This window comes from Sceloporus undulatus, chromosome 5 (assembly GCF_019175285.1).
Source record: "Sceloporus undulatus isolate JIND9_A2432 ecotype Alabama chromosome 5, SceUnd_v1.1, whole genome shotgun sequence".
Lineage (NCBI taxonomy): Eukaryota > Metazoa > Chordata > Lepidosauria > Squamata > Phrynosomatidae > Sceloporus > Sceloporus undulatus.
The window spans coordinates 27,417,866-27,562,044 of record NC_056526.1 but is presented as its reverse complement, the minus strand read 5'-3'; the positions used below and the strand labels follow the sequence as shown (position 1 = coordinate 27,562,044).

Sequence of the window (144,179 nt, the reverse complement as noted above, 5' to 3'; positions counted from 1 at the left end):
GATGATAGGAGTTGTAATCAAATGCATGAAGAGGGTTTCGGGCTGTTTGGAGCTTCAGCTGGTGATTCACACATCCTAAATCCTGAAAGCAAAATGTAATACAATTTTGCCCACTTTCTGCACAGGTTAATGTTGTGTTAATGCTCAACTAGCCTGATGTGTCTGAATACAATTCCTGTGTGATAAGGTCCATAGTGGCTGGGCATGATATAATCCAATACATCTGGACAGTATATAATAATAATAATAAATAATAATAAAATTTTATTTGTGTTTCCCCACCTCTCCCAATGGACTGAAGCGGGTTTACAGACTGCTAACTACAGACTACAGACTACAGTATATGATTGGAAAGGTTCAGAGGGCACAAGACACTTGCAGTCAGTGAGGATTTTTAAAAGTAATTTAGGCGGGATACAGACTTCCCAAAAAGGATGGTCTCCTGCCGCCCCGGTTTGCTCCGCGAGGGAGCTGGAGCAGACAAACCGCGCAGCTCTGTCGCGGAACAAAAAGAACCCACAAAAAGCGGGTTCTTCTTGTGGTGCCTTTGTGATGACGCAAGGCACCAATAGCGCACTTGCGGCATCACAAAGGCGCCGGGACGTGTGGACGCTATGCATCCGTTGCGTCAAAACGGCAGCACCCGTGTGTACAGGGCGCCACCATTTTTATGCCCCCATCACGTGATATGGGTGAGGCCGGTATGGACGCTACATCCTCGGCCAACCCCTAGCACATGACGAGGGCGGCGCAAAGGCCCATTTAAATCAGGCCTTAGTTTTTCTTTATGACAAGAGCATAATAAAATCAAAGAAAAAATCAAGTAATAAGGAAGAATAACATAATTTAATTCTGTTCTTTGTAATATCCTCTAGTTACTTTTTGAAGACATTTTGAGGAATGGTTAGAGGAATTTTAAGGGTTTATGTCATCCTCTTATCAGTGCTAAACTGTTTTCCAAAGCAGCAGAAAGTGATTGTATTGCAACATGTTACTTTTCCAACAGTATAATGAGTAATGACAATAAATTCCACTTAAAACACTGTAAATGGAAAAGAGAAAAAATATTTTTAAAGTAAACTTTCCAAGCCCTGGAATGACCTTACCATAGGTCTTTGTATATTTAGAGAGTGTGTCCTAGAGCAATATGCCACTGCACCTGTGTATTGCAAAGGAAGGCAGAGAGAGAGAAAGACATTGGAAAGCTGTCTTCCAGATATGTTTGTCTGCCATAATGAAGGCACCCAAGGGTTTTCTGGAGACAAACAGCCACCAAAGCCACTTTTTATTTTTGGGAAGTAGATGACTAGCAAGTCCCTCCCAGATTTAATCCAAGCAAATGGAGCATTAATATTTCATCTGCATATATGTTCATAATCCCTATTTCTCTCTCTTAGAAAAGTGGGCAACTGTAGTGGATCTGTTGGCCAATTTCCTGCCCATGAGACCCTATGAGGTCCATACTGCTTACCAAAACAAAAATCCCAAATAAAAACAAAAAGCAATTGTGGCTAAAGAGCCATTTCAGGATTTTTTCTGCAGATATTTTCAACCACTCCTCTCATCCTTCAATGCCTGCATAGAGTTGCCTTCTCCAGAACTGTGCACAATACTGTAGCTGGATATGGTTGCCAATGCATAAGTATATGTAAATCTTTTACATATGGAAGGATGGATGGATGTAAAAAGGATGAAGGGATAAATGGTAAATTGTTGTTGGGTGCCTTCAAGTTGTTTCCCACATATGGCAATCCCAAGGCAAACCTATCATGAGATTTTCTTGGCCAAGGTCACCCAGTGAGTTTCCATGGCTGAGTGGGAGTTCAGACCCCTAGTCTCCAGAGTTGTAGTCCAACATTCAAACAGTTACATCATGCTGGTTTCCAAAAGGTGAATTGCCACTCCTCTAGACTTCCAGGATAGGCAACTAAATTTGGGTAGATCAAGAGGCGCAAACAGTCTTAGGAGTTATATGCTCCACTTTGATCACTCTTGCTCTAAGGTCAGGGGGTAGGCCTGGAGGGTCCAGAGACCATATTTCTCATTTCCAGACCATCCAAACCCCTGTAGACCTCATCTCATTAGTTTCATGAAGCATGAAGTGAAGCTGCAGTCACTTCTGGGTCTCTTTTTTGCTGTTTGGGGTCTTTTGTGGGTATAAAGTATCCCAAAATAGTGAATTCATATAGAATTGTATCTTCTAGACATCTGTGGAAGCACAATTCTCCATTTTTAAATTGGATGGGTCTGGGTTACATACAAATAGCCCCTTGGAGGCCACATGCATCTTGTAGACCATACAGTTTCTGTTCCTGTCTTGATGGCTTAATCAGAGCAGGATAAGAGTGTCGTACTGTTAAGCCAGAGGCAAGATGCATGAAAAAAAACGAAACACAAACCCCCTGCCCAGCATCTCAATATAATGGAAAATCTTCAAAGTCATGGTGCTTCCTGGTGAGAGTTTCATTGTATAATCATTGAAACCCAAATGTAGAACTTACAGAAGTGGGCCAAATGACAATGTATCTCATTTATAACCCTTCCATGTTTTACCATTGTTTCCAGCATATATTCTCTTCCCACAACAAATCTATTAAAAGAGAGAAGGATGGAACTGTTATAATTACACGTTGCTCTTTGATTTGTAGTGCTAGCAGCTTTCCATCTGGAATGACCACTACGTCCACAAAGGTTTTGCCTTTGGGAAAAGTTCAGCATCATCATTCTGTGTGTGCACGTGTACACCTGTGAGTTATTTCTTCTTCTTTTTGCAACATCTTTAATGGGGCATCTAAAACTTTTATCAGAAGGCAAATCATCAACATAAGCTGGGCAGCTAAAATAATGCAGTAATCACTGATTTAGAAAAACAACATGGTGTACTGGTATGAGCATTGGACTACAACCCTGGAGACTGGAGTTTGAATCCCTGCTTGGCCATGGAAATTCACTGGATGGGTTTGGGAAAGTCACCCTCTCTCAACCTCTGAAGAAGGCAAAGGCAAACCCTTTCTGAACAAATCTTGCCAAGAACCCCCCATGATAGGGTCCCATTACAGTTGACACAAGTCAGAAATGACTGAAAGGCATACAACAACAACAAGGCATTGATTTCCAGTGACAACAAATATCTTGAAGTACTTTTAGCTCCCCTTTATAATAATGTCAAGGTAAAGCCAATAAGCACATTTTCCTTTAATAAAGATCAGCCTCATGGATTTGAGGAAAGCTCCATTATGCTAGCAGAATGGCAGATACCCAGGTAGAACACACAGAGCTTTCCCAAATTTTGTAACATTTATCCTCCTGGACATAATTAAATTAAGTGCTAATTCTTTACAGCATTCTTTTATAATCCTTTTTACAGATTAATATAAAATCAGGAAGAATCTTTTGGCAAATCATTTCTTATTATTTCCTTAATCATCATTACAGTTGTTTCACAATATTTCTTAATTACCTCAGAGTACTGCCCTGTAAGAGGTCTGCTTTTGATTATCTATTTTAGCCAAGAAATTGTCCTCCAAATTTTAACTGACATGGAATGACTGAAATGGAGTGGCTCATCACAAGCAGATGTGGGTGGCATAAAGAAGAGCACACTTATGCTGCATTCTGTATTTTTATTGAAAAAGCTAAACTTCTTTTTTTTAAAAAGTTACATCTGTGTGGTAAAAAGACACTACTTTAATCCCAGAGCATGCTTCCCAGAACAGCGGAAGAAAATCTGGAATTCTGTAGATTTTTATATTTTTATTTGCAAGGTTTTAGGGTATAGCTATCTAATTTTTTTAAGTTGCATATTGCAACTCTGAAGATAGCAAGAACAGTTTACTGAGCGGCTACAATAAAAACACAGACAAATCCTTCTTTGAGCATGGATTAGTTAGCATCTTGTCTTATATGGTACTTGGATTCCATGAAAGCTAGTGTGATATAATGGTTAAAGAGGATTAGGGGGATAGGGGTTCACATTCCCACTCATTTATTTATTTTTAATCTATATTCCAGCTTTCCCCCACCCACTGTCTCAAAACAGTTTGCAAAATTTTAACGGATACAGTATTTAAACGGATCTTCTAGCACCTTTGAGACTAAGGCCTGTTACAGACAGCCAAAATAAAGCTGCTTCGAGTCACAGTGGAGGTATGGTGTTTCAATGATGCATGCGTCCTAAGAGTCCAGAAGTCGCACCAAAGCCACGCTCCAACCCTAAGGACTGGAGCATGGCTTTGGTGCGGCTTCTGGACTCTTAGGACGCATGCATCATTGAAACACCATACCTCCACTGTGACTCGAAGCAGCTTTATTTGGCGGCAAAAAAAGTTGTAGCATAAGCTTTCGTAGATTTGGCCTACTTCCTCAGATGCAAGATGCCTTTGCATACTAATATTCCAACCTAACATGGCATATGTCTCTGAATTCCAAACAGATACAGGTATAGATAAAAAGTTTACCTCAGTGAAATACAAAGTTACCCAACCTGTTTCACAGGGTTGTGGTGAATATAAAATAGGAGGATGGTGCCTTGAAACGTATAATCAACAAAATTGGTGTCTAACAAGTAAACCCCCATATATTTTCCTTATATTTTGTAAACACAGTTTCAGCCAGGGAAATAGAATAAGTAGCACATCTCTTGCAAGCCAGCCAGTGGTTTTTTGAAGCCACCTGAGTTGCCACACCATGTCTTCTCTTTTTTACCAGCCATTTCCAGCATAGCCTCCAGCTGTCCTGAATTGACAGGGACAGTCTCAATTAGTTCTCTGCCATCCCACTTTTTCACCTCCTTTTAATATGTCCCAGTTTGTCTCTCTTCCTCCAGCCTCCTCCTTTGTTGCTAGCTTACTTAAATTGGTGCAAACTAAGTTCAAAGTGCAATAGTAGACTGCACTCAATTAACTCAGTTGTGGGGAGAGTATGGGACAGGCCAGGTCTTGCCCTTCCTTGTAGACTCAGGAGTTTATCACACGGAGGAATTTCTCATAATTTCAAATGAAAAGAAAGTGGGGTCAGAACGCATTCACGTGAATTCGCTAGTTCAGCAAATTTACGTGAATTCGAATTGCATTCAAACTGATTTCCCATTGCCCAAAAATAGCTTGCCATTGCCCTGATTGCCACTGAATTATACTTCCAATTTCCCTTGTCTGATAAACTCCTAAGGCAAAAGCAAACTCCTACAGCCTCTGCTGATTTGTCTGTTTCCTCATTAAAAACATCTTCCATCTTGACCACACTCTGATAATGCTTGGCCACACATTCCAAAGTTTCCATCTGTGAAATGTTGAATATGTTCCAATTACCCAGTTGACTCCATCTCTTTCCCTGGGTCTCCCCACGCTAATAATAATAATAATAATATAATAATAATAATAATAATAATAAGGGTTTTATTATATACCGCCCAATCACTGGGAACCGAGCGGTTTACAATAGAGGGGATAACAGACAGTTCCCTGCCCACAGGCTTACAATCTAAAAGACATGAACACAAAAGGAGAAGGAATGGTGAGGGGGGGGGGAGGGAATCAGGTACAGCATTCTTCTCTCCCTCTGAGGCCTGGACCAAGGCAGATGGACCGGAGGGAGGGCTCTTCTTCTTCAGGCTAGCCCCTGATGGAACTGGGCCAGCCTACTCTCTCCCTCAGAGGCCGAAAGATGACAGTTAGGGAGGGAGGAGCCTCTTTCTTCAGGCTAGCCCCTGATGCTCACAACTTATTGAACTGTCTCCCCCACCAACAACTTTTTCTCTCTCTCAAGATTATTCATATTTTTGCAAACCTTGGGTTCCCCCAACACTGCTACAGTATTCTCTCTTGCTGTGGGTACCATTTGACTGCCAAAGGATTAGCCCTAATCCCTGGTTTGCATTCAGCACAAATAGAATGACCCACATTATGCCTGTACTTAAATTCCAATAATCTACTAATATTCTTAATTTATTTTGAATATTGTTTTGTCTTCCTCTCTCTTCATATCAGTGGGACATTCTATGAAATATACAATCATGGAGGATCAGATGTATTTTAGATTTTTATGTGAATAAATTAGTGCGTTCTTTTATAATCTAACCTTTCCCAAGCCTTAGGAACAGGGTGGGTTGGAATTCCAAATTGGTAAAATGAATGAATTGGCTTTTCTTAACAGCCATTTTTGGTTGATCGGGACTCAGATGTGGTCCATATACTAGCTTGGCTACTGTTGCAAAAGGCTGTACCGCCTGTCAAGAAAAGTAAGCATGATCAGATCAACTAAATGGGAACAAAACCAAACTTCTGGAGTGATTTTGCTTCACTAATATCATTGGCTGCACAGAAAAAAAGCCTCATTAAGACTGGACACTATCCAGACACAAACCAGAGGCCTCCATTGATTTTAAATTGCCCTAGTCATTCATGCTGGTCAGAAATAAATTGCTAAGACCAAAATCATATTTGTACGCCTCACTATCACAACAGCCAATTCCTCTTCTTTCCAGCAGTAGTAATGAAGGCATTATAAGTTTGTATAATGTTATAAAGGAGTTACACCTCTGAAGCTAAAAGCTATGCCAAAAAGATATGTCCCAGAAACTTAATTTTCATGAATTCAAATAGAAATTGATCTGCTCTACAGCTCTCAGTAGGTGTGTAGCTAGGCTGGATTGAGTGAGGTGGTGGCCTGGGGCCATGTGGTGCTAACTGCCCATCCATACCACCACTATCGTACTCCATCCCAGGCATTCCTTGCACTTCTGTTGCCATTAAGGCAAATGCAAGCTGCTGTAACCACTCCTTGTGTTTGTATTCTTCCTCATTAATATATTCTGGCATCTTTGATGTTGCTTGGTCACGTGTGTCCCGGTTTTCATCTGTGAAATTTTGGAGGGTCTTCAGCAAAAGTGTGCTCGCTGGGTTCTTGTGCACTAAACTACACTCTTGACTTCCATGGGTGAAATCAGGTTGCAATATCAACCAGATCTCCAACTTCTCTGAATGTGTTCATTAATAAATCCATTCAATTTCTACATTAATTTGTAAATCCAAACAAAACTGCAAAATAAAATGGCACGGCATTTTCTTTTTAAAAACTCAAATTATTTTTAAAAGCCAAGAATAATTTGAGTTTTTTAAAATAAAATGCAATGCCTTCTTTTTTTGCAATTTTTATTTAGATTTACAGATTAATGTAGAAATGAAATTGATGTATTAATGAAGACATACACAATTGACTAATCTGTCCATTATATCGAGGCTTCACAAGATTAGTTGTCAGATCTTGTGATGTTATTCAAAAATCTGTAAACAGTGGGTACAGTCAGCCCACAGATTCAAACATCCATGACTTGAAAATATTCAGAAAAAGCATAAGTTCTAAATAGCAAACCATAAGAGACACCATTTTGTTATGCCATTGGACTGAATGGGACTTGAGCATCTACGGATTTTGTTATCCACGGTGGGTCCTGGAACTAAACCCCAGCAGATAACAAGGGCCCATTGTATTACTTTTCAAAGGTGTTTATCACACTATACTCTTATAGTGCTACTATTCCACTTTAACTGCTCTAACTGCCTCCTGTTGCATTCTGGGATTTGCAGTTTTAAGGAGGGGTATTTAGAATTCTCAGGCAGAGAAAAATACCCCTCCTTAAAACTGCAAATCCCAGAATGCAACAGGAGGCAGCTAGAGCAGTTAAAGTGGAATAGTAACACTATAAGAGTATAGTGTGATAATATTTCTCATTCTCTTACAAATGTTTTTTTTTTAAAAGAAACCTTAAAAGGAAAAATGACCAACCTCCAGACTCTATAAAAGCATTATTTTAGGAATAACAATTAAAATGACTTGTTCCCGGTCTAAAAAATAAAATAAAATACATACTATAAAAAGCAGAAAAGGGACTGCATCAGGCTCCTAGAAGTAATTTGTTACTTCTAAGCTCTGCTGCTTGCCATATTAAAAGGGCAACAAGTAAAAATTAGTCTTGTGACTCAACCACTGTAACAGTGGCCTCTCCATGCTGGATGTCACCCTGTGTGGATTGCTGCCATGGGGTGGCAGAGGCCAAAAGGGCACACTCCTCCAATTTCAAGCTTTCTCCTTGGGAGGAAGTCTGAGACTGGAGCAGCCAGCAAGAGCACACTGGCCCCTCCTGCTCTAAAGGAGAGGAAGGCCCAACTGGGTGTCTGGTATAGTCAACACCCCCCACATCCTTTTTGAGAGACAGAATGTGTGGTGCGGAGCATAGCATTGTGGATTGACCTTAGCTTACTTCTGTTTAAATCTTGGCTCATTAATGTCCAATGAAATGGAAAATTGGGAGTTCCATATTGCTTCAGCAAGAAAGTGCACAATCTGAATTCAGAAGGACCCAGGTTCAATCCCTGACATCCCCAATTAGGGCTGGGGAAATAATGTGCACGGTTCTGCTACCAGTTAATAGGCACAATTCTGTGATAAATGAACCATTCATCTGACATGGTATAGTATAGATTCCTATGCTTCATCTCAGTCAGTTTCCATCTGTAAAACTGGAATAGAAGAGGTCTACTGTAAAGTTTAGTAAGATGAGGATTGCAAAGGGCTGTTTTTAAAAAAACTTGAAAAAAATCTTTTATTTTCAGGAAGTGCATTTGAAGAATACAAGTAGAGGAAACACGGGAAACAGGAACTACAGAATGTAAGAAAATACCATCCATAAGAGTGAAGAATGAACGTGTCATCTGCAGGATATTTTGCTGTAAATAAATTGTCAAAGATTGGACAAAACACTAGAGTTCAATAAGCTTGATGAAATCTCCACTAATGGGCATTCTCCCAATGAACAATGCAAGTAAACATTCCAATAGAAACCATCTCAGTGCTAAAATGTTTCTGAGAGTAGTAGATTGCTGTTCCAATTTTTCATCAATTTTAAAATGTCCTGCATACACAACCATACACTCAAATACAGAAACACATTCCTCTTTCTGTGCCCCTCAAAAGCCTGTAAATGTATAGGCCTTTGATGGATCCAATTGCACTAAATTAACTTATGAACCTTGCTGTTGGAGTCGTTCACCAGCCTTATCTAAGTGGGTTGTGGTTTTTTTTAAATATTTGCACTTCCATACAAGCAACAGACAGTTTGCCTTGCAGTGTCTGATAACAGTTTGTTTGCCCCTTCCATATTTGCACAGTTTGACGTTCCCAGTAGCAGCAGTAAGTAATACATTAATTTCACCCACTGTATTTTGACAGCATATGACTTACGTGCATTTGCTCCAAGCAGGGATCCTGATGTGCTTCAATATGCACACACAGCTCTTCCATGAGTAGGAGTCCCCATTTACTTCTATGAAGGAATCTGCTATACCCATTTCCCCCTCTTTTTGCATATAAACCTCCTCTTAGTCACTGAAGTGCAGGGGAAAGCCCACATACACTAGAGACCCATGTATAGGGGCCCCCCAAATCTGCAACAAACCTCTGGATCAGGATAACAGAGTTTAAGAGTTAAGTTTCCCCCCTTCCCAACTCTTGACAACACACAACACAGAGATGCAACAAAACTAAGATGACTGACTGGCTAGAATCAGCTAAGTCAGCACACACAGGTCAGGGACGTAGCTAGGATTTTAGGAAGGGGGGGTCCAGGCTAAGTGCCATCATTATAATGGGGCTTGGGTGCGGCGGCGCAGCAGCACACACCATTCATTTTTCTAATGGAGGGGGGGGTCCGGACCCCAAGAACCCCCCCCCCTTGGCTACGTCCCTGCACAGGCTGTTTTAAATCATCACTGCTTCTTTCAGGTAGTGAATTCCTTTGCAACCATATAAATAGACTGCCTTCTCTTCCATATAGTGCAGCATATAGAAATTTAGCATATCAATAATACACATATAATCAACAGTATGTACAACTATTTCATGGTACAATGGTGCTATTTTGTAGCTTGTTTTGTGAAAGGGGTCTGGCCAAAGGTGTAAGAGGTAAAAGCAAAATAATACATTTAGAGTGCAATGGAACAAAGCCAAAGAGTAAAGGAAAGAGGTTTTGCAAAATGCAAGAATTTGTTAAAAGATTTCTAGCTGATTGAATTGTAAATACTAACATTAGGTACACTAATATTCAAAAATAAACAAAAAAGTGTCTACCATATAGCCAACAAAGTGCATAGCAAAACAGTGACTGGTGTCACTGCAATAACCTTGACAGACACCTTGCTCTTAGCTTGTGGTAGTTTTATACTCAGCTCTTAGTGCCATTGAAAAAATGCAAATCAATATTTTGTGCCAAAGAGGCTTCAGTGGAATTTAAACTGTCTGAAGGCTAAACTACACACTTTATTAAATAATATAGCATACAGAGAGCCTCACTTTCTTACATTTGTGTAAGGAGGGGGTGAGTTTAGTCTGGATAATCACATGCAGACAGAGGGGATTTCAATATATCCATTCAATCACTTTTTACTAATTTAAATTAAATTGAAATTCTCTATCTGGTACAATTCTTGCTCTTTTGCAGCATTTGGGATTGGTGGAGGAAGATTATAGGTCTTAAATACTTCCATGCTTATAAAATTACCGGCACATAGAGGGAAAGGTTTTTTAAGCTTAATCTTCCAGACATACTAGTGCACAGGATGTGTCATAAACACATGGGAACCCTTACTAGCAGTCCAGAAATATGCTGCCCAGCAAGAACTGTATCAGTGTTTTCTGATTGTGTAAGAGGCAAGCAATTGCCACTGCAACCCACAACTAATTTCAAGTAATGATGTCTCATAATAATAGCACTGGAGCTAATTTAGTCCTATGTCCTGCTGGGTGCAGTATTCATTTAACTACAGCATCTCTGACAGATGACCATCCAATCTCTGTTTAAATACCACCCATAGAAAAAGTGTCTACCACTTCACAAGGCAGTGTGTTTCACTGCAAAAGAGCTGTTCCTGTTAGGAAGTTTCTCCCAATGACTACAAGTGTTTACAGTAAAAAAAAAAAAAAAAAAGTTACTGGCCAAGAAACAGTATAATGTAAAAATGATATGCCATTGTGGCTTTAGGTAGTCCTAAAAACACTTGCATGCTCATTAGGTCTCACTGCCTTCAGATGGTATATAGGCATGTTGAATAGGATATACATGGTATACAAGTGAATTTAAGGCTACAATCCTATATCCAGTTTCTTGGGAATAAGTCTCACCAATTCAGAGGAACATATATCTGAGCAGATAAGCAAACAAATTGCATTGTAAGGCTGTAACCCTATGCATATTAACAAAGAATTAAATCCAATGAGATCCAGTGGGACATATTTTCAAGAAAACATGTGTAGGATTATGCTGCATGGCAAGAGTTGGTCTTAGATGAAGAATGAACTCAGAATGGCTTTGGGCTGATCCACTGTATGAATATAAACTTTATTTGTACTTATTAATAATTTATACATGTATTTGGATGATGGCTGGAACCTATGAATGTATATACATATGAATTCTTCTGCTGTATTCAAGGCTCCTCCATTTTAAGAGCAAGAATTTTACAAACGAAGCATCAGAAAATAATTATTATATGGTAATTTTTTGCTTTACCTTTTACTGGTTTGGTCAGCAATGCCAAAGTGGTGCTATTGTTTTGTTTTAAGAAAGTACTTGACTTTTAAATATATATATAAATATATATATATATAAAGAAAATATATTAATATTTTTAAGATAAAGTGACAAATGTATAGTTTTTGCTTACTAAAACAGAAGTATGTCTAGCCATAACCTTTCAACTTTTTGTCATAAAAAAGTGGGAAGCACACCTGCTATTTTAGAAAGCATTCACATTCAAATAAGAAAGAAAATGAAAGTATCAAAATGAATCATAATAAATATCAGGAGCTGAAAGGTGAGATCTGCTGCTTAACATCTATTTGTTTCAGTGGGTCTTATGCTCTGACCCCATTGGGATTGTTTGATGTTGCACTGCAACAGTGTTTAATGGAGTATGCTCATAAGCCACAGCTAAAAACTGTGGAATTCAGATGGATATTCAAGTGCAACAACTCAGAGCTCTATATAAACTGTTATTATATTAAATGCTGGGCATAATCCTGCAGTTCTAACAAGACATGTGCACAGAACACTGGATTAGTGCACAAGGCTCTAGTTGTTAAAGAGTTTATACTATGACACAATAATAGGCTTATTACACCCAGTTTATGAAAGTGTTAAATCCTGCCTTGAAACAGACTAGAAAAGACTTGAGTAGAGTCTAGATTTTGATTGAAAAAGTGAATCACTTTTTCACTCTAAAGCAGGAGTGGGAACCATGGAGCCCTCCAGATGTTGTTGAATTGTAACTCCAAGCATTCCTTACCATTGGCTAGCCTTGCTTGTGCTGCTGGGATTTGCAGAACAACAATATCTGAAGGGCCAAATGATTGCTTTCCTTGTTATACAGAATTTTCACATATGACAATAAATGTCCCTTTGAACCTAAGGTGTAATACCTGTACAAATGTGTGAATGTAAATAAACCACAGAAAGGTGGTTGTTTGTAAAGCTGAAGGTATATCACAGCCAGTATTGATTTTAAATCTACACTAGAGATAAAGGAGGGAAAGGGGAGGGGGATGATTTAAGGTTCATGTGTGAAAATGCCCTAAAATAAGTTATTTCCCAACCTAGCATGATAAATACACCAACTATGTTATAATTGCACTTTAAAAGGTTAACGGCTTTACATTGCTAAGCAGTGGAATGGAGACAAACAGCAATGCACCTACACTTAAAGTGCAATCCTAAGCATATCTATCCAGAAGTAAGCACAAATAGCCAGTCAGACTTCATCCAACTTAAATATGCACAGGGTTGTAAATTCCCAGTCCAGCAAATAATATACACTTCAGAGCCTACTCATGTGAATGGATCTTTTTAGTTGGGTTGAGGCAAAGTTGAAAGGGCTTATTTTGTAACTGATAACTCCTAGTAGGCCTGTCAACACTAGTGAGATCATTCAGGCAAAAATGCCTTGAGCACAAATTGCAGCTACGCTACTGTCCAAATTAAGTTCTTGGCTACAGATGTTCAGTGTTTGAAAATCATTCTGAAATGTGGGAGCGTGGTTAGAGAAAAGCTCCATATTCTTAAACAATTCAAAGTTTTGAGAAAAAGTTGAAAATATATGGCTAACATTCTGTGAAACTGAAAGTGTGTGTGCGCACACACATTGATTCTGCATGTGTGATTTGAAAAACTTTATATGCTTTTCACAGACTTCATAATGTGCAAAAAATGACATATTTAGGATTTTTTTTTTTTAAAAGTGAAAATTAAATCCAGTTAGAGATTCTTTGAAGTTAGAGCCTAGAAAGGGGGAATGTTCTAATTAAATTATAATCAGCCTATTTGAAGTGTTTTTAAAAGTATTTTTAGTCTGGAAATGAATTGTAATAATTTATTAAAGACACAATATATACCACTGATTCCTTTTTTAAAAAATACCACTCCAGTTCATATGGCATATATTTTAAAGGTTATCCAAACAGACTTTCTATTGCTTTGGTTTCAAATGGCCTTTTATAATTAAAATAATTGTGGATTTAGAGATGATATTAAAAAGGGGTGTATTTAGATTTCTGTTTGTAGCAATGTTTGGTGGGAATATCTAATAAGTTTTCACTAGTTATTTTTCTCACAAGCCATTTACTTCAGATATAGAAGCACCACTAGATAAATAATATACCACAAAATTCCTGCCTTGAAAAAAAAAACAACTTCCAAAATGCAAGCCTATATTCATTTTTAATCCTGTTTTATGACATTTTTGCTTATCCCAGTATTACAATATTCTACAAGGACTATCATTGCTCCAAAACAGTTTCTTATGTACAATTTCTGTTTTTCTGTTTAACCTTTAGATGAAGAATATCTGAAACTTGACTACATATATTACAGTATAGAGATACCACTCAATAAGACGAAATGTAACCCTGTTTTGATTTTTCCTAGGAATACTGAGGCTAGGTACAGAAAATGAACCTGATCCAGTTCAGACTAATTGTGACTGAATCCATAAATAATTGAAGGCCTTTTGTTTCCAGCTCATTTGTGTGATCCTATACTAAGCAATAGCCCCATTGATTTCAATAGTGTTTACTACTAGGTAGCTGCAACTTCAGTCATATGTAAGTTTAACTGGACCAGAGCCTGTAGTTTTTCATAGACTTCAAGACTGAATGGCAGAATTATCATTGCTCATGGATAAATTATTTATTTTCTCTGTCCCACTTTTTCCAGGGCCAACATTTGGATATATATGGATCTACTATCCTCATTCGCCTCTTAAAATACCCCCCCCCCAAGAAAAAGAATTGCTGACAAAAACAATAGTCAATTAGGTTTTTAAAGAACAGTCAGACTTCCAAACTGGTTTCAGTTTCACAAATTCCTTTTTCAAACTATAAATAAGGCTCTTGGAGTCTCTTAGTCATTCTCACCCAGTCAATACTTGGCAGGGAAATTATTTCAACTCACTGTTAACCTTGCTACCAAATTGCTAAATATAGGATTTAAAATTATGCATGTTATATACATGAAAAAGTATAAGTAATATCTATTTGGTCCATCTACTCTAACTAGCATAAAACAGGGTCTCAGGGAGAGATAGGTATTTCATATCATCTGATGCATAATCCTTTTCATTGGAAATGGCAATGACTGAGCCTGGAGTCTTCTGCATGCAAAGCATGGGGTCTACCATTATTTTATGATTTTTCTTTGTACAGATAAATATGTTGTCATGTTTATGCTATACAATATGTATAGCCACCTTGGACAAAGAACCTATTGGGAAAGAAAAAGTTAAAATGTGGGCCCTTGGGTAGTAATGCTACCTTGAGGCATTGGGGGAAAGCCATCTGTCAAGCCTTTTGCTGATTTCATTAAATATGAATACTTTAACTTTGTCCTGCCTCTCCAGTAACCTGCAGGATTTAACCTATAACATAACCACAAAAATCTGTTTCTCACGTTTAAGCTCTGCATGATTTATTTTCAGAAAGACAAATTTTATTAGGCTGCATCAATAAATGATTTGCAAATGAAATACAACCAACATTATATAGTGTTGCCTGTCTGGGTTGTTCTACCATAGTGACTATCTATTGGAAGGTCCTTTTGACATCACTACAAATATGCTAGTCTCTTCTCTACCTATCTGTACCATTTTTTAAAAAAAAGAAAGTAAAAACTCCTCTTCTTGTTGCTGTGTGCTTTCAAGTCGTTCCTGGATTATGGTAATCCTAGGTGAACCTATCACATGATTGTTTTTGTTTTGTTTTTTGTCTGTTCAGGCCCCATGTTAGCTAAAGCTGGTGTAAGTTTGAATCTAACATGTAAAAGGCTTCAAGATCCCCACTCATGATATAGATAATGAGAAGATAATGAAGACTGAACCTATTCTTACTTTAGTGTATTCAACGAAAAGAAAGCCATTAATTTAAAAGACTTTTTGAAAAGGTCCCTTAGTTGCAGTGACATTCTTTTGGAGGCAAAACATACCCAACTGCATAAGTCTTTCCCAATAAGGCATGGTTTCCAGGCCCTTCATCATTTTGGTGGCCCTCCTTTAGACATACTCCAGCTTGTCAACATCCTTTTTGAACTGTAGTGCCCAGAACTGGACACAATATTCCAGGTGAGCCTGACCAAGTCAAACCTGGATCCAATTGAAATCAACAGGACAAGTTAATTATGATTAATTTTTCAAGACCAGTTTATTTTTCAGGGACCAATGTGTAATGTAGTGATCTACTCACTGTGTCCATTCAGCATCTCTTTCTGACAGTGATTACCCAGTAACTTGTGCACTGAAATACCTTTCTGAGTAAAATAACAATATCATATAATAAACCAAGCCCAGATACTTCACAACAATTATTGGTGTGATTTAAAACATGATTAACTGCTACAGCTGCACCTACCATTGCAGCTGAAAGTCACCATCCCATCTTTGGGTTTCAGCTCCACTTCTGTCAATGGATCCTGCAAATATCAAAGACCCACCAATTACTGATGACTGGCTGCCAAAATTCTATAATCTGCATATTCAGATTATCTAATTCTTAACTTGCTTTGAAAAGCACAAGCAGAGGAACAAAACCACTGGGGAAAAAAACTGACTTTACATATAAAATGTTGATTGATGCATTCCTATTTGAAAATGACATTTCTTTCTCTTGGCTGCTCCTGAATAGTGTTTTTACTAAACAAGCCTGTTTATTTTCTAACGGTCACTAAATAAATAATTCACTTGCATGCTCAACCCAGGTAAGATACGCTTAGCATGAATCCAACAAATATTTTACTTTCATTTAGAGAAGAAAACCATAACTGTTAAAAGATTTTCACAGTTAATATGAGGCAGTTTTTTCCCATGTTACATGACAAATATGGGTTTTCAAAAAGTATTTGCATGACCTGGAGCTATAACCAACCCTAAACCTTGGACATGTAGAACCTATGTCTACAAATACATTTTTATTTACATTTTCACCTTTGTAAATAATTGAATTGAATACTGAAAAGGCTTTCAGCCGAACTCAACAATGTAGACCAAAATATTTAGAGATTAACTATAACAGCAGGAATAAACTTGCTCTACTTCTAGTGGACTGATAGTTAATTGCTATCTAGTCAGCTCCAACATATTACAATCCTATAAATGGGAGACCTCCAAGACACCTGTTATCAGGACCAGATAACAACTCAGTAGCAATGGCAAACTATTGTAACACTTAATGCAACTATATAAAATCCAAAATATTGTACAGGGTAGAATGACATTACTAGGTGGATACAGATGTCCCAGATCTGAGTACACTGATATATTCCATCATTATAGTGTGCCACTCACATGTGCAGAAGTGGCCCCTATTCTTGTTTACAGATGCAAATGCTCTGCAGTTCATGGACCATTTCCCGGTGCGTGGCTCTCACTGAAATGTCACTCAAAACACACATAGGTGGGATTCTCCCAGCATCAGGAGTGGCAATGGAAAACATGATTTGAAGATGCAGAATTCCATTTGCCATAAATGGCAATGAGAGTCCCTTTTGTGGACTGCAGTCTACAAATCTTGCTGCCTGACAGGTTAATTTTCCCCCTTTAATTTGCAAAGGATAAAATACAGTGCCCCAGTGCCCTTAACTTATGAACAGCACTTTGCTACTAAAGAGTAAGATTTAGGAATGTGATAAGGGACAGCAAAGAACCAATATGCCACTTTAAACTGTGCTAGCACTGATGGTGGGGTGGGTGGGATAGAGACCTCTGTGCATGTAGGTGATTTTGTGCGCCTTAATTATTGTTGCTATTTTCTTGTATTCAAACTGTTAGCTTAAATGCCTGTTGTAAGCCATCTACCAAAATTGTATTGTAATTTAGGTTTATTTCCACTTGCAGCCCAATCCCCAAAGCACTCCGCCGGCACAAACCCCACTGAGGACAGGAGCCTTAAGCATGGAACTTGCCTGCATCAAACTTACGCACAGGCAAGCTTCCTATCACTATACAGTAAATGAGAACAACTTTTACTTTGAGGTATGACAGAGTGACTCTGATGCATGTCTAACCAACTCCAGTGATGACAAATCAGTTGTGACCCAAGGAGAGTAATGAAGCAACCGAAGCAACCAGCTGGTACATTACACCATATTTTTCTGAATAAGTTTGGCCAGTCTAGATCAGGAATCCAGTGCATGTGTTACTTTAGTTTTTTAAAAAAAAAATCAGAATGTGACAGTATGTTTTACATAATTCTGGAAGTTTTTCATCATTATTTTTTATCATTGCACTCCAGTAACAGAACTGAATACAAATTTCCACTATCAACTGGCTATGCTCAAGGTTTGCACATGCCCACCCTATCTAGAAGCTAACAGGACTAAGAACTGGCTGATATATGGATGGGTGACTTTGTGCAAATCTGGAATTTTGTAAGAAGCCATGTAATACCTTACTAGCTGGCAAACTGTTAATATGTTAAAATTACTATTAAGTTGTTTTCCAGAAGATCATTCTTTCATACTCACTGAGTTAGGTTTCATAACACATTTAGGTGTTTTGGGTTTATGATTAACTTCTTGAATTAGAAATTATCTATGTGCTTAAATTTCTAAAAATTCATTACAGAAAACTATTGGTTCCAATAATATATATATTTTTTAAAATCTAAAATGAAGAGGAGCACTATTTGCTTACAGTCCACCACATCAGCTTTCTTTTGCCATCATCCTCCAAGCACTTTAATGGTGCAAGTCCTACTGAGGTGATGGGGCACTACATCAGCTTAACGCTTTGCAGATTGGGCTACAAGTGTTTGGATATGTACAGTTTTCATTTTTTCCCTCTGTTCATTCAAAATGCAAACTGTCATGACTTGATGACAAGTAAATAATATTTCATACTATGTATGTAACATTGGTGTGTTGCAGTACTCCCCATCCCATGCCTACCACAAATGTAACAATATCATCCCATTATTCTCCCCATGTTGGCTTTCCATGGACACACAGGAGGTTCAAGCAATGAAGGTCTTAATGCTTACGAAAAACAACTGGATCAGAAGTCACTCAAAACCATTAATTCCACCTTCCCCACTTTATGCAAAAGTTCAAGCTGGTTACACATTATTCCATAAACCAATGGTGTAAAGCTTTTTTTTAAAGTGGCTCATTTTATGCAGTTATCATGATACGTTAAAATTTTTCAAGATTTTCATTGCTTGTTTTTCTAAATCTTCACTGATTGTAGTAAAAGAAAAAGGGGGCTTGGTCACACTGCATTAAATAAAGGCTACAGCAACCTTCGGTTTGTAGAATGTACTGAAATGTTTGCAGCCCTCCTGGGATCCAGTACAAAATGTGAAATATTACTGTAAGAGGGTATCTTTCTAATGTATTTGTATGTATAGTTTACACCTCTGTGAGGTCTAATAAAGAATAATGGTTAATAAACATCGGCATCTTTTGTTCTCCCAAATAAATTTGATTTCTTTGATTATAACAAGGTTGCTTTAGAGCAGGGATGGCAAATCTCCAGCTTTCCAGACACTATTGGACTTCATATTGTATTGTTCTTTTATATTGTAAGCTGTTTTGAATCTCAATTTTTTTTTGGGGGGGGGGAGTAGGATATAAATAATCATCATCATAGCATGGTCAATGTATTTACAGTCTGGGATCAGAAAATGTCATGCCCTCCAGACATTTTGGACTGTGACTCAAATAATCCCTGATCATTGGCCATATTGGCTGGTGCTGATGGGAGTTGTAATCCAACACATTTGAAGGACACCAGATCATGATTCCCAGTTCCTACTTTTCAAAATATTGTTTTGAATCATAGAGTTAGAAGAGACCACAAGGGCCATCCAGTCCAACCCCCTGCCATCCAGCATCTGATTAAAGACCTCCAAAGAAAGAGACTCCACCACACTCTGAGGGAGTGCGTTATCAAGAAAGGAGATCAGATTAGCCTGGCATGACTTGTTTCTCGGATACTCATGTTGAGTTTATGTGATTATGCTTTCTAACTCTCTGTTTAATGATCTGCTCTAGAATTTTTCCTGGTATAGATGTCAGACTAACTGGATGATAATTTTTGGGGTCCTCTTTTTCTCCCTTTTTGAAGATGATGACAGCATTTGCCCTCCCCCAGTCTGCTGGGACTTCTGTTCTCCAGTAGTTCTCAAAAATTATTACCAGTGGCTCTGAGATTACATTTGCCAATTCTTTTAATACCCTTGGATGTAGGTCATCTGTTCCCAGGGACTTAAATTTGTTTAGATAGAGAGATGATTTAAAGCCACTTAGTCTTGCTTAGCTGCCTCTTATATGCACAGCGCTTGTCTACACAATTTAAATACTCCTTATTCGATTTGAATAGAATGCAATCCCTCCACACATGATTTGGGGAAGTTCTGGCCAGAAACAGACCTGTAGCCACTGAAGCTGTTCAACAAGGCAGTTATGTGTTTCCAATGACTGGTCTCAGTCAGCAGCCTAGCTACAGGTGAAGTTTCTAAACATATTCCAAAGGCAGCCTCATTTAGTTTGTGTAACAGTAATTCAACCAGGATATTTCAGGCTTATCCGGCAAAACATCCAGCCTCAATTGCATGTCTTCCTGACTTCAGAGGTGTTTGCAACTCCCAAACTATTCAGTTTGATGTGCATATGGGGTAGTGTGGATGTGCTCCCATGCTTCGGGGATCATGACTAGCCAGAGTACAGCTTCTGTTTGGGGCCATAGGGAAAGCACAGACACCAAAATTCAGAAGATTTCAGCTTAGCGCAACAACATTTATAATACAAAACCTGTCCCAGGGCAGAATTCAGAATTAGAATGGATTTTCTAGGGGAGAAGAATGGAAAGGAAAGTTGGGAATGGCCTGGCAATCATTGCAAATGAAAATCACTTCCAGAGGGGGGGGGTACTCTTGGCTTCCCATTTACTGCAAAATGTTACTTGTAAACACAAGGTGCATCACCCAAAATTGCTCCCATCAGCAAAGGGATTATCTTGATAAATCTCTCCTTGGCTGCATATTAGTGCACTTCCCCAGGCTGAGACTTCTGGATCCTCAAAAATGGACCTCCTTATATGGTATGGCTGTTTTCCCACACTGGGGTCATCTTTGCAGCTATGTACCTTAGACATTTCCTTTATATTAACAATATCAGAAAGGCAGGTAAGGAGGATGGATCTTGGAGTGACATTGTCAGACATTCTCTTAAAACAATTCTTCCCTTGCATTTCCTATCTTGGGGTAACATTGTCAGACATTCTCTTAAAACAATTCTTCCCTTGCATTTCCTATCTATTAGTCCCTTGCAGGCACAAAGCTTCTGATATTCACATGGATTTCCTCCACCTGCAAAATGTCCCTATTTCACTTTCAGCTCCATGGATGCATATGCGCAAAAATTAGGGGAAAAGAAGGCATATCAAGATGTCTCCTCCACTGAGGAAAAGGGGTAGTTCTGGATCGGGTAAAATTCTATAAGTCAGTTTAGGCACCTTAACAAAACCAATACCTCATCTCTGTCCAAGAGGATAAGCAATTCATGCTGCCTAAAGATGAAGCCTGAAGTGAAGATAATCTAAATAAAGCTTTCTCAATTTGCTTTGTATCATTTTCAGACCCCTTCTGAGGCCCCTGTACAATCAGAGCCAGGAAAACAGCTATTCCAATCTGTTTTTAGTCAGTTCTACCAGAAATTGTAACAGCTCTGGATCCATCAAAGGGAAATGCTCCATCTGCCCAACACTAATTATTTCTGTTGTGTACCCATAAAGAAAGAAAATAGTCACTCCAACCTAGAGACTCCAGAGTTCACATTAAGTTCCAATACATTAAAAATACAAAAACACTTCAGGCAAGAAAGGGTTGTTCTCTTTTCTTTTATATTCCTTGATTAGATTTGCAGGCTTACAGTTCAGCTACCAGAGGAGTTAGCAGCATTTGCCTTCTCCACAAATGCTTTTTATTTTAAGTATTGACTGCCATCTGATTAATGATGAAATTTGTGGATATTGGTAAGTTCTTCAATATAAACAGAATGAAAGTCTCATCAGTCTGCACAGGTCATAGTAAGCAAGTTATGCTAGATATAAAGAAAATCATGATCTCTCTGCCTGCTGTGCAACTAAGTGTTCAAGATAAGGAGAATGACAAGGGTAAAAGAAGAGCCAACCCCAATTTAGCATCATAAATATAGTTGAATATAGAGGGATTTAAAGCCAAAAGTTATGCGCTAAGCTGGCTTAAAAACCTTCTGGCTATTTAAATCATAGAATCATAGAGTTGGAAGAGACCACAACGGCCATTCAGTCCAACCCTATTCTGCCATGCAGGAAATCTAAATCAAAGCATCCCCAACAGATGGCCATCCAGCCTCTGTTTAAATACCTCCAAAGGAGACTCCACTACACTCTGAAGGAGTTTGTTCCACTGTCAAACAGCCCTTACTGTCAAGAAATTCCTCCTAATGTTTAGGTGGAATCTCTTTTCCTGCAGTTTGCATCCATTGTTCTGTGTTCTAGTCTCTGGAGCAGCAGAAAACTATCCTGCTCCCTCCTCAATATGACATCTCTTAAAATATTTAAACAGGGCTATCATATCGCCTCTTAACCTTCTCTTCTCCAGGCTAAACATCCCCAGCTCTCTAAGGCGTTCCTCATAGGACATGGTTTCAAGACCTTTCACCATTTTAGTTGCCCTCCTTTGGACACGCTCCAGTTTCTCCACATCCTTTCTGAATTGTGGTCAGTTTCTTTACCCCCCATATTCTTTTATTTTTAATTTTAGGTTCTTTTCTGTTGAGTTTATGAATAAATTTATTTTATTATCAAATTATAAATAAAATTAAATTCTCGCCTAACACTAGCAAACCTGTTCCTTCGCTGAATCAACAGCAAAGTCAGATGCAAACAGCATCAACAACAACAGCAAATGTAACAACAGTTGCAGAAACAAGTATCAAAATACTAGTGTTCAATAAGTGCCTTAATGCATCATAATGATCCTTTCCTATCATCCAACTCAGCACATGTCCCCTTTGCATACAAAGCCAGGGAGAGAATTCTACATAAAAAATAATTATTCAGTGCAAAAAAATGGCCAATGGAACAGACTACATATTACTGACTGTTACCTGAGGGTGCCTCCAGATGGGTAAAATATCTCAGGAAGTATTAAGACTTTCCAATTCTTTCTCTATCAGGATGTTTATGGATTACCATCCTGTTGCTCTGTTAAATTACTATGGGGTTGTTTTTTTTACTTCTCGCCCTGTCTATGGATGCCGGCCCTGAAAGCCTTCGACTTGACAAACACAGATACATTTAATTTCAGAAATTTAAATCAACCTGGAGAGTGAGAACGAAAGTCCTTGGTAGTGCTGGAAACTTCCAGGTAATACTTTGGAAGAAGGAAAACATGATGTAGATCTCCAGAATTTCTGTGTACAGGAACAAAACCTGAGACTTTCAGGGATTATTTTTCCTATCTGGAGACACCCTAAGTAAATGGAAATGGTAATTGATGGTAGCACCTAGAAGCACTTCTACATTTTGGTAATTTCCATGGTATCTACATTTAGGGATTCACCTTTCCTATGCAAAGAGTTGTACTGGAACACTATTGGTAGCTTTCATGCAATGGTTCATATTGTTCCTTTGTGGAACAATAACCAATGTTTGCTTTGGTCAGCACCTCATAACCTAGCCTAATTCCTTCAGGTGAACCAGAGGACACCATTTATTGTCAGAATTATAGAAAATTCAAGTACCCTTCTACATTATTTTTACACATGGAATGGAAAGGTGAACCATCTGGTTCTCTGCTCAGGCAGAAAATACTTGCATCTAGCCCTGGCCAGGTGTCATCCCTGGAACATCACTTGGTCAGTAAGTCAACCTTTATTAGGCATACAACAACAACATACATTTACAATATAATTTCAAGAATTTAATAATCTTGTTGCCTCCACCTGAAATTTGGCCATTGGCCATTGGACAGGAAACACACAGAGGAAGTTGCTGGGGAGGAGGAGGTCACTTCACACACAACCGAAGTAGATAGTTGGAGGAAGGTCACACACAGAAGAAGCAAAACCAGGGAACATTCTGTAAGCTTACAGCTACAGAATTGATTTCAATCTCTCTCTGCTATCAGGGATGATGAGGAACAGCAGCAGGGACAGACCTCAGGGACAGAGCAGGGGACCCAGAGAGCTCCACCAAAGGGAACAGCCGCTGCTAAGCCTCGGAGGAGGCAAGTGGTGGTCGTGGGGGACTCTTTGCTGAGAGGCACTGAAGCAGTGGTTTGTGGACCTGATAAGACATCTCGGGAGGTGTGCTGTCTCCCTGGGGCAAAGATCCGTGATGTGACAGAGAGGCTGACAAGACTTGTCAAGCCTACTGACCATTACCCCTTTCTTTTGGTTCATGTGGGAACCAATGATACTGCAAGGCACAGCCTTCAGAATATCATAAGGGATTATGAGGCTTTAGGTAGGAAGTTGAAAGAGGTGGATGCACAGGTTGTCATCTCCTCTCCTCTCCCAGTCGAAGGGCATGGTCCAGGAAGGGAGTAGAAAATAGCGGATGTAAACAACTGGCTCCGTAGATGGTGCCACCAAGAACAATTTGGATTCTTGGATCATGGGCTGTGGTTCCATGAGGAGGGACTTCTGGCAAGGGATGGGTTGCATCTCACACCAGTTGGCAAAAACATTTTTGCTAATAGCCTCAAGAATTTGATCAGGAGGGCTTTAAACTGAATTATGTGGGGGAGGGAGACAGTATTCTGGAAGGCAAAAGGGCTGGAGAAGATAGTCAAACTGACAGAGAGGGAACAAGGCAAACAGTGCAAGGACCCAACAGTGGGAGGAAAAAGAACTTGCACAGGCAGCAAGTAAAGGGAACACATGGTCTTAGATGCCTCTACACTAATGCACAGAGCATGGGAAATAAGCAAGATGAACTTCAACTCCTAGCACTACAAAGTAAATATGATATAATAGGCATCACTGAAACCTGGTGGGATGAGTCTCATAAATGTAGAAATAGAGGGGTATAACCTTTTTAAGAGAAATAGGCCAAACAGGAAAGGAGGAGGAATTGCCTTATATGTTAGGGACATTTACATCAGTGAAGAGATTCAGGACATCAATCCTGGAAGCCAGGTGGAGAGCATCTGGATAAAAATTAAAGGGCAGGGAAACAACAAGGATGTTATGGTGGGCGTCTACTACAGACCCCCAAGTCAGACTGAGGAATTGGATGATGTCTTTCTAGAACAGATAACCACACACTCAGAAAGGAGAGATGTAGTATTGATGGGCGACTTCAACTATCCTGATATTTGCTGGAAGTCAAACTCAGCAAAATCCTCAAGGTCTAGTAAATTCCTCACTTGCCTCGAAGACAATTTCATTGTCCAAAAGGTGGAAGAGGCAACAAGGGTTCAACTATTCTAGATCTGATCCTAACCAACAAGGATGATTTGGTTAACGGGGTGCAAGTGATGGGATCCTTAGGTGGAAGTGACCATGTTCTCCTGGAGTTTGTTATACAATGGAAAGGAGAAGCCAGGCAGAGTCAGGCACGCATTCTAGACTTTAGGAAAGCCGATTTTAGTAAACTTAAAGAAATACTGGGTGTGATCCCATGGTCAACAATAGTAAAAGAGAAGGGAGCTCAAGATGGATGGGAGTTTCTTGAAAGGGAGATTCTGAAGGCACAATTTCAATCAGTTCCAATGAGGAAGAAAAATGGGAGATGTCTCAAGAAACCAGGATGGATAACTAAAGAACTTTCAACTGAGCTAAGATTAAAATGGGACATGTATAAGAAATGGTAAAATAGGGAAATCACCAAAGAGGAATTCAAACAAATAGCAAGCCTATGTAGGGGTAAAGTCAGAAAAGCCAAAGCACAGAATGAACTCAGGCTTGCTAGAGAGGTTAAGAACAACAAAAAGGGCTTTTTTGGATATGTCCGCAGCAAAAGGACGAAGAAGGAAACGGTAGGGCCACTGCATGCAGAAGATGGCAAAATGCTAACAGGGGACAGAGAAAAGGCAGAATTACTCAACACTTTCTTTGCCTCAGTCTTCTCAGAAAAGGCAAAGGGAACTCAACCTGACGATAATGGAGCAGAGGACAGAAAAGAGGAATTTCAGCACAGAATAAGTAAAGAGATAGTACAGGAATACCTGTTCAACCTAAATGAATATAGGTCCCCAGGACCAGATGAACTACATCCAAGGGTATTAAAAGAACTGGCAAATGTAATATCAGAGCCATTGGCAATAATCTTTGAGAACTCCTGGAGAACAGGAGAAGTGCCAGCAGACTGGAGGAGGGCAAACGTTGTCCCCATCTTCAAAAAAGGGGAAAAAGAGGATCCCAACAATTATCGTCCAGTTAGTCTGACATCGATACCAGGAAAGATTCTAGTTAATTAAACAAAAAGTCTGTGAACATCTAGAAAGCAATTCCATAATCACAAAAAGTCAACACAGGTTTCAGAGAAAGAAATCATGCCAGACAAACCTGATCTCCTTTTTTGATAAAATTACCAACTTGTTAGATGAAGGGAATGCTGTGGATGTAGTATATCTTGACTTCAGTAAGGCCTTTGACAAAGTTCCCCATGATATTCTTGCAAACTAGCTTTTAAAATGTGGGCTAGACAAAGTAAATGTTACATGGATTTGTAATTGGTTGACTGGCCGAAGCCAAAGAGTGCTCAACAATGGCTCTTTTTCATCCTGGAGAGAAGTGACCAGTGGGGTCCCACAAGGCTCTGTCCTGGGCCCAGTGCTATTCAACATCTTTATCAATGACTTGGAGGACAAAATTGGGGGAATACTTATCAAATTTGCAGATGACATCAAATTAGGGGGAATAGCTAATACTCCAGAGGACAGGATCAAGATTCAAAATGACCTGAACAGACTAGAAAACTGGGCCATAGCTAACAAAATAAAATTCAACACAGAGAAATGTAAGGTACTGCACTTAGGGCGGAAAAACGAAAAGCACAGATATAGGATGGAGGACACCTGGCTGAATGAAACTACGTGTGAAAGGGATCTAGGAGTCCAAGTAGAGCACAAGTTGAATATGAGTCAACAGTGCAATGCGGCGGCTAACAAGGCCAGTGCGATTTTAGGCTGCATCAATAGAAGTATAGTGTCTAGATCAAGGGAAGTCATAGTGCCACTATATTCTGCTCTGGTCAGGCCCCACCTGGAATATTGTGTCCAGTTCTGGGCACCACAATTCAAAAAGGACATTGAGAAACTGGAGCGTGTCCAAAGGAGGGTGACTAAAATGGTGAAAGGTCTGGAAACCATGCCCTATGAGGAGCTGGGGATGTTTAGCCTGGAGAAGAGAAGATTAAGAGGTGATATGATAGCCCTGTTCAAATATTTGAAGGGATGTCATATTGAGGAGGGAGCAAGCTTGTTTTCTGCTGCTCCAGAGACTAGGACCCGAAGCAATGGATGCAAACTGCAGGAAAAGAGATTCCACCTCAACATTAGGAGGAACTTCCTGACAGTAAGGGCTGTTCGACAGTGGAACAAACTCCCTCGGAGTGTAGTGGAGTCTCCTTCCTTGGAGGTCTTCAAGCAGAGGCTGGATGGCCATCTGTCAGGGATGCTTTGATTGTGATTTCCTGCACGGCAGGGGGTTGGACTGGATGGCCCTTGTGGTCTCTTCCAATTCTATGATTCTATGATTCTAATATGTGGGTTCCGATCTTCCAATAAGTATTCCACTGATAACCCAGCCAAACAGATATTCATTTCCTATAACAATTTTTCCCTCAAAATTATATACAACAGCCAAAGCAATACAATATGATGGAGACCATCTGGATCTTGATCACATTGACATACACAATTCAAAAATGGGGTCTGCAAATATCTGCCTCTGGTCACATTGAGGGGTGCACATTCAATCTTGCAAACAAAAGGCCTTCCTTGACACCAGCAGTGAAAGGGTTTGAAAATAGTCTGGTATCCTACCCTGAACATCGCTGGAGAACATACTCTGGGAGGAGCTGGATATGTCAGTTGATGTTCTCTCTCTGCAAGGCAGACCCTAATAGATTCAAGACACTCCTTTTCGGTTAGTAAAAGGAGAGAATCAAAATTTAAACCCACAGAAATGAATTTACTTTCATAAAATTTAGCCCAACTGGCATAGTAAACGTCAGATAGTAGGAACCGTAAAAGACTGGATCTATGTATCTTAAACCAAAACCTATAAGACATCAACCAGGCTTCAGTTTCAAGAACAGTCAATCCCAGTTCCGCATAGAGTCAGATGGTGTACACATGGTCTAACACTGGAGTCAAATGGCTGAGTGTGAGCATAATTGTAGCAAAGATGGGACCACTGAGAAAGAAAATACTGGCACTCTCAGAAAAACCCAAAGGTTTGCCCAAACACACAAATTTTTGTGAGGGAAATGTTACGTGAAGAAATACCACACCAAAACAGTTAGCTGTGGATGGATGAGTATCCACAGAATGTTGAATATCTATGTGGGTGGGAGAGGAAAACCAGTCAGGGGAGGAAATAGTATTCTGGAGGAGGGCCTGGCTCTGTTGAACATTCAATAGGAGCACTCCAGACCACAACATTATGGACCTTGTCAGACGCAGGGCAAAAGATCATCCAAACATCATGTAAACGTGGCAGAAACATTGCGGAAATGCCAGGGATGTGATAATCTGTGGCGCTTCTAAAGTGTAATTGAAGCTTCCTGCTATGTTCCCGTCACAGAATTGTTTGCAGGGAAGACAGGAAAAGGCATTTTCTGAATAACAGGATATGCTGTTATTCAGAAAATGGCTTCCACACAAACAATTCCATGATGGGAACACAGCAGGAAGCCTCAATTACACTTTAGAAGTGCCACGGATTATCACATCCATGGTGCTTCCGCAACATTTCTGCCACATTTGCTTGATGTTTTGCCCGTCTGATAAGGTTATGTTGCATAAGCTATTAACAAAAGGAATACCAGCCGTAAGTAGAATGCCTCTCTCTCTTTCTCCATTGGCAAAATATCACCATTATAATTTATATACCACCTTTTCTGCAAATTAAAATGATAACAATATAATAAAAATCATATCATACATAAAGTCAACATTAAATTAATTAAATTAAATTAAATTAATCTTAGGCTAGCCTGAAGAAGGAGGCTCTTCCCTCCCTAACTGTTCATTCTTTCGGCCTCTGAGGGAGAGAGAGGGCTGGCCCAGTACCATCAGGGACTGGCCTCGGGGGGGCTCCTCCCTCCCTAACTGTCATCTTTCGGCCTCTGAGGGAGAGAGAAGGCTGACCCAGTTCCATCGGGGGCTGGCCTGAAGAAGGAGGCTCCTCCCTCCCTAACTGTCATCGTTCGGCCTCTGAGGGAGAGAGAAGGCTGGCCCAGTACCATCAGGGACTGGCCTGAAGAAAGTGGCTCCTCCCTCCCTAACTATCATCATTTGGCCTCTGAGGGGGAGAGAAGGCTGGCCCAGTACCATCAGGGGCTAGCCTGAAGACAGAGGCTCCTCCCTCCCTATCATCGTTCTGCCTCTGAGGGAGAGAAAAGGCTGGCCCAGTACCATCAAGGACTGGCCTGAAGAAAGAGGCTCCTCCCTCCCTAACTGTCATCTTTCGGCCTCTGAGGGAGAGAGTAGGCTGGCCCAGTACCATCAGGGGCTAGCCTGAAGACAGAGGCTCCTCCCTCCCTAACTGTCATCGTTCGGCCTCTGAGGGAGAGAGAAGGCTGGCCCAGTACCATCAGGGGCCGGCCTGAAGACAGAGGCTCCTCCCTCCCTAACTGTCATCGTTCGGCCTCTGAGGGAGAGAGAAGGCTGGCCCAGTACCATCAGGGGCTAGCCTGAAGACAGGCTCCTCCCTCCCTAACTGTCATCTTTCGGCCTCTGAGGGAGAGAGAAGGCTGGCCCAGTACCATCAGGGGCTAGCCTGAAGAAGAAGAGCCCTCCGTCCGGTCCATCTGCCTTGGTCCAGGCCTCAGAGGGAGAGAAGAATGCTGGACCTGATTCCCTCCCCCCCTCACCATTCCCTTCTCCTTTTGTGTCGTGTCTTTTAGATTGTAAGCCTGTGGGCAGGGAACTGTCTGTTATCCCCTGTATTGTAAACCGCTCGGATTCCCAGTGATTGGGCGGTATATAAATAAAACCTATTATTATTATTATTATTAAAATATTAACCTTAATAAAAAAAATGTAGCCCACATGTTGCAACTTCCATGGAAGTTCCTGCCTCTGCACATTTCTGAAGCATGTCTATTAAATATTTTTTGAAATCAAAGAGAACACAAAATTTCTATTCACATAGAAAATCTATGTGTGTACCTCTACTGAGGTACTCTGCTGAGAACCAGTGTGGTGTAGTGGTTTGAATATTAGACTATGGTCCAAAACACAGCATTATGATTTATTATGATTCTGTTGTAATTTCCCTTGTGTTGTTTTATCATACTTAATAAGGAATGTGTTTATGACAAAGTCATTATTATCATCATCTTTCTATATACTAGTAGCAAATTCAATTGTCTCATGTAGCAAAAAAATTAGCCACAGACAGAAAGGAGGTTTCAATAAGATTGGATGAACCTCAGTGTTTACCAAATTGTGGGAAGAGAAGATTATTGTTTCGGGAAAAAACAAAAATTAAGGACTGAATGTGCTCTGTGGAGACTATTGACTGACTTTTGGAGTGCAGACTGAAGCAGGGAATATGGACTGAAACAGAGTATCCTGGCAATGTACCAGGGTGACAGGCATGCACACTGCAACATTTCATTGTAGCTGTCTCATTTGTTCAATGTATGGAGAATACCATAAACATGCTAATTTTAATAACCATCTCAAGTGACCATTCCCTACCATTTCTGATTGTAGATTTCAAGACACACAAAATGCATTATGCAAAAGGATCTTGTAGCACCTTTCAGCCCATCTGGAAGATAGAAACTAGTAGTATGAGCTTTCATAGACCTGAGTCTTCGTACAAAACGTATTCCCTTTTACCGTGCATGGATGTGAGATCTGGACAGTTAAGAAAGCAGACAAGAAGAAAATAAATTCATTTGAGATGTGGTGCTGGAGAAGAGTGCTGAGAATACCATGGACAGCCAAAAAGTCAAACAAATGGATCCTAGAACAGATCAAACCAGAAATCTTTCTGGAAGCCAAGATGACAAAACCAAGATGACAAAACTTCTCACATCATGAGAAGGCACAACTCATTGGGGAAAAAATAATGCTAGGAAAGGCAGAGGAAAGCAGAAAGAGAGGAAGGTTGTATGCTAGATGGATGGACTTTTTATAGAGGTCATAGGTATGAATTTCAAGAAACTGAGTGAGGCAGTGGAGGACAGGGGGTCTTGGAGATGTCTCATCTACATGGTTGCCATGGGTCAAGATCGATTCAAGGGTGGATAACAACAACAAGCATGTGACCTCTTAGAGTGTATCTACACTGTAGAAATAATGCAGTTTAATACTACTTTAAGTACTGTAGCTCCATCCTGGTGGCGCAGTGGTTAAATGCCTATACTGCAGCCACTCACTCACAAACCATAAGGTTTGTGAGCAAAAGGGCTTAAGTTCAACTCAGGCTTGCATCCTTCCAAGGAGGTCACTAACATGAGTACCCAGATTGTTGGGGGCAATTAGCTTACACTTTGTAAATTGCCAGCCACAGATGCTGACGAAACGTCAGGAAGAAACTTTTCTGAACATGGCCACATAGCTCAAAAAACCCACAAAAAACTATGCTTAGGGAGTGCTTAAGTGCACTGATAAGCAGTATAGAAATATACCTGCTATATATATCCTATGGAATCCTGGGATTTGTAGTTTTATCAGATCTTTACCCTTCTTTGAGTGCTGGTGCCTCACAAAACTACACATCCCAGGATTCTGTAAGATGAGGCCATGGCAATTAAAGTGTGGGTGAACTGCATTATTTCTACAGTGTAATGCATCTTCAGTCTTCTTTTCTCCAAGGTAAACATATCCAGCTCCCTCGGTAATTTTTCATAAGGTTTGATTTCTAGGACAAAAATAATCAAGGCTCTGGTTTCCAAGTATATATGTATTTCTAGATAACTATATATTAAAAGCATTTAAACATAGATGTGAAATGTTACAGGTAGGATAAAATCTACTGCTCAAGAAGTCAGTCTAGCAGTAAACATGCAACTAAAAATAATATGTATGTTAAGTCTGTATAAAATGTGAAATGTTTTTTGCTTATGCCATAACATTATGTAAGCACGTAAACACTTCAAGATCCTGGTGTGGGCACCAAAGAAATCTCATGTGAACAGTTGGTGTACTTAATAGGATACACAGGTACAGAATGCTGAAAAACAGGAATTGCATCACCATTTTTTTAAGGACAAAAAATTTCAGCTCTGGGTTCCAAGTATGAAATGGTGTACCATTTAGTCCTGTTCCAGAAAAGTTGCAGTGTTGAACTGACAACATTTTGGTTCTTAAAAGTGAATCGCTTCCTAACTTGAATCTGGTTCTAGACATTCTAATCTGGCATTAACATTTTGCAGGCAAATTGAATTCCATTGGTCAAAAATTTTCGCTGAGTTGTCCTCAAAATGACTTTGATGTTGATTTGGAGAGGGAGGAAAACAAACATCCAGCTGTCATTCCACAGATGTAAAAGATGTGAGAAACAATTGGCACTGATTGTAATTATAGGATTCACTGCCCATGTGAAAGTCAAAAGCTTTTTGAGCTAAGGAGCCCAATGATTTGGTAGGAGGTCTAAGTGTTTAGTCTTCCTGCACTATTCCAGCATGACAGTTCATAGTGCTAATATCTTAACAAGGTACCAATTCTTCTTACAGGAATTACACCAACAGAGGGCTACCAAATATACTCTCTGCAGTGATGACATAATGCCTCAGTGTGTTGGTAGAAGAAATTAGTGGGATCTGCAACTGCAGTGTGGAATGCTGCTGTTCAGATTCCATCCATCCATGCCATTCCATTCCTTCCTATACTGACTGGGTTTTCAATTTCTTATATGCACCCCTTAGCTATCAATCATTCAACATTCTGTGCTGTTATGCATGCTTACTCCTTGATTTGATTTGGAGTGCTCACCTTCCCACTTAAAATCTTTCTCATAAACATTTTTCATACCCGCCTGAACTTGCTGATACCATCATCTTACGCATGAAGGTGTTATACTGGTAGTATAAACAATTGCCTGAACATCCAAAATATAGATGTCACTGGTCCAAAACATACTGCAGAAATAATCCCATTCGAGACAGCTTTAACTGCCCTGGCTCAATGCTAGGGAATACTGGGAACTGTAGTTTTGTGGGACATTTAGCCTTCTCGGTCAGTAGAGCTCTGGTGCCAGAATAAACTATGATTTCCAGGAATCGCTAGCACTGAGCCAGAGCAGTTAAAGCCATCTCAAACTGGATTATTTCTGCAGTGCGTTTTGGACCACTGTTAATAACTGCAACAGTGTAATGCAAAATGGAGTGCTCTAGTTCTAGATTCCAGCTGGGCAGTCACACCTCTAAAGGAACCTCCATGTCCTTTCTTCACTTATCCTTCCACTAGCATGTCCAGCCTCAGATACCATTTTTTACATCTGTTCCATTCAGTTATCTTATTTGTCTGTTTGTTTGTTTGTTTGTTTTCCCATTGAGTCAATCAACATTCTGACCCACTGAATCCTTATGGGGCCATTTTCAGACCCCTCCATTTTAAGATGTTTTTCTTCTTCTTAATTTAGCTGTAAATGTCAGGATTCTAGAGGTCTGCCCATACCTCCCCCCCCCACCTTCATATTTGTATAAGATATAAAGCCAAGGCCCCAGATTTATTAGATAAACACTTTATGTGCTGTGGTACATCCCAAGGCATCTCCATCTTTTGTCACAGCACATTGGTTTCATCTCAAGAGCCCAGGCTTCTAATAAAGATGGCTGATTACAGGTGGAGAGAGGTCCTAGTTCCTCTTCACTCCACTCCTACTGAAAATGGTATTAGCATTCCTCTGGACATTCCCCTGACAGTTAGGCTTGGTCTGTCTTTCCACCCTCTCTTTGTTAATGTCAACAACAACATTATTTTAATCCTCATAATTTTGACAGTTTGGCATGAGGCCAGATTCAAATGGGGAGATGGGCCTGCAAACCTTTCCATTTCCTGGCTGGGAATGTTGAGATTGCTTGGATTATGTATTCCTGCATGGCAGGGTGTTGAACTGGATGGTCCTTGTTGTGAACTCTTCCAACTCTATGGCCCTTATACTGGAATCATGAGCCAAATGATTCAGAAGTGCGGAGGTGGGATCGCCAGTCACACTTCTCAAATGTCATTGGGGCATTTCACTGTTCTTCCATCGATGAATCGTTCAGAGAGAACCATTTTTGTAATAATGAAAGATCCCATTATTACAGAATGGCTGCTCCACGAACAATTCAACGATGGGAGAACAGGTCACACTATGATTCCATTATATCCTTAAGGGAACGTAGGGTGCAGGTAACCATGGGGACAGGCCCAACTGGGGGCAGTGGCATCATTAGGGGGGCACAACCAGAAAAGGGGTGACAGTTGGGCCTGTCTCACTCTACATCCCTCCCGGCTTTTCCAAAGTGGCAGAGGCGTCATAAGTAGACATCCACTACCATGGTGAAGGAGAGGGCCAAGCATTCCTTTCCCAGCAGAGGCCTCCCCATGAGAAGAACTCCGCCACTGTGGTGAATGAGAGAGCCAAACATAACCTTTTGGCTGCCACTCCCTGGCAACCCCCCAGCATCAGGTGACACCACAGGTGGGAATGCCACTGCCTGCCTCAGTACCAGGTAGCAGTGAAACCACTCAAATGGCAGTGTTCCCACATGCTTTCCTTAGCTATAACCACATGGATACTACTCAGCAGGCAGGCCATATGGATGGGATCTCTAGAATAATGCATACTCCCCCCAACTTTCTCGATTTGGCAGGACAGTCCCAATCAATCCTCTGCCTTCTCACATTTCATTTGCTTTTAAGATACCCCAGTTTCTCTCAGCTTTTTCCACCTTCTCCCCTTGTCCTCATCTTAGTGCAGTTGCTACAAAATGAGTTCAAACTGCAAAAGTAGTTTTCACTCAGTTAACTCAGCAGGGAGGATGAGAGAAGAGGAGGCAGAATCTTACCCTTCCATCCTACTGGGCTTAAGAAAAAGCAAAGTGTGGCAGCCTCTCCCAGTGTGTGTTTTTTTCCTCATCAATATCTTTTTGCCATATTGACCACATTCTGACATTGCTTGGCCACAGTTTTCATCTGTGAAATGTTAGAGGGTATGACGGCATGTGGATTATCTAATCCCTGGATCTGTGCCTTATACCTTGCCACTATTATACAGCTGTAAATGTGGCCTTTTTTCTCATGATTAAGAATTATGTGTTTGTAGCTCATTCCAGCCAGACTGCCCTCTCACTGCTACACCCCCAAACAGTATTTATTCCACTTGTCAGAGGAGGTTTTTAAAATAAATAAATAATATAAAATAACACACAAAGTTATTTTGTATGTTAATCCTGGGTTTTTTTTTTTTCCATTCCAGGTCTTTCACTTGAATAGAGTTTATAACAGGTTGTGCCTATAATAAGAATGCTTTAGTAATCTGGTCTGTAGCCCAAGTCAAACTGACCTGGCTGTAATCTCTGGGAAACTATTCTCACACATCTCTCTGACTATATATTACTTTCTGTTATGGTATCCAACCTGAGTCAGTTCCAGGTTAAATTGGGCAGCTGACAGAATTGTTGTCATCATAATCATGATCACAAGCACTGATGCCCTTAAGTAACTGGGACAGACATGCACACATGGTATTAGGAAATCATTATTAACACGAAATTGGACTAATTCTAGCATGCTTGGAAGATGAATGTCTATCACATTCTGTTATATCACACCGCCTCCGGTGGCCGACTTACCTCTTCTGAATTTGAGCCAAATTCAGAAGTTACGCTGATTTTATTGCATGGACTTTCCCCTCAAATGACTTCTTGTTGCCCCCAGTGTTGAGTTCGGGCCCTGTAAGTCACTTCAGTGGGTGAAAAGCGGGGTATAATTAAATAAGTATTATTATTATTATTATTATTATTATTCCAATTCTGAAGCTTCCGATTTGGAAAAAATGGCCACTGAAGTGACTTATGGGGCCCGAATTCAACACTGGGAAGCCATTTTGAGGGAACAGTCCATGTAATAAAATTAGCGTAACTTCTGAATTTGGCTCAAATTCAGAAGAAGTAAGTCGGACACCAGAGGCAGTGCAGTAAAGTGGTCTCAGACCCTGACTTAAAGGATGATTCTTTCTGTATTGTATTCCTAGACAAGCCGAAGGGTGTCCCAACAGTGTGCATTCAGAAATATACTGAATCTTGACAAACATGTTGATATAGTCTTCCTTGTATATCAGAATCTTGGCATATTCTTCCTTTTATATCAGTGACAACATCCCTGTACATACAGCCGGCCCGCCCCATAGGCAGGCTTGCATTCCACAGTTTTGAGCTTACACGGAAGACAAGCCCCAGCAGAAGTAATAGGGTGCGCACCCATGTTGTGCCATGAGCACATGCCCCATTATTTTCTATGGCGTTTGAGCATACTCTCTTTTCCCCATACATGGGGGGGGGGGTCCAAAATGGATCCCCCACATCTGGGGAGGGCAGACTGTATACACATTCAGGATAGCCATGCTGATCATGCAGTAAAATACAGCAAAATAACCTCTAACAAAGGATAAAACTCTTTCATTTGGACTACAGTTGGCAAGTTTTACATACAGCACCTAAATTTTTTTCAAGATATAACAGATTGAGAAATCCTGTGTTCTCTGTCTAAAAAAATGGAAGTAAGCTTCACACAGAATGGGGACAGCTTGGATCTCAAGGGGAGTTACTTTCTGTTGCTAATAGAATTGAAATTTTATTACTTGTCTTTTATTCCCCATTGTCCCTGGTCCCCAAATGGCTAAGAAAGGGAATGGCCTCTCCCTGCACTGAGATCACTTCAGAACTACTGAACTGTAGCAGAAACAACAGCTGATACAAAATATAGGCCAGTGACTCTGGCATCATTACTTTTCACCTTCTGTATGATTTTGAGCATCTTTGCTTGATGAAGAAGCCAGTGGAACTTTCAAGCTGGCATGGGGTGTTTTCTTCATTGTGGTTGGCCAATAAAGGTATTGCTCTTTGTAGATTTTTATTTTTGATGCATTTTACTTTTTTTATTTTTATTTTTGATGAAATTTCCTGGCTTAGGAAATTTCAGATTCCCCTACAAGGCTCCCAAGTTCCTTCCTTCTACCTGTCTTGGTTTAAAAAAAAAAAAACTTTTTTTCTGATTGTCAGGGCGAATCCTAGTGAGGTTGTGGTAAACAAACACAGATACTCAGTGCATTATGTACTGTAACATATCTACAGTGAGGTAAGAAAAAAGGAGACTAGAATCTACTGTGAACATCTTTGTGTTTTTCTTCCTCCCACAATTATTTTTAAAAACAAGTTCCTTCCTCCTGCTCATGATGAAATCTGGATGTTTTATTAAGATTTTATACAACAAAATTCTCATTCATCTGCGCTGGCAAAATCTGATAGGTACATCATTCTCCAAACGAAGAGGGCCATGTTGCACCTACCTGCCATGTGGCTGTTAAAGATAATGGACTATACACTCAAAGCTCTCTGGGCATACAAGCAAATTTATCAGTATCACTTTCTCTCATATTCAAGTATTATTAATCACAAGTCTGGTCCCTTGAATTTGAAAAGAAAACAAATGAAAATCTGACTGATCCTTGCCTCTGAATGATTTACAGTAGATTACTAAGGATTTCTAGCTCTGAATTTTTTTAAAAATAACAAATGTTTTCCACCAACTTATACTGCTTCAACAACAACAACAAAAGACTGAAAGGAAATCAAAAACTGGTTTTTCTGTGAGTGGACAGTGTGCTCTGTTCCACAATAAAAACAAAACTGAATCAATGATCTCCCTGTTTCTGAGCTAAATGCTTGCACATGATACTAGTTGTTGGATCCAGCTTTCAAGAATGAGGGGGGGAGACAAAGTAAATCTCATAAGCTTATGGTCACCCCACCTTTTCAACTACAGAATTCAGAATTCACACTGATGTTGGTAGTTTACCGTATACTGTTTTATATACTGTTTTATTAAATCAGTTATATGGAACTTTATGTCTTGATAATCCATTTATTAGGGATTTTTTATGCCAAGCAAAGGATTCAAACTCTAGATCCCTCTCCACAAATAAGTCTCCATATGTACAACATGGAAGCAGAATAGAACTAAACTTGCTAGCTTACCCACAACACTGTGTATCCTACTAGTCCAGTTTGTAATGTCCACATTGTCAGTGCAGTCATTTACACAGAAGCTGACGGTTGCATTAGAGTATAGTGCATAGTTAATTCACTATGCGAGAATGCAAGATACATAGTGGGTATGAAGCTCTGACCTAGCTTTTGGCCTGCTAGGGCAATAACTGCCCAGTTGCCCTATTAACTGACTTGCCCCAGAAGACAGATGAGAAACTGCACCTTTGCTCGCCTAAATCTCTCAGCAGCACATATTACCATGACCATGCCACCCTATGGGGGTCATCTCAATGAAATGGTAATTACCAGTGCCATGCTGAGCTGGCATCCTTCCTAGATGTTCAGGAGATGCCATTTGTGAGGAGTGCCTTTTTCCAGTTTCGGATGACTTTCCAGCTATGACCGTTCCTGAGAAAGGAAGACCTTGACACAGTCATTCATGCTTCCTTACTTCTGGAAAATGCTAATAACCTCCTCTATGTGGGGCTGCTCTTAAATTCATCCTGGGAGAGGAAATCCCATCCTGGCACAGGTCCAGAGATGTTCTTCCCTTCCCTGAAGCTCCATCCCTGCACACAACATACCTTCCAATTGGGAAGGCAAACTCCAGGCAGGGGGGCTATTGCTGTTAATTCTGTTTGTTTGTTTGTTGGATTTATATCTTGCCTTTCTCCCAAAATGAGATTCAACGAGATAACAGTGGGATTTCCCCACCACCAAGATGTTTGTGTTCCTGTTGGTAAAAACAAGCAGAGTCAGGAGATTAAAGACAACAGCCATTGCATTTCATGAAATTAGCTGATTGATAGGGGGGAATTAAAGTGGGGCTGCATCTCTGTAACATCATCTGGCCATGGGGCTGGGGGTCAGACAAGTGAGTCCAGGGGTGAATCCACTTTCTTACCCCTGATCTTCTCTGATCTTCACATTATGGAATGCCTTACCAACAGCAATGTAGCAACTCTCAATATTCTACTATTTTATTCTATATCTTAACAACTGGCTCTTTCATAAGAAGTTTAGTTAAAAGTGATAATAGCCCCTTGGGGGATGTTCTGTTTTTCATTTTGAACAGATATGTTCAGCTGGTGTCCTTATTGGAGGTTGTTTTACATATTTCTATCTCAGAAATAGCCACTGTATATTTACAATAAACAAACAAAACTATACATGTTCTATATATAGAGAGTATGAGCAGCTTTACTGCTGGACATGAAATAAATAAAAATAAATGACTATGGAGGATCTACATAAATTCAACCTAAATAACAAGAAAATTGAAATAGTTAAAGATTTCCCATACCTATGATCAAATATTGACCGGGACGGAGACTGCAGTCAAGAAATCAGAAGAACATTAGAAAAGGGAAGGGCTGCTATGAAAGAATTAGATGAGAACCTAAAGTGTAAAGATATGTAACTGAGCACTAAGGTTAGAATCATCCAGTCCATTGGATTCTGCATCACCACGTATGGATGTGAAAGATGGACCATGAAGAAAGTGGATGAGAAGAACATCAACTCATTTGAGATGTGGTGCTAGAGAAGAGTGCTGAAGTAGACAGCCAAAAAGACAAACAAATGGGTCCTAGAACAGATCAAGCCCAAACTCTCCCTAGAAGCCAAGATGATCAAACTGAGTCTAACCTTGGCCACATCATGAGAAGGTAGGACTCATTTAAAAAGGCAATAATGCTAGGAAAAGTAGACGGTAGTAGAAACAGAGGAAAACCACAAGCCAAATGGTTGAACACAATCAGGTAAGTCATGGGCCTGAGTCTGCAGGACTTAAGCAGAGTAGTGGATGATAGTGAGTCTTGGAGATGTCTCATCCACAGGATCACCATGAGTAGGGGGCCACTCAAACAGAGGTTAGCAACAACAATACAAGTTTAACATTTTTGCGCTATTCTCATTTAAAGTGGGGGTGGGGATTATATTCCAAGTGATGGGTAAAGTGTGGCCCTCCAGATGTTCTTGGACTGGAACTCTCATCATCCCTACCAAGAATAGTTAATGGTAAGATATAATAGCAGCTGCAATCCAGTAACATGGATGGTGCATATTCCCATCACTAATATACTCATTGTACAAAAAGAAGTTTATGAGGGAGAAATCTCAGTTCAGCCTCTTTTCCCACCTTTAAATGCTCATTTCCATTTAAACAGTGTTTGGCCCAGCTTGATTCCAATATTAGAAAGGAGCCAGACAAGAAAAAAGTGGCATATAGTAGCACAGCATTTGAGAGTCAGTTTCATTCATTCACCTTGCCCACATAACAATGTTTTTATGGGCTTTGTAGTCAATATGGAGGAGATTCAACATTCGAGGATGGCAATTAAGGTCAACAGTAACAACTTCCATGCCATTCTCTATAAATCCTGTGGCCTAGCCCTTACAAAAGTGTTTTGGATGGTAACTTGATGAATTATATTATTTAAATCATTAGTGTTTGTCATTTAATTGAACTGAAGTCATTTCCCGGTTTCTAATGGTTACGTAATAATAATAATAATAATAATAATAATACATTTTATTTATATTTCCCGCTTCTCCCAGAGATTGAAGCGGGATTACAACAGAATATAAAACAGACATGAATGCTCAACCCTAACATTCAAAGTTTCCTTCCTTTTGTGTAAATAACAACTCTCCATGCTTGCTTTGAATGTAAATGTGTATTTAATAGGGACAAAGTTGTTCCACATCTTGGTTTGGCATATGTTGCTAAAAAGGGCAGCAAACAATTTTCTCTTTGTCCCATGTGTGCTGCTGTTTCCAGGACTTGACCTCTGCCTTTACTTACATTCCTTTGGATACAAAGATTTTCCTCTTTATTATTTCCTGCCTTTATAGTCCATCTAAGCCTCTTCACATTATCTACCTCACTACTTTTTTTTAAAGGAGATAATGAGAATAGGGGGAGACTCCATAGTAATTCTATGTTCCAATTTGTTTATATTCACTTTTTAAAGAAAAGAGCCAGACAGCAATCCCCAATGTATGCAAACAAATTTTGAAAAATTTCTTTCCTCTTTTGTTCTGTCAGTTTTTTCTTATTCTAAAGAACTTCCCTTTCTTAATCTTTCTTAAGCTTAAACTTCCCTAATCCCCCACTTTTTCTCATTCAGTTTGTCTGATCTCTACACCATCTATCCTAGGCATTCTTTTCCTGCCTCCCCCATAACCTTCTTCTTCTCCCCTTTACCTTCTTCCACTGTAAATTTTCTTTTATTTACACATTCTTCCATTTTCCCATTACTTTCTCATTAATTTTTAACCTTTTCTGCTTCCATTTTTATTACGTCTTTTCCTTCTTTTTCTGGTGTAACCATCCTGATGAGCATAACATCCAAAAACTTGGATAGCAGGGTGTCCACTATTACAGTCGAAAGTTACAAACATCTTCAGTACAGGAATTTTCTATTTGAAAGGCATTTAAAATTTTGTATGCATTTTCTGTTTGAAAACCTGTCCAGGTCAAGTTTAAGAGGTCTTGGAGAAACTGGTCCACATTTAGTATCTGGACAGCAAACTGAGCAAACACATGGGTCACCTGACCACAGTTTTCCCCACTCTGTTGAGATGTATTTTTTACATTTAAAATTATAGTAATTGCTGCTAAAATTTCATTTATACATATAAAGAAACCTAGAAAAATCACTGTTCTTTGGGACGAGTTGATGAAATTACCTTCCTTATAGCAATACACAAGTGATCTAAGGCAAAGTGAAACCTCAGCTATAGAAGATATGTAGTAATACTGGTGATACCTATGAAGCATGCATGTCCTTTCATTACAGTCCACAACCACCAATTAGAAGACAGGTTCTCAAATCAGAATCCGTTTTCCTTCCTGCATCTTGCATGAAACATGGCAGGTCAGCAGTCAGGAATAGGTGGGATTGGATTCACAAAAGAAATCATAATTTCCATCTCACTGTTAAGTAATAAGAATATTTGCAATTAAATTTGCAATTATATTTGCAGTTAAAAACATAAGCATATTGAAAATTTGCTGCTGATCTCACAAACTAGATATTTCTTTAGATATAAAACACAGGTACACTCAAAAGTATCCAACTACAGTATATGATATGAACATTAATTTAGTATTCTTTTACCTATTGGAAAAGCAGGGGGGAAGTTACAATTGTCTAATATACTTGAGGTGTGTATCTCAATTAGATAAAGAGTTACATGCAATAAACATATACATATAAAATGAGAAGAAAATAATATTTATATATGGCTTACACCATGGAAACAATAATAAATAAGCCTATTACTGCTATTTGTCATTTGTAGGAGAAATCTTAGCTTTTCAATCCACTTTCAAAATTCAGTCAGACACTTGGTTTGCATATTATAACACTGAAACTGCAAAACATAACTTACAAAAATTAGAAAAAGATGGCTATAAAATGTTTAAGCAACCTACCAGAAGAGATTATCACATAAAATAATTTACAGTTTACAAAATAAAATAAAATAAAATTTACAAGCATATGCATTACATCGAAAATCGGCGGCAATCGGCGGCAGGACTGCGCAGGGGCCGGTAAGAAGGCCTTGGCGGGCCGCATCCGGCCCGCGGGCCGCAGGTTGCCGACCCCTGCCATTACATCATAATTGCCATCTGACTTCATCCTCACAATTCCTTGATGCCACTTTACCTGATAATAGCTCACCGATTCCTAAATCCTTGGATAGAAAACTTAATGAGTAACACAAAATAGACTCATTATCAGCTTGTGAAACCAGACAAGATTGTGGTGCTCATGGTAGTGATGGATGATGATGAGGATTTTTTTAAAATCTTTTTTCATTTTGTCTGATACCAATATATTGATTTTTCATTCTTGGACCCCCTCCCCCCACACACACACACACTAGTGGAGATTAGGTGTTGACACCAACATCTAACTGGTAGAGATACCCTAATCATTGTGCCAGGAATCACCAATCCAGAGCCCAGATCAATTCATATTAAAGAACTTCACTTGCAGTATTCTTAAGCTTTGTCGTATCACTTCTACTCAGCTAAAGCATAATTTGAAAGTCATTTTTTGCTGCAAGTGAAAATGATATTAATTATTCTGCATTCATAAGTGATGAATGTTGCATAAAAGATGCATACTATATGCGAAATAGCATCCAAAGAAGATGGACTGAAAGATAGCAGCCACCTGGATTCAACCAACCTGACTATTAAATCTGAATGAATAGGGAACTTTTGGGGCTGCAAATTATTATATATTAATACACAATTATACCTGAGGGCTTTTTCTTCTGTTCAGTGAGTAGAACAACTACAGAACTCACAGAGATTTTTCTGTGTGAGGGAAAAGTTGGCATACGTTTTTCCCTCCTTCCACTGGTTAGAACTTGATTGGCAAATTATTGTCTGAGCTACCCAAGATTTGCAAAAATTGCACTGTAATACTACAGTATAGCTACCTCCAAAAAATGAGAGTCAGGAAGGGATCTGTGCACAAAAAGGAAGGAGAGGAAGGGCTTTTTTTTTACTTTATTTTTTATATATCAAATTATAAAACAATCAATTCTTCATATACAAAAAACTAGGATTATTATATTCAATAATCCTAAAACTAAGATAACACCTAAGATTACTTCCATAAGTCGTCTCAATAACTTGTCCTAAAAGAACATGTCATCTACTTGTCTTATTTTTCACCTATAATAAAGAGTAAATGTATATAAAATATACATAACAAGAAAAAGTCAAGATAACAATTTCTCTCCTTCAAGAAGATCTCTTGGAGCATACAAATTCAATTAAACTTCACAATCTCTGCACTTGTATACCTTAATTCCATCTCAATGTACAAAATTTAATTATCAGTTACTATTCTGCCTCAGTTTGCTTTATATCTTTATTATTTAAGAGAGCTGTAACTTTATCTATTTCTAGCATCTCTAATAATTTAATCAACCAATTATCTACTCCCGGTATGTCTTTGTTTTTCCAGTTTTGAGCTAAAATTAATCTCGCTGCAGTTATCAAATAGAATAAGATGCGCCAATGCTTCCTTTTGACTTGGGCTGGGATTTTGTTTAACATGTTCAAAAGGTACATTTTTGGTCTTCGTTCAAACTTAAGCTGAAAAATCATTTCATTGGACACGTGTATTTGTTTCCAAAATTTAATCAGTTTCGAGTAATGCCACCAAACATGAAAGGATGTACCAATTGCTGATTGACATTTCCAGCATGTATTCGAAACTAGTTTATAAATCTTCACAATTTTGTTAGAAGTCAAATGCCACATTTGCTCCATCTTAAAATAATTTTCTTTTAAGTTTTGTGATTTTGTGAATTTACTTGCTTTGGTCCTAGCATATCTCCAGCTCTCTAATTCAATACTTCTACCACAGTCTGTTGCCCATTTAATCATCAGTTCCGATATTGGATCCTCCTATTGCTCATAGTTGTGAATAGTCTTATAAATTTTGCTACTTTTTTTTACTCTTTACCATTGATGTTTTAAAAGGCAATCTTACATCAGCACTGATGAAAACCTAAATTTTATCAATGGGTTGTGATGTCTATACACTTTATCATTTTATTACATGAATATTAATACAGTGGTACCTCGGGTTACGAAATTAATTCGTTCCGCGGCTAATTTCGTAACCCGAAAAACCTTCGTAACCTGAATTGCCATAGGCGCTAATGGAAAAAAATAGTTCTCTGCTGCCCTCCGGTGGCGAAATAGCGCCGAGGTTTTTTCGTAACCCGAAAAAACCTTCGTAAGCCGAAACAATAAATCCCTATGGGATTTTTTCGTATCCCGAAAAATTCGTAAGCTGGGTAATTCGTATCCCGGGGTACCACTACTCCATTTTTGAAATAATGGCCCTTCACCCTTTAAAAATTAGGTAGAAATTAATATTGAAACATATGTAATATCACTATTCTCTGATTATTACATGAGATGTTTTCCCCACACCAGTAGCTTCAGACAGGAAACAAAATTTTGGCTCCAGTTCATTTGGTTGCTTGCCTGAAGATGTTTATGGAACCTATGGAAACTATTCAATTTAGGACAGCCTATGGTGATGCTGCATAGAAATATAACATTTCCCAAGGCCATCTATGTCTTTAGAAAGTCATTAGTAGTTTGCATTTATGGTGCATCTTGTAGATTACTGATAAGATTCAGTTAAGCATAATGACATTAGAAAATCCTGCTCTCATTATGAGGTTTATATAGTAAGAAGGTTTTAAAATGCCATTATTATTTCTCATGTGAATTCACTACTGCTAAAAAAAAGTGCTGACTGAAAACTGGCACTGTTGTGTTTTGTATTCACCAAACAGGAAGAGCACTGGAGTCACTTTACCATCATGGCCCTGCCAACATAGACAGGTCCTAGTTTAGAGGTGTTCTGTTAAACTGATGGTTGCTAATGTCAGCAAGTGTTGCTAATGCTATCTTTCAATGGGCCCCATAACAGTGCATTTAATAACAATTTGATGTGCCAACACTGTGGTTGACTCCAAAGAGAGTTTCTGCTCTGCAAACAGACAAGAGGTCCTGTGGATTGAAGGATGTTTTCTGTAGCCTAAATAGGGAGTGCTAATACAGCATATATTCTGGTTTCATGCTTGCCCTTCCAGTTTGATCATAGACCTGTTAGCCCTTTCTAAATGCCTTGCACTGAAATAGCTAAGCTTCAGAGAAGATACTTTGAATGTAAGAAAATCAAATACTTGAGTTCTCTAGTTAAATAATCCCAAAGCAGTACTGCAGGAGAACTGGAAATATCTTTACCAAAAGCTGTTGGAAAGGCACAGAAATCAGAGTAGACAAACAGTGTTAGAAGGATTAGATGGTCTGAGTAAGTAGTACATTGTTATGCAATTCCTTTTTTTTTAAAAAAAATGTAATTTTAGGATAGAGTAATGGATGTTTAGTCTATTAATCACCTGAACTAATAGGCATAGTACCTACACCAACTAAGCCTAGATGTCAAACCCTAATCCCTCTCTTGTGAGCCTCAGGAAGAGAGGAAAAATCTTGAAAATAAGTTTTTTAAATATTGCTTTTGCTCAGTGTTGCTGCAGCATGTTTTACAGTGGCTGCTGTAGACCTTCCATGTTAAAATCAGGCTTTACAGAAGTATTAAAGCATAGCTGGGCAGAGTGTGTTTTTTTTCTGTTCAAAGCAAGATTGGTAAACTTTCTCTAGTTAGACTGTAATGCCTATAAGTTACTATTTGTGGTCCCTTCCAACTCTAAGATTCAATGATTTCTCACTCTGATTTGCAGTTGCAATAGCCTTGTGGTCCCTTCCAACAGGATGACCAGATGTCCTAACTGCAAAGGGGGACAAGGCAGCACAAAACATAGGACATTACAAAATAAAAGCTAAAAACACTCATATACATGTAAATTCATGCTTCTTGGTCATAAATGGAGAACATTTCTGAATTCCTCCTGGACAGAAAGTTGAAATGTAGGACTCATCTGGGAAAAGGGAGACTTCTGATCATCCTATTTCCAACAATATGGTTCTGTGATTCTATGAACCTCAGATGCTGTCAGAAATACTTCAGCTGTAAATGAAAAACTAATAATATGTTATAAACGGTCTGGAAAATACAGAGCAAAAATGTGGTGCAATACTAATATGAAACAGTGAGATCTTTGGGCCTGGTTCATTCTTGAGAGCTTATTTTTTTATTTTATAGCCCTGACATTCTCCCAAAATATGACCCTTCACAGCTTGGGAGGATAATGTAGCAATTGATTACTACCTGAAAACAGTGCATTTTTTTCTGAATTTCCCATTGTAGTAAACTACTTGAAGAGTGGGGCTGGCATGAAAGTGTACTGTTTCTGTAAAATGAATGAAGGCACAACAATGATAGAAAGTTGTTTGCCAGTCATAGTTCTACATGGTTATTTATGAAAAGCAGACTGATTGCATGCTTTTGAGTGTGGTAAGACTGTTGTTGTTGTGTTCAAGTCATTTACAACTTATGGTGACCCTAAAGCAGGCCTATCACAATCTTGGCAAGATTTGTGCCAAGGAGGGTTGCCTTTGCCTTCCTCTGAGGCTGAAATAGTGTGACTTGCTTAAAGTCACCAGTGGATTTCCATGGCCGAGTGGAGATTTAACCCTGGTCTCCAGAGCTATAATCTAACACTCAAACCACTAAACCATGCTGGCATTCTGTGGTAAGATATAGGTGTAAATTATTAAACTGTACAAAAAAAAGGCCAGCATTTGTAAATTAATTAAAAAATCCTACTTTTGTGAATGAATTGCTTAAGTAAAATCTTAGCAACTTCCCTGAATGCTTATTCTTAGAATAGCCATCAAAGTCACAGACCTATCTTCAGCACACATACCCCCCTCTTAATATTATTGCAGTGTTGGTTTTTCAAATAAATTGTATTTTAAAGCTGGACTATTCACCTATTCCCAGCTGCCCTTTGCTGTTTTCAATGGACAACATAGTTTCAACTCATCTGCAAAAAATCAACTCTAGTCTCTTCGTTTTTGGTACAGAAATGAAATATTCCTGCCAGGTCTTTTTCTGGCCAGTAGACAAGCATTGACAAGCAGCCAGATTAATATTACCAGACTACCTTTTTTAAACTAAAAAAAATACTAAATTACTGCTTATAGAGGGAGAAGAATATTTTCCTTATTGTGTCTTCTTCCTTTAAGTCTAAAAGGTCTCCAAAATCATATTAAGGTACTAAAACATGTTAAGGTAAATATAAGATATACTGAAGTTTTAATCTGCTTTGATTATTAAACTGTATAAAGCAAACTTTTTTGTATGGCATATCCAAGAATCTATTCAGAGGTACTGTATATGCCCCTTTTTTGTACATTTTAACATTGTAATTGCTGTCAAGAAACCAGGACAGGGGGGACTGGGAGGAAAAACGATTTTGGTCCAACTAACTGCTAAGTAAATTCTCACTGATAAGTGAGACTATTTTCCATGTTACATTCAGTCCCTTAACCCACCAAATTCCCCTGGACTATAACCCTGGTTTCATTTGTCGACAACCTGTTCTGGGCTCTGCTCTCAGGCCCTCATAAGAAGACACTTAAGATACATTCTATAGGACAAGACAACTCTACAGAAAGTTCTGTTCAGTAGCCTCCCGAATATGGCTACTGCAAATCAGAGTAAGAAATCATAGAATCATAAAGTTGGAAGGGCCATATAGTCCAACCTCCTGCCATGCAGGAATACACAACTACAGCATTCCTGAAAGATGCCCATCCAACATCTGTTTAAAGATCTTCAAAGATGGCAAATCTACCACCCTCTGAGGCAATCTATTCTCTTACAGTAGCTCTTACAGTAAAAGAAAGAAAGAAAGAAAGAAAGAAAGAAAGGGAGGGAGGGAGGGGAAAAGGCACTTTTTAATGTTTAGGTGGAGTCTCTTTTCTCCTAATTTGAATCCTTTGGTTCATGTTCTAGTTTCTGGAGCAGGAGAAAAGTTGGCTTCATCTTCTACATGATATCCCTTCAGATAGTTAATGATATTTATCATGCCACCTCTCTGTCTTTTCTTCTCCAAGCTAAACATAACCAGCTCCCTAAGTTGTTTGTCAAAAGCATGATTTCTAGGCTTTTGATCATCTTGGTCACCCTTCACTGGACATGTTCCAGCTTGTCAATATCCCTTCTTGTGTTAAAAAAAATACAGTATGTTATCTATCAAATTACAATCTTCATACAAAGAAACATCTTTTTAAACACAACACCTAGGAATGTAGTTCCGAAGCTTTTAAATGGAGCAATGACTGGCAACAACCTTGGGTCAAAACAGATGGGCTGGAAAAGTGGTGCTCTTTTTGCCGCCACCATGTGCTCCGTGTGGTGTCTAGTCACTGTGCTGCAGGAACGTTTCAACACTGTCCTCTGTCTGGGCAGGCGAGCGGTGTGATACCGGATTGCGCGTGGCACTGGGGCATGCGTCATCTAAACGTCATACCGCCACGACACCTCCAAGCCTCTGTATCATGCCTATCTGTCACACACACACACACACACACACACACCATCTATTGTACTTGAGAATATATCTTATGGAATTCAGTAGTTCTGACCTCTGTAGGAATATGCTGTAAGTATGCACTGATGAACTTAGGTTGTAACTATAACTGGGAGCAGTAACACATTCCATGTTCATTGCAATTATTTATATCTTTCCATACATGATAGAAATGCTTCTCAGGCCTATGGCAGATGTTCACTGATCTGTCCACATGGGCCCAAAAATCCCATATTCCCTCTGGTTTCACATCATTCTGTTTGGATGACACAAGCTAATACCCTAGGGCCAGGGCCATACAGACCAGGCGCTAGTCCAGCAGACCCAGTCTGACAGCAGTGCAAAGAGGCCTTAGTGCATGTCAAAATGACCTGCAGTTTGCTATGAAGTTTCAGAGCAAACCCTGACAGACTTGAGGGCCTGAATGTCCTTTACCTTCCTCCACCATTGCTGCTACTGAGCAGGCTGGGTAGACTGGTAGAGTTACATTTTTAAGCAACACCATCTGGAACCTCCTCGAGAGTTAGGACTGGAACCACTGCAATGCAGTGCCTCCAATACCCAACTCTCTCAGGCGTTCCAGAAGGATACCGTGGTCAATGGTATCGAAGGCTGCTAAGAGGTCCAAGAGCACCAGCAGGGTCACCAGCAGTGAAGTCCCTGCACTGGCTGCCTATTAGTTTCCGGGCAAAGTACAAGGTGTTGGTGATCACCTTTAAAGCCCTACATGGCTTGGGCCCGGAGTACTTGAGGGAACGCCTTCTTCCCTATTGTCTGCCCCACACACTAAGGTCCTCTGGAAGAAATCTACTACAGCCAAAAAAATCTAGGTTAACATCAGTTTCCCAGAAGGCCTTCTCTACTACTGCTCCTAAACTATGGAACGACCTGCTGGAGGAGATCCATCACATTTCCACTCTGACAGCTTTTAAGAAAGCATTCAAGACGGATCTCTTCTGGCAGGCCTTTCCAACTTAGTTACCCTCCCCAGATATAGAGATATTGTCCCCTCATTTGTCTATTCTTCCCTGCCTATGTTTCTGCCTTTTTTAAAAATGCTTTTAATGTTTTTCATACTATTATTGTTTAATTCTGTTTTAGTACTGGGTATGAGAGGGGCAGTAGGTCTAGGGTTTGATTTTTAACTGTATTGTAATTGATGTATTTTATTGTTGTAACCCGCCCGGATTCTTCGTGATTGAGCGGGCTATAAATAAATCTTTATTATTATATATTATAATATAACAAGTTATGTTTATTTGTTACATTTTCTCATTATTTTAGGGACATAAATGCTATGGGAGCATTTGGAAAGGAAGTTCGAAAATTTTCTTAATGATTTTTTATTTTCTTAAAGCTTTTTGGATGGGCTGATTTCAAAAAGGAACACGTAACATAGCAAGCTACTAAAAATGCACTTCTAGTATTACCAAGATAACTTTGTAGGGGCCCTGTAACAAGGTACAGAATTAAATACATTCAGAAAGTAATTTTCAAAGTTGCAGGAAGTATGAAGTTTATCTAAAGTTATGAAATCATGCTGCAGATTTATTGTTGTTGCTGACTGCTAAATGTTTTTGGACTGAGCTGAAGCTTTAGGGCTCAGTGTAAGCTTTTTTGTCTATGAATGCTGTGATCTTAACACAAATCAAGGGAGTCACACTCCATATTAAATGTTAAAAAATATTTCAGAGCTACATGTGATATATTTAACATAATGTAGTTAGGCCATCGCGTATGTTTTGTTACATATTCAGAACAATCAGTTCTCATAAGGAATTTCTGAACTAAGTCTGGTTCCGCCTACCCAGCAAGAGGAAGTGGAACAACCTTTAGGTGACATTGGTTCAAGTAATACTTGGGGTTTTTAAAGGATGTCAGGCCCTACGCCCCCATTGCCACTACTCTTAGGTTCAAAATAGGAGTAATCCCCCCCCCCCAGGTTTGACCTATGAGCAGATAGACAGAGGTTCTCTGGAAGATACAGAATAATTTCCTAAAACAAATGGGCTTACTTGTGGAAATATTTTACTGCCAGAAAGCACTAACTGCCTTTTAACAGGTCTGGACTATAAATGATTAAATCAGAGGAGAGGGAATTGCAAAGTACATTTTCTCTGAGAGGAAAATGTTGAACAAACATATTCCTAGAACAGAAAGACATATAACACTAGCTTCCTTTGCAGAAATAGTGTGTTTAACAATGATGATTTATGTAAGGTGTCACCGACTACTTACTCATAACAGGTCCTAAATACTCTAAAGGCTCCAGATCCCATCTAATCTTGGAAGTTAAGCAGGGCCAGCTCTGGTTAGCACTTTTATGGGAGACTGCCAGGAAATACCAGGTGCTGCAAGCTATATTTTGGTGGAAAGAACTGGCAAAATCACCTCTCAGAATTCCTTGCCTAAGAAAATCCTATGAAATTCATGGGGTCACCATAAGTTGACAGGCATCTTGAAGGCAAATATACACACAATGTTCACTGATGTGTGATTAAATACATCTAATTAAAAAATACGTTGTACCAATTCCACATCAATCATTTATCAATATTATCTGATAGCTGTTTAGCTTTAGAATCTAGTCTTCATGTTAAAGTCAGAACAAACAAAGTTTGACAGAAGTCATCTCCCCAAAGATTGTATTCTGTAATTTATTGTTTCTAGAATAAGTATCCTACTGTCTGCAATTCTAATTATGTACATATTGTCACAAATTTTAAGTAACAATATGTACATAATTAGAATTTACTCATCCCATTCTATATTGCTGAAGTTAAGAATGTTTGTTATATGGACACAAATCTTACTGTTTTTCTGACTCTGAATAATGTTGTACGTCATAAGATAATACTGTTAGGTACACAGAGACAAGCATCGTTGTTGTTGTTTTACTAGTTCTTATAGACTGAGAAGATTTAAACATAGGACTTTGTCAACCAAAATAAGGATGCCACAGAAACTATTTCAATTTATCTTAGCTGAGATCATACATTTGGATATATAGTACACACATACACACACAGAGAGAAAGGTTTCTTGAAAAATGTATATGCTTTAACTACGAATTGTCTCAACACAAAATTTCAGTAATTCTTAAAATCCAGTTCAACAAAAACATTGGAAGGAAGGAAGAAAAACAAAAGAAACAATCAATCAATGCCCAATCTAGATTGTAAATAGTTGCTGTCAATATTAAACTAAAACATTTATTCATTAAGCTATGTGGCCAAAGGAGAGGGAAACATTTCCGAAAATCATCAGTAAGAAGTGAGGTGGAAAACTAGCTTAATCTCAGCCATTAAATTTAAAATTATAACTCATGTCTGTATAGTGCAGATTATATAAAATTCACAGCAATGTTCACCTGGTGGCAACAAATTGTGTAATGTACTATATCTATTAATTGAAGATGTCTCAAAACTATAGTAATCTACAGCATAGGTGAAGAATGTACTAGCAGAGTTTCAAGATGCAAGACTACATATGAATGGCAACAGGAATTCTGATTTATGTTACATTTATATAACATAAAGGAAAACTCCACCCATTTTACTTAGTGTGTTTTTTTTCCACTATGAAATGGAAAAAAATAAACCTCAAGATTTATTTGAAAACAGCATTGTTTAATTACTACTGGCTTCTTCAAATGTCACTATGGTTAGCCATTGTGATGCAACAAGGGACATAATTCCCTACCACCTGCAATCTGGAAACTATCCTCTAATAGACAATATAGACATGTTTCTAATTTGATTTAATATGTCATTTAACAGTCAAAATACTTCAGCTGACTAACATTTCTTTAAATATCTTTGTGATACTTAATTTCTATCATTACTGTATCATATATTCAGACAAAATTTAGGAGATCTCTTAAAATCAAACAAATTTGCTAGTCTTGGCAGCTCTGCAAATATTGGCAGCACTCCAGAAGCCAGGGTTCGATTCCCAGCTCGGCCATGAAACCCACTGAGTGACCTTGGACAAATTGCACTCTCTCAGCCTCTGGGGAAGGCAGTGACAAACCTCCTCTGAACAAATCTTGCCAGAAAACCCATGATAGGTTTGCCTTAGGGATTCCATAAGTCAGAAATGACTTGAAGGCATGCAACACACACACGGGGCCAACCTATCATGGGTTTTTTCTTGGCAAGATTTGGTCAGAGGAGGTTTACCACTGCCTTCCCCTGAAGCTGAGACCATGTGACTTGCCCAAGGTTACCCAATAGTGAACTTAAATTGAACCTATCACACGGTTTTCTGGGGCTGAAAATGTGTAATTTTCCAGAGGTCACCCATTGGGCTTCCATGGTAGAGCATGGAATCAGACTGATCTCCAAATATGGAGTCAAATGCTCAAACTACTGCACCACATTGACGCTCTAACTAGCCAGCCTGCCAGTGTCACCTTATTTTAGTGCAGGCAATGAGTCAGCATCTCAAGAAAAACACATTACTTTAGTGGATAGGGGTAGGCCATGTAACACTCCCTGTCATGCCATATCACCCGATATGGCTACCTCACTCTGCCTAATGATAGCTCTGTCCCTGTATCTGGAGATGATTTGGTTAAGATAAGGTCTGCCTTTATTGTTATACAAAGGAATCTTATAGCATATTTAACTCAGTGGTGAAACAGACCACCCCAAAAGGTCCGATTGCAGGGGCCGCTGCCACCATTCACACAGGGACCCCTGCAACCACATGCATGCGGCCCCAATCCACGGGACCAAGATCCACTGGGCTGGGTTTGGGCCACCTTATGTAGCCCAGGCTCAGCTTGGGCACAGCTTCAGTATGGAGTGGGGACACGCATCATCTAAACACCACACCCCCGGGGCACACTGGCTTAAAATGCCCATCTGCTTCAAGCCTCGGTGAACAAAAGACATATCATAAGCTTTCATAGACCAAGGGGCTCAACAGATCATCCCTCTGGAGCGGCCTGCAGCCACCCCTTTCCTCACCAGAATACCAGCCTTTCCACAGCTCAAAAAGAAGCTGCAAAAAGTGGCTCCTTTTTGCGGTGCGGAAAGGGCATGCCAGCTGGGGTGGTAGTGCCTTTTCAGTGCTCGTATTCAAACACTGCACCAATGGAGTGCTGTGCCCCTGCCATGCAGTTGGGCATGGGTGTGATGCCGGCATTGGGGCAGCCAGCATGCATATGCTACACCTCCACGCTGGTGTATAATGCCGGTCTGTAGAGGCTCCAACTCATGCTACGAGGTCTTTGCTCAGTTAGTCTTAAAATGATACAAATTCCTTTTACATACAGATATTCCAGACTAACACTGCTATGTCTCTGAATTCCTCTATTGTTGTTTCTTCAAAAGAAGGTAACTTTCTCACACATACAATCTTCCTTCTTCAGGGAAATAAGCTGTAGCATAGATAATTGGCAGCAGTCCTTTAGTCATGAATCTCTTTTGCTCTTTAGATGAGAGCCTGCATACCCTTCCATGGCAAATCTAAGTTTAAATCCCCCAATTTCACACTGTCAGATATTGACCCAGAGAAACAGGTTTAATGGCTGTTGTTGGGTCATGGTTGTTTTAACCAAGATACTGCTTTTTAAAAAAATTGTAGAGCTATAGAAACGCATAAGCAAAAGTATTTTGTCCATTTGTTAGATACTTGATGAAGTCTCTCCCACACACTCACTTTGATTTTTGCCGACTTGACTCTGTGGGAAGTATAGATTCAAAATTTGAATACAATTAAATCGCTTTCCAACTTTACAATATTAAAAAGATATTTCATCCTCTCCCCCTTCCTACCACATACCTTTCAATATGCTTGGCAGCATAACCATATAAGAACAACTTTGCATCTGCAAATACTATTAATTTATAACATTTTCTCTGCACTGTGTTGTTATAAAAGTCATTTCTTAGTTTGTTTTTTCCATGTTACAGGACCAAAAAAAAAAATTCATTTTCTTTTTCCTGCATAATGACAGTTTTAATTCTGCTGCTTTGGCTGTGTCTAAGCATTTTCCCTGGTCCAAATAAAATAGCCTAGAGCTGGTCTTGAATTACCACTATGAGCTTTGATAGTTAATTAGATTATCAGGTAGAGAGGCTGAGACATGTAAAGCTGAAGGCTCTGTCCTCATTAACTGAACTGTTGACTACAATCACCCACAACTTTGGAGATTGGGTGGTGGCCGCACTGTCCATAAAGAAAGCAGACAGTATAAACCCTGGTCTTTGTTTGAAGCTTTGTTTCTTGATTCCTTCCTTCTCCCTTCTAGTTTGCCTATCTCTTCCCTACTCAATATCCTGGATGGAGCTTCATTTATTGTGCCTAGCTGCAAACCACTACACCATGCTAGGTCTCACATCATGCTGGCTCTCTGATATGTTGTCTCATACATAGCTGGCACTGGCAATTAGAGATTCAGCTAAGTACTTTTTGATCCCGATTTAATATTCTTACTAGATTTACCTGATTTCTGTCAGTCTGGAGTTTGAAGCTCACAAAAAAGGCCTTGGATGCTGCTTTGGGCCTAATTGTAAGGCAGAATGCTACCAGAGAATGCAATGAACCTTTCATGAAACACAATCAGAAAACATGAAAAAGCAGATATAAGGATTTTTGGCCCAAGTCAGAAGTTTACTATAGATAATCCATTTGTTACCAGACAACTCCAAGGTATGTTACATACTATGGTCAATAAATATGAATATTAGACTCTGATGCATAAGACAGGAAAGCTGTCTGTTGCCAAAGTCTGCACATTGTTGTTTTTTTTAAAGCATTCTACAAAGTCAGGGCTGCTGATGGTAGCCCAACCCTTTGTTCATCTTGGGAAAAGCCAGGCTTTATTCTAAATTGCAAATGGGAAATTCCATCATTCCCCCTTCCCCTGACAAGGAAATGGTTTATTGAGGTAGCAATCCAGACTTAACTGTCTTGTTTACCTCCACAGAATAGAGACCTGCCAAACCTGCTCAGACTGGTGTCCTCCTCCCAACCCCATCTATCTATATTTGATTGGGTTTGTCTGGTGTATAGAACCCATTGTGTCTACTGCTCAGCCCCTACTGCTCAGCCCCTTAAGAGTTATTAGCAGTATAATGTTCACCTCTGCCCCCTGCAATAACAGACTTAGGGAGCTAGGTATGTTTAGCCTGGAGAAGAGAAGGTTAAGCGGTGATATGATCGCCCTGTTTAAATATTTCAAAAGGTGTTTATATCGAGGATGGAGCAAACTTGCTTTCTGAAGTTCCAGAGAATAGGGCATGGAGCAATGGATTCAAACTAGAATAAAAGAGATTTCACTTCAACATTAGGAAAAACTTCCTAATAGTAAGAGCTGTTCAATAGTGGAACACACTTCCTCAGAGTGTGGTGGAGCCTCCTTCTTTGGAGGTTTTTAAGCAGAAGCTGGATGGCCATCTGTCAGGAGTGCGTTGATTCTATGTTCCTGCATGGCAGGTTTTGGACTGGATGGCCCCTGTAGTCTCTTCCAACTCTATGATTCTAATTTTGGGGATTTTTAAAGAACATCATTGAGGTCATGTTTTGACCCACTCAGAGATGTTCCTTTCACTTTTAAGAGAAAGCTAGAAAGAGGTTAAAAGACAGACACACAGAGATTTTGTCCTTCCACCTCATTTTTACTTGGCATCATGTTAATTGTCCATTTTTAAAACCTTCAGCCTACACAATCCACCCCGCACACTCAGAACATTGAGGAAGAACTTACTGGATTATCCAAAAACTAGACTAATATCAACTTCCCATAGAACATTTACTGCCATGGCCCCCAAACTGTGGAATAACTTACCGGAAGAGATCCATCTTATTACCACCTTAGATGCCTTTAAGACGGAGCTCTTCTGGCGAGCCTACCTACCCCCCCCCCCGATCTTCTATAAACAACTATAAGAAGACACTTATCTTGAGCATGATTATTTGAAATGAGATGTTGATATAGATATTTTATACAATTGACATAGTATTGTGATTTTATGGATTGTATTTTATAAGAAGTGTAATTTTAATTGAATTGTAACTGTAATTTTATTGCTGTAATCCCGCCTCAATCCATAGGGAGAAGCAGGAAATATAAATAAAAACTATTATTATTATTATTATTATTATTATTATTATAGTAATCAACAGTAAGTGAATGTGTTTAGAATCAAACATTTGTGTTAGTCTGACCAAATATTATTTTCCAGTCCTCTTTGGAGGGGCAGGGGACACCTGTTCAACACCCTGGCCACTTTTGTACTTAATACTTTAGTTCTATCTTTTTAAATTACTGTAAACCTGGAACCCCATTTTAGGACAAAGATGGGATATAAATCCCATAAAATAAATTAATAAATAATTTCAACAGTGCCCAGCCACTATTCCAGAAGCTGACAAGTAACAGCAGTATGGTGATATGTATTGCTCCCCCTCACTTTTCTCCCTTTTATTTATAAAACATAAAGCTAGGTGCTATGGCTTTGTAACACAATCTTGCATGAATTTTTCCAATCCTTTTAAGGATTAGGAATTACCATTATATCTTGTAGGAGTAAAGAAAAATACTTATTTTTTTTCCCCCTGAACTAACCAAAAATCAAATTCATGCAAAGTGACTTTAAATTCTAGGGATTCTATCTATTTTCTCCAAATCATTCACAGTTTTAAAGAACCTTTACCATGTGCGCTTTATTGATACAACTTTTTGTATCTGTTCTTGTTTCCAATGTACGTACAAGAAACATTTCCCCATACCTTTTCCTCCCACTCTTATTGATCAAATTAGCTCCCGTTCTAATATTTTCTGAAGTGGAAATTAATGTCCACTTCAAAAGGAAAAGAAGTTTTGACAAAAGTAATAGTAGTGAATTATTACATCCTGTGATGTGTGATACATTATAATCCCAAGTCTATTAAAAAATCACCTATGGTTCAAAATAAAAGAAATTTAATAGCATACAAAAGGTCACCCTCTTAACTAGTGGCCATCTCACAAATGGCATAAGCCAGTCAAGTGGTACCTATTCATTCCACACACTATATAAACAGTGTTGCAGCAGTCTCCCTCTCAAACAGTATTTGAACTGTATTCATTTCCATGCAAACATTAATGCGTCAAAGAATGTATACCTCATTCTCCACATTACTACTCATTTTCTCTCTCTTTTCTCAAGGTTTTTTACTTTCAGTTTCAAAGTCTATACGAAAAACAGAAGATGATATGCTGCTAAGTACATTCAGACTTGGAAAAGTAATACAGAATGGAGGCAAAGCTCAAAAGTCATGGCCTGCAGCTTCTCTTGAACATTATAAAACGGAGGACAACAATTTTCTGGATGAAGAGGAAGATGGAGCCCCAAAGTTCTCTGTGAGTTTCTCATTTTCTAAGATGTTATGTTTAAACATATAAGCACCCTCTCTCTTTTCTCAAGCGGAAATACATTTGTTACAAAGTATTACATTTGTATCCTTGTATGCCAATGTATATTTGACTTGGTTAATAACATCAGGAATACTGTACACTGACCTTTTCATTTCCATTTGAGAATATCAATATAATGTCGTCAAATAACATTTTCAAACTTAAATCTTTAAATCCAATGCACATTATTTTAAAGCCATACTGTACCTTAGTTTTTCAAAATTCTCATTATGTTTTTTAGGGTCAGTTAAAAAAATACTGCCCCCATCAATTAACACCAAGGGAATATGAACTGGGATATTCATACTAATCTGGCAAAATCTTAAATCATGGAAGTACCTAGAAGGCTGGAGTCTCAAAATTCAAATTAACTTCCTTGCACTGAGGCATCCCTGGTTTACCCTCCAATGTTTTGCTTAGGGAGAAAGCCCTCAGGCACTTTAAGAACCTGCAATGAGAAAGCCACTCCATATTTTTGAAGAGATTTTTCAGTGGGATTGGGACCACTGTACTCTGGATAGTGCTAGTGTTCCCTTTACATCTATTTTTTTTTTCATCAGAATATAGGTTCTAATCATCACAGACAGCCACTGAAGCTGGATATTAAGCGACTTCCTTATATTGCACTGGAAGGACCAATGGCTTTCCCAGCTGATGCTGAAGTTGAAAGTAATGAATCAAGAAAAGAAAGGGGAGAGACAGAAGATGATGAAAATTCAGCTAAGATACCTATTGGCAGAAGAGATTTTGACAGTAAGTGTAATTTTGAAGTTATTTTAAACAGATCATATGGCTGGATTGTTTCAGCAGTAATGTTTGAAACAAATAATGTGGACAGCAGCTATTTCTAAAAATATATATGATTTTAAAAATTTATCCTGGAATTTATTTATAAAAACTCACCCAAGTACTTTAAGGATATAAAATTAAGGAAGATATGTTGACATATAACTAAAGATAAAAATGTGATTAAATAATTTTATTCAAATATGTCAGTAATTTAACATCATTTCTTGAATGTTTTTCTTCAGTGCTTAGGTGCATGTTGGGAAGAGTCTATCGACCTTGTTTGCAAGTTTAAAATACTGAACTTCATCATTTGGAAGAAATAAAATAATTTCTTGACAATTCATTGAAGACGTAGCTGTGGTTTAAAGTATTCCTATGTGTCCGTACATATCCTGAATATTTTTGTCATTATCACCTACACATTATTAAAACTCAGAATTCTGCAAAGCTTGTTGATTCATTTGTATAAATACAGCATACATATAATTTTTGCATGAGTATTCATAATCATAAGAGAATATTAATGTTGTAGTCTTTTCCTTCTTTCAGAATTTGCAGTCAGGATATGTGCAGAAATATTTACAGTAATAACATTTACAACCGAAAGAACTGAGTTAGTTTTGATTGACCAGTAATCAGTTTATTTTTGGCTAAAGTTTTGTTGCATTTCCTCTCTCTCTTTATGTTGCTGTCCAAACTATTCTGGCAATTTGTTGCAGTCTTTGGTTTCTTACTGTGTAAGTGCTGAAGTGGTTCATTGTCATTAGTGAATATGATGTTTTCACTAGTCCTGTCCACCTGCTTCCTCTTTGCGCTCCTGTTTTTTTGGCTCACCACTTACTTTTCCTATTTCTTTACTTTTACTTCCATTCTGATGAAGATTTCCAGAACATGTTCCAAGTGCAGCACTTTTAAGATTAGAATGTAGAGAGTCTGTTGGTTAAGAGGACAGGGCGTTTGTAAGGTGGAAAAAGCAGTAAATTATTACTTTATTACACATCATTTTTTTTTTACTTTCTTGTAAAAGAAATCAACACAATCCAATTAAGCAAGCTAATCTGTTCTTGTTGTTGTTTGCCTCCAAATTGTTTCTGACCCTAAGGCAAACCTGTCACAGGGTTTTCTTGGCAACATTTATTCAGAGGAGGTTTGCCATTGCCATCCTCTCAGGCTGTGAGTGTGACTTGCCCAAGGTCACTCAGAGGGTTTCATGGCTCAGCGGGAATTTGAACCCTGGTCTCCAGAATCATCAATACTGAAACCACTACACCACACTGGCTCTCAAGAAAACCAAATGTGATATGAGACCTTAGCCATTGTTTTTTCAGAAAAAATTCCAGCAGCCATTCCAGGAAATGGACAAAGGAGCCTGAGTTCAGGGGGGAAAAGCAAGAAAAATGAACGCATAATCTACTGATCTAACTAAAGAAATTAAAACTCTTTCTATTAATATACTTGGAGACCTTAAAAAGCAGGTCCAACAGACATTTTCAAGAAGATATGGAATAGGGATTGAGGGAGGACTAGTTCACACAAGATAATTTACTTTGAGAAGTCCTAACTGCACTTCGGCTTCCGTCACTGATGTAGCAATTGCAATTACCATGATCACAATAAATGAAACAGTTTTCTGATAGTCTTTGTGAACAAAAACATAATGGTATGCTGTTTTGTGAACTAACTGTTGGGCTTACAAAAACTGCAGCAAGCTATCTCCATTGTTGTCAAACTCACACATCAGTTTGCCTTCCAAATGCACACCCAGTGATATTTCTGTTATCACATACTAAGCAACAATAAACGAAAACATACAAGGCAATATTATTTTTACTATCAGTGACAACTATATGATTTTGAATGCCTGAATGTTTCACAGTTGAGGTTAATAGAAAGGGCTTTTTAAAAAATAATGGTGGAGAGAAGCAAACAGTGGAGTCTCCAAGGGATCTGCATTTGGATGGGTGGTATTTAATGAGTTCATAATTCATCTCAAATCAGGAATGAGCAGTACAGTAACTAAGCTAAAGAACAACGTAAAATTATTCAGGACAGTAACAAAACAACAAACAAGTGAGCTATAAAGGGCTGAGAAAGAAGTTCTGGAAACTTGGTGACAGGGCAACAAAATGAAAAATGCTGTTTTATGTACTGGTAAGTAAATACAAATTAATGCACATTGGGATAAAGAAATAATAATTTTCCATAAGCATGAACTGAACATTAGGAACCAAAAGTATTGGAGTCCTTGTGATCTGTACAGTGAAAATGCCCTACACAGAGCAGGGTGAGACCTGCTGTGAGTTTGACTGTAATGGTCACCTTAGGTAGTGGGGCCCTAGGAATGTCAAATTCCCCCCGCCTATAAGGCCCACACTGCTCTGGAGAGGGTCATGATTCTCATGAGCTAGTGGCTTCCTGAATGCCTATCAACAATGGATTCTCACAGCCAGACCCTATAGGAAAAAGTTTAAACCAGTGGCCATAACCATCTTCAAAGAATAATTAGCAAATTTGTGAAGTTTATAGTTTTGAGTTTAAGCCAGGAAGATCTGGTTTCAAATTCATTCAGCTTATTAGAAATAGACAATTATATATGAAGAAAAGGAGGGAGATGAACAACAAAGAGGTCTTGACGGATTTATGACCAACTCGACTTACCTACAGGCAACTCATCTTGAAGGAACAAAGCTGCCAATCTTTTTGGTACAGGAAGTATGAACTTTGGGACCTGAAATGAGCTGAAGTGCTTTCTCTTTGACTCTGTCATCTGATCATCTTTATAGGTGCAAGCAAACTGCGATCTAATTAAAGGTTGCTTAAGCTATAAAATAAAACAGATACAAGTGAGCTACTCATTCTTACAGACATAGTTTTTATCTCATGGCAGAAAACAGTCCTGCTATTTTTAGCCATGTGAAATATCTCTATAAATCCAAGATGTAGCACATAATGAATTTTTCTTATTTCATATGAATGAATTCTCAGAAAATGCAAACCCACTAACATTTTCAGAATGCTTAAAGAAATGTTTTTCTCTTTTTAAGGTTGTCTTACTTAAATTAAAAAGATACCTTGTTTTCCCTCATATATGGAGATACATTAGACATCTAAGAGAATAATCATTATAATATCTATTCAAAGAGGTTAAGCACGTGAGATTAAGTCTACAAGAGAAAAAACAAATTATGATGAAGTTTTTAAAAGATTAAATACCCAAGCACAAATACATGAAATTTATGAAATCTAAGAGATCTTTCTAATGCTTACATAACAAATCACATCATCGAATAATATCAAATAATATGTTGTAAAATGCAGTACAACAAAATCATGGCAGATTTCTTTTTTTTTAAAGTTCTTCATATACACACAGACTCAGCCAACCAAGGCAACTATAAGTCTCCATTAGCCTTAGAAAACAAAGGAGAGGATCCCATTTGAGCGTCATGCACTACAAGTCAGGAACATTTGTGGGGGCCTCTTCCAAGTAACCTGAATACAGTTTACCAGCAACTCAATAAGCTCCATGTCTTTGAAGCCTGAAAACAGAGAAGTTACAAAGCGTCCAAGAAACTGAATACACATCCAGTTGTTTTAAAACAGCTGCCAACTTCCCATTTCAAGTTTTATTTAATTTATATTCTGCATTTCTCCCAGCACATGGCCCAGGGCAGCTTACAACAAAGTTGTAACCATTCTGTATTGCTTTAGTTTAATGTTGTTTTAATTAGCTTAATGTGGCAGTGATGAGGTTTAGATTTAAATCAATTATGATTGATATACATATATATATTAAAAATAGATACAGTACAAGGATTCCACTATTATTGTACCTTCAGATCTTTTTCATACACTGCTGTTCGAACCCGCTGTCTCAGTGGCTTTGGAGAACATCCAGTGGATTGTACTGGAGACCTATATCAGCAGATAAATGATCAGTAAATAATGGTGATGAACATAGTATAAATAGAAAGTTCTCAGGCTGATATTATCATTTTATGTAGATTTAAAAGGCCAGCATTTTAAGCAACAAAACAATGTTCCCCAAAAGCCAAATATAATGTATGGATCTTAAAGTCACCTGTTGACTTCTGTTGACCATATGAATTTCATAGGGTTTTTGGCAGGAAGCACTCATTGTCTTCCTCTGAAATATACCCTAAAGAAACTGGTATTCCATAGCAGTGCCAAATTCAAGTACTAACCAGGCCCAATCCTGCTTACCTTTTGAGACCAGATGGGATCTGATCATACCTTATAAAATTAAATGCATTATCTGAAATTATTAAAAACAGAAATTAATAAATGAACTAGCAAAATATTTTGGCTTCTGATTTAATGGAATTAACCTCTTTCGGCCACTTCGGGAAAGACTAACAGGCCATACTGGTGAATCAAAGATCCAACTTCATTTAGAGAAAGAAATGCATTTCTGTCCACTACGCTGACAGACTAGAATTCAAACAGAACGGGAGTCCTGAGCCACATGCTTTTACATTTCAAGACAGTTTGCCAAGTAACTCCAGCAAAGAACATGTTCTGGGAAAATTCCATGAAGTGAATGAGTTCAATACAAGTTTTGACTTATAAATCCTGTCACTGCCTTCTTCTTAAAATAAAAGTGAGCTGCATCCAAGGTTAGTTTAGATTATTCTCTTGTCAACATTCATAAATGGATGATAGTATTATATATTATTCTAGGGCTGCACAAGTTGCGGCCTGGGGGCTGGATGCAACCCGCCAAAGGATTTCTGGAGACCTGGGGCCCCATTGTCAGGAAGAGGGGAGTCCTCACCTGATTGCATGGGGCTTTGGAGGATAGGAGCAATGGACTCTTCCCCCAGAGTTTACCCCTGCTTCCCAGGGGAGCTTTTGCTGGAGGCAGGCTTACAGCTCCTCTCGCTCCATTGGCTAGGCAGGCCCAGACAGAGGAGCTTTTTGCAGGCAAGCAGAGGAGACAGCCGGCAGGGCAGAGAGAGAGAGAGAAAGAGAGAGAGACAGCAGACAGCAAGAGAGCTAGAGATCACAAGAGAGCCTTGGGGGCTTCTTCTGGTGAGTGAGGGGGAGGACAGGAGCAAGAGAAGAGGATGCCCAGCCACCGCATTGTCCTCCTCTTCCTCCTCTGCCAAGTCGTTTGCTTTTGAATGGCCTAGGGGTTTTGCCTTTGTGTAGCAAGGCTGCTCGCCTGGCAAAACCCTCAGGCGCTCAAAGGTGAACGACTCGGCAGAGGAGGACAATGCAGTGGGCGGGCGTCCTTGTCTCTTTCCCCCATCATCCTCCTCATCCTCTGGAAGGAAGGAAAGAAAGAAAGAAAGAAAGAAAGAAAGAAAGAAAGGAGGGAGGGAGGGAGGGAGGGAGGGAGAAAAGAAAGAAAAAGAAGAGAAGGAGGAAAGAAAGAAGCAAGGAAATGAAGGAAGGAAAGGAGGGAGGGAGGGAGAGAGGGAGGGAACAGATAAAGGAAGAAAGGCGGAAGGGAGGAAAGAAAGAAGCAAGAAAATAAAGAAAGGAGGGAGGGAGGGAAGAATGACGCAAGGAAATAAAGAAGGGAGGGAGGGAGGGCATGCCTGCCCCTTAGTAGGGTGACCAGACTTTCCCTCCTTTTCCCAGACATGTCCCCCCCCCATCTCGGCCTTCCTGTCCAGGAGGAGGGATTCCACAACGTCCTCCATTTCGAGCATAGCTAAGAAGTATGGATTTACATTTATATGCTTCCAGCTTTTATTTGGTCATGTCCTCCATTTTGCTTGAACGTCCTAAATTTCACTGTCCTAAACCTATCGGCGGCCTGAACAACCTAGCCGACCTTAATTTCGGCCCCTACCTCCTTCCAAGTTGGGCACCTCTGTTATTCTCTAAGTTAACACTACATCTCAAACATGTGGGTCTCCCTTATATTCACAGTACTTGAGAGGGCACCTCATTTCCAAACAGACAATCAGAGTGACTGTGGTACTCAAATGTTCAAGATGGTGTTTTTTTAACTTTTGGTAAAGAAAATTTGCCTAAATCCAACAAAACCTTAATGGATGAGACCAGTATACCATTGAAGCTCCAATTGGTTTTTCAAGATCTGCAATGGGTACCACATATGATCATGGGATCCTTAGCCACACTGCCACTTGCACAAGTGGCTATGCAGCCAGTTGCTCCTCTGGATACTGAGTTGAATTCTTCCCTCACATATAATCCAGAACTATTTTTCTGTGAGCATGTAATTTCTGCTAGCAGAACATCAAAGGTGGATATAGGCAATGAGTAGCATTTAAGTTGCCTAATAAGCATATTTCATGTAACTCCTAGCAACGTACAACAGCTCATTTTATAAAAGTCTTGGTATGTTTTTCTTCATTTGCATTCTTCTTATATGAACAATTAACATTAACATCACAATAATTTATTTGGTTTTACAGCATTTCACAAGACTGATTTTTTATTGGTACAGAACATTTTCACCTTTCCCTGGTCATTCTAACCAGGCACAGAACTAATGAATGCATTTGCTTCCTGAGAGAACTTGCTGTAAACATACTTCCCAACTATGAGTGTGGCCATTTTTCCCTGTAAAGGTAATCATCTTTGCCTAGCAGAGATTTGGCAATGTGTGGCTCTCAGCCTAAATTTTATGCAGCCTTGTGCAAGTGATCAGTTCAGACACAAGGCAAGAGAGATCTGTCCCTAGCCTAACACCAGTTAGGTGACAAGAATGGCGTCTCAGAGATACAGCCATAATAGAAAGGGGTTGTACAGGAAAAAAAGAAAATGGCTGACCATTTGGGCTCTATCCCTGTCCACCACTGGCTTCAGCCTGATTCACTAACAAAATGCTGTTGTCAACACAAGAAAGATTCAAGTAATCTGCCTTCAAAGAATAAACACTTTGCTGTTATCTCTTCAGTAAGGTTCACTGACAATTTTCACCACTTAGCACTTGCCTGAATAGCATGATGATGGAAGGGAATCCAAATTCTTCACCAAACAACAGTTGAGCTTTGTTGCTGGGTGGTTGATGGGCAGCTGCTTCATCCAGAAGAATCAATAAAGATTTCACAGTATCTCTGCCACAATATGCAGTGCCATGGTTTATAGAATGTACTTTGGGCTGCAATTAAGTATTGATTATATTGTTAGCTTTAATAAGATTATACAGGAAGAATTCCTTTGTGTTGCAATTATTGTTCATACTGTTAGCTTTAATAAAATTAAACGGGAGGGATTTAAATGCAGAGTTTTCACTGTCAGCTCATCTAATGCAATTAGCTTTAGTTGAAGGAAGTACAAAATATTGCCTGCATTTTTATTTATGATTACAAGTTTCTTTCTATAATGTAAAATGTCCTCACAATTCGGGTTTTGTCAACTAACAGTGAACTATTTTTATGCTGATGTAGCATCACAAAAGAACTCCAATCAAAAGATCACCACCAGCCCATCTGGCCAAGGAAACTCAGCAAATATCTATCATTATCATAAGAGAAGCAAGTGAGGTTTTAAAAATATATATAAAATGCAAAAGTAGAAATTATCTGGGTAATTTAGGAGGATAACAATATTTGAAGGCAATGCAATATCATCAAGAATATGTTGCTATCAAGTACACAGTTCAGTATTAAATTCTCAAGAAACCTTTTTCATCCACAATTCTTTAGAAATATTTGTCAAGACATTAGCAAATCCTTGCTTGCAACAAGCCTCATCTTACAGGAAACTTGCATTACTCACTCTTTTGCTATAATTTGGGCATATAAGGAAATATCCTTTCTCTTTCTTATTATTAATTTAGAAGAACAAAGAGACCCGTTACCCTGGCTGGACTGATTCCAGTGATGTTAGGAGCCATAGTCTCATGCTGAAAATTTTTAATATTTTTAATCCTCAAATCCAAATCTTGTACAACTTCCTCTAGTGCTTGACAGAAAGGATCCTTGCTGTTTCGGCCTTTTGACAAATGCATCTTGATTGTTGATAGAATTAGACCCCCTGCAAGTCTAAAAACAAACCCAGGGTCATTGCCATATTCATCTTGGCACTACTTAATATACTTAACAGTTTTGAAAACAGAGAATCTTCATAGTTAATCAAAATTGTTCAGACAACAGCTTTGATCTATTGAGTTGCACAGCACCATACAATGAGATCGTGCCCTTTAATGCATTCATTTCCTTTTAAGAATTGGGCGAGCACAAGAATTAAGAAGTAGGGACAATAGACTCATCCTTCATGGTTTTAAACAGAAAAAGTAAGTAGCCTAACAATAGAAAGCTTAAATTACATTTTTATCTGTTGGCTTATATTATCCACACACTCATTAATATCAAGTGGAGCAATACACTGAAAAGAATCGAAATCATCAGCACTTGTTATAAAACATTTCTGTTTCCATAAATTCTGAAGTACATAAGCCGTGAGAAGTGTTTTGACTATTATAATTAAGCAGCCAATTTGAACAGAATATTGATGAGCAGTATTTTTATGAATCTGAAATACCCTTCTAGTATGAATAAGAAGGATAAGACTTTCTAGTCTAAAGACAAGTTATCCCCATGTACACTATGTACATGGGGATATCACTGTGTATTTTATAAGTTCTGGTACTTTTAGTTGAATGAGTAATGCAAGAAGAAAACAAACCTAGTTGAGCCTATTTTAAAAGGACACAAACTCAATTTCTAATTGCTAGAGAAGCTAGGGAATGGGACCTAAAATGAAAAGCATCTTGAAAACTTTTTGGCTTCCCATCTGTATATACTTTTTGTATGTTCTGCTCTGGACTCTGTTTTATCTAGTATGGATTTACCTGTGTTTCAGATCATGAATTTTTTTAAAGGGTGAAGTCTGAACATCAAGAATCTATGGTATGATAATAGCTTATTGCTATTATTCTTTGGCAGTACCCCACCTCAGCCATTAAAACTAAGCTCACCAACTACCCTATGTTGCTGCTTCAAATTAGCTAATATTCCAATGCCTATTTAATCTTTCTTCCCACATTCTTCATTTCCAGGAAAAAATGTTATAATTTCCAATTAGATACAGTATAACCACTCTAGCTGGAGCAACAAAAGGAAAACTTCATTCTTTTTCATATGGAAAGGCCAAGACAAAGTGCTACTCTTACTGTGTTAGGGATTAGCTGTAAAACACCATGCCATGGTTTTCCTTATTTTGCATTCATGTATGGTATAAACAGACTGATCTTCCAGCTGAATACAACCCATATTTACTCAAACGTAAATCCCACCAAGTTCAACAGAATTTGCTCCCAAATAAGTACAGTGGTACCCCGGGTTACGAAAATAATCCGTTCTGCGGTGCCCTTCGTAACCCGAAATCTTTCGCTAGCCGAAAAAGCCATAGGCGCTAGCGCTGGAAGCCGCGATTCCGTGTGAAAAAGCGCCGAAAAGCACCAAAACTTTTTTTCGTAAGCCGGAAAAAAAAACGTAACCCGGAACAGTTTTTTCCTATAGAATTTTTTCGTATCCCGGAAATTTCGTAACGCGGTGCTTTCGTATCCCGGGGTACCACTGTATGTTTAGGATTGCAGCCGGAAGCTGGTTTTATTAAGTGCTGAAATATTTTGCCAAAGGATTAAGTGTGCTGTTTATAGATTACATAAATGATTTAATCTCAGCAGAAAATCTAAGCAGTTAATATTTGGGGTTACTTAACTTCTTGCTTTCACCTGTGCCATTTTATGTTCTCTGCAAGTGATATTAATGTGAATGCTCCAAATGTGAATTTACATCTCCAGTATAGGGGGGCCCTCAATGCCAACTATCTAAGAGTTCAAACCTGAGGAGTCATCAGTCATCAAAACAGAGAGTAACTAGGTGTGACTTTTCACCACTCCACTCAAGAGAGAGAGGAAGAGACAGGAGGGATGTAAGACACGGTGGAAATAATTCTTGGCCATTTAGAAGAAATCAGCTGACTACCAGTCACTGTATAAATTCCTTACTCTGTTCATTGCAAATGTGTCAATGCTTTACATCTCCATAGAACAGGGGTATGAGATCTCTGGCCTACCAGGTTTTTTCTTTACAGTTCTCATCAGTATCCTTGGTTTATGGAAACATCTGACGGTCTAGAGGTCCCCCTGCCTCCACAGCCATGGACAAAAAAATTAAACATTTTTCTTCATAACACTTAACAATACCTTGGTCACTCATAGCTAGTTCTGATTTGCTTGCATCAGTGTTACACAATACCTTTTCCTTTGTTTTATTCCCCCTCCCCTGAAATAAACTAGCAGTCTACTGAATCAGATCTTCTGGTCACCGGACAGAAAATATATGGGAACAGTTCAATAATCTAAACTCTATAAGAAAGGATACAGATGCTCACTTCCTTCTAGCATATGAACTACTAATTGCATCAGTATGTTTACATGAGGCAAATAATAACTGTGTAAACACAATTAACTTCTCTAACAGGAAAAGTTAACCTTACAGTTGCCAAAGGCCTATAGCCAGTTCACTAAACATGAAAAATCAGAAAGGATAACAATGAGTTACTTCATGCATACCCCACCTTTTCTTCCCCAGATCCTATTACACTCCACCACACTCCCACTACTGTGTAAATATGCTTTATATCTTGAAGCCTGGATATCACTCTCTGTACTGCATCTGAAGAAGGGGGTTTAAATTTATGAAAGCTCATGCTAAAATAAAATAAAAACTATAGATATATTGTTGATTTTTTGTGGGGTTTTGGGCTATGTGGCCATGTTCTAGAAGAGTTTATTCCTGATGTTTTGCCAGCATCTATGGCTGGCATCTTCAGAAGATGCCAGCCACAGATGCTGGCAAAACATCAGGAATAAACTCTTTTAGAACATGGCCACATAGCCCAAAAAACCCACAAAAAACTATGGATGGCCAGCCATGAAAGCCTTCAACCTCATTATGATATATTCCCCGCTCCCTTCCTCCATTTTATGCTGCATGAGACTAACATGACTACTTTTCTGAAAACTTCCTCAAAGTTAAGACTAAAAGAAGAAGAGACACACTCCAAAAAGCATCCCAGGATACTAAAGACTATTGTAGGTCAATATGTCCCCCTCCCAACCTTCTGCAGGTACCATATACAGTCAGCCCTCCGTATCTATGGATGCAGCATCTACAGATTCACAGTTTGTAAATATATTTTTATTTAATTCCTAAAAGCAAACTTTGATTTTCTCATTTTATATAGAGACACCATTTTACTATGCTATTCTATATAATGGGACTTTTATCTACAGATTTTGGTATCAACGTGAGGTCCTACAACCAGACCTCAACAGATACTATGGGCCCACTGTATATCTCAAAATATTATTCTCTAACATTCATAAATCCCAAATATTTCAATAAATAAATCATATAGTAGTGTTTGATATATGTAATCTAAAACTTTATATGGACTCTGCAAAAATGGCAGGGGGGCAGTGGCAGCACATGTTGGACTTGGAATAGTACAGGCTTCAGTGCCTTAGCTAATTCAATAACTTAATTTTTTTTTAATGATATATGATCTGTATCACAAAGTTCTACTCACAGGAGGACATTATATAAAGAATAAATTCCTGCAAACCATACCAAGCTCCAAAGAATTTACTGACATTCAGTTGTGTATTTCTCTCTGTGGGAATGTATTTTTAATATAATTTAAAGCATGAGAAATCATGGACTAGTAATTCATCCTGCAATCCTATGCAGTTACATTGCAGTAATTCCCAATAAACACAATGTGACTTTTTTTTTTTTTTTGAGCAAACTGAGTTGACTTACTCATTTTCCATCTCTAGAAAAATGCCCTACCTTATGGGGTATGCTAAAGGTGAATTTAAAACAACAACTGTAAAACTGCACCTCTATACACTTTATATATACAGGTAGGCAATCTCTATGTTACACATGAATCTTATGTCAGGACCATGTGGCACACTTGGCCTGGAAATGACATAGATGTGACCACTAGATGGAACTGGAACAGAGGTAACCACAGTTCAAGTGGCAGGTGTGCATGAGTCAGCATTTGGGAGCTGTGCATCATGCAACATCTGATGAAACATGCACAGCAAGTGAAGTCAGTCAAGGGGTGCATCATGGGATATGGTATGATGCAACCTGCCCTGGGGATGAAACCAGCAAGGTTTCATTGGTGGCAAGACACCACATGACTTCACACAAGACCACCTATAAAAGGGAGATGGTGATTATCTCCGGTGTTGGGTTGTTGTAGTAGGTGACTGGCGGAGCACTTTGTCTATTTGTATATAGATCTGTCACTATCCAGACGGCTATCTAGTACTCTGTGCGATATTGTAAATAGCTTGGAACAAGTGAATTAATGCCCTTTTCTTTGAGTGAGAGCCTTGCTGTCCAGCAGTGTTTATTTCTGCAAGCCAGAAGCTCAAGGCTGGTGACCCTGTGTGGGTGGAATTTTTCCTTCTCTGCTGAAGCCTTTGCAAATGTCTCTCCAAGAGCCTTCTTGTGGCATCCTGCCTGTGTGGATCAACTCTGCACATGGTCGTAGTGGACACAGCGCGTCTCTCTACGCCCCAACATCGTAGCCATGCTTTGAGCTGTCTGCAGAGAAGATGTTCATTCTCCTGAACCACTTGAATAGCTATTACATGGTATTGCTATATTAAAATATTTCATACTAAAGTAGGAGCCAGTCAATGAGATGGTCCTCTCTGCCCTATTCATTTTTGTGTCTCATATCCACTATCCTCTTTTCCACATTTCTCTGGAGAAGAGAAAGGAGGAGTTGAACGAACAGCAAAGAGAAAGTGATATAAACATAAAACTAACCACTTTACACACTTGTTTTGCATTTCTTGCCTTCTCTTCTTCAGGTGGCCCAAATGGCTTCAGCCAGTCTGCATTAACTGGGGCAGATTACAGAGACCATTGGCTTCCAGCTTGTTTCTGGGCACAATTAAAAGTGCAGGTTATGACCTATAAAGCCCTATATGGCTCAAGTCCAGGCTATTCAGCAGACCACATCTCACTGTATGAGCCCTGGGCTCTGAGATCATCAGGAGCAGCACTTTTCTCAGTCCCACCACCATCACAAGCACGGTTGGTGGGGATGCAAGAGAGGGCATTCTTGGTAGCTGCCTCTAGACTCTGAAACTCCCTTCCCAGGAAGGCCAGAATGGCCCCCTCCTTATCGGTCTTCCAGTGGTAGGGTGAAACCTTTTTATTCAGACAGGCTTTTAAAGCAGAATATTTTTAAAGACCTGACTAAGGGGTGATTGTAATGTTGTCCCAATTTTTGGGGGGTGGGGGGTTATACATAAGGAAATAATAATAATAATAATAATAATAATAATAATAATAACAACAACAACACTTCAATTTTTTTCAAGCTGCAGCCCATATTCACTTGCCACTTTCAGCTCGCCAGTTCCACTCCTTATTCTATTTTCTTTTCCAGTTAACAATTTTCCATGCCTAATTCAAATGGTTCAGTACTAATTTGATGTTTTGACTTTTTTCATAGTTTTTGTTGTTGTTGTTCAATATATCTTGTGATTCTACCTAGTGCTGATGCCTCTTTTGTATCTGGGGCCTGATTACATAGGACTTGAATTTTCATAAAGGCTTGAATTTTAATAAAGTCAATTATGAGCCTGTCATTGTAGTGATACGCTAAATGGCTGTACTGTACAATACTGAAAGGCTGTTTCTCTATTAAACAAGTTACTGGTGACCTAAGTTTCACAATCTTATTGAAGCTAATGTTATAGTAAGTGTTGTTTCTAGGAGTTAACATTTAGGATGAGAAAAGCAGTACAGACAAGGATATTATTCAAAAACCTAATAAAGCAGAAAGATTTTGCCAATGAGTGTTCCAAGAATGGCTGTCCCCAATGGCTATTCAACAACTGCTATAGCAGAATCAGCATATTTTATTTTCTTGTCATAACAAACTACAGAAGTATGCATTCATGTTATAATTAATAAATTACATTTGTCATATTGTTATACAGTAGAAATACATAATTAGTAGCATATTAGGAACCTTAATAGCATATTATTTCATAGATTTTGGAAGTTAAGAACTGCCAAATGTAATCAAGGGCTACACCCACAAATTCAATGGAAACCTACCAATTTAAATAAGACAGAATTAATACCTTATCATTCAAGTGACAGACAGAATTACTGTATATAACCGTGTAGTAGCTGAAAAATGTATGACAAAAAAAAATCAACCACAAAAATCTGGGTCAGCTTATACATGGGTCAATGCCGTACTTCTGTCTGTTGTGGCACTTCTGGTCTTTTGTAATGCCTGCTCAAAAAAATGTCATCAATGGCAGTTGTTTATTGCTTCCTCACTGGGGTGGGGAGAGAAAAGGGGGTGGCTGCTGCTTTCAGGCTTTCTTGACACAGTCTAAGCTCCAAGAGTCTGAGAACTCAGTCCATGCTGGGAGAGGCCAAGAAAGCAATACCTTCCACTCTCTGACAGCTCTTTTGGGACTTGCCCACTAAGGCAGGGAGAGCAGAGGATTTGAGTGAAGCTGAAAAAATACACAATTCACTTTGCGCCCTCCATTGTGGCTGAAACTCTCTGGCACTTCCAGGATGGGGAGATTGGAGGGCTGAACTTTCTTCTCAGCAGAAACACTCCATCCACTCATGTGCACCATCAGTAGCTTGTTCTGGTTTCCATCCATCAGTTATCCAACAACCTTAGTTTTGAGTGCTTATTCTGACTTTTCATATTTTTTTGGGCAGATTTCAGATTGAAAAATATTTATGTTGACCTGAATGTTTATTGTAATAAATGGCATACTATGAAGGGCTTGTGGATTTTTAGTTATCTATAGACATCTCAGGTTAGTCTTCCATTATTCAGGGATGTTACAAGCATTGATTACTTGAATGTTACGTAACAATATTTTGGCTGGGATCCCCAAATGCAGTTGTACAGTCAGCAGAGTATGACCCAGCTGAATTTGCTCCTAAGTCTCTACTAAAGGTGATCCCACATTGCTATGTAAGAAATTCAGAGAAATGTGCAATATGCGATGGATTGAAGCTACCCTTCAAGATATAGGATTTCAGCATCTTATCAAGTTGACAGGAATTTTTTCTGGTCAAATACAAATGACAGTTCATGATAATTTCTCCTTCTGTACTGGCTCGACAGGCTCTATATTTACTACAAGATTACAGCAGACCTTTTTAAAGCTCATTAACTGTTGAGTTCCAATACAGTCTCTCTTATTTATACATTCCTACTCCCACTGCAAGATTCATTTTCTTTCTATAGGAGTTTCATCATGCTGTTCAGTATTACATGGAACAACTTATTTCCATTTATCAGGTTTCTACTTCCTCTTGTATTCTTACCTCTTCATCAGACCTTTGCATAACCAGTACCCACTGATAACCGACTGCTTCCACTATTTTAATTATCCTTGAAAATACCTGGATTTTCCAGTTTGCTCAACTACTGTAAACTGCAGTACGTTGATTTGACTATGGTAGTTGTGCACAAGACTTGTTTTTAAGTAGTTTATTGTGACAGCAGCTGTTATTACTATCACCATTCGTTATAACAAAAAGAGAAAAAACAGAAGAGAAATATAAGATTGGTGTGAGATCAGAATGTTTTGCAGTGCATTTTTTATATGTCAGCTTAGAAATCACTCCCACTGAATTTAGTAGGGTTATTTCCCAACAAATGGGTGTAGGATTGCAGCCATAATCCAACTATTTTAAAACCTTTCCAAAAATGTTGCTTTCCACACACAGAGATTCATAAGGCTGAAAACTTTCTTTAAGTTTGTTAGGAATGCACATTTTAATAAAATGTATTGGTTGCTTTTTCAAAATCTAGAACGGAATTCAAATTGCTAGAAAAGGGACTCCACTTAAACATTAGGAAGAAATGCCTGATTGTCAGAGTTGTTCAACATTGGAATCAACTGCCAGAGAGGATAGTGTACTCTCCTTCACTGGAGATCTAAACTGAGATTGGATGAACATCTCCCAGGAATGCTTTAGCAGGGGTTTGAAGTAGATACCCTTGGTTTCCCTTCCAATTCTATGACTGTAATGCAATAACATACATTTTAAACTTAAACAGCATAGCATATAGATATGCAAATTAGAAAATTATTACCCTGGATCTGGGACTTCACCAATTATTTCTTCCAGTTTATCCATAAAGTGAATGAACTGTGCAAGACCTTTCATATGAACTCTCAAAGGATCATCTGGAGAAGGGGCATAGCCTTTCCCTCCAAGCTCTATGGTTCGAATAAATGAGGTTGCCATCTAGCAAGAAATACATAATTCAGCTAAATAAAATAGTAATAGTTTGCACACATGTCAATGAGGTTAGCAAGAAATTTAAAAGCAGCTTAGGACAACTGACAAAGTCACATGCCACAGAAACCAATCATGCTCCCACAAATAGCTATCTGTTTAATAGTACCAAATAAAATGCCATATTATTAATTTAAATGGATAAAAACCAGTCTAAGTAAGCATAAATGCATTAAAACAGTTTTGAATAATAGCACATTTTGTGTACTATTTTGAAGCAAACCTATAAGTCATTGGGAAAATCAAACCGATGGATTGCTAAATCCAATCAGAAGAATTCAAAAAACTATATCAGCAATAAGAATGTGATCTTCCTATTAAACATAAAATAATAGCATTTCTGAGCAGAATTTAGTATGAATTAGATTTATAATAAATAAAACTTTTATTTCTATCCCACTTTTCTATAGCAAGACAATCAAAGCAGCTGCCAACTAAAACATTCATATACAATCTTGTACATAAAATTACAATTTACCTCCCTTAAAAAGAATTAAATATATTATGATTCAGACAGATAACACGAACACCAAGTCTTGAGTCAAACTCAACTCATTAGTTCCCAGCTCAAGAGATACACTGCCTCTAATATTAGAAGTAATATAAAACTAGTAGCCACAGGTGGCTCCGTTTTCCATTCATTTATTATTATTTATTTTTAAATTACTCTTAAAACCATTTAGGTTGACAACCATCACTACCTCTTCTGGCAATGAATTACACCATTAAACTATGCACTGTGTGATGAAATACTTTCTTTTACCTATCTTGATAATTTTCCACCATTTAGCTTTAGTACATTCATTTGAAGAACAAAAGCTTTTCCATAACATGCATGTTTTTATAAATTTTTGTCTCCCATTGTTTGCTAAGCAACCCTAAACACTGTAATCATACCCTGGTTGCCTTTTACAGTACCTCTTTCTAGTTCGCCTAGAACTATACACAGTATTCCAGATGTGTTCATACCATAGATGTACACTTTGGCATTTTACTGCCCATTCTCCCAGTTCAGAATGGTTCTTCATGAGCTCTTGGCAATTCAGATTTGTTTTCATTGTGCTAAATAATTTACTGTCATCATCAAACATGGCCATTTCATTACTCGTCCCAGTTCCAAATGGTTTTTCAACAATTAAAAAGAAGCAGTCCCTGAGGGACCCAACTGCTCATATAACTCCCATTCTAAGACCTGACCATTTATTCCAGCTCTCTGCTTCTTGATATTTGTCTGGTTGTTGATCAGTAAGATTTGATAAAATCCCACTCTAAAGACTCCTCAACAAATATAGGAGTCTCTTATTCTGTGACTCCTATATTTGTTGAGGAGTCTTTAGAGTGGGATTTTATCAAAATATTTTATCAATAATGTCTAATGCAAGGTTGAGGAAATGGTGAATTACATGCTTAATGCAGTCCTAAGACCATTTTCACAGGTCTCTCAAGGGTCTCCTAATGAACCCCTAATGAGAAGAGTACTTTTAAAACATGTCATCCTATTAATTTTCCTTGATGGCATCACAAATTAGAGCCAATCTGTCATACATACCAGAAATATGGACATTTGTTTCTTCTGTGCAGCATGTTTTAAGTCAGTGAAAGCTTTTCTTCCAAGCCCTCTGTCAGGGATGTTCAAAATGAAAGCAAAGGCCAGGTCATTCTTGGAGTTAATTAATAAACTTAAATATGAATACAGAATTTTCTTCAATTTCAATGGCAGCTGCATAAAACATAATTGTGTTACATGCTTCTATGAGAACATAACTTCCAAAGAATCAAAAGTTTCCAACATAAAAAAGGAAAAAAACACCACCATTTAATTGAAGACCAAAGTAAACAAAAATGGGTTAGCATGGATATCTAAGTGTCTGACCAGCATTTTATATTACCAGTACATCACTTTTTTCTCTATTGACTACCCTGATAATATATCATCATGTAATCGTTCACTATACAAATTAAACAAAGTATCCAAGAATATTTTGTTTGATATCTGGCATTTAGGTCAGATTTTTAGGAAGCATATTAACTTCAAAACAGAACACCATGAATAAGGCTCGTGTGAGATAGATAGGGGCATGGACGTAGCCGGGGGGGGGGGGGGGGTTTGGGGGCGCCAGCCCCCTCCCTTCATTAGAAAAATGAATGGTGTGTGCTGCTGCGCCGCCACACTCAAGCCCCATTATAATGGTGGCACTTAGTCTGGACACTCCCCCCCCTCCTAAAATCCTAGCTACGTCCCTGATAGGGGCCTAGTACAGATTAGAAGAAAGGGGTGGCCAGAGGCCGTCCCTTTCTCCTCCGGATCATTGCCGCAGGAGCCACACGGCTGTGACAACTATCCACTGGAAAAAGGAGCTCCTTCCCACGATGACACCAAGGTGCCATTTGCGGCCTGGGGTGTCACGGTGACATGTCTTGTGTGCTGCGCCATTTGGACACATCACACAAGAACATCATGGACACACACATGGTATGGATGGCGCTGCGTCAAGATGGCGCCGCCCATACATACTAGGGTTTGGGAGAGTGCATTTGCTGCGCACTCCTGAACCCTAGTATCGGTGCTACCATGCCGCTTTTGGCCCGTCTGTATGCCAGAGGAAGGGAAACATAATGCGAGGCTAAAAAAGGAATTTGGAACTTTAATTTTACCAATATTGTCTACATATTATAAAATGTTGTTTGACAAATCAAGATACTGACCTATAACAGTAACTCAGATTTCACTCCAAGTCCCCAACTAAAGTGTTTAAAAGCAGCATGAATTTATATGCTACTCAATTCCTCCCTCTACCAGTGGGAGTGAATGGGCAAAACATGTGTCTGTGGTTTACTATGCTTAGTGTGATCCATGTGTTAGGAAATTTGGCTTCTCTTTCCTCAACAGGCCGGGGGGGGGGGGGGGGGGGGAACATGCTTTATGCTTCTCCCTTTTAGGGACAGGGAAAAGCAGAGTTTGTGGTTCACACAGCCTGCTAAATAGTGTATGGAAGGTCCACTGTTTCTTAGCCCAGGAATGGGCAAGAACCAAGGTTGGGAGACTGTATTGGTCTCTCATAGAAACATAGGTCCAAAACACACTGCAGAAATAATCCAGTTTGACTCTGCCTTAACTGCCTTGGCTCAGTGCTAAGGAATTCTGGGAACTGCAGCTTTGTGAGATATTTAGCCTTCTCTAACAGAGAGCTCTGATGCCACAATAAACTAAAATTCCTAGGATTCCCTAGCACTAAGCCAAGACATTTAAAACAGTCTCAAACTAGATTATTTCTGCAGTGTGTTTTGGACCAATGAATGATGAGATTTAGCTCAAGTTCACATATACCAGAAGTATATAGACAATCACTGCAAAGCGTGGCTTCCTCTGCCATGCAATATTATGTTAGCTGGAGCTATACAGTAAAAATTACACATACCTCTTCATTATCCGGGCTCATTCTGTTGGAATCATTATCATTAGATAAATCCACTTTTCCCGCAATAAATTCTAACAGTTGTTCCTTTGGCAAACAAGAAGAGACGTTTACAACTAAACAATCCTTTACCATCCTTGAGATCAGGAGTAGGGAAAGTGTAATCCTTCAGATATTACTGGTCTGTAGTTGCCATCTCATCTCAATTGAGTATTGTTTCTGAATAAATGCAACTAACATGAGTGAGAGGAAATGAATTGCACACATCAACCCTACCCAAATATTTCCACTCTATGTGGGTTCAATAGTAGGTCTGCAATAGTAATAGCAAGTAGACTTAAGCACTCCCTAAATGGTTTACAATGTGTAAACACAATGTTACAAAGTGAATTGCCCCCCCCCCAACAAGCTGTGTACTCATTTTAGTGACCCCAGAAGGATGCAAGCCTGAGTCAAGCCTGAGCTCCTGGCTGGTATTGAACTCACAGCCTTGTGGTTTGTGAGTGAGTGACTGCAGTACAGGCACTTAACCTCTGCAGCACTAGGGCTCCACTTGTGTTCATTTGAATGAAAATGCAAGCCTTGGTGCACCTAAGAAATTTCCTTTACCGGGATCTACAATCACCCAAGTAATACATTCAGGGGTAGCCACGTTGGCCATATAGCAAAGTACAACAACAACCAAAACCCACAGAACAGTGATGTCTTAATTTGTCCAATTCAAATGCACAAACTACATGGTGTAAGTTTTCAAAGCTCCACTGGCTTCTTCATCAGGCAAACGTGTTAAAAACCATAGAGAAGAAAAAATATTACGATGTTAATCACAAGCTTGCATTCCGTCAAGATGTTGTTCTTGTGTTGTTCCGTGTTGAGATAGTGTGAAGTACTGTAGTATCTATGCAGGCAGGCCCCTCCTCCTTCTGGCCACATGGCACCAGAAACAAAGTATTCCAGAGCCCAGGAGATAAAATTAGAATTGCATTAGCAAAACAAAAAGGCACTTCTTCTCAGATCCAAGATGTCTCCATCTCTTGTAGGTCACAACTCCCTTTCTTAGGTTGGGAACACCGAATCTTTAAAGAGAAGCCTCCGTGCTTTTGCATTAGGAAAAATGTAGGTGCTGTTTTGGTAAAAGATGCCAAATGTTTTGTGGATTTTGGATATGATTATAATCATCCATGTGTTCATCTTACATTCTTGCTTACACTAGAAGCCCCAGGGATCTACTACTATCAATGAGAATGAGGGCACCTGAAGTCAGAAAGCATAAGAACATGAGTAGTGGGGTTAGGGCCTTAGAGATGTAGAATTTCTGGAATTTTGACACCATGGGAGAAAAATGGTTTCAGAGGAATGGAATTTTTTTGGAAAAATGGAAAAGGAATTCTGTACAGATCAAAAGTCTCTCTGTTACTTTAGGAACACAAAATGCACTATTATATATATGCACTATATAAAAAACTTGACTTGGTATAAAATTGTGTTTTACAGTTTATTTAGAATATAATTACAAACCACTCATTCCCATAAAAAAACAAGAGTGCATGGCAGGGGGTTGGACTGCCTGGCTCTTGTAGTCTCTACTAACTCTATGATTCTATGAACTAAGAAAAAGAAAGCAAAAACAGGAAGTGTAATTATCTGATGCTCTGCATAGTTTTACATTAAAATGTCCTATTACATAGTTTTAAGAACTGATTTGGGGCAGTAAATATGTGAACACCTTATTTATCATTCTAAAAGAAAAATATTCTATAATCTATTATTTACCTCACCCCCCTGCAGAATAATGTGTCTTTGGTGGTAAATCCAATCCTCGCCCCCCAAAAAATGTTTTCATTTTTTTCATGGGCTTCTCTACAGTATCTCAAGCTTTTTAATCCTGTTACTATATTTATATCATAAGAAATTCTCAGTTTCTGTAACAGGGCACATTTTATGGAATACGATCCCAAGAAAGATCTATCAGGCTCCACCCTTGCTTGCCTTGTTGTATTTTAAATTTAAATTTCTGATCTGCCAATGCTCTTGTTTCTTTAATATGATATATTAATATATCTATATATATTATGTTATTTTGGAAAAATTAAGAAGTTCTATATCTTGTGTTGGATTAGACAGAATTACACTCATCCCTCCATATTTGTGGCTTTGACTGTTGTGGATTTGATTATTCACAGATTTTATTATTATGTTCCCTCTAGAAATATCTAGTGCAAATCTATGGTCAATGCCTGGCAGATGTCGACCACAGAGTTGCACTGGAGGACCTGGAGATTCCTAGAGAGGTATTCTCTCATGCAAAAACATAGTGTTTTTGTTATTTTTCCACATTCATGGGGGTTCTGTACCCCTAACCCCAGTGAATGTGGAGGGACCACTGTTTTCAGCTCTCAGTAGTTGTAGTTGCTTTGAATATGTAAAATAAAGCAATATACGAACACTATAAATAAAGAAATGTATTTTTGTTTTTATAAGATTCAAAGTTTAATCCATAACAGTTCTAGTGAAAATGACCCAGGAGCAGCTGGTGGGAAGAATCAGACAGACTACAAGGGTCATCCAGTCCAACTCCCTGCCATGCAGGAATACACAATCAAACCACTCACAACAAATGGCCATTCAACCTCCGTTTTAAAACTTCCAAACAAGGAGACTCTACCACACTGCTGGGATGAAATCTTGGGGAGCTGTTGCTGGCCACTGTATTGTGTTAGATGAACTAATGGTTTAGGCATCACCTAGGATGTCAGACAGGGAAACTTTTGTCATCACTACAACTTCAGCAGCCCCAGTTTGTATGGCCAAAGTTTCTCGACCCTGATATGTTCTTCATCATCGCAATAATTTTACTTTATATTGTTTAAATTAAATTGTCTTCTCTGGGTTTTATTCTGTTACTCAGAGCATCATTTTCATAGTGTTGTGCCAGATGCATTAAAGAGGATTATCTTAGTTCATAAGCCACATTGCTTTTAGCCTTTACAAAGATTTAGCAGGAAAACTAAAGTAGCAAATACAGCTAATATGAGGCTTTGGTATGGATTTTAGGATTACTGTGTAGCTAATTTAGTTCCATCTACATCACTTTCTTGGCTACAACATTTCATTCTAGTCTTTCAATGAGCCCACAAAAATGCTTACTAGTACACACCTAGTAAGTCATTTTTGTAGCATAACAATAACCTGACAGCGAGAAAACTGCACACCCTTTAAGTCTTCAAATGTTTTCCATGCCTATATTGGAAGTCACTGATGCTTGTCACATTCTACAAGAAAAGTTGCTGTACAGGGGGAAAAAGGATATGAAAATATATACATACATACAGGTTTGCTATAAAAATTCATAAACAGAATTAAAATACTTACCGCAGATATAGATTCATTTTCCATTGACAGTGCCCTCCATTTTTTATATATGTCTATAAGATCCAGCATATTGCAGCACTTTAAAAAACTAGTATACACACTTTTGATATCAACGTAGTTTTCAGGAGCTTCCACATTTTTTTGTAATATGCCAAGCTTGTCTGGTAAAAAGTAATTCCACGATAACACAACTTCACTGAGCGAGGCATTAAAATCTCCATGATGCTAAATAAAAAGTAAATGTCTGTGTCATTTATTCAAGAACAAAGCAGTCTTATAGTGTCAAAACAGGAAAACTAACTATCTGAATTTAAAACAGTATTTCTCGAATTCAAAGTAAAACAAAAAATATATATATTTATTTTTATCCCACTTTTTGCCAAGCAATCAAAGTGGCGTACAACAGGCTAAAATATATCCATATATATATATATATATATATATATAGTAACACCCCTTTCCTTAAAAACAGGATTAAACAGTATAAGACTAAAACTAACATTTTAAAATCCAAACAATAACCATAGGCAGAGTTCGATATATGGGAAAGTCTTTTTCATGGCCGAGTATTTTATTCCGGAAAGGCCTGCCGGAACAGATCCATCTAAATGGCTTTTTTGGTATTTGGTGATTTGATTGATCTCATCCGGTGGGCCATTCCATAAGTTGGGAACGGCTGCAGAAAATGTCCTCTGGGAGGCTGCCGCCAATCTGGTCTTTAAGGGCTGTAGTAGATTCCTCCCAGAAGACCTGAGTGTACACCACGGATTATATGGAAGCAGGCAATCCGTTAGATAGGTTAGGCCCAAGCCATGTAGGCTCATGATTGTTAAGAGAAAAATATCTATCTATCTATCTATCTATCTATCTTTTTCTAAATCCTTTAAAAATGCATTGTTGTGAAGTAAAATGGTCCTAATCATACTACAAAGGAGAACAGATCTTGGAAAAAAAATACTCTGTTGATTAAACATTATTTCTAAGGATGTATCTGCACTGCAACAATAATGCAGTTTGACAATACTTGAATTTCTGTGGCTCAATCCCATGGAATTCTGGGATTGATAGTTTTGTGAGATATTTAGCTTTCTCTGGCAGAGAGCTCTGGTGCCACAACAAACCACACATACCAGAATTCTATAGCACTTAGCTATGTAAGTTAAAGTATGATCAAACTGCATTATTTTTGTAGTGCTGATGCAGCCTAGGTTTAATAGCTACGTAGAACATATGCATGCAAATATAAAGAAAGTTCTCCCATATCTGCCTGAATCCTTCAGGTCATCTTCACAGGTCATCTTATAAGTTACTCCTGCCAAATCAAGTCAGGGAGAAAGCTACAACCAAAAAACGTCTTCTTATGAAATACCAAGAGAACAGAATTGACTTCTCTAGGGAGATTTATGCAGCACACATATTTTTCATGGGCAGTCAAGACATTCACCTTTCCCCAGGCTTTTTACCTTTCACACTGCATTTTATTTCCTGTGCTGATATATTAATTATTCACTGTGTTTTAATCGTCATACAGGTCATCCAGAGAATTTGTCTTACTGAGCAGACTAAAAGTAGGGTAAATAAGTAAATATAAAAAACTATAAAGGGTTATGATTTACGAAACACACTTTTGGGAACTACGTCCTAATGTCACTTTTGGCCATTCCACTCCCTTCTAATTTTCTCAAGCCTCTCACTGCTTTCACCTCAGTATTTATTGTTATCAACTCTAGGTATTGCACATACAGCCGTTCATGTACAAACAGAACAAAGCTTACCCTAAGATCATTCCCTGGATCCTGTTATCATGAAAAATATACCTGGTAGACTGTGTAGGATCCAGACTAGGCTAGCAGCATTTAGATCCAACTGAAATCACTGAGGCACGTTAGTCAGGAAATCAATGGGAACTAAAGCAGCAAACCCACACCTACTTACTTGGGAATTAGAATAGAACTGGCCTTCTAGATCAGTGATTCTAAGCCTTTGGTCTTCCAGATATTTTAGACCAAAACTCTGGCAAACTGGCAGAGGATACTGGAAGTTGAAGTACAAAACAGCTGGAAGATCAAGGTTGAGAAGCCCAGTTTTAGATTGAGGACCTCTTAGAAGTAAGTCCTCTTGGACTCAATGGAATGTACTCTTATGTAAGTGGATATAGGATTGCTGGTTTAGTCTGAATCCAAAACCTCACTTTAGTAACCTTGAGCTCAAAAACAAGCACATGCATCACATCAAATATAAACATTGTGTTGGGTATTCAATTTATTGAAATAAAAATGTTCTAATTTGAACAATATTATTTCCTTATCAAATGTTAAAATATGGGTATACATAAATGTGTGGATGAAAATATGCACACTGAAAAACAAAATATTTTTATTCATATGCAGTGGGCCCTCAGTCCGCTGGGGTTTGGTTTCAGATCCCTGCCTCTGCAGATACCAAAAACCACGGATGCTCAAGTCAATACAGAACTTTTTAAAATTACCTGGGCAACAAAATCCGGGCACCAGGCATGTATTCTTACTGAACTGTTTCCCAGCTTCCCATCATGAAGGCTCTGCCAGAATTCAAACCCTTTCCTAACTCTGTTTCCCACTTTCCCAACCTTCCCATCAGAAAGTCTCTGGCAAATTTTAAATCTCTTTGCAACCAATCTACTTCACAGAAGGGCAACAAGAGCAGGGCAAGGAGATGTATCTGCAAGAAAAAGACTTAAATTCTGACAGAGGCTTCCTTGCGTGAAGGTGGGAAACAGAGTGAGGCATGGGTTTAAATTCTGGCACTGGCTTCCTTGTGAGAAGATAGAGAAGAGAATGAGGAATAAGTTTAAGTTCTGGCTGTGGCTTCATGGTAGGATTGACTCCCATGAGTGAGAGAGACATTGGCTTGCCTGGGTCTTGCTGCAGTAACCTCTACTTCTCAGGCTAGTCATCACAGGTTAAAAAAATTAAATGTTTCTTTGTTGCAATCCAAGACTGCTCAAATCTGCAGATATCAAGCCCACTGTGCTAAGTCAAAAGGTAGGTGTGTGTGTGTGTGTGTGTGTGTGTGTGTGTACACGCACATATACATGTAGATGTAAAATGAGGCCCGGGGGGGGGGAAGTCTTAGAATCCCTGTCTTACACAGATCTTGATAACAACCAAACCAAAGCTGCTACTTAAATATATTTTATATGACAGGCCATAAGAAAAAGAGCAACTACATTTTCTTCCATATTGACCTAGTAAAAAGTCATCGTCCAGACTAAATACTTATATTGCAACATCAAGTTTATTGGTCAAGTCAGCTGACCATATCAAGAAATGCACAATACAAATTGCAAAATACAAAATACTTATATTGCAAATCTATACGTGTCTCCCCAGAAACAAGATCCATTGATTTTAGTAAGGCTTACACCCAGACAAGTGAGTATTGGATTTCAGCCTTCAAGGTAATTAGGGATATTTTTCCACACTAGTTTTGTTTCTTAAACATGTTTTTGAAGCATAATGACTAGTTAAACTCCAGTATAATTAAATCAAAATCTTTTCTCACCAATTGAAGAACTTGGACAGTCTGTGTTGATAATGGTAGTGTAAAAACATTTTAAATGCAAATAAAAATGCTGTCCAGAAATCACTTTTCATGATCAGGTGCCCAGTGCAACAGTATATTATTCATAGAAAGGATTGTAAGAAGTTATAGTACAACTCAGAAAATGTTTTGTTAGGAACAAATGCCAGCTGGCTAATTTATAGAGGAAGTTCACAAAGTTCAGAACTTTAATACTCTGATACACAACAGAAACATTGTATTTCACACGGGTAAAATGAAAAACATAAAGTTCAGACATCTTAAAGGAAAGTAGTTCCTCCCAACATTATTTACAACAGGGGTAGGCAACCTGCGGCCCGCGGGCCGGATGCGGCCCAGTGAGGCCTTGGGACTGGCCCCAGCCCGGTCCTGCTGCGGGGCCTTTGGCCTCTCGTGCGCAGGGGCAACGGGGGCAATTGTCTATAGACGCCTCAGAAACACGCATTTATATTAACATTTTTTAAAAAATCAGCAATTTTTTTTGCGTGTCCTCCACTTTTTTTTAAAAAAGTGTCCACCATTTGAAAATGTTGTTCTACATTTGTCCCGGTTTATTTATTTATTTACATTTTTAAAAAATTATTTAATTATTTATTTTTTGGCTTCGGCCCCCCAGTTGTCTGAGGGACAGCAACCCGGCCTCTGGCTCAAAATGGTTGCCTACCCCTGATTTACAACAATTATGCTCTTTCAGGACATTTTGGTACAACTTTAAATTCTAATATTCCCATTTCTAATTTTTTTTTACAATATGAATTAAGATGATTTGTAAAGTACATACACAAAGAATAGACATAAGCTGCTAAAATCCAGTTATATCATGCTAGTGAAAGATGTTAATAGTATCCATGCAGAGAAACTTTTAAAAGTGTGACTAAAACAAAAATAAAAAACACAGTGAGAAAGCAATTAGCTCATTCCATGCCCAAACGAGTTGTTAGTCCACACTGTGTTTCACAAGGTCATATTACTATTATTATTTGGGGAATGAATGAACCTATGTTACCCTTATTAAAGTACCCAAAGGAATATGCAAAATATTAAAAGCACACAATAGAAGCCAACTATGAACAGCTCTAAACAGATTGCTTTGAAAATCAGAACAGCTGTACACTAAACATTTCCAAAGGCTTGCAAAACTAAGTCTAACTCCACTTTTGTTAAACACAGGCCTGTTACAGACTGCCAAAATAAAGCTGCTTCGGGTCTCTTTGGAGGTATGCTATTTAAATGATGCATGCATCCTAAGAATCCGAAAGCTGCACCAAAAGTTGCATTCCGGTGCTTAGGAATGGAGTGTGGCTTTGGTGCGACCTCCGGACTCTTAGGACCCATGCATCCTTTAAATAGCATACCTCCAAAGAGACCCGAAGCAGCTTTATTCTGGCAGTCTGTAACAGGCCACAGTCAAGATGAGGCAAGGTGACCTTTTCAAGGAAGGACATTCTAAAGATGCAGTATCACTAGAATCTGACAACCTGCCTTCCTCATCTGTATATTGCATCCATTGTCTTTTTATTTCTTCTTGGTCTTGTAGTAGGTTCCTCTTCCGATCAATTTTCCTTTGAATTCCCTACTCATGTGGAAGAGGTCTCTCTTCTACCATCCATTAAGGTCCAAAACACACTGCATAAATAATCCAGTTTGAGACTGCTTCAACTGCCCTGGCTCAGTACAAAGGAATTCTAGGAATTGTAGTCTATTGTGGCACCAGAGCTCACTGAAATGCAGTCTTCCTCTTTTCCTACTGTCTGTTATCTTACCAAGAATTATTTATTGTCTTTTCTGATGAGTCTGCCATGTCTTCTCATGTATGTCCAAAGTACAGCAGTCTCAGTTCTGACATCTTGGCTTCTAGAGAAAGTCAGGCTTGATTTGCTCTAGGAACCATTTACAGTCAGCTCTCCCCATTCGCGGGGGTTAGAGGCACAAGACCCCCACGAATGTGGAAAAATCATGAATAGCCCTCCTCCTCATGAGAAAGCCAGTTAAAGGATGGCGAGGAGAGAGAAGGCTCACATTCCCCTGCCCCACCCCACCCCTTTAACTGGCTTCTCGCCCCTTTCCCAGTAGGATAGCTGTCTTCCCCAGGCAGCTCTCCCACCGGGAAAGTCATGGGTGGATTGATCCTCCCCTTTTTCCCATTGGGATAGATGCCTGGGGAAGGCAGGTATCCCACCGGGAAAGGAGTGGGGAGATCAATTACCCTCCACCCCTTTCCTGGTGGGGTGGCTGCCTTGAGAAGGCAGCTATCTCACCAAGAATAGGGTGAGAGGGATAGATTCCTCTCCACCCCTTTCTCTGTGGGGTTGCTGCCTTGGGAAGGCAGCTATTTCCACCGGGAAAAGGGCAGGGTTGGTGCACACACCCTTCCCAGCCTCATCCTCCTGGGCTTCCCCTCTCCAGGGAGGGAGGAGGAAAAGTGTGTTCACACACAACCTTGCAAATAATCAAAAGCGTGAATGTCAAAGCGGCGAATGTCAAGGGCCGACTGTATTTGTCTTTTCAAGTCTTCTTTTTTTCCTACTGCCTTTTACTTTGCTAAGCATTCTTGTATTTTCCAGTGAGTCATGTCTTCGCATGATATGGCCAAAGTACAACTACCTCAATTTCACCATCTTGGTTTCTAAGGCGGGTTCATGCTTGATTTACTCTAGGACCCATTTACTTGTTGTTTTAGCAGTCCAAATACCACAGGACAAATATTGCGAGATCTCAAGTCCCATTATAGTAAATGACAAGACTGCATGCATGCTATACTATTGAAAATGGTGAGGGGCTATCAATGGATGCTCCGATCTGCAGATGGCAAGCCCACCAATGTGGAAGACCAACTGTAAATCATCTGTGGTCATTATTTTGTTTTCTTGATGTTCATCTGTAAACCTGCCTTTGCACTTTCTTTCTTTACTTTCTTCAATACTGTGGGCCCTTACCATCAGCTGGTGTTTTGTTTAAGCACCTGCCATGGATACCAAAATCCATAGATCCTCAAATCCCACTGAACACAATGGCATAGTGAAATGATGCCTCTTATATAAAATGGCAAAATCAAGGTTTGCTTTTTGGGGATTTATTTTATTTTTGAATATATTAAGCCCTTGGATTGTTGAATTTGTGGAGAAAAAAACATCCGTGGATATAGAGGGTCGACTGTAATTGTTCCACATCTCTGCTATTTTCTGCTAGTAGTATGGTGTAATTTGCATATCTTAAACTGTTGATACTTCTTCCTCCAATTTTCATGTCTCCTTCCTCTGCATATTACAGATAGGGTGATAAAATGTAGACTTGTCTGACCTCCTTGCCAACTGGAGACCATTCTGTTTCTCTGTGTCCTGTTCTTCCAATAGCCTCTTGTCCTGAGTACTGGTGATACATCAGGGAAGTAAATGCTGTGGCACATCCATTTCTTTAATAACAATCCATAGTTTATCTTGATTGACACAAAGTTTTTTGCCAAAATCAGCACAGGATGACTTTTTAAAAAATTCTTTGGGGAACTCCATTATCCAATGTATGCCTGCAATATGATCCCCAGTGCTTCTTTCTTTCCTGACCCCAGCTTAGACATGTAGCATTTCTCACTCAATATATGGTAAAAGTCTTTGTTGTAGAATTTTGAACAATACCTTGCCTGCATGGGAAATTAATGCAATAGTCCTCTGGTTACTTCAGTCCCTGGTGTCTCCTTTCTTGGGGATTGGAATATATATTGAGCACTTCTAGTCTGTGGGCCATTGTTTTCTTTTCCATATATGTTGACAGATTTTGGTTAGAAATAGAGTAGATACTTTTTCTGTGGATAAAAGTAGCTCTGTTGTGGAATCTGGTGATTTGTTTCTCTCTAATATTCTATGTGCAACTTCCACTTGACTTTTTAAAACTGAAGGTTCATAGAATGAATCTATCATCCTTTCATATTTTCCCCACTATGGAGTTCTTCATGTATTGCTTCCATATTCTTTTTTCTTCTTCTTGGTCATGTAATTTGTTCATCACCGATCATAGAGCATCCCCATTCTTGGTTTAAATTTCCCTTTGATTTCTCAAATCTTGTGGAAGAGCTCTCTTCTTTCTTTTTTGTTATTGCCTTCTGTTTCTCTACATAATTATAGTAGTTCTTCACACAAGCAATTGAACAGTTGCAATCATGGTTCTGGCCCTTTCTGTCACCTTTTACTTTTGCTTCATATCTGTCCTTAACTGCTTGAAGAGTTTCATCTCTCATCCATTGAGGCATCTCTTTCTTTTTTGGCTTCCTTCTTGACAATGTTCCTAGCTTCAGTCCAAAGTTTATCAGGCTCCCAGTCAATTAGGGTGAATAGTGCAAATCTATTTTTCACATTATCTTTAAATTCTACAGAGATGTTCTTCAGGTTGTATTTTAGCATGATGGTTTGTTTAGTGTTTTTCATTAGCTTTACCATAACTTTTCCTATTTGTAGTTCATGATCTGTGCCGCAATCTGCTGGTGGTCTTGTTTTTGCAAAGAGAAAGGAGCTTTTCAATTTTCTGCTTCCAAATATGTAGTGTATTTGATTTCGACATTGGCCATGATCTGATGTCCATGTATACAGTTGCCTCTTAGGCTGAATGATTTCATGTGTGAATATTGTTAGTTTTCAATAACAAATTACTGAAATATTGATGTTCCAGGTCACTTCTGCCTCCAACACCATATATTCTGTTAAAGAAGTAATGCCTGGGAACACATTTACTTGGTTAGCTGAAGTATATCTGTCATCACAGTTCTCCAGTACATGTAATCTTTCAGAACTGTTATTGGAAATAAATGAAGTTTAAACAATAGATGGGTAAAGTGCAGCCTTCCAGAAACTGGGTGAGTATCCCTTGTCCGGAATTCAAAAATCCAAAATACCCCAATATCCAAAACTGTCCACATGGTGGCTGAAATAATGACACCTTTGCTTTCCGCTGATTTAGTGTCCACAAACTTTGTTTCATGCAGAAATTTACTTAAAATATTCTACACAAAATTACCTTCTGCCTATGTGTATGTATATAAGGTATGCACAAAGCTATGTGTATAAGGTGTACATAAACTATAAATGAATGTCATGTTTAGACTTGTTCCCCATTAATCCTAGGCAGTGGTGAAGAAAGCTAGGAATTGCAGTTCAACAACATCTGGAGGTCAATTTTTACCCACCCCAGGTCTAAACAAACCACAATTCCTCAAACTTGGATATAATGGGAATTTGTTTAAAAACAACTACAGTACTAAAGATTTCTATCTACCCTTCAGCAAAAAGAAGAAAAGGAATATGCAAGCTTGAAGTTTGCTACATACTATTTTTTTTAGGGGGAAATCACTATCTTATTACTTCTGAATCGTCCTAATACAAGGGGAATGGATTAAATGGTCCTTTGGGTATTTTCCAGTTCTATGAGACTTTGAGAATTAGGAAGGATTCCAATAAATTCTAATAAATTATTTGCTTGTTTTACCTTGTTTTCAGCATCAGAATAGTCTAACAATATTCTTTAACTCAGGGCCTGTACAGACAGGCCAAAATAAAGCTGCTTTGAGTCACTTTGGAAGTATGCTGTTTAAATGACACATGCATCTTGAGAGGCCAGAAGTTGCGCCAAAGCTGCGCTCCAGTGCTTAAGGACTGGAGCATGGCTTTGGTGCAGCTTCTGGACTCCTAGGATGCATGCATTGTTAAAACAGCATACCTCCAAAGTGACCCGAAGCAGCTTTATTTTGGCCTGTCTGTATGGGCTCTCAGATACTTAATTTGAGCACCTTATAAATGCAACAGTGAATACCCCTTAGTACACTAACCTTTTTATTGACCTCTGCGACTGACAGCTGCAAAGCCACCAGCATGGAGTCTATACCACATACAGTAGTCCTTTCAGAATCTGAATATAAGCGCCATTCTTTTCGAAAACACTGAATCATATTCAAGATTCTTTGCTGAACAGAGAGCATGGTTCTAAATCTGAGAATTTAAAAGAAAACAAGATATAAAATAAGTACTATTGGGTGGATGGACTTGTGAACATTTAAGTGGTGGGGTTAAACATTTCATAATATTTACAAAGACTTTAGAGAAATAGCAAGCAAATGGAATTCCAACCATGGAGAAGAGTCCCAGTTTCAGAAAAACGAAGGACAGAAATAAAAACAATAAACATAGAATCATAGAGCTGGAAGAGACCCCAAGGGCCATCAAGTCAAAGTCCTTGCCATGCAGGAACTCACAATCAAAGCACCCCTGAGAGATTAATAATAATAATAATAATAATAATAATAATAATAATAAATTTATTTATATACAGCCATTCCAAAAAGATCAAAGCGGTTTACAAAATTACATAAAAACACATAAAATGCATAAAACGATTTACACAAGCAAATAAAATAAAATCCAGCCTCTGTTTAAAAACGTCCAAAGATGGAGACTCCACCACTCTCCAAGGCAGTGTGTTCCAATGATAATAATACACTCGTCCCTTCACATTTATGGCTCTGACTTTTGCGGATTTGATTATTCATGGATTCTATTAATATGTTATGTCTAGAAATATCTAGGTCCTGCAGTGGAACTCTATGGTCAACTTTAAACAAAAGTCGCACTGAAGGACCTAGAGATTCCTAGAGATAACACTCCATTAGGCATTTGTAGCTCCTCCAGCGAAATTCTATGGTCAATGTCTGGCAGATGTTGACTACAGAGTTGCACTGGAGGACCTAGAGATTCCTAGAGAGGTATTCTCTCATGCAAAAACATAGTGTTTTGTTATTTGTGGTTTTTCCACATTCATGGGGGTCCTGTGCCTCTAATCCCAGAGAATGTGGAGGGACGAGTGTAATACTTTTTAGAGGGCTACTGTAGTTATACCTCCCACAGGAACTCGATGCAGTTGCAGACACTAGCCAATTGAATTTCGGGTCTGGAAAATGGTGGAAGGTTCATGATGCTGAAGAGAAAGGAAGTACTGTACAGTACTTCAGCAACTACACTTCACAGTCAGGCTATGGAATTAATTACAAGATGGCCAGCCTGGGCAGAGTTAGTTTCCACAGGATGGATAAAGTGGTGCCCAAGTGCATTGTAGATGCACGTGGGTGTGTGTGTGCATCTACCCTGAAGAAATAACAGTTTGAGACACGGCTTTAACTGTGATGGCTCCTATAGAATCCTGGGATTTTTAGTTTTGCGAGGCACCAGCAATCTTTGGCTTAATACCTTGTAAAATCACAAACCCCAGGGTCCCATAGGATGTCACTACATGCCTTAAGGTGGTGTCAAACTGCATTATTTCTACACTCCGAGATTGAGAAAGTGGGAGACGTCAGAAGGTGCCCCTGGAAACAACACACCTTCAAAATAACACAGTTTGACACACACAGTTTGATAAAGTAAGGCTTTATAAAACTACAAATCCCAGGATACCATAGGATGGTGCTACAGCCCTTAAAGTGCACACAGTGTCTCTCTCTTTCTCAGGGTGCCATCTACACTGTAGGGACAATGGCTGCCATGGCTCCATCCTACAGACTCCATGGCACTCTTTGGCAGAGTAAGGCTGAAGATTTTGTAAAACTACAAATCCCAGGATTCCATATGATGGCGCTACAGCCCTTAAAGTTCACAGTCTCTCTCTTTCTCAAGGTGCATATACACTGTAGAAATCATGCAATCTGACACCACTTTAACTGCCACAGCTCCATCCTAAAGCCTCCTGGGATTTGTAGTTTTACGAGGCACCTGCACTCTTTGGCCGAGTAAGGCTAAAGACCTTAGGAAACTACAAATCCCAGGATTCCATAGGATGGCGCTACAGCCCTTAAAGTGCACATATGCACACAAGTTTCTCTCTGTCTCTCAAGGTCCATCTACACCGTAGAAACAACGCAGTTTGACTGCCATGGCTCCATCCTATATAGACTCTCTGGCATTCTTTGGCAGAACAAGGCTGAGGACCTTGTAAAACTACAAATCCCAGGATTCCATAGGCTGGAGCTTCAACCCTTAAACCCGTGTCCAACTGAATTATTACAGTGGCTGCATCCACACTGGAGAAATAACCCGGTTTGGTACCGCTTTAACTCTTTTTCTGTCTCAAGGCTATGGAATTCTGGGAGTTGGAGTTTGTTGTGGGACCCACAACAAACTCCAACTCCCAGAATTCCATAGCCTTGAGACAGACAAGAAGTTAAAGCGGTACCAAACCGGGTTATTTCTCCAGTGTGGATGCAGCCAAAGTAGATGCAGCCATAGGAATGGAGCCGTAACCCTTAAACCGGGACCAAACTGCACTGTTCCTGCAGTGTAGCTGCACCCTCGAAGGTTCTCACCTGAAAAGAACGTCAGGCAAAAAGAAGCAGCAGCAGCAGAAGAAGAAGAAGAAGCCCCGCCCACTCCGCCAGCTGTTTAAATTCGAACGCCTCGGTATCAGCCAATCGGAAAGCGGAATGCCGTGTGACCCGGAAGGGACTCTCCCGAAACCCGGAAGTACTGTGTCCTCACGAATTCTAGGCGGGAGAGTCTTCTCCGTCCTGAGAGAGAAAGGAGGAGGAAAGGAGAGTAAGGTTTGTTGGGGGGGGGGGGGTTTGGTGCTAGGGGCGCCCCAAAAAGAGGTGCAAGATGTAGCCTGAGTTTGATCAGTCTGCCCTCCTGGCTCAGTGCTAGGGATCCTGGGAATTGTAGTATATCGTGGCACCAAAGATTTTTTTCTGATAGAGAAGGCTCAATGTCTCACGAAACTACACTTCCCAGAATCCCTTAGCACTGATCCAGGGCAGTTAAAGCGCTCTCAAGCTGGGTTATTTCTGCAGTGTGTGTTTGGGGCCCATCGCTGCCAGCCAAACAAGAAAAGAGGCATAAAGTTCATAGAATCCAAAGGCTACTCCAAACCCCTTTCATGCAGGAAGATACAGTCAAAGCAATGCCATAGCTGGGCATCCAGGCTCTGGTTGAAAGCCTCCAAAGAAGGAGTTAATAATGGCAACAGTTCAGCTGATCATGAGCGGCGTATTCGCTGAGAGCGTGCAGCATGAGCACTGGCATCAGACTGGAGTCTCCTTCAGTCCAGCCAAAGTGAAGTCTCCGTAGTTTACAGTGGTTTAATACACGAGAGCCAGTCTGGTGTAGTGCCTCAGAAGAAGGCAATGTCCAGCCTCCTCTGAACAAATCTTGCCATGAAAACCCCATGATAGAGTTGCCATAAGTCTGAAACGACTTCAAAACACACAACAATGTGTATATATATTGTTGTATATATTATATAATAATATATAAACCATGCCCTGTGAGAAGAGATTGAGGGAGCTGGGGATGTTTAGGCTGGAGAAGGTTAAGAGATGATATGATAGCCCTGTTTAAATACTTGAAGGGATGTCATATTGAGGAGGGAGCAAGCTTGTTTTCTGCTGCTCCGGAGAACAGGACCCGGAACAATGGATGCAAGCTCCAGGAAAAGAGATCCCAGCTCAACATTAGAAAGAACTTCCTGACAGTAAGGGCTATTCGACAGAGGAACACACTCCCTTGGAGTGTGGTGGAGTCTCCTTCTTTGGAGGTCTTGAAACAGAGGCTGGATGGCCATCTGTCAGGGATGCTTTGATTGAGAGTTCCTGCATGGCAGAATGGGGTTGGACTGGATGGCCCTTGCGGTCTCTTCCAACTCTATATTTCTATATATATGTGTGTGTGTGTTACTAACTAAAACATAGATGGGGAAACAGTTCCTAATAAACTGACTCCCATCATTTTTTCTTTTATTGCTGCACTGGTTAAGGCTGATGGGTAGTTCACCCCAAGAGTATCTGTTTCCCGTATCTCATCTAACGGGGCTGTTTACGGAATAGAATTAAATAACTGAACCACTTATATCACCTCAGTTTTCAGATCTGAAGGAGACAGTATATAGAAGTTCTTCTGGAGAATAAAATGTTAAGAGAAACAACGCCAACTAGGAAGTAATCTGGCATAGTCTCACTGCACAGCTGTATCATCTGGTGTCAGATAGTAAAACACCTGCGTCTGTAAGTACTGTCACTGACTTATTTTTGTAAAAGAAAAGGAACCATCCCCTGGTGAAAGCCAAGTGTGTAATCTGTCCTTGAAGCACTGACCCTGCTCTACTCTCTCATCCAGCCAGCCTTTAGTGTGAGCACAAACAGTTATGCCTGCTGGAATTTTGTTCTTTAGCATTGTTTTCCTTTGCTTCATTCTCTACATCCTTTGTTACATTCCCCTAAGTTTTACCCTCAACATATCCACGGATCATATCAAAATCTATCATTTTTGGCCCCAAAATCTGCCTTCAACTTATACATGAGGTTGACTTATAGTTGAGTATATACAGCATTACTGCCTTAAAGTAGAATGGCTAGAATTAATTTCTTATTTGGAAGAAGATCTTATAGAAGTTAGTGAGACTTTTAACTGTCTTTATTGTTTATTTCCTTATCCAGCTGAAGAATCTGCTGTCTTATTAATCAGAATTCTTCAACTGAAGATGAAACAGGAGGCTTCCCGAAGCGCATCCTATACTGTGGAATGTGAAGAGTATGTACATGTGGTGGAATTCAGCCCATTTGAGAGCGGAACAGCAGAGTCTCTGATAGCATATGGTGGCAATAATTATGTGGTTGTTGGAACTTGCAAGTTTCAGGTTAGTATTCATTATAGTTAATAATATCAGCTACCCTGTTGACAAGCAGGAGTGTGCCCAGAGGGGGGCAACCAAAATAGTGAAGGGTCTGGAAACTGTGCCGTATGAAGAGAGCTGGGTATGTTTAGCCTGGAGAAGAGAAGGTTAAGAGGTGATATGATAGCCCTGTTTAAATATTTGAAGGGGTGTCATATTGAAGATGAAGCAAGTTTGTTTTCGTCTGCTCCAGAGAATAGGAGCAATGGATTCAAACTATAGGAAGAGATTCCACCTAAACATTAGGAGGAACTTCTTGACAGTAAGAGTTGTTCAACAGTGGAACACACTCCTTTGGAGTATAATGGGGTCTCCTTCTTTCGAGGTCTTTAAATAGAGGCTGGATGGCCATCTATTGGGGGTGCTTTGATTCTGTGTTCCTGCATGGCAGGGGGTTGGATTGAATGGCCCTTTTGGTCTCTTCAAATCTGTGATTCTAGTTTCCAGTGTTTGTACCTGGTTTTGGGTAATAGAGACAGGTTGGGGAGGTTGTTGATATATATCCACTGCACTGTGTATTTGCCTACATAATGTGATAGTGGTCTTGGAAGTGATATTGAGAACCCCTTTCCTTTGATATCCAAGATGAGGGTGACATTTGGAGCAGCACATGACTTTATTTATTTATTTATTTATTTATTTATATCCCGCCCTTCAGCCCTAATGGCTCTCAGAGCAGCTTACAATAATATTTTTAATCAGACAGTTCCCTGCCCTCAGGCTTACAATCTAAAAGACACGAAACAAAAGGAGAAGGGAATGGTGGAGGGAAAGGGGATGAGGTCCAGTGGTTCTTCTCTCCCTCTAAGGCCTGGACCAAGGCAGATGGATTGGAGGGAGGGCTTTTCCTTCTTCCAGGCTAGCCCTGATGGAGCTGGACCTGCCTGATGGCTGCCTTCATGGCTGCCAAAATAATATGGTTGTATATTAAGGTATATATGACTCAGTAGGTGTGGCCGAATACATTACGTTTTATCTGAACTGCTATGAGCAACTGGCAATTCTGCTCTTATGGGAAGATCACTACTTCATCAAGTTGGCTTGTATGCTATCACTAAAAGGTGGAGACCAACTTAAATGGCTTGCTCTTGACAGTTGAGAAATCTGGCCGCTTTGCTGATATCCCTAAGGGAGTTCACCATAGAACTGACTCGCTATCTTGCCAAAGCTCCTGAAAGAAGGAGGGACTGGGGCTGTTGATATGATTGCTTCCAAATATTCTTATTTCGGCCAAACTATGGATATATCTGTTCCTAGATGTTCTAAATACGAAATGGAAATGACAGTGTCAGTGATTAAAATGTAGTTAATACAAGTAAATTTCACCAGTACAGATTAGATCCCATTATAGGGACCACTTTATGGCTGTGATGGTAATGAGAAAAAAAAATTGTACGTTTTCCACTATTGTGTCTACATGATGTTGACCAAGGGAACATCTGAAACTTACTTGATACAAGCCCCAAAAGTCAATAGTAAGAACTTTCATCAACATATTGTTATCAGGTTGTATTACATTTTGCAGATACAGTGCGCCCTTGCCTTATGAAGGGGATCCATTCTGGACCCCTCTGCATAAGTCAAATAGCGCGTATGCTCGAGCCGCATTGAAAATAATGGGGCTCGTGCATGAAGCATGGTACACACATCACGGGTGTGTGTGCCATTGTAACTTCCGTCACGCAGCTTTCAGCGTAAGCAGAAAGCTGCATAAAAGGCACCCGTGTATGACATGGGCGTACTGTATAATTGTTAATATCAATGTGATGTGAATGCCACAATTTTGACAGAATTGGTGGATTTTTGTAGTCATGGCAAGTCCTGTTGGTAAGGATATTTTTCAGCTTGTGCAAACCAAACTACTTGCATTTTAGATCTTTGCAAAGTTTGGCAGAGCTAGATGTAGAAAATAGATATCAGAAATGGTCAGTACATTATTAAGGGCTGGCAGTTCTAAATGAGGTAGCAGTGAAAGTACTGTTAAATAAGATAATCCAGATATCCTGGCTATAGAGAATTGTCACCCAGCTTTAGATCTGCCATTTTTGAACAAGTTCTTGGATCAGGTGCTGTGAGGTTAATTCCAAGTAGTTTTGGATAGCACAGATTATTTATATGCAATCTAGCCTGGCTTCCTGCCTGAGGTTGAAACAGAGAACCTTGGTTGTCCTACTGAATGGGTTCTTGCACTGTTTTTGAACTTTGGATAGAGTTGTGATTATGAGGGCTTTCATATTCAATATCTACACTATAAAAGATACTACAATTCCACTGAATGATTGTGGAAAATAGTAACTTTTCTCAAATGCACCATTTTGACCAGGAACCTAGACCCAAATTATGAATAATCACAGAATATTTTGCTTCTTTCCCATAGAGCTTTGGTGTGAATTCAGGATGTAAACCACCTTAGTAGTCCTGGCAATTCATTTATACTAAGGAATAGACAGGGATAGTGCAGTTTTATGATTTGGGTTTTTAGTAGGTTTCGCTAAGATTGATTATGGCACCCTTCTACCTCATTTGTCTGAGGTGGGGCTTGGCAACAGTGTTTCAGTGACTACAGTCCTTCCTGGATGGAAGGACCTAGAAGGTGCTTTGCAGGACTCTTGATTTGTTCTGAGGTGCTAGTGGTATATAACTAATATGCAGCTTTACTTCCCTTTTTAGCCGTCTAATCTCAGGGAGGCATATCAATATTAAATCTAATGCAAGTAAGACAAAAGTAAAATGTACAGTCGTCCCTTCCGATTCACAGCGGATCCAGAACGGACACCCCCCCCTTTTCCGGCAAATCAGAAAAACGACAAATATTGGAGCCCCATTGTTTTTAATGGCCCTATGTGCCACTTTGTCCCTCCTGGCTTCCCATCCATGGAAATTCAAAACCACGAATGGGGAGTCAGCAAATCCAGAGGGACCACTGTAGTAGGAAATGTAGTAATCTGGAAATAGGTTTAAAATCTGATTTTAAATAGTCTTACATTGGCCTTGTATGCAGTCTGTAAGTGATCCTGGACTCATTTGTGTCCAAGAAGGTGCATGTGTTGCCATGAGTGCTTTGGACCAGCTTTGGCTATTGACAGTAAGCTCAGGTAAACATATTTTAGCAAAATAAATGTTAAAGTTGCTTTTCCTAGGCTAAAGTGGTAAACTGACTGGTTAGTTTCAAGTGTGGCTAAGATGTACTTAATAGCTACTTAGCTTTTTATGGTATTGTGTGTTTCTGTAGGAGGAAGATGCAGAAGTAGAAGGAATACAATATAAAACAAGAAGAGTATTTCATCATGGAATTAGAATTGATGCCATTGTGTGGAGTCCGGAAAGTAGACTTGATGCTTTACCTCCTCAGATACGGTAATTTTGCCGGTAAAATTGTCATTTTTGTTGTGCTGAGAAATGTTAAAAACTTACAGCTTTTTAGTGCAATCTTTTATAAGATCATCAAGAAGTAAGTTCTATTGAGTTGAAGGGAGGTGATGAAGCTTAACTATTGACTCTTTCTGTGAATGGCCAACTGTTAATGAAAGTTAATACAGACGAAACTTTGTGGACTTAAAAATAAATCCTACACACAACAAGGGTTTTTAGAGTTCTGTATTAGAACAGTGAAATGTGTGCAGGAATAGATAATGCCATAAAAGCAGTATTAGAATATCTTGGGTATGAAGCACTGCTTTTACTATTTTCTGAAATCTGTAGAAATTTGTCTAGAAAATTAGTATGGCACTGTAGCACTAGTGGAAGTGGATTTTGCCAAAGTATCTTTTGTTTAGTTTATTTTTTTCCATAAGTTGGATCAAAAACAATACTTGACTGTGATTGCTGCCAGATCAGAAATGTAGAAGCAGTTGTTCTCAGTTCTCTGGATGATGCAGAGGAACAATCAGCAGTCATTGATTTCTCACTGTCCCTTCTTACTTTATTTTTCCTGCCTTGCCATTGCAGGTCATTTAGGTCTCTTCCTTCAGCTCTTCTTCAATGCTATATCTGATATTATATTTCTTGTCTATAGTTTATTTGTCTATATTTTGTCTAAGTCTGTTGTGTCTTTCAAAAAACAACCTCATCTGTCTGCCTTTTTTTTACACCATCAAAAAAGATAAAATTTCTAGTTTACCATGCTCATGATCTATGTTCCAGGATAATTTTTGGAAAAGAGAAAACTTGTTGTGAGCCGCCCTGATCGTAGGAAGGGCGGCATATAAATAAAATTTTATTATTATTATTATTATTATTATTATTATTATTATGCAGCCTGAGAATGGGAGGCATAAAGGAGATAGAAAAATATGGCAATTTAATTGCTCTGAGTCTTGAAGTGTTGTTAGAGGTTTTGCCAAATATTCAAAGGTAGCAACTGTCACGGCTCCAGTAAAGAATAAATGTAGAGATATATTTATCAAATTTATTAATGAAGAAAAATGGGACAGTAGTTGGTAGGAGATAAAAAAATAAATCTCTCTCTTACTAAATAATTTTGTACAGATTTTTCAAGATCCCTGCCAGTAGTCCCTACAAAACAGAAAATCCTTGTAACTCACAAATGTGGCTCACAAAAGAAATCAATTAAAATCTTCCAATACAATGTTTAAAGCAATATTTTAAAAACAATTAAAATATTGCATTTAAAGCAGTATAAAATTGGTAAAAATAAAAAGGAGAAGGACTGATGCAGACCTTCAAGGAGATATTATACAGGAAAGACCTAGGAAGTGTTCTAAGAGGAGAATATGGATAGAGAAATAGTAATATTTAGAATGAGGATTTAGAGGATGTGGTAGCAGGACGAAGATGTAGTAGCAGAAAACTTTAATTATTCTGATGAGGATGGAGGAAAGGAAATACATTCAAATAGGTTATTTTAAAGTGGTTAATTCAGCATTTTGTTGAAAAAAGTGTTGCAGGTGCTGGTATTAAGTGATTCAAATGAGAGTTCTCAACTTGCTAGCTAAGGTTAAAAACAAGTTAGTATCAGTTTTCAAGAGACAGATAAGTGGTTGGAGATGTTCAAAGAGCTCATTCAAATGGAATGGAAAATTTTAAAAAACATACTCAGTATTTTTATTCTTTTAATAAGAAGGAGGAATAGTTTCTGGTAGAGAATCAGCTTGGCATAGTGGTTTGTGTGTTGGATTGTGATAGTTTTTTGTGGGTTTTTCGGGCTATGTGGCCATTTTCTAGAAGAGTTTCTTCCTGACGTTTCTCCAGCATCTGTGGCTGGCATTCTCTAAAGATGTCAGCCACAGATGCTGGCGAAACGTCAGGAAGAAACTCTTCTAGAACATGGTCATATAGCCCAAAAAAACCTCAAAAAACTATGGATGCCTGCCATGAAAGCGTTCGACTTCATGTTGGATTGTGACTCTGCAGACCAGGGTTCGATTCCCTGCTTGGCCGTGAGACCCATTAGGTGGCCTTAGGCAAGTGATGTGCTCTCAGTCTCACAGGACAGCACATACTTCCCCTGAACAAATCTTGCCAAGAAAACCCCATTAACTCTAGGGTCACCATAAGTTGGAAATGACATGAAGGCAAACAACAACAACAAGAATTCTTGAAAATCCCATTATTGGATGGCTCAATTTCAGAAACAATTGTCCAACGTGATAGAGCTGCAGCTTTTAAGGAATGGTTGAGAGAAGAGCAAAAAGCTCTGAAGAAGGCTCATGAAGCCTTGGCTTTAACAGCAAGATCATCAGTAGCAACATCAATATTTGTTTGGACAGCTGTATTGTGGGCACAGGAAATTTTGGAGACTCTGGTTTTAAAAGTTCAAACATTGAACTAGTGTTAAATGTTCAAGCACTGAACTTTGGGTAGAGTAAGGAAAATGCTACAATATGTTGCAGACACATGTCATGATTCAACAGTTTCTGCAGGATGAGATATGAAATACAGGGCGCCTTTCCCTTATGCGGGGAATCCGTTCCAGACCACCACCCCGTGTAAGGGAAACTCCGTGAATGCTCAAGCCCCATTTAAAATAATGGGACTTGTGCACGCAGGGCAGCATGGGGTGTGCACCATGGGCGCACATGCCATTGCCTTTTATGGTGAGCGGCTTTCACCATAAGCTGAAAGCCGCATAAAGCGTGTCCTCATATGACACGGGCGCATTGTATGTTACAGTAGCAAGGAGGTCTCTATGATTACATCATTGGGAAGAAGACCAGAAGTCCAGAAACAATTTGACATCTGTTCCATTTAAGGGAGAACTTTGAAGACGCCAGCGACAGATGCTGGCGAAACGTCAGGAATAAACTCTTCTAGAACATGGCCACATAGTGTGAAAAACCCACCAAAAACTATAGCGCAGTTAGAGTTTATACAAAAAGATCTTCACAATTGAGACACCAGCTGGTTTATTCATTTCATTTTATCCATGAACATTAGACGAGAGAGCATCAAGGACTGTGATGTGCTTGCAGATTTAAGCAGGTTTAGGTCAGGGCTAGATGATTTAACTGACAGAGGAGTCAAGGAGTACTGATGATAATACTGTAACTGTAAAATAATGTGGGTCTCCTGCTTAATTGGGTTGGCACATGGAGATTAACCAATTGTGGTTGATTGATCATCCTGCCATCCCAGAATAACTATTCACAGTAAGTACATACTCTAATTTAATTTAATTGTGCCTGGCTGTGATTTGATATAGACAGTCAGACAAATATGGTAGTTGAATGTATCTTCCACTTCGTAAAAAGCAACGTGAATTTACTTTGGGAAATAAATCTGTGGGGTTTTTTTTTTAGAGTACTGGCTACATTTTAGTTGTATAACATCATATAATATGTTGTATTGCTTTTCTGATTATCTTAGGTTTTGTACTGCTGGTGCTGATAGGAAGTTAAGATTATTCACATCGGATTTCCAAGACAAGGATGAATGTAAGGTGAGAAGGAGAAACAATTGTAAAATGGATGTTACTATCTTAGACTCTTGCTTCTGTATGTATTCTTTCACAAATCAATTAAGGCTGCGGTCATCTATTTGTCTGACACTGAACTCTGTAGAATATGCTTTTGCCAGACTTGATTGATATTACCTTGTATGGATAGGGAGTGTTATGTTCAGTTTGATTATGTTGTATTGGTTTGATATTTAGTAAACTTCTGATTTGGTTGTAGTAATACTTTTGCCTCCTAACTGTGTAGCTTGCTAGTCTTCCATTTGTGAGTGTTACAGAGACCATGAAGAAGAGGGACAGGTTGCATGCCTCTAACTGTAGTTCTTCAAGTGGTGATCTGTGAACTCTCACAATCCTATCCATCTTCCCCTTGTCATGTCTTGTCTGTCCTTTGGATTGCTGCATCAGTGTCCATGGAACTGGCATCTTTGGAGGGAAGCTGCATAGAGGAGCTGTAGGTGGGCAGAGCTACTACCAAAATGTTTATGTAAAGCTCTAGAAGGTTCCAAAATATACACTGCCCAGGTGCAGGATAACCCATTTGTTTGAATTCACCAACCTGTCTCTTTATTTATCCCTCTTTATTTTCAAAAGACTGAGAAGCAACTTGGGAGGAGTGAAGAGACCACATGTGGAAAGTTAGAAAATTATTTTCTAGAGGAAAATTACTACTACTGGCAAATATTCTTAAGCAAAGAGTCCAGGACTTAAAACTTGGGTGGCTGCAGAATGGGCAGATTTTATCTCTGGCACAGTGTGAGGATCAGGGTCTCCAAAAGCATTAAATATTTTTGACAAATTATATGTGACAAACAAAACTGAAACTAGGGGACAAGTTTCCAAACTATACAAAAGGATTAATAGATGTACAATTTAATTCCCTTAATGACCTAGACTAGCTTGGAAACGAACTCTCAAAAATACCAATTCCTGAAAGAATATGGAGCAAGATACAGTATTCCCCATTTTACAAATCATTCTCAGCTTTACGTAGAGGAAATACAGTTGTCCCTCCATATTCGCTAGGGTTAGGGGAACAAGACCCCCAAGAATATGGAAAAACCACAAATAACAAAAACACTGTTTTTACCTGAGAGAACACCTCTCTAGGTCCCCCAGTGCAACTCTGTGGTCAATGTCCAACATACACTGACCACAGAATGGCACTGGAGTAGCTAAAAATGGTCTTTCAGTGCAACTTTTAGTTAAAGTTGACCACAGAGTTGCACTGGAGGACCTAGACAGTCCTAGAGAGAACATATTAATGAAATCCGTGAATAATCAAATCCGCAAATATGGAGGGATGACTGTACTTTAAAGGTTTTGCATGGATGGCATTATACTACCAGGAAACTAAAACATGTCAAGAAACATCTACCCCCACTTTGTTGGAGGTTGTTTGGAGCATTTGGCTCCTTCCTTCATTTCTGAGTCCAGTGTCCAAAAGTAAATGATTTTTGGAAATCTGTTATAAGGGAAGTAACAACACAAATTATATAATCAGGGCGCTATACAGACGGGCCCTATGGGGCGCCATCGTCACGTGCGAGGGGCAGCACTTCCAGACGCCCCTCGCAAGTGACAAGGGTGTCAAAATGGCGACGCCCTGTACACATGGACGTCGCCATTTTGACATGACGGATGCCTAGTGTCCGCATGCCCTGGCGTCATTGTGACACCGCAACTGCACCATTGGTGCACTGCGGTGTCACAATGGTGCAAGAAGAACCCACTTTTTGCGGGTTCTTTTTACTACGCGAGGGAGCCATGCGGTTTGTCCACTGCGGCTCCCTCATGCAGCAAAACAAGACGTGGACAGACCGCCATTTTTGGGCGGTCTGTATCCCGCCCAGATTAAATAATGGTTTGGTTTTATTGTCAATATTACAAGGCAACAATTACAATTCACAGAATAAAGCATTGATACTATTTTTAACAGTGGCTCATCTTGAAGAGACTGGGCCAAAGCACGTGGCCCAGAAGGAGCTGCCTCTGGCTGCTCCAGCCCTGATTGGGCAGTGAGAGCATAAACCATTCCTGAAGTGGCCTGCCACCAGTCCCATGCTGCACTGACCAGGAGTCAGTCTAAATTGACTCCTTTTTAGGCTGGCTATTCCCAGTATGGCACAGCCTCGGCGCAGCTTCCAGCCGCTTTGGGAGTGTGCATCATCTAAACGGCATGCCCCAACATGGCCAGAAGCCACCTTATTTGGTCTGTGTGTTTCAGGCCAGAAACATCTGGATGGACTTTCAAATTGACAGCTGTATGAGCAGAATTTGGAAACTTGCTCTCCTAGAAAAGTTAAAGTGAAAAACAGGTGTCTATAGAAGAACCAGAACACTTTTTTTCCTGCCTGCCATCCCTTTATTTCCTTTTTAACAAAGAGTCCAACACCCTGGAATACCTGTTGTAAATGATTAGGTTTTGGGGAGACACATTTAATGGAGACTGACCAAAACAACAGTGCCATATCCTGATCATATCAGCTGGTTCAGTTGTCATTATTCTGTGCTATTTATTTGTTTGTTAATATTTCAGTCATATATCTGTGTGTGTGTGTATGAATGAGATTGCTTCTTTATTACTGTGCCTGAGATCACAGATTGCACTATGTAACTGGCCTTACTCCACATGGAATTAGTGATTGTAAAATTGAGTCTAGAGTGCTACAAAGCAGTTCACACAAGGCTGCTCTTGACGACTTTTTGGAGTCATAATTCTTAAACATAACAGCCTCCTAACAAGTTTAGTTCTCTGGGAACATAATATCAGTGGTCCAGTTTCCATATCGTCTTTGGTTTTACTTCTAAATACAATTTAAGATGGCTGTTTTAACCCCTACATACTGTTTCCCCCATATGGCCTTTTCTTATTATTAATCTCTAATTGCTTTTCAGACAGATGAATTTACTTTGCATTTGACACCTTTTTCTGTCTTTCAAATACTTTTTCCCCATTCTATAATAAAAACATTTCCCCTTTCCATCAATAGGTCTTTGAAGGCCACTCTGATTACATTAATGATTTAGTATTCTCACCTAAAGATGGTCAAGAAATAGCAAGTGTGAGTGATGACCACACTTGCAGGTATGTATTTTTGTTAACCCAATGTGAATTTAACTCTGTTTATATCCATTTGTTTTTGTTTGTTTGTTTTTTCTGTGCCTTCAAACTCTTTTTACCCCAAGGCAAACCTATGACAAGTTTTTCTTGGCAAGATTTGTTCAGCAGGGGTTTGCCTTTGCCTCCTTTTGAGACTGAGAGAGTGTGATGACTTGTGCAAGGTCATCCAATAGTTTCCATGACCAATTGGGTATTCAAATCCTGGTCTCCAGAGTCCAGCATTCAGACTACTACACCATGATGTCCATACAGGTACAAAAATATAGCACATAAATGGTTCTCATAATATATTTTCTAGTGAGAGGGCTTTTATTCAGCAGTAAAGCTTTTTCATAGAACAGTATATAAACTGAACATAACATATTCCCTGTGCATTATTTAATAAAGTAATAATGAACATACTAACATATGGTTGGCTAATAATTGCTGTCCAGTAGCAATTTGCTCCCAATTACTGTATATTGTTCTTTTGTTAGGGAAATCTAGTAATTCTAGCATTTTCCTAAATTATTATCTGCTGTGTTTTGTTCAGAAGGTCTTTTTGCCACTCCCCTTTTTGTTTTTGGCCTCTTCATTCTTTGGATATTAAGATGGATACATGGTGTAAGAACTCAAAGAAAAGATGAATCCCAAGAGTATTTCAGTGTGCAGTTCCTCTTTTCTCTTTTGATCACACTTTCTGCCAAGACATATTGTTCTGGGAGTCATCCTGCACATTCAAAACTATTGGCAGTGCTTAAGAAATGTTTTCTGGTTCTTATTTTCTGCACTCAACATTTCACCTCTCTTTTACCCCTCATTTTACATTACTTCAGTGGTAGGGATATATGAACCTACTGTGTCAGTTTACAGGTCAAAGTACTGCCCTAACAATATTAACTTCAGATTGGAATGTTTCTGGGTTTTGTTCTGTTTTTGTTTTTTTACTGTCTGCATATTTAGTAGCAAAAATAATGTATCTACTTTAACCTACAATGGAAATGGTCTACTGCATTTAGAACATATGAATGTCTTGTTTCCTCATGGTAAATAATAGTACAATTCTGCCCTGTGGGTCTACTCAGAAGTATGCCCAATTGCATTGAATTGGTTTTACTCCTGGTAAGTGTACATTCAATTGCAGCCTTAATCTCTTTCTCTCTAAAGATTTGGACTTATCTGACAGTCTCTAATGTAGGTGTTATGTACTGTAATACTTTAATCTTAGCTGAAATCCTCCCATAGTAAAGATGATGACATAAGGAGAATATTTTATGATCCGTAGATTTGTAGTTTTGCCCATTTTTTTGAATTCAGATATGTCTTACAGATGTGGGTTCTTCCCCCCCCCCCAATTTAATCATTTAATCATTACAAAGAGCTAGGCAATATTAAAAGTTATGTCTTGTTACAGTGTACAGGCATTCTACAAATGGAGTGAACTCTCTGAAACAAATATTCTTTAACGTATGTTACTGATATTAATATTAGGTATTCGCTTCACACTATTGTACTGCTGAGAAAGTGATCTTAATGAATGCCAAGCACTTCCTGGTTGTCATTTTTACTGTGTATTAGGAAAGGCATATCTCTAGTCTTCAGATACTTTAGACATGAAATCATTTTATTGAATTGTCTTAAAAATAGTGCATAGAAACTTTAAAGTCATTGTAGAGAATCAAATTAATTTGTATGGATAATTAACTTTCAGAAGTGTTCCATTTTGCTAAGAATGGAAGTTAATAGGAAAAAACATATGCAGTATATTTTCACTTATTACCCATTTCCTATATGTGAAGTGTTATTACCCAAGGGTTGCATATTGTTTCCTCTCCATATTTTGAGAACCTTTCTGTATATAGACAGAGCTGAAACAATGTATCAGCATTGCAAGGTAGAACATAGATCAGGATTTCTCTATCATTGTTCCCTGGAATGCTAGGCTTCTGAAAGAGAGATCACTAGGGTTTCCACAAAAGGTTGTAACAGGGAAAAAATAACAACACTTTTTTGACCTATAGATGTAATTATTTTTATGCAAGGGTTTCCTGAGATCTGAAAATTATTTCAGTGGTCCCTCCAGGGTAAGAAGGATGAGAAAGGCAGGCATAGATGTTGCTAACACAGTTTTACTATTCAAGATCCCTACAAATTGCTGTACACTAGATACCGTGCTGTGCTTATAGTAGCATTGGAGTTTGTCTCTTGTTATCCTGTCACTAGTTTACCAGCAAATTTTCTAGGTCACATGAGCTTCAGGAGGAAGAGAATTTCTTCGGCTCATGTTAGAGTGGCAAATACAGTAGTAGTAGTAACAACTAAGTCGGGGTTGGGCAACATGTACTTTTGCAAATATTTAACTTGAGTTTCCATCAGCCATAGCCAACCTCCTGTTTGGTGAGGGATGATGCATTTGGTGAGGGATGATTCCTGTGCTTAGACCCAATTCTGATCTAAGGACCCAATTCTGATCTGGGCAAAGTGTGACCCACAAGGGTGTTTTTGTGGCCTTTTCAGTGGTCAAAACCATTTTTGCAAAAAACAAACTTTTTTGCTCTAGAATGGCACCAAATGCATTCCAGGGGGGTGTGGAGGACATTTTTATCATGTTCCAAGCCCTCCTGAGGGCATTAGGGCCTCAAAACAATTTTTGCTCCCAGATACTCCAAAAATGTACACTAGGGACATGGGGCGTATTTCTTCCACACTTTGTGGGAGACCCCAGGCCAATCTAGGTGCAGGAGAGACCTTTTTTGATATCCAAACATGGTGAAAATGCCTCAATACACCCTAGATGTATTTAAGAGCAAAACAATTTTAAAGTTATTTTTCAGGAGCAGGTAAGGCCCTCCAAGGTCTCTTAGGGGTCTATTGCAGATCCTAGCCTTCCAGTTGCCCACCCCAATCTAATAACTGGGAAGAGGGCATTTTTCACTATGATTCCATGCTTTATTTCATCAAACAGTTCTGCTTTTTTAAAACAATTCTTGTGCTTCTCTGATTTTTTTGTGATTTTTTTTTATTATGGTCTCTCAGCAAAAAAAGCATAGTAAAATATTTAGCTATATAAAATCATATCTTATGTTTTACTGTTTTTGAAAACACCACATCTTTTTGTAAAGCTTTCAACCTGGTCTCCTGGAGACAGTTCTGTCTTGCCACAGGAGCGTGATGAGTGTCTGGTCTATATATTGTTTCCAGGCACATTTTCAACCTTTGAGTACTCAGTGCATCTTTGCCTTCCTGTCTGTCTTTGGCCAAACTTGCTTAAGGGCATGCAGTGAGTTCTAAGTGAGCAATGATATTTTGAAATTTTTAAAATACAGAATTCCAAAAATAGCTTGATGGGTTACATAAGAAAAGTCATAAGGCTCTTTCTCTATCTCTCACTTGTGGAAACCACTGTATGTATGTCTAGGATTACCTGGCATTGCAGTTTTTGACATTGTTGCCAGTTAACAACAATTCTTTAAAAAAAATCCTGATCTGGATCACTGTTTAATCCAAGTTAGTTTGACAAACTAAAAGTGTGTGGATCATAATTACTCCCATCCCTACCACAACTTACTTGTATCTTCACATACAGACTGCATCAAAAGGAGAAAATGCTCATTGTAACTTTACTTGCTATGATCGTAAGAAGAAAATGGTGGCTGGAGTAGAAATTATGTATGTTGTGGGATGACGTCTGCCAATGCTTTTTTATTTTTATTTTTATTTTTATTTATTTATTTTTTTTTTTTTGAATGAGAACAATTATGTTAAATCCATGTTTGTGTGGGAGAGGTATTTTTTCTATATTTTTCTTCTACTTTTTCTTAAAAAGCATTATACTGCAGCTAGAATCATAGAGCTGGAAGAGACTGCCAGGGCCATCCAGTCCAACCCCCTGCCATGCAGGAAATCTCAATCAAAGCATCCTTGACAGATGGCCATCTAGCCTCTGTTTAAAGACCTTTAAGGAAGGAGATCCACTACACTCCGAGGGAGTGTGTTCCACTGTTGAAACAGCCCTTACTGTCAGGAGGTTCCTCCTGATGTTGAGGTGGAATCTCTTTTCCTGTAGTTTGCATCCATTGCTCCGGGTCCTGTTCTCTGGAGCAGCAGAAAATAACCTTGCTCCCTCCTCAACATGACATCCCTTCAAATATTTAAACAGGGCTAGCATATCACCTCTTAACCTTCTCTTCTCCTGGCTAAACATCCCCAGCTCTGTAAGTCATTTCTCATAGGGCATGGTTTCCAGACCCTTCACCATTTTAGTTGCCCTCCTTTGGACATGCTCCAGTTTCTCAACATCCTTTTTAAATTATGGTGCCCAGAATTGGACACAATATTCCAGGTGGGGCCTGACCAGAGCAGAATATACTGGCACGATTACTTCCCTTTATCTAGACACTATACTTCTATTGATGAAGCCTAAAATTGCATTGGCCTTGTTAGCTGCCGCATCACACTGTTGACTCATGTTCAGTTTGTGGTCTACTTGGACTCCCAGATCCCTTTCACACCTGGTCTCGTTCAGCCAGGGGGTCACCCATCCTATATCTGTGCATTTCATTTTTCTGCCCTAACTGCAATACCTTACTTTTCTCTGTGTTGAAATTCATTTTGTTAGCTTTGGCCCAGCTTTCTAATCTATTAAGGTCATTTTGAATTTTGATCCTGTCCTCTGGGGTATTAGCTACTCCTCCTAGTTTGGTTTCATCTGCAAATTTGATAAGTATGCTCCCAATTCTTTCATCCAAATCATTGATAAAGATGGTCAATAGCACTGGGCCCAGGATAGAATCCTGTGGGACCCCACTGGTCACTTCTCTCCAGGATGAAAAGAAGCCATTGTTGAGCACCCTTTGGGTTTGGCCAGTCAACCAATTACAAATCCATATAATAGTTACCTTGTCTAGCCCACATTTCACGAGCTTGTTTGCAAGAATGTCATGGGGAACCCTGTCAAAGGCCTTACTGAAATCAAGATATACTATATCCACAGCATTCCCTTCAACTACCAAGCTGGTAATTTTATCAAAAAAAAAGAGATTAGATGACTTGTTTCCCTGACACCCATTTTGACTTTTTGTGATTGCCTTCTAGAACCCTGCAGTGGTTAAATGCCTGTAGTGCAGCCATTCACTCACAAACCATAAGGTTGCGAGTTCAATACCAGCGAAAGGGTTCAAGCTCGGCTCAGGCTTGCATCCTTCCAAGGTCGCTAAAATGAGTACCCAGATTGTTGTGGGCAATTAGCTTACACCTGTAAACCACTTAGGGGGTGCTTAAGTGCACTGATAAGCCGTATAGAAGTGTTATTGCTATTGCTATTGCTAGATGTTCACAGTCTCTCTGTTTAATGATCTGCTCCAGAATCTTTCCTGGTATTGATGTCAGACTAACTGGATGATAATTGTTCGGATCTTCTTTTTTCCCCTTTTTGAAGATGGGGACAATGTTTGCCCCCCTCCACTCTGCTGGGACTTCTCCCGTTCTCCAGCAGTTCTCAAAGATTATTGCCAATGGCTCTGATATTACATTTGCCAGTTCTTTTAATACTCTTGGATGTAGTTCATCTGGTCCTGAAGACTTATATTCATTTAGATTAACCAGGTATTCCTCTTTTATCTCTTTACTTATTCTGTGCTGCATTTCCCCTATCCTGTCCTCTGCTCCATTATCCTTAGGTTGAGCACCCTTTTCCTTTTCTGAGAAGACTGAGGCAAAGAACGTGTTGAGTAATTCTGCCTTTTCTCCGTCCTCAGTTAGCATTTTGCCATCTTCTCCACGCAGTGGCCCTACTGTTTCCTCCTTCTTTCTTTTGCTGCGGACATATCAGTTACTAGGAAGACCCATTGAAACCAATGAATGTTAATCCCCATTAAATGTATTAGGGTACACAGATTAGTACAACGAACAATATTAAATGCATAGTGTGATTGACATCTAGCTTTTGCTCTCAGAGCAAATCAATCCTGCTTGTTTTGGTTGTCAAGATCATTTAATTCAAGAACCAAAACAAAAATGATTTCTCAGTTTTCAGCTATTGCTTTTAATACTATATGTATTTTTGTTCATGCTTCTAAATAAAGCTATTTCCCAAATTCAAATTTCCCAAATTTGTGGTTGCCTAGAAAACCAAGCTAAACACTAATGAAGTATCTTCCAAATTATAAAATTTTTCCCCAAATTCAACTTGGATGTGCATGAAAATGTTGACTAAGTGTCTGGACTTGAGTATTCTGTTAGCATATTTTATGCTTTGTTTTCTACAAACCGCTGCCCAGTGTTTTATTGCTGCTTTCTTTTTTCCCCCTAAAATGTTTTGTGTTTTCTTTTCCTTGAGGATTCCACTGACTTACAGTGATTGAATATTTTCCTGTTGCTTGTCTGTTGTCTACCTCCTTCCCATCAACTATTTGTTGCTTTAGATAGGTTTCAGAAGGAAACAGTTAAGGAAAACAGTTTATCTTCAGTTTTATTCTTTTGCATCTGCAATCAGTTTGTTGTGGCAACTAATTGATTGCAGTTCTGTTTGTCTATTGACTTGAAATTCACCTGTTATTTGTGCAGTTAAAACAGGAAATATTTTGAATGAATGCTCTATTTATTGACAGGCATCAACTGGGGACTATCAACTTTTTCCAAACTAATGACTGCTCCATAATCACTAATTTTCTGCATGGGTGGAGTGGAGTATGGGTTCCGCATGTTCAAGATGATGGAAAATTTTAGACGATAGTAAACTGAGAGGGGTAGATAATACCTCAGAAGACAGAATCAGAATTCAAATTGACCTTAAGAGATTAGAGAACTGGATCAAAATTAATAAATGCACATCAGCTGTGATACATGTAAGATACTATGGCCTGTTACAGACAGCCAAAATAAAGTTGCTTCGAGTCACTTTGGAGGTATGGTATTTCAATGATACATGCGTCCTAAGAGTCCAAAGGCCGCACCAAAGCCACGCTCCAGTCCTAAGGACTGGAGTGCAGCTTTGGTGAAGCTTCCAGACTCTTAGGACTCATGCATCATTGAAATACCATACCTCCAAAGTGACTCGAAGCAGCTTTATTTTGGCTGTCTGTAACAGGCCTATATTTTGTCAAGAAAGTAAGGTACAGTACAAAGAAAGGTCATGTACAAATATTGGATAGTTGACAACAGTGGGTAAAAAGACTGCAGGCCTTTTAGTCAACCATGAGCTAAGCATAAGTCAGCGGTATGATACAGAAGCAAAGTCTAGTGTGCATATCGGTTGCACCAACAGCCTATACAGGCTGCATCAAAAGAATTATAGCATCTAGATAAGTGATTCCCAAAGTGGGGGGGGGTATGCTCTCTCCCCCAGTGAGCGGAGGAAAGATCCAGGAAGATGGTGAGTGGGAAAGTGGCAATAGGTGGGCTGTGAGAGAAAATAAGGTGGCAGAGAGGCCTTCAGTCAGCGTATTGGTGCACAAGAAAGACAAGGGGAACCAGCAGCTTTTAGGACCATGGTGGGGATGTGAAAGATGGAGCAAGCTTGTTTTCTACTGCTCCAGAGGATTGGAACCTGAACTAATAGGTTCAAAGTTCAAGGAGATTCTATATAAATATTAGAAATAATTTCCAGATGGTATGAGCTCTTCAGTAGTGAAAATTGTGTGCCTTGCAAGATGGTGGACTCACGGAAGTTTTTAAACAGAGATTGGATTGCCGTCCCTTGGGTATGACTTAGCTGTAGATTCCTGCACTAGAGGTTTAGATTCGATGAGTATTGATGTACCTTCCACCTGTACAGTTCTGTGACTACCTGAAAACCGTCATTAATGGTAATGATAATGTTACTTACAATTTATATAGCATCTTGAATTATTTTAAATGTTTCACTGTACCTCAGTTTCTAAAGAAATAGTGAGGTTAGTCTTTTGCAGTAAAAAGTAAGTAGTCTTGTGGTTCTCAAGGACTAATACGTTTATTCTCATAAGTTTTGATCTATACTCATGTAAGGGAGTTCAGTATTATCTCCATACAGTATTAGTTCGATAGGAGGACTAATACTGTACAGTTATTAGCCTAGGCTATCCACATATTGTTGGAGTTTAACTTTCAATATCCTTCACCACTGGCTCTGCTGGCTAATGCTGATGGGACTTGTAATCCAATACCATATTCATAGCTATTTTTTCCAAACTTTATGGTTCTTCAGGTCATTCTCTTAATCATTTCTCTACATGAGCTTTATTGATTCTGAATAGATCTTTTTGCTTTATTTTTCCCTATTTTCTCTGGTGTGCAAATGTTTTTCCAGATATTTTGGACTATTACTCCCATAATCTCTCATCATCATTCTTCATATTTCTAAGAGTTAAACTGCAAAATACCTGGAGGGCCAAAGGTTTCCCTCCTGTTCTGTACTAAATGCTTTTTTAAGTGGCCCTGGCAAAGCTAAGTTGTGCAGAATGGAGAAAAGATGGGGAGAAAGATAGAAAAGTGTGTTGGGATGTACCTTGCTCTCCAAGGACGTTCTGTTACTGAGCATGATCTTACTGTTTCAACAAAACATAAAGCAGATACAGGCTCTAAATCATAAATTGGAGGAACAGATATAATTTTCTATTACTCTCTGCATCTCAGCTTCTTTGCTTTTTGGGAAGGGGACATGATGTTCTTTGGCCAAAATGATTCACCATTTTGAATTATACTGTGGTCCTTTTCCCCACATATTAAGCACACACATGGAAAGTGTTGATTTGACTTGGAAAGATCTACAAGGCAAAAAATTCTGGCAGCAGAAGAAAGGGCTTTGTCTGTAAATTACCTAATCAAGTAGATGTTCTTTGTTTTCACAAAATGTGTGCAGTTTTTTGAAAAAAATAACAAGGATGCTGATCTCTCCAAATTTGGAGGCCCTAGGATTTCTACAGGGAAAATAAATACTTGATCTGTAGAGTCTTGGCACAGGGAGGCTCATGCTGTTAACTAATTGTATTTATTTTATTTCACATCTATTTTGTCTAGACTTGCAATATCATTTACTTAAGAGTGTGTTCTGATTCTAATAAAAAGTTTTCAGTTTCCTGGTGAGAGCTAAACTCAAAAGATGTCTCAGCAAATCTCGTTTTAATTTTTTTCTGATTACTTTTTTTCTTTCACTGGAGATTAGATTGAACATTTTACTTAAACTTGTATTAAAAATACTTAACACCATGATAAAATTACATGATAATATGAAGGCTTGTCCAGTTAGACCTAGTTCCCCTTGTCTGGTACTCATAAAATTTGTTCCCACCAAACAAGCCTGAGAAGGTGGTGGGACAGCAAGAAGGGCTTAGAGCTCTGCTGGCTCATAAAGCAAGATGTCGGCCTTCAGATAGCCTGGACGCAAAGCTGTATTCAAAGACCAGCACTTTAAATTGTGCCCAAAAACAGACTGGCAGCCAGTGGAACTGTTGCAACAAGGGGAGTTGTGTGCTGCCTGTAGCCAGTCCCAGTTAACAACCTGGCTGCAGCTCTGTCGGCCAACTGAAGTGTCTGAGCACTTTTCAAAGGCAACCCATGTAGAGCGCATTACAGCAATTCAAATGGGATGTAACCAAAAAAAAATGTACCACTGTGGCCAGATCTGACTTCTCCAGGAACAGGCACAGTTGGCAAAGTAGCAACTGCACTTCTATTCACCACTGAAACTTAGGCCAGTAGGCTCAGAGCTACATCCAGGACTGCAAAGTTGTGTTTTAGGAAAATATTACCCCATCTAATACAGGCTGAATCTCAGTTCCCAGATCTATCTTACAGTTCACCAGGAGCACCTCTATTAAGCTTCAGTTTGTTTGCCTTCATCCAACCTATTACAGCTGCTAGGCACAGTTTAGCCTGGAAACAGCTTTCTTGGAATTAGGTAGAAAGGAGTACAGTAGTAGAGCTGGGTATCATGAGCATAAGGTGCCCTGACCCCAAAACCCCAGAAAAGCTCTCCCAGCACTTTCATGTAGAAGGAAGCATGTAGTTTCATGTAGTAAAAAAGCATAGGGGATAAGACTGAACCCTCAGGGTTTCCACAGGCAAATGACCAAGGAGCCAAATAGGAATCCCCCAGGACTACCCTCTGAGAGCACCCCTCCAGGAAATAATGGAGCCACTGTAGAGCGGTACCTCCAATTCCCATCCCAGGGAGGGGACTTAGTAAAATATTATGGTTGATGGCATCAAAAGGTCCAGCAGAACGAATAGGGACCCACCCCCTGTCCCCCAGTTCAGTTCCCTGTGTTGGTTGTTTACCAAGGCAACCAAAGCTGTCTCCATGCTGTAACCAGGCCTGGAACCAAATTGAAATCAATGTACATACTCCACCTCATACAGGACCCCTCACATGTTCTAGTACCTTTCCCAAAAATAAATGTGGAAGACTGCCCTATAGTAATCGTGTATAGTAAGATCCAGGAAAGGTGTTTTTTTTTTGTCAGAAGTTATACCATGGACTCCTTCAGATGTGTTGGCATCCTGTCTTGTTATAGAGAGACATCTTCTGGCCTGTTTAATAAGCCAGGAAGGTCATTCATATTCATTGGCTAGCTTAAGTACATGTATGGATCCTCTCTTCTGCCAACTGTGTTTGAGATCAAACAATGGGTGCAGACTGTCTTACTAAAACCTTAAAAGAAAGACTGTTGACATGATTGTAGTATTAAATCTTTTTGCAACTTTAATATTCTTTACTTGTAGAGTCTGGGACTTAGAAGGAAACTTGAGAGCTTATTTTGTTCTACGTTCTCCTGGAATGAGTGTAGGCTGGCATCCTGAAGATGAATTTAAGGTTAGTTAGTATTCTACAGGTACTTGTTTCCTTAGCCCAACATGAAGAGACTTTAATGATGTAATAATAGATTTCAGAAACAAAGCCTTCAAGAATTCTTAAATGGTGTTCTTAAACAGCTGGAGATCTTGGGAACGTATAGCTAGAAATACATTTCCTGTTTTTTATAAAATAGAAACCACAGTAATAGTGTTGGATAATATTAGAGTAGGAGTAGAAAATTGAATAGATCTTTCTGCCAGGAAGTTCTTCGTAATGTTTAGGTGGAATCTCTTTTCATGTAATTTGATGTACTATATAAATGTGTCATATTATGTTTTGTCACTTGATGTGTTAATCTGTATATAATATGTGTTTGTATTATCATGTTTTGTGTTTATAGCACACTGAAGCAGTTTGGATTAAGTTACATCATATTAAATATGTTTATATGTTATACTTATGGATTAGTAGTGTTGACTTCATAATATCGGTGGGAGTACATCTTTTCTTTAATTAGAATTTAACTCCTTCATATTGGTTGTACATCTAAAGCCTAGAAAACATTATATATGAGTAATTCTCAAGTGCAAGATTACAATATTAGATTTATTAGCTAAAGATATAAATACTTGAAGTTGGTATTTTCTGTTACCTCTCATTCTAGGTGATGGTTGCAGAGAAGAATGGGACAATACGATTCTATGATCGTGTGACCCATCAAGCTGTTTTGTCTCTCACAACTGATCAAACACCCCTGATGTCAGCAAGCTGGTGTTTAAAAAATACTTTTAAAGTTGGAGCAGTTGCTGGAAGTGACTGGTTTATCTGGGACATTACTCGATCTAGGTACAGTTTTTGATAACTCTGCCCTTTTAGTACTTAACAGCTTTTGATATACTTGTTATATGTTAGGGATTTTTTTAGAAATGTATAAAATACTTCAACTTCATCTATAAGGATGGTGTGTCTCCTCTGAATGAATTCTTGGAAGACTTAATTAGTTGGATGAAGAAAAACAAATTGAAAATGAATCCCAACAAGACAGAGGTGCTTACTATCAAGGGTCTTATTCTGGGTCTGGAGGTGTGTCAGCCACCTAAAGCCTTGGGGATAGATGGGAAAGAAATATAATTTATTATTGTCATTATTATATTATCTTTCCTTCCATTCAGAAGACTACATGCTCCCTTTGTTCCTCTACAAATTATAATATAGACAAATTAAAATGCAAGCATTGTAACTAAACCGAACAAGGAAAAGCATGCCAAGTTTCGAAGGAAAAAAGTGAGAGGGTATATGTGGCTTCAGTTTCCATCTATCAGATTCTATTACTGCCCAGAGTATAAACCTTTGCCTGACTATCATTACAAATATATGTTCTCTAAATCAAATAGGGAAAAGAATGCAAAGGTTAGAAGGAAGAAAGAGAGATTTGTTTGTGGCTTAAGTGTTCATCTGTCAGATTCCATTACAGCCTACAGTATAAAACTATTAATGCTAATTTCTATTTAAATCTGATTGTTAGGCTAATATGCCTAATATACATGTGATACTGTAAAAAAAGGAGAGGTTGCAGAGTTAACCTGAGTTGCCTATAATGCAGAAAAACACTATATTATCTAGAAATTATTTTCTCAAATTCCTTAAATAACTGTAGCAACAGTAATAGTACTTTTGCCCCCCTCCCCCAATAATCTAGGGTAGAGTGCAGAGGGACAAGATGGAAAGATGAAGCCTGGGAAATAGTAGTTGATACCACAATATTGATTTGTTGTTCTGGTGAATTAAATCTTTCTTGTGTACAGGCAAAAGAATTAGGAATGTCATACACTGTCATTATCAGCTCTTTTGTATGCTACTTCTTTCGCATGCGTTCCAAACTCAATGTCCAGTTTTAAAATTGAACTGGAAAATATAATTTTTCTAGTTTTAAGTGCCAGCAGTTTGCAAATTAGGTTGATAAGGCAAAGTTGTTGTGCTTTTCTGTGGTTCTCTGTACAGGGGGCAGTGATTTTCAAAAGAGCTATGCGGTTTCTCTGGAGTGTTTGTTGGTGCCTTATAAAATATTTTCTTTTACAGTTACCCTTTGGATAAGAGACCTGTGCATGCAGATAGAGCCAGATTATTCAGGTATATGCATTAAACTGATGTTGAATCTAATGATATAAGCACTGGATTATTGTTATTGTTATTGTTATTATTAGTCTTTGAAGGTGCTGCTGGAACTTTTATTTAGGTTTTTCTGTCATGTTCATAGCCTTCCAGAAGTAGTAATACTTCAATTTAAGTTTCAGAGATATTGTGTAGAGATTTTTTTTCTCTGAAGTTTGTTATTGTTGTTAACCACCTCAAGTCATTCTCGACTCATGGCAACCCTGTGGATGAGACACCTCCAAGACTCCCTATCCTCCACTATTCTTCTAAGCTTTTGCAGATTCATATTCGTGACCGGCTCAATTAAGTCCATCTATCTAGCATGTGGTCTTTCCTTCTTTTTACTTCCCTCCACCTTTCCTAGCATTATTGCCTTTTCTAATGATTCATGCCTTCTTATGACGTGGCCTAAGTATGACAGTCTCAGTTTTGTCATCTTTGCTTCCAGGGAAAATTCGGCTTGATCTGTTCTAGGACCCATTTATTTATTCTTTTTGCTGTCCACAGTATCCTCAGCACTCTTCTGCAGCATCACATCTCAAATGAATTTATTCTCTTTTTCTCCATTTTATTAACTGTCCAGCTCTCACATCCGTACATGGAAATGGGGATTGCTTGCACAATTTTAACTTTTGTGCTTAGTTGTATATCTTTGCTCTTTAGGAGCTTTAGGTTTTTGTTTTGTTTTAGTTTAGGAGCCTAAATTATTTTCCATTTCTTATTAGCCTGTTGAGAAAAAAAGACTAAATTTGTGCGTGAAAGAAATATATCAGATTTAAAAGTCATTTTACAAGAAAAAATAAATTTGCTTTTTGTGTTTATGATAGTGTCACAGATTATATTTCACTCTGTGTGACAGAAATGAAGCCAAGGTTCATGCTTGCAAATGTAGAAGAATATGAGTGTGTTGCTACAGAATACTTGTGCACACCTACATTTTTACTGGAAACAATTCTAGCAAAATTTAACACTGAGCACCACTGATCTCAGTGGGACTGATGTAAGCCTTTTGCTTAACTCTCCCATGTGCTTAACTTGAGGTCATGACCTATGTATTCAGTATCTTTTATTTTAATGTTTCTGTCTCTAATAATCTTTGTGGTTTGGACCTTTACATGTATAGGTGGTCTAGAGTCAATGAAAACCTGTTTGCTACTACTGGCTATCCAGGAAAAATGACCAGTCAGCTTTTAGTTCATCATTTAGGACATCCTCAGGTAAAGTTCTGTAAATCTAAGATGTAAAGATCACGTTTGCTTTTTTTCCAAATTACAAATTGCTCTTTCTAAGAACTCTGTATGATTGTAAACTAGATGAGATATAGTCTAGTGTAAGTATGGGTCAAAATGAATACAAGTGGACATCATGTACTTTAAGCCCACCTTATCAGAACATCTTAAAGAACACTGGCTGCAGCTGTATTGTCCTGAATAAAGAAGAAAAAGCATATAGGCTCCAGTCCAAAGAGCTACTTTAGATGTAGTACTTTAGATGTTGTGTTCAGTTTTAATTTGCTGTTTCTGGACACCACCTTGGGTCCCACTCTAGGAGAAAGGCAGCAAATAAATGAATAAATAAAAATTCAAAGATTTAGGTATCCCTTTGTGTTTGTGTGTTTGATTTTTTTTTAGAAATTACTGTTAAACAGCAAATTTCTGTGGCATATGACAAACTTTTGAAAAGTTGCATCAGATTGAAACCAAATAGAATTGAGATCTTCTGTTTAAGAAACGAACCCCTCCTAAGATTCTACTTCTGGATGTATAGCTATAAATATTATTAAGCACATGTAAAACACATCTGGATTCAACAGGCAATAAGTTAGCGAAACTATGACTCCCATTGAAATGATAGTTGTTAATACTGCTGTTCAGTTTTCGTAACTCCTAAGAGTCTCATCTAACTTCTGATATCTATGGATATACAGTGGGTCCTCGCCTTACGCGGGGATCCGTTCCGGATCCCTCTGCGTAAGGCAATTTCCGCCTATGCTCAAGCCCCATTGAAAACAATGGGGCTCATGCATGGCGGGGCGCAACGGGCGACCGTGCCCATTCAATTGAGTGGGATGCACCGCCCCGCACGTGCCCCGCGGCTTGAGCATGTATGCTCAACCCGCGTAAAGCGCGGGCGCGCTGTATACAAATTGAACTAATAACAAACTGGGGACTTTCAAAATACCCATCAGTAAACTGGCTGATGGACATGTGTACCTGGTGCCCTGTCATCCTCCTTGCTCTAAAAAAGGAGGGATTAACCAAATTAAGCATTCATATGTATACTCAACATAATGTATTCAATCAGACTCATGACAGAAATTTTACAAGTGTAGTTCTTATATCAAATACAAAGGATTCCCAGTAGGATATAGGGAGAACCAGCCAATAGAATCACTGAGATGATATAGCATAAAGGACAAAGAAAGTTGTCTCTGGGTTTCACTGAATTCTTCATTTAAACAGAACAAATGTTCAAAGCATGTAGAAACACATTTTCTATACCAACCCCCATGTAATGTTTCCAAGAGCAGTTTTGATAATAAAAAATTTAATATAATATCACAAATCAACAAACAATAAGCCCCAGCAGTTAAAGGTATCAGATTCCACATTAAAAATCAGAACTTTAGAAATCTAGGAGAATAATATGTTCAGCAATTGATGCTAAACAAGTTTCTCTCCTTCATCACCATCTGAGATCATATGGGCACTGAGAAAACAGCTTCTATATATGGTCTCATCATACACGCAGGTTAATGTGGAAGCAGATATTGCTTCAAGTACCAGAGTCCCTTGTTTGTAGTGTTTTAAAAGTAAGCAACAACACTTTGAATGGTACCACAAAATAGGATGACAGCTAAACTTTTCTAACATTCATATTGGGCTCTGCCTGGATGGCTTGTTCAATGAAAAGAATTGTGGCTCTTTTATTCTCACCAGTGAACCTGAGGATTAATTTGTAGTGACTGACCAAAGTTTGATCTAAACCTCAACATTTGGTCTCCAACAGTAGCCAGCCCAAGATGACCAAGAAATCACAAACCATCTATAGTGGAGAAAGCCATTAATCTCCAGTATCTAACACTTAGAGGCATCCTAAGCATAGAGCTTGAGGGTTTGGTAATTCTGTGGTCTCATCTGCACTGCAAAAATAATACAGTTTGATACTGCTTTAATTGACAGGCTCTGTGGTATGGAATACTGGGATTTATAGTTTGTTGTGGCACCAGAGTTCTCTGACAGAGGAGCTAAATATCTCACAAAACTACAAATCCCACCATTCCATAGCAATGAGGCATGGCAGGTTACAAGGAAGCTCTCTTGAGGTTTATGAAATAATGAAATAAATTTGGAAATCAAATGCAGTGCTGGGGGTTGATTTGCTTGGTCATGGTATAGCAATTTAAGAATTTAAAACATATATTTTGAAACTGATGTCTTGTTGCAATATATAACTTGAATAGCAGGAATAGCTAAATGATCTCTCTTTCTCTTATTCTCTCCCTACAGCCCATTCTTATTGGTTCTGCTCCTGTAGGATCTGGTTTAACCTGGCATAGAACACTTTCACTATGTGCCATGGGAGGAGATCATAAACTTTTTTTCTGGGTGACAGAATTGTAAACATTTATGTATAGTGGTTAAAAGGTTTGGATATGGGGGTGAGAGTGGTTGTCACAAATACTGTAAAAAGTTTGCTTGTTTTATGTAGCCATTTATTAACCAATTGATCCAGATTATGTTAACTCTATACAAAAAATAAAGAGTGTTTGTTGGGAGGCACTACTGCAACCATCTCTATCATGTGCTATCTCTCTTTACAGATTTTGGGGGAGAGGTCTATCTCCCCTCAGTCCTAGTTTTCATAACCAGTAGTGAGAGGATATGGGATTTATGGTCCAAAAATGCCTGGTGGAGTTCCACCCCTGAGCTAGATTATAGTTGCAGTTGACCATGGTGGGAACTTTAAAGTACATTTTTTAAAATTTTTATATAATTGCCATTGACTCTGTAGATTATGGGAAACGTTTCAGGTAGCGCTGACATTTTCTGTGTATGCTTACACATACAGGGTATTAGACACATGTTCATCATTAGGCGAACCAGAGAGGTTTACTAAATAGAGTGCTGGATTTGAACTGCCCAAATTCAAATCCCTTGGGCAAGTCCTACACATTTTCTCAGATTGACTTCCTTATAAAGTCACTGAGAGGAGAAAAACAAAATAACCTTCAAGTGTGCTACTCTGGAGGTAGGATACAGATGCACTGAATACATGGAAATACATGGGTACCTATTTAAAAACCAGTCAGTTAATTGTGGTCAGAACTGTCCCTGAATATGGATATATATCTAATATACCTCAAGGTGCCTCAGGAACATTGCACACTGATGGGATCTTGAACAAATTGCCTTAAAATTTAGCCAGTTGAATGATCATAATCACCCACCAGCATGAGAGCCACAATCCTTCAAAACCAAATATATCAAGAGAAAGAAGTAAGCTAGATAAAGGGGAAAAATAGTTGCAGCAGCAAATGTTTCCCAGCCCTCACTTAAATAATGATGGCACAGCCAATATACTAGCTCAAATCATCTGTGTACACACACCCTTTTTCAAAGCCATAATTATCAGAAGGCTACTGTAGTTTGAGGTGTTGAAGGGGGTGATAATCTGACATACAGATTTAGAATATATTTACTCTGAAGAAAGTCGCTCTCAGTAACTTTTATCCAAACCTGCTCCCATATATGCAAAAATATCTGAATATATAGCTTGGTCTGCAGATAAGAAAAGTGTACTCTCTCTCTCTCTCTCTCTCTCTCTCTCTCTGTGTGTGTGTGTGTGTGTGTGTGTGTCCCTTGCAGATTTAGGGCAATTAGCAAAATCAGGGATCAAAAATGACCCATCAAGTAGTCCTGCACATGTTTACTCAGAAGTATATACTACTAATTTTTCCATAAGGCTTACTTTCTTATGAGTAGAGGATTACAAGTAACTTAAATCCTTTATCAGTAACAAATCCCATTGATGGCATTGTTCCTCCAATACAATCTTACTAAATTGTCTTGAGCAAAAAGAACAGCAGCAGAAGTTCATGGGAAACGGAGTGAGGTAGGGGTGGAAACCCTACTTTTTTTACCTTTTCAGCTGTCCACTGAATTGCTTTAGTAAACATAATGCCCTGATGGAGGATCAGGTTACACCATATCCGGAAATGGCCTTGGACCAGCTTTTTCTTTCTATGTAACTTTCTGCTTAGTTCTCCAGTTGTTTTGACTTCTATGCTGATTATTAAAGGAACACCTTGGGAATTTGAAGATTTATATAAGCAAGCATATGAAATTCATATAAACCATTGTAAGGCAAAGGCCTTCTGGCTGGCCTGCAAGGTTCTTTGGCTACTTTGATTACTGATAATTAAAGTGAGCTGTTATGGGAAAAGTCTGCTTTGGTTGCTGTTGTTTTTGTATGTTTGTTTATTTGAGGCCCTCAGTTGTACAGTTATGCTTTTATGGCAAAGAGCTTGACTTTTCTTGATTCTTTCCTTGTTTTCACTGGTGAGGAAGAGAATTGTCTGATAGTACTGTAGACATCACTTGGCTAAACTCCCTATCTCCACCCCAATATTCATCTTCTAACTGAGTTGTTTTATTTTTATTTTTTATTATTTTTTAGTAATTGCCCTGCAACTGAACTTCTTTGGTAGGAAAAAATAGATTGGCTCTGGGTTTTACACACAGCTGAGTTGCATCTTTACCCCACCCATGAGCTGGTCCCTATTTCTTTAAAAGCAGCCTGTAAGACAGAAATGTAACTTAAAAAGAAAGGTTTTGCCATTACGGTATTTAATTCCATGCCAGCAATAGTTTTACTTAAATTGCTGTGGAGCAAACTGTCCTTGAAAGGGATAGGACATTCTTTGTTTCTTGTCTACCTTGAAGTTGTGGTCAACTTACAGTGACTCTAAGGCAACCCTATCATGGGGTTTCTCAGCAAATGTTGTTCGGAAAGTTTGCCTTACAGCTAGTAAGAAAGGATTCCTTGCAACAAGGGTGGGGGACATAGGGCCCTGCAGATGTTGACCTGCAGCTTCTAGTCAGCAGCGATGGGAATTGCTGTCTAAAATTTCCGGAGGGCCACACATTCCCCATCGCTGCCCTACTGAATTCTGATCTTCTTCCAGTACAGTAGAGAAGCACTCTCCATATATCTCATGAACGGGCCCTAATTCACAAAAGCTCCAGAGGTAATAAAGGGTTACTGTCAAAATAAGATAATATCATAGAAAATATACATAACATTAGTTTTTTTGTGGGTTTTCCAGGCTATGTGGCCATGTTCTAGAAGATTTTCTTCCTGACGTTTTGCCAGCATCTGTGGCTGGCATCTCTGAAGATGGTGGCGAAACGTCAGGAATAAACTCTTCTAGAACTTCTAGAACAAAAAACTATGGATGCCAGCCATGAAAGCCTTTTTTTAAAAAAACTAGCAGCAGTAACAAAGATCTTGTACAACACATCTTAATTCCAAGAGAAATTAAAAGATGGAAGGGGGAGGAAAAAAAGAAATGTGGCAGAAGCTTTAAGACTAACTGGGGGTGCATTACAGTGTAGTAAGTAATGCAGTTTGACACCACTTTAACTAACCATGGCTCCATCCTACAGAATCCTGGGATTTATAGTTTTGTCAGGCACCTGCACTCTAGCAAAATAAGGCTAAAGACCTTGTAAAAATGCAAAACCCGGGATTCCATAGGACGGAGCTACAGCCTTTATAGTGCACACATCCAGTCTCTATCCTCCTCTCTCTCTCAGGGTGCATCTACAGTGTAGAAATAATGTATAACACAAGAAGTTACTTTTTCCCAACCCAATATTTGGTTACTCTGAACACCCTGCTAAGTAGTAAAAAGAAATTAATTCTAGGAAGTCATTCCCAAAGCTTGTTTGGTTGTTTTGGTGCAGAAGGCTAATGGAACGATCATTCCAAAAAGTCAAGAAGGTAATTTCAAACATGGTCAGAGGGAGTAAGAAAGAATACGTGGAATCTGGACTCCTACAAGACATGCTGCTGTCTGAGGCAAAGGACAGGATGCTCCCATCTCTGTCCCATTTGAACAACATATAAATTCAGAGCACAGAAGCCCACCCAACAAGCAATTCATCCTACTTTTAACACTGGCACTGGGACATTGTATTTATAACCCGCTCTTCAGCCACAAAGGTTCTTCATCACTGCTGCCTGCCCTACATCAACAAGATCCTGCCTTGTTACGGGTGCTGCATGGATCTTTTAAACTGTTCCCTTGTGTCTATTCCACACTGTGGCCCAAATCCAGATAAAGTAATGCCACAATGCTAAATTAATTTATTGTGGGTGGAAGTGTTGCCGAATTTCAGTCATTTTTACTTCTGAGTTGACATGGGTGCTGTTCTCCTAATGGGCTCCACTTGAAATTATTGCAACTCTTTTGTCCTATTGAATCCAGTTAAAGCTAAGCATGACTTTCACAGGGTTTGTGACAGTGTTGTTTGGAGGAGACACAGAAATTAACAGCCATTTTTTTAATATATATATATTCCTTCCCTGGAATATTTTCTAAGCCAAAAAACCAAATGTTTAGAATTCAAAGAAAAGTACATATAAACACACACACTCTAGCATAGTAGTTTGAATATTGGACGATGACTCTGGAGACACGGGTTTGATTCCCAGCTCAGCCATGAAACCGCTTGGGTGACGTTGGCCAAGTCACACTCTCTCAGCCCTTCTGCATTTTTATGCGGCAGAAGAGGAAACAAACCCGTTTCCAGTTTTAAACCAACCACAGTACCTTGTGTGGTCCAAATACAAGACACCTTGCTTTGTTTAAAGAATGGCTATTGCTAGGGTGACCTTGGTCAAGTCACACTCTCTCAGCCTCAGAGGGAGGCAATGGCAAACCTCCTCTGAACAAATGTTTCCATGATAGGTTTGCCTTAGGGTCACCATGAGTCAGAAATGACTTGAAGACACACAACGCCAGCAGCAGCAACATTAATATTAATAATTAACACTAAAGACACACAACAACATATATATATATGCACACACATACAGATATACACATGTACACACACAAACTACATACAAATGTATACACATACACACACATATAGACACATAGAAATATATGCATTCATATATACACACATGTATACACATGCACATAGAGACACACATGTACACGCATACCTATGCGCACATATAGACACGCACACACACATATATACGCATACAGACACGCACATACAAATGTATACACATGCACACATATAGACACACAGGTATACACAACACACACATACATACACACATATGGACACCTGTATATACAAACATACGCGCGCGCACACACATATATAAGTACAGTATACTGAAATGGAGAAGTAGATGTATATTGCATTATATATAAAACGAAATAGACAACTGCGGAGCCTGCGCTGGGGGCCAAGCTGAGGGAGGGGAGGCCAAAAGGAACCCCTCTTGACGCCCCACTATCATTCGAAAAACCTCCGCCCTGAAGGCTTCCGGGCGCCCGAACTACAACCCCCATGGTGCAACGCGGCCTGTGGGACGCCGATTGGGGGCGGGGCTAAGGGCGACGTCGGGGGATCGCTTCCTGGTGCCGAGAGAGGCGGCGATTAAGGACGGGTCGCGGGAGGGTCCTGGAATGCTAGGCTGTGTGGCTTCGCGCCGTCCCTTCCTTTGGGGATGGACGAGGACGGGCTGCCTCTCGTAGGTTCGGGCATCGACCTCACCAAGGTATTACTGGCAGCAGCAGCTCCAGGAGGGCCCTCTGCAGCAGGGCCTGCCTCCCTTCAGCCATTTTGAGGGGAAGCGTCCATCAGGAGGCGGCAGGGGTGTCCTTAGGGCTGGGGTCGCCCCTCCATTGACCTCCTCCTCTTCCCATTCCACGCACCACGCAGAGCCCTTAGCCTGGCCTTTGGGGCACTCATGTCACTCAGAATTCCCAGATATATATATATATATATATATATTACTGAATTTATAATAAAAATTAAAAATTAATGTAAAAAATTGAACATTTTTTTAAAAAAATTAAACATAGTGAAGATGTGGTTAAAATGTGATGCGTTTAAAGACAATTTTAAAGAGGATTTTAAAAAATTAAATATTTCAATTTTTAAAAAAATATTTAAAATTTTGAAATTTTCAATTTTCAATTTTTTTTATTTTTAAACTGTTTATCCTTATGCCACCTTTCTCCCAAAAGGTACCCAAGGCGGCTCACAACATACACTACACTCTTAAATATACACTACGCTCATCCCTCCATATTTGCGGCTTTGATTATTCACAGATTTGATTAATATGTTCTCTCTAGGAATATCTAGGTCCTCCAGTGCAACTCTATGGTCAACTTTAACCCAAAGTTGCACTGAAAGGCCTAGAGATTCCTAGAGAGAATACCCTGCTGGGCCTTTGCAGCTCCTCCATTGCAGTTCCATGGTCAGTGTCTGTTGACCACTGGAGGTGTCCTCTCAGATAAAAACATGGATGGTGCTTTTATTATTTACAATTATTCCATATTCACGGGGGTCTTGTGCGCCAACCCTAGCGAATACGGAAGGACAAGAGTACACTCTTAAAGTGTTGCTATTCCACTTCGACAGCCTCCTGTTGCATTTGGGCGTTTGTGGTTGAGTGAGGCCTAAGAGCTCTCTGGCTGAATACAGTGGTCCCTCCTCCACATTCGTTGAGGTTAGTGCTGAAAGACCCTCCATAAATGTGGGAAAACCACAAATTAAAAAACCACTATTTTTTTTATCTGAGAGAACAGCTCTCTAGGCATCCCCAGGTCCTCCATTGCAACTCTGTGGTCAGCGTCTGCCAGAAATTGATCACAGAATCATGCCAGAGGACCTACAGACGCCCAGGGAAGTGTTTTCTCTAGGAACTTCTAGGTTCCCCAGCACAACTCTATGGTCAGCGTCTGGCAGAGTTGCTCTGGAGGACCTAGAGATTCCTTGAGCGAACATATGTATCAAAACCACAAATAATCAAACCCTCAAAAGTCAAAACCGCAAACGCGGAGGGCCAACTATGCTACCCCTTGCTAAACTGCAAATCCCAGAATGCAACAGGAGACAGCCAGAACAGTTAAAGTGGAATAGCCGCACTTTTAAAAGTGTAGCGCAATAATCTCTTTAAAGGGAAGCAGGTGGATGCCAAAAGGTAGGTCTTTGAGGAGCAGTGTCACCTGGTGCAATCTGTACACCCCAAACCCCCCAAGTGATGCCATTGGCGCAAGGGGTGCGGACCACACCAGGTGACACCATGAGAGGGGTTGAAACCATTGCTCCCCAAACAGGATGACCAGATGTCCTCACTGAACAAAGCACCACAAAATGAAGCATCTACAAGGAAAAACTGGAGGACATGTCCAATGAAATGCTGCACAACACTCCTCTAAATGTTATATCCATTCTTCTTAGTCAGGCTCAAAGATGGAGGACATTTTGGAATTCCCTTCTGGACAGGAAGGCTGAAATGGAGGACATGCTCTGGAAAAGGAGAGCCTCTGGTCACCCTGTGTAGAGTAAAAAGTACAATGACATCCAAAATCCACAAAACAGTGGTACTTTTAATGGGGACAGCCAAGGGTGGCCAGATCATGGAGGACATGTCCTGGAAAAGGAGAGCCTCTGGTCACCCTGTCCACAAACACTTTCTGCCTTGGGACAGAAATAAGCTGTGATGTTTACTTGTGTCCCTTTAAAACACAGAAGAGATAGTGGAAATAGGAGGAGGATCAGTGGGAGAAGAAAGGAACCATCCCCTTCTCTGAGTAGTGACAAAAGGTGAGAGCCTAATCTATACCAGAAGGACCTAAAAGAAGCACTGACTACCTCTACTTTCTCCTCTGCAACTTCTGGCCTTTCTGAATGCCTGGATGGGAAAATAGCTCTGGTGGCTTTTGGGCGCGTTCCCTCAAAGGAGCACCACGAGAGTGGAGGGGCTGGTGCTTCTTTTAGGTTCTTGTGGGGCTAAACTCTCACCTTTCACCACCCAATTCAGGGAAGGCAATGCTTTTTTTTTTCAGAGTTAATACTGTACCTTAACTCTTGCTTTTACATCCGTTTGGGCATAGGTGCATTTTCCTAGCCCCACTGGCACCTGGATGCCTCCCACATGCATCTTACAGCCACCATTTACCATATCCATTTACCGTTATCCATTCAGCCTTTAGGGTGAGCTCAAATAATTATGCCTGCTGGAATTTTGTGAAGTTTTTGGCATTGCTTTTCTTTACTTCATCCTTTCTATCTTTTGTTTTACCCTCAGCTTATCCATGGGACATATCTAAATCCATAATTTTGTCCCCAAAACCTGCTCTTGACTTATACATGAAGTTGACTTATACTTGAGTATATATAGTAAATCATGATTTAAATCACATCCCTGAAGGACTGAGTGATTGGAATTTCTGTTTAAATATTTAGTCTGTTTAATAATTTTTCAGCAGAATATTTAGTAAACATTGCTATTTAATACAGTGGTACCCCGGGATACGAATTACCCAGCTTACGAATTTTTCGGGATACGAAAAAATCCCATAGGGATTTATTGTTTCGGCTTACGAAGGTTTTTTCGGGTTACGAAAAAACCCCGGCGCTGTTTTCAGTGGAGCCGCGGCAGAGCCGCGGCTTTTTTTCCATTAGCGCCTATGGCAATTCGGGTTACGAAGGTTTTTCGGGTTACGAAATTAGCCGCGGAATGAATTAATTTCGTAACCCGAGGGAGCACTGTATAACCATAATAAACCTTCAGGGGAATTATTCTGAATTGGTTTTTTTCATTTTCACTTGTTAAAAATGGCATTCCTTACATTTGTATCCAGACTCCTCCTTCAAGTCTACTTGGTCTTCCCAAATTCTCTATTCATTGACCTTCTTTATGTTTGCATGCATAGAGAGAAGCAAGGCTTTTGAGAGTATGTAAATCATGTGCATTATTAGGAGAGTGAGGTTATTTCTCCATAAACGTAAACACAGACGTAGAATTTAATTCAAAGTTATATAATTAGAATTTATGATAACATCTTTGATCCAGGCTCTAATCGTTGAAAAAAAATTAAAATGTGGCTTAATTTTTTTAATCCAACAATTTTTTTAAAAAATGAATGTAAAAGAAAAAATATTTGTATCCACCATGGATTTAGATTATAGTTTTTGTGTAACTGTGGGGCGAAGCACACGGTTGGTAAAGAGCGGCCACAGGCCACTCTGGCTGCAGTTGAGTTGGGACCATGCGGACTGCATGATTCACTCCCAAAGCGGACCACCACCTGCTATCCCAAAGCTGCACCAGCCAGGAGTCAGTTTAAACCAACTTCTTTTTGCAGCAGCATTGGACCGCTTCTGGTGGTTCAGGAACGGCTTCCAGCCACTTTGGGGGCATGCATCGTTTGAACACCATGCCCCCAAATTACCACCTTATGTGGCCCATGTGTTCTAGATCTGTGTTTAATATACTTTCAGAAATCCATTCTGTGTGTTTTTCAGGATGTCAGTCTTATAGTATATGTAAGTTATGAGTTCAGTGGGAGATCAGAGCTCATAGTACAACAGTCTTCATTTTCAGTTGTGTTCCCTTTTATGTTCCCTGCCTGCCGCTTTCTTGTAGATCCAGTTCTGTTCCAGAGTTGCATGCATCGCTTAGATGAAAAAGAATGTGTTTGTGCCATTTGCACATTCAGCTAATCTGGAAGAAACAGCAAAAGGATAAGGTTACACTTGGATGACTTGGAGCATGACTTGCTTGGCATCTGACTTGAATGACTTGGAGCATTGGTTTGAAAATAATACATTGGAATTCAATATATCTGAAGCTAAACCAAACCAAATGTGTACATCCAAACTCTGTGAGAGGGAATTGGCTAAGCTTTGTTGCCAAAGAGAAGGACTGGGAGATTATACTGAATCAGTCTCACTGTTGTATTTTTGTTTGTGTTTGTATAATGCAGGTTCCAGCCATCCAACAGAAGAGAACAGTGGCGTTTCTAAACCAATTTGTAGTTCACACTGTTCAGTTCCTTAATCGATTCTCCACAGTTTGTGAAGAGGTACGTAGACATTGCACGACATTGTACCCCTGCCTTTAGTTGTGCTTGTATGGTACAGACGAATTTGTATTGTTCGTTGTTTAGTTTGCAACAAGCTTCATGACTTGATGGAGCATCAGGGAAGATTGTCAATTTCATTGCCTTCGTAGGATGCTCTTAAAATATATAAACACTGCATAAGGGCCAGCAGTCATCTTGTACCTGAGTGTTGTCTCTCAACCTGTGGGTTGTAAAACAGAAAAGAAGGGCTAGAAACATCCAGATGACTACTTAGCAGTTACCTTAAGATTTCTCAGTGTGGAATTCCTGCATGCAACTGAGAATCTAGGTGAATAAAGAATGGGGGACGATTAATGTGCACCAGATTGTGAACTGGCAGGTATATCTCTCATCAGAACTATATTCTTCACCAACTTCATGTTCTTCATGTTATGGTCTATACTAACTTTTCTCCACAGGTTGATTGTCTCAATGACTGTTCCTCTTTCAATAGCACAGCCAGGGAAAATTTCTTTTTCCCCCCCTTTAAACAAAAACTTACAAAATCCCCCAACCAGTGTGGCTGTTGACTATACAGTATTGACTGGGAAATTTTGCAAGAAAAAGAACTTTCTCAGGTTGTGTTCAGTAGTCAGTGGCAAGGAAGTCACTGGATTCCTTTGGCTTTTGTAAGTCAGCCATTGCACTATAGAGAGCAGTTAGACAACATGGTAGGACTATTTTCTGTTGTGAAAGGGAGAAAGCTTCCCATAGGAAATTTCCAAGGAAATGAATAGTGTTGATGAAATGGTTACTTTCATTTTAGTTGAATTTGTTGTGGTGGTGCTGTCTTTGTAAACAAATAAATAATAATAAAAGTAAAAACTAAAAAAGAACAAACACATTATGGTTCTGGGAACTAAACAAGGGTGGATTGAGACCCTGGTAAGATGCATACAGCCACAGGGCCTGAGGTTACCCAACCCTGCTTAAATCCTCTGGCATAGGGCCTTATCCACCTCATAGGTCAATTGGAGTGGTATTACAGGAAGTACAGTAAAACCTTCTATACGGTTATTTGCTCTAAGGGCATGCAGTTATATAGATGTTGATTCCCAGTGTTCCATCTCAGACAAGTGAGCAAGATCAAGAAATGAATCTTGTGATGGGTTTATACAGATAAAAAGAAAGTTTAATTTCTTTTTCAGTAACTGGGGTTCCTAGGAGCAGAGACCAGTTTTAGCTTTTTCCCTTTTCTAAAAAGGTGAGAGGATGTAGTTTACTCATGTGAGGACATGGAGCACACTTATTGATGGGGTAAACCTGTCCTTTGAACTGTGTGTCTTATCACTGTAGGGATCCAGAGAGGGCATGTATGTGCTAAACATTCTAGATACATTTGCAACATATACGCCTTTCCTCTACATACACCTTTATTTGTTTACATTTGTGTACTCCTTTTAATTAAAAAAAATTCCAGGCTACCTCTTATTGAAATGTGTGGGGAGAGGAGCTGCTTCAAGTTGCCTTTTGACTTATGGTGACCCCATGAATTTCATATGGTTTTCTTAGGCATGGAATACTCAAATATGGTTTTGCCAGTTCCTTCCTCTGAAATATAGTCCATGACACCTGGTATTCATTGGTAGTCCCCCATCTAAGTACTTAGGACTGATCCTGCTTATCTTTCAAGCTCAGACAGCACCTGATGCCTTGAGGGGATTTAGGTCATATTTAAACATAGTGGTTTGAGTGTTGTTCTAGGAGTCTAGGGGACCGGGGTTCAAATCCCCGTCAGCTGTGGAAATTCATTGGGTGACCTTGGGCAAGTCTCTTGATTCAGATGAAGACAGTGGCAAGCCTCTTTTGAACAAATCTTGCCAAGGAAACTCCATGATAGTCCATGAAGCAATTTCAAAGAGTTAATTTCAAAGAGGATTTTTTTAATTGACAACCCTACATCCCTGTGTGTGGTCTTTTTTCTTCTTGAAGAATGACATCCATCCTGAAGAACAAAGAGGCATTCATAAAATATAAAAAAGTGAGCGAGAAAGAGAGTTGGAGACCAAAAAAAGCCCTCTTTTAAAAAAAAAACCAACCTCATCAACATCTGACCTTTTTTCCCCCCATATTATGTTTGCTGAATGGCATGTTTCTCAGGGTGTTAAAAACTTTTGGCTCTGGGAGCCTGGCAAAAATGTATTGTGGTGCCAGGAGGCAGTGAGAATGCTACAGATCTGCCAGCAGATGCACTTGCCAAAGCTGGTTGCATATGGCAACGATTAGTTAAAGCCACCATATCAGTCTTAATAGTTTTAGTTCTTAGTTTTAACAAATAAACTAGCAATTTAAAAGAAATCTTAAATGTGTTGCATCTCATTCCTTGAAATCTGATTAGCCTTTACAGGTACGGCTGGAAAATATTTGTGATACTTTCCTGAGTGATATCAAAAGCACTTCTGTCTTGAGTGAGATGTGCCTTTAAGTGTTATTTGTTTGGTTGTGGCACACCACGTGCCTGTAAATAGGCAATAAAAATGGTATTTCCTGAATGGCATCTTTGTTTTTCAGACTGTAGTTTTATACTACTTCTGTTTTTTTTTAATGTTTATTAGAGGGTGAGCCATGGGTTATGTTTTAGAATTATAGAGCTGGAAGAAACCACAAGGGCCATTCAGTCCAACTCACTACCATGCCGGAACACAGAATCAAAGCATCCCCGACAGATGGCCATCCAGCGTCTGTTTAAAGACCTCCAAAGAAGGAGACTCCACCACACTCCAAGGGAGTGTATTCCACTGTTTTGTACACTGTCATCCAAAATGTCGTTGCAGTCAAAATTATGGCAAGTCTTAGCATGTGACTTCCCAGCATTTCAAAATTTAGTTTCTCCAATACTGCTTTTTATGTAAGGAAATAAATAAAGTACACATATACCTCCATTTATGAAGCTTATGTGTCCTGAGCATTACTACTTTAACAGAAAATTCTATGCCAGGTGCAGAAATAACTTGGAAAGAATAGGAATGGGTTCCTATGGCACAAAAATGTAGAGCAAATGTATTTCAGAAGACATTTTCCCCTAAGCTCTGGAACGACCTGCCGGATGAGATCCGTCAGTTAACATCTTTAGACAGCATTAAAAAAGCTGTCAAGATGGATCTCTTCCGGCAGGCCTTTCCAGATTAAATTTTTTCCCCGGCCCAGGCTCCCGGGTTCCCCGATTTCCCTTATTCCTCTCGTGGGGGTTTTGGGGTTTAGTTTAGGATAGTATAATTATATATTGTTATAGTCCCATTTTAATACATTTAAGTGTTTAATAATTTTTTAAGGGGGGGAAGGGAGTATAAATATTATGTATATTTTATTCTGTAAATTTTTATGTTGTTCACCGCCCAGATTGGCTTTGCCACCGGGCGGTATAGAAATAATAATAATAATAATAATAATAATAATAATAATAATAATAATAATTATTATTATTATTATTATTATTATTATTATTATTATTACTGTATTATTATTACTGTATTATTATTATTATTATTTTCTTCCAAATTACCAATATGCACATGTCAAACAACCAGGTCAGATAAAACTTGTAGAAGTAAAGAATATTTTGAACCTGCTAGGGACTACTTGACGGCTTCTTCCAAAATTCATCCAAGGATTACTTTTAATTTCATCTGCCTCCACTTTTTTTATGATTACCATTTTGGTAGCCAGAGTTCTAGATCTATGTTTCTTTCCAAAATGTGCTGGGGGTAGTTGTGAGGCTGGCTCATCTGCTCTTCCCTTTTCTGTTTGTTTTGCTATTCACACATTGTAAAGGATTCTGGAGGCAGCAGCTGTTTGCTTTACCTGTTATAGGCAGGCACACACAGCTACCAGAGGGACAGCTAGAGTACTATCTCTGTACCATTTCAAGCTTAATTGCATCCTTTACTATAGACACACTGTAGCAACCTGACACCTAAAGTCTGTGCTTCTCCAACCTTCTTCACCACCCTCCCAGTGCCAATGCTGCTAAAAAAACCGCCAAGCTAGACAGGGCAAGAAGGAAAGATGAGTTGGTCATGCATAAAAACACTTTGGAAAAAGGAGCTTCTTTTTCAAAGGCTCTGTTAACTGAGGTAGACCTGTATACCAGTATCGGTTAACTTGAAAGAAATTCTTTGTGCCAGGCTTGTGCATATATATTGGCTGTGCTTCCATGTCACTTGAAAGCCAGAGAAATAAACCAACAGCAGGTCATTTTCTTTGGAGAGGCAAGAGTGCCAGGTTCAAATGTTATAATAAGCAAACTGGGATGGCAGGTCCCTGCCTGTGGCAAGCAAGGAAAGAAATTGTGCAAAAGTCAACTCTTTTCTTTTTCTTAAGCCACAAGTAGTAAATGTGAGTTATTTAGGGCGAATGAATAATTAAACATTTTTGTAAGGTAGTATCTGTTTGCAAGTTTTCTCTATGATATGTGTACCTCTGCTTGTATATATTAGGTTTATGGTCCAGTATTTTTATTAATGATCAGTCATGAGGTATTTCAGACCATCTGTATAACAAGGCTTGCAGTATACTTGTATGATGTGCTTCATATTCTTTTCTGAAAGACTGAGGTAATATGTGACCATGGGGAAGGCAAACAGTATAGGAGAGGAAGGGCATAGGAGAAAATTGACAATGAGTTAAGTATTGTGTAATATTTCACTTCCTTTCTTCCCAGAAACTGTCTGCACTTTCCCTCCGTATTCAACAAATTGAGACCACACTCAATATTCTGGATGCAAAGGTTTGTCCCTGATACATCCTTTCTTATTAGTCGTGGTTTTCTCTATACATCTTCACTGTGTAACTCCTAAAGCACAATTGTAATCAGAACTACCGTATATACAGTACTCAGCTATAAATCAACCTCATGTATAAGTTGAGGACAAGTTTTGGAGCCGAAATTGTGGATTTTGATATGACCCATGAATAAGTCGAGGGTAAAATTTAGAGGTATATAGCAAAGGATCTAAAGAATAAAGCAAAGCAAAACAATGTCAAAGAACTTACCAAATTCCAGCAGACATATAGCTCTTTGTGCTCACTCCTAAAGCTGGATGGATGAGAGAGTAGAGGGGATCAGTGCTTCTAGGACAGATTATACTCTTCCTTTTCCCCTAGGGGATGGATCCTTCTTTTAAATAAGAGTTAAGATACAGTACTTACAGTGACCTGTGGATAAGTCAACTCAGGTTTTTGGGGTCAATTTTTTGACCTGTATTTCTAGACTTATACATGAGTGTATACAGTACACTCATTTGCAAGTAGTAATGAGTATTTTTTCAGAAGGACAATGTAAATGAAAATAGATAGACAGCACAGTAGGACAATGGAGGTGAAATTTTTGAGAGCAAGCAAAGCTAGAATGACAAACCCTTCATTAATGTAACTAAATTCTGAGGCATTGCTGATTAAGCAGCTAAGAGTTTTTGAACCCTACTAGTAAATACTTCTGTATTCATTGCTTCCCACCTTCAGTTGTCTTCTATCCCTGGCTTAGAAGATGTCAAGTTTGAAGTATCCAGCACCAGTGGCAACGGTATTACTAATGGCCTTGTCTCACAACCCTCAATAGATCCACAGTCGACAAATGCATCCCCACATTCAGAGGTAAAAATTAGCATAATTCCTTTCTGAAACACACACAGTCTGCATGTGTTTTTAAAAGATTGCCCCATGTTTTCTGTGTTTGACAGGGCAATTCACCAGAAGCTGAACAACAGAAGCCAGAAGAAGCCACAAAAAATATCACAACTGTAGCAAAAGATCCACGTTATGCCAGATATCTCAAAATGGTTCAAGTGGTAAGCCAATTTTGCTACCCAGGCTTTATCACAAATGCAAAATGTATTCTATAGCCAAACTGTCTTTGAAGGCAATCCTCTTGACTCTTTCCTTCAGGTGCCTGTTAATCCCCTATTTTTATTTATTTTTTATTTATTTATTTATTTATTATTATTATTATTATTATTATTGCATCTCCTCTTCTGAAATAATATGTGACTTCTAGGCTTCCTAGGCAGTTACCTAGCATTTCCAAGGTTGGTGATTTTATTTGGGATTTCAGTGAAACAAATGTTTGACTGGCAGCAGTGGTGTCCCTAGCATATTTGTCACATGGTGCAGATCGGGCTCTTTTTTTAACACTTCACCCACTGCACAAATTATATTCAGTAATAATCATGAAATGAAACAAATAATAATGGCCAAAAAAGAAACAGACAGTGAAAATTCTCTTTTGTCTGACTTCTTATATATAATAATGTAATTAAAATTAATTAGTTAATAAAATAATAATCTTTATTAAATTTTAATTGGTTTAATTAAAATTAATTAAAATAAATATTACAGTACAAATCCTCAAAATATAAAGGGTTAATAAATTTAAAATTAATTAATGTGTTTTGAAAAAGGGGAAAACCTTATCTAACATACATTTGCAATATGATCCCTAGTGCCACTTCCTTTTCTGAACTCAGCTTTAAGATATCTGAATTTCATGCTCTATAATTAAGGTCTTTGTTGTAAAATTCTGACTATCACTTTGTTTGCATGGAAGATTAATCCAATTGTCTAATAGTAATTGCACTATCTGCTGTCCTGACTTCATGGAATTACAATGTATGTTGACCATTCCCAATCTATAGGCCATTGTTTTATTTTCTATATTTGTTGGCAAAGCTAAGCCCCAAAGCTAAGCACCACTGTAGATAGTAGTATGGTTGTCCACTCCCAGTACAAACGATGAACAAGGCTAAGGATATATCCTAGGAAAATGTACAGCCTTCCATTTTAGTCTGGATTAGTCTGGCCATGGACAGAGACATTTTTTGTCATCTTGGTGAATGACCTACTCCAGGAACTGGACAGGGGGAGTGTGTCCCTGTGGGTTTTGCTCTCTATGGTTTTTAATACCATTGACCGTGGTATTCTTCTGGGCCATTTTATTAGGAAGAGACCTGGAAGCACTCTTTTACAGTGGTTTCATTTCTTCCTGGAGTGGGAAAGCCAGAATGCCCTGTAGCGCTGGGAGACTCCCTGTTTATCTCCTTGGCCACTGTCCTGTGAGGGTCTCTCAGAGTTTGATTTTTGTCCCTTCCCCCATATACTAACATATACATGAAACTGCTGGGAGAGGTTGTCCAGAGGTTTGGAATTTGGTGCCATCAATATGTGGGTATTGCCCAGCTTTACTACTGCTTTCCACCTCGATAAAAGGGAGATGTCATGGTTCTAAACTTTGCATGAATAATGGATTGGATGAGGGCAAACAAAGCTTAATCCAGACAAGATTGTCAGTTTAAAAGTAGATCAGGAAAAAGGGATTAAGTCTTTGCTAGATGGTGTCATAGTCCCCCTGAAAACACGGATTCTCAGCTTGGGGAGGGGGGTACTCCTGGCCAGAAGTACATCTACATAGTTAAGGCTTATATGCCAGCTGTGCCTCTTCCTTGACACATTGGATCAGGCCACAGTGACATAGGCTTTAGTTGCATCTCTTTTTGGTTATTGTGACATGCTCTATGTGGGGCTGCCTTTGAAGAGTGTTTGGAAGTTTCAGCTGAACCAAAGAGCTGCAGGCAGATTGTTAACTGGGCTGGCTACAGGGAACACACAGCTCGCTTACTGGACCAGCTGTATGGGGTGCTGGCCTGTTTCCAGATGCAGTTGAGAATGCTGGTTATGACTTATAGAACCCTGTATGGCTCAAGTCCAAATTGTCTTTAGGACTGTGTCTTCCTAAATAAGATCTTCTGAGGAGATCCTTCTGTCTGTCCTACCACTTTCACAGGTACATGTTTTGGGAATATGAGAGTGGCCCTTCTTAGTGGCTGCTCCCAGTCTCTTAAACTTCCTTCCCAGGGAACTGACACCCTCCTTGCTATCCTTTCGTGGGCAGGTGAAGTTCTTTTTATTTCAATAAGCCTATGAGGGCTGGCAGAAAGACTCTTTCTTATGCTATATTGTGTAGATTTGTTGTTCTTTTTAATGATTATGCTTTCAGCTGCTTTTAATTTTATCAATAATGTGTGTGTGTGCACGCGCGCACATGCGCGCACACTTTAACTTTTGCATGATATAAAATTTTAGCTGTATCAGTTTTAACTTTTGTAAGCCACCTTAGGTCCCAGACTGGGAAAAAGGTGGTGGTGTGGAGGCCATTCATTCTTTTCCCTGGAATGTAAGATGAAGGCCTTCTGTATCTCTGTGGAGACAAGAAGGCTGGCAGAAATGGTTAGGTAAGAGTGGCCAAAAGCGATTCGGGTTTCTCATTCCCCAAAGTTGTTTGATGGGGTGAAGGGAAGGGACACACATCCATATTTTCCTTTGCTGGAAAATAAAGGAAATGAAGGAAAGAAGCCTTCACACTTTTTCCTAAGGATTGCTTTTTGCCTTCACGCCATGCAAGCTGGTCTTATATTTAACCAGCCATTGGCATATTTTCCCCTTTGGACCAAGCCTTCTTCAAATTAAAATGGAACTAACAGCTTAATTGGATTGCTTGTGCCCAGCAGTTGCTGTTGAGTCAGGCTTCAGTACAAAGCATTCAGATTCAGTAGGTTGTTAGGATATTCCATCAGGCACCTTTGCTGGCTCAAACAATTTTCCTGTGAATCTGGAGTGGCGGACTGGTATCGTATGGCACTTGTATAATTACCACTCGATTCGGAAAGACTGATGTGGCTGAAAGGAGAATGCATGGCTCACTCTAATGCAGTCTTACCTAACCTGTTGCCCTTTGCCTGTCTTGGAACCTGGGGCCTACTGGACGCGTCCAGCTACAACTCCCATCATCTCATAGCCAGCATAGAGTGCCAGGTTGGGCAGCAATTGCTGCAGTGCATATGGATCTGTTTAAGGGATGCCCATTTCATGAGAGGCACATTTGAATTAAATTAGTTTCTCTTGTGAAGGCTTTCTGTGGTGGCACAGAAAGAGAACAAACTTGCTGTTTTTCACTTGCGTGCCTTTGACATGAAAAGAAGATTTCAATAGCTTGATTAGAAGCTGATCAGTGTTCTGAGGTTTACATATTTTTGTCTTTCCCCATGTTGGAAGAATGGTACAGCTGTGCATTTTAAGCAAGAACATGATCTTATTTATTTATTTGATACATGTTTATACTATAAAATAAATATACCCGGTGGATAATTAAAGTTGGCTCAATAATCAAGAAGCCTACTAACAGTTTAAATTGGCAGAGTGAAAAGATGTGTCCTCGCACTCATCCTAAAAGCAGTGAGACTAGGACCTGATTACTCAGTCAACAAACAACACAGGAGAAAACCTCTTCTGTATGTCCTTCAAATGAACCTCTGCAACCAGTGATAGTGATTCTCAAAAGGGTCTTTGTAATTTGTCCTTATAGGAGGAACACTCATATAAGTCCCATGATACCTTGTCATTGGTCATACAGGCTCCAGTTTCTGGAAGTTGAAGTTCAACTCCCAGAAGCTGGAGCATCCATGACCAAAGACAAGGTGTTATGGCCTAAAGATTTTCCATCAGGCTATATATTGCAGTTGGAGGGATATTATCAGTTTTAGGGCAGATGCCCCCTCCCCTCCCCCACTGAGCATATGTCCAGGTTTCTTACATGGAGGTTGTGAGCTACAGTTTGACCACTAAGGAGGTGGATATATTCTGACCTGGTAACCAAAGAATTAGACAGTGCCTCTAGCAAATTTAAAGCAATATTAATGATGGCAAAAATCCATGGAAAGCAAATTGCTTCAGTGGGTGTGATAAGTTCAGATGTGCAGTGCAAACCTCAAAATTGAAGAAAGTATAAAGTCAAGAGCCATCTGTAGCAGTAACCAAGCCAGGTCTGACCCTTAAGACAGATAAGCTTTCTCTTTTAAATTGAGAGGGAATGCTGTGATTCACCAGTTTAAAGGATGGGTCTGCAAGTAAATTATCTTCTGCTTGGGACAACTTCTCCACCTGTTTCATAAAACCCTAAGCTAACCATTTATAGCCCCCCCAGGATATGATCTTAAATTCTTCTTGCATTAGTTATGTGATCCAATTCATATGTTTTTATTTGATTATAAATCATTTCAGTGTCATATGTGTGTTAGATAAAGTTTTTCGCAAGTAAAAACTCAACTGCATCAAAGCATAGGTATGTAGGTGTGGACTTCATCTTATCAATTTCTTACTTCATATTTCCCATGACAGTTCCTGGAGTTGAAGCCTAGGTGAGATCCTTTGGGGGCTCTCTTTTTATGCCCTGCCATGGCTTGAAGCCTTTGAAATGGGAAGAAAATGTTTATCATACGGGAATCAAGCTATAGGCCCCATCCCCACCCATTTAGCCTCCATGCTTTTTCCATATGGCAGATGGGGACGCCCAGTCATAAATGTTCTGCGTGACTCCTGATGATGGCAACTCTGTATATTCCCACTGTTAGACTGCTGAGTTTAATTGTTTTTATTGGAGATGGCCAGGTTTTTTTCTTTTTGCAAGGGGAGAAAGTCCCAAATACTGATGTGTACAGGAAAATATTAATCACCAAATTAGCGCAGCCTTTGCCCTGCCAACCTTGACCGCTTTCTCCATTTTCCTCAGTGACGCTAGTACAGACACCGTTCTCTGAAACACCAGCCATGGCTCTCTGTTCCTTTTTAAAAACTTCTACTTACCTTGGCCAAACTACATGTGTTTTGTGCCAAAACCAACCACATACTACTGTTCACTTAGATGTTGAGGCCTCTCACGTCCTTCTCAGACCTCCAGTAGACCTTGGAAATCAGAAATTGGATGTTGTTATTTTTTCCTTTTGACCTTTTGCATCAATGATGGCAAAGTGACAAGTTCTTTTGGAGCTTCAACAGCAGAAACACAGGAGCAGATTTTCTTGGATTGTCCCTAGCCAAGAGTTTGGACTTCAGATTGGTCTCCGGCATTCTGCTAGAAAAATATGAAAGGAGGTTGTTTGAGTCTGAGGGATGGTATTCTCCCAACTGTGGGCAAGTTTACAATTAAAGGCTATTCAAAGTTAACTAACACCCACCACTATGCAGAATTGATGTTTCAGCAGGGGACTTGTGGTAGAATTTGGAGAAGCTTTTCTGAGTTAAACCTCTTGGTTGTAATTATCAAGAAACTGTCAAAGCGAATGAGGAAAAATGCTTATCCATTCTTACTGACTTACACACTGCAAGATCCTTAAAGCTAATTTGCTGATATTGGCTCACAAATCTATCAGCATTAATTTACCTGGAGGAATCTGCTCAAGAAAGGAAGTCTAATGAGCATTATGACTTCCTGTGCTTCAGCTAAACATGAAAGCATAAGCCTGTTAAAATAATACTTATACTGTATTGAGGATGTAGTAGAAAGGGGGATTACCACTCCTGGACTATGTGCTGATAACTAACCAACCATATTGGAAAAAAGAATTTTCTAATCTGTACATATTCCAGTTAGGAGACTGTGGATCAGTCAGATATGATATCATGCCGCTTCTGTTT

The 144,179-nt window shown here is 39.2% G+C and overlaps 5 protein-coding genes across 12 annotated transcripts in view; 4 read left to right on the top strand and 1 right to left on the bottom strand.

Annotated features, from left to right (window-relative positions):
• Positions 1–18,992, top strand: part of IGF1 (insulin like growth factor 1) — a 164,053-nt gene extending 145,061 nt beyond the window's left edge. For 2 of the 5 annotated variants that reach the window (XM_042470039.1, XM_042470038.1), the window contains exons 4-5: positions 8,610–8,665; positions 17,424–18,992. In XM_042470039.1, coding sequence (XP_042325973.1) covers positions 8,610–8,665; positions 17,424–17,463 — 96 coding nt within the window. In that variant the 3' untranslated portion in view covers positions 17,464–18,992. Of the gene's footprint in view, positions 1–2,648; positions 2,750–8,609; positions 11,591–17,423 lie in introns of those variants that run through there. The other 3 variants (XR_006104226.1, XM_042470041.1, XM_042470040.1) reach the window with 3 other exon arrangements.
• Positions 18,993–58,119: 39,127 nt separating this feature from the next.
• Positions 58,120–59,592, top strand: PMCH (pro-melanin concentrating hormone). The gene is made up of 3 exons (XM_042467905.1): positions 58,120–58,365; positions 58,980–59,172; positions 59,451–59,592. The coding sequence occupies exons 1-3, from the start codon at positions 58,120–58,122 to the stop codon at positions 59,498–59,500; spliced, it is 489 nt and encodes a 162-aa protein (XP_042323839.1). The 3' UTR covers positions 59,501–59,592.
• LOC121931242 (PARP1 binding protein) lies at positions 59,384–94,304 on the bottom strand. Its single transcript, XM_042468747.1, is given in 12 exon segments — positions 59,384–60,033; positions 60,035–60,141; positions 61,867–62,029; positions 63,042–63,123; positions 66,141–66,307; positions 67,010–67,193; positions 75,340–75,494; positions 77,095–77,265; positions 78,965–79,048; positions 82,334–82,558; positions 91,728–91,887; positions 94,251–94,304. Coding segments are annotated over 11 exon segments (1,719 nt in total). The 5' UTR covers positions 91,878–91,887; positions 94,251–94,304; the 3' UTR covers positions 59,384–59,802.
• A 27-nt stretch (positions 94,305–94,331) lies between these two features.
• Positions 94,332–123,330, top strand: NUP37 (nucleoporin 37). 4 transcript variants are annotated; one of them, XM_042468749.1, is made up of 11 exons: positions 94,332–94,484; positions 95,796–95,939; positions 96,400–96,571; positions 99,840–99,964; positions 103,433–103,505; positions 106,514–106,608; positions 117,322–117,412; positions 118,059–118,240; positions 119,474–119,524; positions 120,672–120,765; positions 123,058–123,330. In XM_042468749.1, the coding sequence occupies exons 3-11, from the start codon at positions 96,416–96,418 to the stop codon at positions 123,169–123,171; spliced, it is 981 nt and encodes a 326-aa protein (XP_042324683.1). In that variant the 5' UTR covers positions 94,332–94,484; positions 95,796–95,939; positions 96,400–96,415; the 3' UTR covers positions 123,172–123,330. The 4 variants fall into 4 exon arrangements, with proteins under 4 accessions (XP_042324683.1, XP_042324682.1, XP_042324685.1 ...); XM_042468748.1 differs by having other exon boundaries at positions 96,360–96,571; XM_042468750.1 differs by lacking the exon at positions 95,796–95,939 and having other exon boundaries at positions 94,398–94,484.
• A 4,865-nt stretch (positions 123,331–128,195) lies between these two features.
• WASHC3 (WASH complex subunit 3) overlaps positions 128,196–144,179 on the top strand; it is a 22,079-nt gene continuing 6,095 nt past the window's right edge. Inside the window, exons 1-5 of the mRNA XM_042468864.1 lie at positions 128,196–128,356; positions 132,582–132,680; positions 137,380–137,445; positions 138,180–138,311; positions 138,398–138,505. Coding sequence (XP_042324798.1) covers positions 128,306–128,356; positions 132,582–132,680; positions 137,380–137,445; positions 138,180–138,311; positions 138,398–138,505 — 456 coding nt within the window. The 5' untranslated portion in view covers positions 128,196–128,305. The remainder of the gene's footprint in view (positions 128,357–132,581; positions 132,681–137,379; positions 137,446–138,179; positions 138,312–138,397; positions 138,506–144,179) is intronic.

Bases quoted from the DNA above. Each gene is read 5' to 3' on its own strand.
- NUP37 (XM_042468749.1), top strand. From the start codon at position 96,416: ATGAAACAGGAGGCTTCCCGAAGCGCATCCTATACTGTGGAATGTGAA. The intron at 117,413-118,058 runs GTTAGTTAGTAT...CTCTCATTCTAG, and splicing joins ATCCTGAAGATGAATTTAAG to GTGATGGTTGCAGAGAAGAA. The intron at 119,525-120,671 runs GTATATGCATTA...TTACATGTATAG, and splicing joins GATAGAGCCAGATTATTCAG to GTGGTCTAGAGTCAATGAAA.
- PMCH (XM_042467905.1), top strand. From the start codon at position 58,120: ATGTATACCTCATTCTCCACATTACTACTCATTTTCTCTCTCTTTTCT. The intron at 58,366-58,979 runs GTGAGTTTCTCA...TTTTTTCATCAG, and splicing joins ATGGAGCCCCAAAGTTCTCT to AATATAGGTTCTAATCATCA. The intron at 59,173-59,450 runs GTAAGTGTAATT...GTTTTTCTTCAG, and splicing joins TGGCAGAAGAGATTTTGACA to TGCTTAGGTGCATGTTGGGA.